Source organism: Rhinopithecus roxellana, chromosome 21 (assembly GCF_007565055.1).
Source record: "Rhinopithecus roxellana isolate Shanxi Qingling chromosome 21, ASM756505v1, whole genome shotgun sequence".
Classification (NCBI taxonomy): domain Eukaryota; kingdom Metazoa; phylum Chordata; class Mammalia; order Primates; family Cercopithecidae; genus Rhinopithecus; species Rhinopithecus roxellana.
The window spans coordinates 33,821,147-33,965,325 of NC_044569.1; the positions used below are offsets into that span (position 1 = coordinate 33,821,147).

The 144,179-nt window shown below is 42.1% G+C and overlaps 2 protein-coding genes across 2 annotated transcripts; one reads left to right on the top strand and one right to left on the bottom strand.

Moving 5' to 3' along the window:
• Window positions 1-35,511: 35,511 nt before the first annotated feature.
• FBXO15 (F-box protein 15) lies at window positions 35,512-109,363 on the bottom strand. The gene is made up of 10 exons (XM_010356699.2): window positions 109,206-109,363; window positions 101,742-101,852; window positions 97,017-97,121; window positions 91,681-91,923; window positions 90,663-90,872; window positions 87,220-87,346; window positions 85,730-85,812; window positions 84,604-84,746; window positions 42,832-42,956; window positions 35,512-35,886 (listed from the first exon to the last, which is right to left on the bottom strand). Exons 1-10 carry the CDS (start codon window positions 109,319-109,321, stop codon window positions 35,617-35,619), a joined length of 1,533 nt encoding a protein of 510 aa, XP_010355001.2. The 5' UTR covers window positions 109,322-109,363; the 3' UTR covers window positions 35,512-35,616.
• Window positions 109,364-110,043: 680 nt separating this feature from the next.
• Window positions 110,044-119,736, top strand: TIMM21 (translocase of inner mitochondrial membrane 21). Its single transcript, XM_030926095.1, has 6 exons — window positions 110,044-110,644; window positions 116,413-116,475; window positions 116,574-116,671; window positions 118,887-118,960; window positions 119,044-119,149; window positions 119,249-119,736. Exons 1-6 carry the CDS (start codon window positions 110,344-110,346, stop codon window positions 119,351-119,353), a joined length of 747 nt encoding a protein of 248 aa, XP_030781955.1. The 5' UTR covers window positions 110,044-110,343; the 3' UTR covers window positions 119,354-119,736.
• Window positions 119,737-144,179: the final 24,443 nt, after the last annotated feature.

A 144,179-nucleotide genomic window follows, 5' to 3' on the forward strand; every position in this document is an offset into this window, starting at 1 on the left:
AACACATGGAGACCACTGGCCCTCAGGACCATTTGCCCCATGGGTCTGCAAGCTCTTCCCAGATCAAAGCTTCCTCCTACTCTTCCTCTTTGAATTTTTCTTCCTCTTTTCTCAGCTTTCTGGCTCATATTCAGCAGAATGTATACCACACTGTGAAAGCTAGTAAAAGTACATTGAAATGATCACACAAATGAACTGGAAAAAGAAAACAAATATTTCAATAATAACTTATTTTAAATCAGAAGGAATGCAAACTATGAGAAGAGTATGTATTTTGTATGTATTATACTAGCAGTTTCAGATTTTAGGAAGAGGTTAATTTCGGCTTTCCAAGGACATGATTCAACAGGATAGGAAGAGAAACAAAGCAAAAAGAAATAATGCCAACTCTTGCAGTGGATAAATTCCAAGTCTCTGTACCCGATTCCCAGTTCTACTCCACTTTTTCCTTTTCAGCCATGCTGCTAAATAATACGCACAGACATAATTCTCTGTAATACACTGGCTCAGTATAAACACAGAGAAATGATAACTGTATTAGCTGGACATTTATTATGGGCCAGGTGCTACCCATGTTATTTAACACAGCAATCTTATGAGACATGTTCTGTCATTACACAGATGACATTTCACAAATGACAAAAGTGAGACCCAGAGAACCAAATCACACATACAAGGTGACTCAATTAATGGGCAGCAAAGCGCAGAACAGAAACAAAGCTGCTCCAGTGGATAAAACAATGCTCTAGCCATTGTCCTCGTGGCTCCACCCTGAAGGCCAACTACAAACAAATGCAAACTGAATTTGAAAGACTAGTAGTGATTTATCTCAAAAGAGACTAACAGACTAACACTCCTCAACTTTTTAAATTATCTGGTCTCTATCACATTTTTTTCTTTATTCTCTGCTATTAAATCACCACACCAAAATCTCAAAATAAAGTTATCTTAATAATAATAATAATAAAACTTTTCTAAAAACTTGGGGGGGATGTTTATATGGAGGCTAGACAACCTTTTCAACTTAATTATGCCTTTTCTCTCAAAACATTTAAATATTTCCTTCTCTTCTCTGAAGGCGTCAATATGTTTCCTATTAAACTCTCTCTCCCTAAACGTTTTCCAATCTATCCATCTGACAAAGAATCTACAAGGAACTTAAACAAATTTACAGGAAAAAAACAACCCCACTAAAAAGTGGGCAAAGGACATAAACAGACAGACACTTCTCAAAAGAAGGCATATATGCAGCCAACAAACATATGAAAAAAAGCTCAACATCACTGATTTAGAGAAATGCAAATCAAAACCACAATGAGATAGCATCTAATTGTTTTGTTTTTCTAAGACCACCAGAGCGGGTACAAAAGAACCAGCGACTAGGCAAGGGTAGGAGCAAAACTGCAAGTTTATTTTGGTCACCTAGCTTCAAGGGAAGAAGGTGGGTAGGGAGAGGTCTGTTGGCCCCCGACAAAAGGGGCCCCCAGAGTCACCCGTACAGCTCTCGGACGGAGTTCCCACAGTCCTGACATCCCGACAGGAGTGGAGGACTGAGGAAGGCCGCGCGTGGCGTGCCTCCGGAGCGGCTTTTCTAGGAGTGGGAGGGCAATAGGCGGGGCACGGGCATGTCCGGGGCGTTCCACAGGTGCGACCAGGTAAATCTTGGTCTCTTCAGATTGACATCACCTGGCGTATGCCTAGTTGGTCTGCACCTTCCCGGGTCGCCGGCTGGATTTTCGCGCGCGCGGGAAAAGTTGGGGGATGAAGAACCCGGAAGTGCGCCATCTTGCCTCCGTTCATCCAAACACTAATGCCAGTCAGAATGGTGATTATTAAAAAGTCAAGAAACAACAGATGCTGGAGAGGCTACAGAGAAATAGGAACACTTTTCTGTTGTTGATGGGAATGTAAATTAGTTCAACCATTGTGGACACCAGTGTGGCGATTCCTCAAAGACCTAGAACCAGAAAAACCATTTGACCCAGCAATCCCATTACTGGGTATATATTCAAAGGAATATAAATCATTCTGTTATAAAGATAGATGCACACGTATATTCATTGCAGCACCATCCACAATAGCAAAGACATAGAATCAACCCAAATGCCCATCAATCATAGACTAGATCAAGAAAATGTGGCACATGTACACCATGGAATATTACGCAGTCATAAAAAGGAACAAGATCATGTCCTCTGCAGGAAAATGAATGGAGCTGGAAGCCATTATCCTCTGCAAACTATCATAGAAACAGAAAATTAAACACCAAATGTTCTCACTTATAAGTGGGAGCTGAACAATGAGAACACCTGGACAGAGGGAGTGGAACAACATACACTGGGGCCTGTGGTGGTGGGGAGAGGGAGAGCATCAGGATAAATAGCTAATGCTTGCAGGGATTAATGCCTAGGTGATCGGCTGATAGGTGCAACAAATCATGGCACAAGTTTACCTGTGTAACAAACCTGTACGTCATGCACGTGTATCCAGGAACTTAAAATCACATTAAACTAAATTTAAAAAACTCTCTCTCCCTCGTCCTCTCTTGCTTACACACACAGACACACACACAAAGAGCTATCCTTATGACTTCTCCCTATTTTCATTTTCTTGTCTCCTAAAAAGAAACAAGAAGCAGTTTAGCAAATTAAGACAGGCAAGCCACACTAAATGCCACAGTATAAATAGCCGTCATAAAATATATTTTAAGAAATGTGCTAATTACAGTGTCCATCCAACCGAGGCTGTTGTATGACTCCGTGCATAAATCCCGTATCCACCTCTACATCCCTCAAGCCTGGGGGGCAGCACAGGAGTCTCCCTTTCCTCCTGCACCCTTAAGGCACAAGCTTGTCACTTCCACATCACACAATAGAAAACATATGTGGAAGTCCAGAGGATATGATAAAAACACAGTACCACCAAGTGTCATTCTAATATAACTGAAAAAAGCAAAGTCAAAGTTTTAAAGTGTGCTCGTCCAATATTCTATCACAGAAACATGCCCACGACTCCTCTGGGTGTGACGCTCTTGGTCCAACCCTGGGCCACCGGCAGCTCCCAAGAAGTCTTAGTTCTCCACTTTACATTGCTTGTCTGGCTTCACGTCCATTCAGATTTCCAAAATTCCACCTGGAATGGGAAAGGAATGAAAGGAGCACCAGTGCCTCCCACATGCAGATGCACGGGCAGCTGCCTTCCTCCCATTCGCTCTGCAATAATCCACCACCACGGGCAGGTATTGCTTCCTGTCGATGGATGGAGAACTCAGGATCTGAACTTAAAAATGTTACCCAGATCACATTCTAGTCATTGACACAGCCACGACTGGGATCTGGATTGTTCCAACTTCCAAGTGCTCATGCTTTCCACATCATCTCCTATTTCGACAAGTTTATCAAGCAGTTTCTCTAAGTAACTCAGATTTTTAAAGTGACTTTATTTCAATATAGCCAACAAAAGTAGCCAAAGTGCAAAGGTGGGGGTGAAGACAATTTCTTGTGGGGCCGAAAGCTCCTAAATTAGTGCCTTTTAATCAGAGCGTTATCCGGCCAGAGCCTCCTCAGACCCAGCTGCCCGTTGGCCTTTCTGTGCTCTCTCCGGCCCCAGCAGAACTCCTGCCCTCTTCCTGATGCCTGCCACCTTGTAGGTCCTGGCAACCAAAACTAAAGGATGGTGGCCCTTCCCCTATTTTCTATCACTGCAAAAAAAAGTCATCAAAATTATAAGGCCAAACATTTTATTTAGTGTTTTATTGTATCATCTCCAAAGCACTTGCCCATTGGAGACATCATTTCATTTATTCTTTCCAGCTTCTTTAGGGCTTTCTGATTCACACCAAGCAAATAATGGTTAGAACCAAAAGGACAAGTCAGAGAATGAAATGGGGACATGGGAGATAAAGCTATAAATAAAAAGCCTCAGAACTGTCCTTCACTATCCAAGACATCAATTTGCTTTTAAATATTAAGTAGCAATTATCTCCTTGACCTACAAAAAGTAGAAGGTGTTAAGGCACTTGCCAAGCAGAGCAAAGAAGACAGTGTGGTATGTTCAGAAATATAAGCCATTAACAAGTCACTCACTAAGCCAAGTTGGGCTATGGTGGCAAAACATTAATGAATTTTCATTCATTTGTTCATTATGTAAATTACATTTTCATTGGGTATTTGACGTGTGCCAGGCACTGTGCTTTATCAGTGCTCTAGGGAGGAATAAGAAGCCCAAATATTTTGTCTGTCTCCACGATTCAGAACAATCTTTCATCCAGCAGTTGAATAAGAGCTATTAGGTTAGAGCTATTAGGTTAGATCTTTTTGAAAATTTTCATCTAAATTTCCATCTTTTTTCTGAAAGGTAACATAGTCCTGTTTTCAAACCCCTTTATGAGAGCCCAAAGCTGGTGCCAATGTCCTTGATATTCATCCCTAACAAGACAGCAGCAGGAAGCGCACGGAGTAGCCCTCAAAACCAAGCCCAGTTGATGTATCCATCCCTAACTGGTTGTGCAAATGATACAAAATAACAAATGGCCCCAGGTGGCTTGAGGATAATTGCCTTAGTTGGTAATATGGGACAGACGGACGTATGTGTCCTTCCAAAATTCGTATGTTAAAGTCTTCACCACCACTGTGGCTGTATTTGGAGTAAGGAAGAAACTAAAGTTAAATGAGGCCATGAGGATGGAGCCCTGATCTGATGGGATTAGTGTCCCTATAGAAAGAGACTCCAGAGTTCTCTCCTTCCCCTGCCATGTGGGGACACAGCAAGAAGGCAGGTGCCCAAATCAGCTGGAACCTGATCTTGGACCTCCAGCTTCCAGAACTGTGAGAAATAAATATCTGCTGTCGAAGCCACCTGATATATGGTATTTTGGTGTCGTTGCCTGAGAAATTAAGACAGTAGTATTTTGTCATTCTTCCCATTTAAATCTGTAAGTTACCGCAGAGTTTAGATTACACAGTCGCACATTACTGGTTCCTTTCTCACAGCAGAAATTACCCATTGTTTTGCATCAGTTCTAGTGTTACATAGAGTTAATTCTCTTCCAATCAAAGACTGGGTCACTCCTAGTGCAGTCTAATGGCTGTCAATCTAGCGTATAAAGAAAACAACATCAAGGAAAGTGATGGAAATGTTTGTAATCACATCACTGTCTTGTTGGCCTGATACATTAATATTTTAAAACTCTGCAGATGCTTCCTAGATCCCACTTTTATATCTCAGGTTTAACTTGCATTGACAGTATCTTTTCCTCAGGCTTCAAGTGTAGGGGATTGGCATGGAAGGGCTGAGTTAGAAAAGAGTTGGAAGGAGGTCAGAGGTTAACAACATCTATCCACTTTTTTTTTAATATGATGTTCTTGAGAATTGCTGATTAATTGCAGTAAATGAGTTTGTAGGTGTATATAATTTATATATTGCATATTTGGGCTTATTTAACTATATCGGTTTCTAAAAATTTAAATAAATCTAATCTTTATATGCATATATAAGTATGATCATGAAATTACTATTCAATATGTCTATGATATGACCTTACTAAGGAACACTGTTTAGATATCAAAATTGAGCACAGTGAGATGATGGTACATACTAATGATGGTTTTCCTTTCTATGTGAAATATTTCAAGCATCCCATCGTTCTTCATTGCTTTTTCGTATTTGCCATATTGGTTTTATATCACTTTTTAAAGTATTCTCAGTCCCACTAACCCTCTTTCCCTCCCTTCCCAAACATAATCTCTCACTTGAATTGATGTTTATCATCTCCATTCGTATTTTTAATGATTTTACTATAAATGCATGTTTTCATTAAACATATTGTGTTGGTTTTGACGGTCTTAGAGTCTTACAGAAATGATATCATACTGCAATGCTCTGTTTTTTTATATTTATCCATATTCATGAATGTGGCTCTGGCACATTCACTTTGCTGTATAATATTCATTTTATGAATATAGCACAATTTATTTATTCTTTTTCCTGTTGAGAAATATACAGGATGTTTCCCATTTCTTGCTATCACAAACAATATTTTTATAAACATTTTTCATCTCTCCTTGTGTACATGTGCACAAGTTTCCATTGGCATGTACTTGGAAATGGAATTAGTAGATTGTAGATTATGCACATTTTGAACTTTATTAGAGAATGCAAAATTATTTTACAAAATGGTTATACCAGTTTGTACTCCCATCACAGGGCATGTGAGTTTTTATGCTCCACATCCTGACTAACCCTTGGAATTGTCAGATTTTCAATTTTTGCCAGTTGAAGAATGTGAAATGGTATCTCACTTGGGTTTTAATGTGAACTTCTCTGAGGACTAGTGATGTTGACTATTTTCATGTTGGTTCATCTCCCACGACTTGTTTGTTCATATTCTTTACTATCTTCCTAGTGAGTTTCTGGTCTGCAGCTTACTGCTTTGAAGGAGTTTGGGGTTTTTTAAGTTATTCTCAACACCAATCATTTATCAGTTATATGTTTTACAAATATCTCTCATTCTGTAGTTTGTTTATGTATGGAAATTTTTGTTTTAAATATAGACAATTTGATCTGTATTCTTCCCAGGGCTTGTGTTTTTTGTGTCTTTATTTAAATCCCTCCCTACACTGTGATTAGATATTCTCCAGTATTTTCATCTCAAATTTGAAATTTTGCTTATATCTTTACCTGGAATGTATCTCGGCATATGGTGTAAAGTAAAAGTCTAATTTTAATATTTTTCATATGGATATCCAATTTATTAAATGGTCTATCATTTCCATCTCATTGATAATGCTATTTTGCTGTAAATTGTTATTTACAGCATTATGCATGACTTTGTTTATAAAGCAACGTTTACCCTCAAGCTACGTCCTGAAAGCATGCCCCTCCACACTGTTCTTCAGAATCGTCTTCTCCATTCTTAGTCCTGTAGTTTTCCATGTTTATTAATTCACTTATTAAAAAAATTATTTAGCAGTTAGATTGCAGTGATATTGTATTTGTAGATTTAGTGGGAACAGACATTGCTAGAGCCTTTCCATCTATGAAAATGGTAACTCTCCATTTATTTACATTTTTGTTTGTGGTTTTTGAGAAAGTTGTAAATTTTTTCCATATAGGTTTTTATACGTCCTTTGTTGAACTTGTTCCCAAGTATCATGGAGTTTCAGTTAGGCTTTTTGGCAATTATAAATAACATATCATTTCATTTAACTTTCTGATTGGTGAGTTTTTAACAGAATTAAATTGATTTTCATACATAGATATTTTATCCAGAGGTTCTACCGAACTTTCTTATTTTAAAATTTGTCAATAGGTTAGTTTGGGGTGTCGATGTAGAAAATCACATCATTTGCAAGTAACAGCTTAGTTACCGCTTTCTAATTCTTATTCATTTTTTCTCTTTCCAAACTTCCTGCACTGTCCACGACCTCCATCCAAGCCATTTATATAAAGTTCACAAACAGAGGAAACTGAAACACTTAGGAATGCATACTAAGATTATGAAAGCATGAAGAGGCTGGGTGCGGTGGCTCACGCCTGTAATCCCAGCACTTTGGTAGGCCAAGGCAGGCGGATCATGAGGTCAGGAGTTTGAGACCAGCCTGACCAACATGGTGAAACCCCATCTCTACTAAAAATACAAAAATTAGCTGGGCGTGGTGGCGTGCACCTGTAATCCCAGCTACTCAGGAGGCTGAGGCAGGAGAATCGCTTGAACCAAGGAGGCAGAGGTTGCAGTGAGCCGAGACCGCACCACTGCATTCCAGCCTGGGCAACAGAGTAAGACGCCATCTCAAAAAAAAAAAAAGGAAAAAAGAGAAGAAAAAGAAAAGAAAGTATGAAGAAAAGTAAGCATGTAATATCCTGAAAGTCAGGATAATGTTTATCTTTAGGGAAATAATTCATCTCGGTATCGGAATAAAATGTTTGGCAACATATTTAGAAAGGTAATTTCCCCAATGGAAAGAAAGTGGATTTAACTATTTTCACCAAATTCTAATATTCTGTGAGAGAGTATAGGAATGCAATGTATTAGGAAAATTATTTGCTTTTTTAGCCAGGAGTCATCTATCAATACCTTACTTGCCGGGTGCGGTGGCTCAAGCCTGTAATCCCAGCACTTTGGGAGGCCAAGACGGGCGGATCACAAGGTCAGGAGATCGAGACCATCCTGGCTAACACGGTGAAACCCCGTCTCTACTAAAAATACAAAAAACTAGCCGGGCGAGGTGGCAGGCGCCTGTAGTCACAGCTACTCGGGAGGCTGAGGCGGGAGAATGGCGTGAACCCGGGAGGCGGAGCTTGCAGTGAGCTGAGATCCGGCCACTGCACTCCAGCCTGGGCGGCAAAGCGAGACTCTGCCTCAAAAAAAAAAAAAAAAAAAAAAAAAACCTTACTTTATATTTTCCATGCTGTTTAGCTGCATCTCAGTTTTTATTTTAAATAGTACTACCACATGGTCTCAATTGGCCTTTATCTTGTATTTTAAATTGTACAGCAAACAAGTGAAAACTGTCATCCCCATAGGTCAGATTTAACTATCAATTTCTATTTTTACTTCTCATAAGACAGATGAGCTCTCTAACGAATCATCCCTTCTTCCCTGCTCCACATTGTCTGCCAAGTTGGTGGATTGGAAGGTAAATCTACGAATGACAAAAGATGGAACATCATATCTAAGATTCATAGATTAATAAAAGGAGGCTTATCCCACTGTTTCTTAGGTGAATTCCATCCCAATTATACAGGTCTTTCAGAGATCTCAGCCCTGGCTGAGGAATTACACTAAAGCTACATCCCCAAAACTAAGCTATTAACTACTTCTCTGGACATAGGCAGCTATAAAATGTCCCACGGGCAAAGATGTGGGCACAATTTCTAGTATTCATTTGTCTCTAAAAATAACTTGCCTAATTACATAAACAAACTACTGCTCTTCTAATGGAGATTAGCAGTTTAATTATTTGAGTCAAGTCAGGAGAAGATGTGTAACTGCATTCACTGCCACAAACTTGCTTGGATTCCACATTTGTTGACTGTCTACTCTGTGAAGGATGACATCAGTTCATTACTGCAATTTCTCTCCCTTGGCAAACTTTAATGAAGTATGAAGCTTCATCAATTCAACGTGTTCTCTTTGTGGGCTTTATTTAGCATGCCAACTTGGTCAGCAAGATTCTCTTCTAAATGACATCCTAAAGGCCTTTCTGAAAGTGAACCTCAAAGTTAGAAGCAGGACAGATAACATCGTCAAGTCCCTCTCCAGTGTCCAGATGGTTACAATAAACACTCTAACCTCCATGCAGTCACAATGCTTGTAACTTTCTAAAATTGAACGTTTTCAGCTGCATCCCGCCTTGCTCATCCACACATCCACCGTCTTCCTTTAGACACATGCCAGGGGAGTTGCTGAGGAGGAGGGAAAGAACTACAGTGCGGCATCCAGCACCATCTGCAGCTGCTCGTTATATATACGCTGGATTTCTGATCCCAGGATAGGCATAGCTGACTTCCTCTCATGTGGAGCCATTTCTCTAAGACTCCAACATGGCAAGTGAAGAAAAAAACAGAGTCATGAACCCATTTTTAATTCATAGAAAGTGTCTATATCCTCGCCACAAGTTGCCCGGGAACTTTAATTTGGGCTCTGAAAATTTAGGCGTTATCTTCAAGTTAAATAGACACTGATGGTTGAAAACATGGAAATTACTATTGAATCACAGACAGATCTTACTATGGATCATAATAAATATTGTAGAGAGACAGGTAATAATTTACACCTGTTACGTACTCAATAAATATTTGTTGAATTGAATGTAATAACTTGGGAAGGGGTGTGAATAAAAGCAGTTCTTTTTACTCACTCCTAGCTGTAGTTTCTCCTGTGTTTTTCAGTATGGAACCCTGTGTTCCACCAGACTTTCTAAGGACATGCATTAGCCCCACAAGGGATTCTCCTCTCATTACGATGTGATTTGTCATTCTGTACACTGCACCAATGGGAGAGTGAGCACACAATTATCTACCTCAGGGCGAAGTCCTGATGGCCTTGATTTAAGATTCAGAACGCTTATGGAATATTTTCCCAGAAAATTAGCCGTGTTAATGTTTCTGGAGGAAAGAGAGGAGAGAGGGAGTGTGCAGACACAATATATCTTTGTGCATTAACAGTGTTACTGTGTGTTTGTCATTGCAAGCTACTAAATCCACAGTCTATCACCAGGCAAGTTTTTATACAGGGACGAGTACTGCTGAGTTGCATTCTACTTGTACCACATCAGAAACTATTACTTTCATCCCTCATTGATTTCTTTGGAGAATTCCGTTTTGGGTTGTGGGACATGAAGATTGTCATCGTATTAAGAAGTGTAGAGTTGCTTGCTCAGAGAGTAATGTCGTTGTTCAGCATGGAATGCCAGGATAAACAACAGTAACCTTTTGGTATTGAGCACCTGGAATGTCCCCCAGGAGGCAGCATATTCCCAAGTCCAAGGCAGGATGGTTCCTGTCCTGCAGTCAGTGCTGCTCCGTCTGACCCGCTAAGAGATCAACAGACTCCTTAGCTCGGTCAGAGTGCTGCCTCTGCCCACACTGAGATCACAGTTTCAACAGTCCCTGGGTTAGGTTGTGTGAGTCTTGAAGGCAGTGAGGATTTGGGCTGTCCCCCGTGTATACAGAACAATGCCTTTTATACCCTAGGAACTTAATGAGAGTTTTGTACACGGATGAATGAACACATGAATGTAGACCTCTCAGACACATTTTCTGCTGTGTAGCTCCTTCTGCTGGCTGCAGTTTCTCAGGGAGACGGACAAACATCGCCTGCTTGATTCAGGGCAGATACAAACAGGGAAAGTCTTCCCACCCTGACCAAATATCTGTCATTACCCTGGAGTCGGTCATCTAGTCATGACTTTCAAAGGGGGATATTAATCTATTTCAATGAGCACTTTCTGAGTAAGTCTTTTTTATGAGCAAAGGAACCTGTTTTGGGGTTCCTGTTTGGGGACACAATGGTGAATACAAACCCCACCATCCTGCACCAGGGTATAAACCCTCTTCCCCAAGCCTCTGCCCCTCCTGGTTTAGACTCTCTCAGGGCCATTTCTCACTGGACTCCCCACCATCCCCCGACCCCCATCTCCTGACTATGCCCCACCCCACTCCTCTCACCCTATATGTGGATGAAGAGTTATTTCCTAAAGTGAGGACATCCTCTTGACCTTTCCTCTGCTATGGTTCCAGATTCTCTGGTGACTCCTAAGCTGTGAGACGCTGATGGGAAACTCCAGGGTTCTCAGCACTGGGCCTGACGGCCAGCGGCACCATCCAGGGACATGCTAAAAATTCAGATTCTGATTGCCAGGCAAGATGGCCAAATAGGAACAGCTTGGGTCTGCAGCTCCCAGTGAGACTAATGCAGAAGGTGGGTGATTTCTGCATTTCCAGCTGAGGTACCCGGTTCATCTCACTGGGACTGGTAAGACAGTGGATGCAGCCCACAGAGGGTGAGCAAAAGCAGGGTGGGACGTCGCCTCACTTTGGAAGTGCAAGGGGTCAGGGAACTCCCTCCCCTAGCCAAGGGAAGCCATGAGGGACTGTGCCATGAAGGACAGTGCTATTTAGCCCAGATATTATGCTTTTCTCACAGTCCTCGCAACCCACAAACCAGGAGATTCCATCCAATGCCTACACCACCAGGGCCTTAGCTTTCAAGCACAAAACTAGGCGGCCACTTGGGCAGACACTGACCTAGCTGCAGGAGTTTTTTTTTCGTACCCCAGTGGCACCTGGAACACCAGCAAGACAGAACCATTCACTCCCCTGAAAAGGGGCCTGAAGCCAGGGAGCCAAGTGGACTTGCTCAGCAGATCCCACCCCCATGGAGCCCAGCAAGCTAAGATCCACTGGCTTGAAATTCTCGTTGCCAGCACAGCAGTCTGAAGTCGACCTGGGACACTCTAGCTTGGTGGGGAAAGGGGGATCTGCCATTACTGAGGACTGTGTAGGTGGTTTTCCCCTCGTAGTGCAAACAAAGTCACCTGGAAGTTCAGACTGGGTGGAGCCCACCGCAGGGGCACAAAGTCACTGTAGCCAGACTGCCTCTCTAGCTTCCTCCTCTCTGGGCAGATCATCTCTGAAAGAAAGGCAGCAGCCCCAGTCAGGGGCTTATAGATAAAACTCCCATCTCCCTGGGACAGAGCACCTGGGGGAAGGGGTGGCTGTGGGCACTGCTTCAGCAGACTTAAACGTTCCTGCCTGCCAGCTCTGGAGAGAGCAGCGGATCTCCCAGCACAGCGATCGAGCTCTGCTAAAGGACAGACTGCCTCCTCAAGTGTGTCCCTGACCCTCATGCCTCCTGACAGAGAGACACCTCCCAGCAGGGGTCGGCAGACACCTTATACAGGAGAGCTCCGGGTGGCATCTGGCGGGTACCCCCCTGGGACTAAGTTTCCAGAGGAAGGAGCAGGCAGCAATCTTTCCTGTCTGTTCTGCAGCCTCTGCTGGTAATATCCAGGCAAACAGGGTCTGGAGTGGACCTCCAGCAAACTCCAGCAGACGCAGAAGAGGGGACTAACTGTTAGAAGGAAAACTAACAAATAGAACGAAATAGCATCAACATCAACAAAAAGACCAAGCAAAAACCCCTTCCAAAGGTCACCACATCAAAAACCGAAGGGAGAGAAATCCACGAAGATGAGGGAAAAACAGTGCAAAAAAGGCTGAAAATTCCAAAAATCAGAATGTCTCTTCTCCTCCGAAGGATAACTCTTCACCCGCAAGGGAACAAAATTGGACAGAGAATGAGTCTGATGAATTGACAGAAGTAGGTTTCAGAAGGTGGGTAATAACAGACTTCTCCGAGCTAAAGGAGCATGTTCTAATCCAATGTAAGGAAGCTAAGAACCTTGATATAGGGTTACAGGAACAGCTAACTAGAATAAGCAGTTTAGAGAAGAACATAAATGACCTGATGGAGCTGAAAAACACATCACGAGAATTTCGTGAAGCATACACAAGTATCAACAGCTGAATCGATCAAGCAGAAGAAAGTATATCAGAGATCGAAGATCAACTTAATGAAATAAAGCATGAAGACAAGATGAGAGAAAAGGAATGAAAAGGAATAAACAAAGCCTCAAAAAACTATGGGACGATGTAAAAAGACCCAACCTATGCTTGATTGATGTACCTGAAAGTGACAGGGAGAATGGAACGAAGTTGGAAAACACACTTCAGGATATTATCCAGGAGAACTTCCCCAACCTAGCAAGACAGGCCAGCATTCAAAATTCAGAAAATACACCACAAAGATACTCCTCAAGAAGAGCAACCCAAGGCACATAATCATGGGATTCATCAAAGTGGACATGAAGGAAAAAAATGTTAAGAGCAGCCAGAGAGAAAGGTTGGGTTACCCACAAAGGGAAGCCCATCAGACTATAAGCCAGAAGAGAGTGGAGGCCAATATTCAACATTCTTAAAGAAAATAATTTTCAACCCAGACTTTTATATCCAGCCAAACTAAGCTTCATAAGTGAAGGAATAATAAAATCCTTTACAGACAAGCAAATGCTAAGGGATTTTGTCACTACCAGGCCTGCCTTTCAAGAGCTCCTGAAGGAAGCACTAAATATGGAAAGGAAAAAACGGTACCAGCCGTTGCAAAAACATACCAAAATGTAAAGACTCATCGACACTATGAAGAAACTGCATCAATTAATGGGCAAAATAACCAGCTAGCATCATAATGACAGGATCAAATTCACACATAACAATATTAGCCTTAAATGTATACAGGCTAAATGCCCCAATTAAAAGACACAGACTGGCAAATTGTATAAAGAGTCAATATCCATCGGTGTGCTGTATTCAGGAGACCCATCTCATGTGGAAAGACACACATAGGCTCAAAATAAAGGGATGGAGGAAGATTAATCAAGTGAATGGAAAGCAAACAAAGCAGGGATTGCAATCCTGTCTCTGATAAACCAGAGTTTCAACCAACAAAGATTTAAAAAAAAAAAAAAAAAAAAAAAAGGCATTACATAATGGTAAAGGGATCAATGCAACAAGAAGAGCTAACTATCCTAAATACATATGCACCCAATACAGGGGCACCCAGATTCATAAAGCAAGTTCTTAGAGACCTAAAAAGAGATTTAGACTCCCACACAATAATAGTGGGAGACTTTAACACCCGAATCTCAATATTAGACAGAATGACAAGACAGAAAATTAACAAGGATTTTCAGGACTTGAACTCAGCTCTGGATAGAGCAGACCATCTACAGAACTCTCCACCACAAAACAACAGAATATACATTCTTCTCAGCACCACATCACACTGATTCTAAATTAGACCATATAATTGGAAGTAAAACACTCCTCAGCAAGTGCAAAAGAATGGAAATCATAACAAACAGTCTCTCAGACCACAGTGCAATCAAATTAGAACTCAGGATTAAGAAACTCACTCAAAACCATACAACTACATGCAAAATGAACAACTTGCTCCCGAATGACTACTGGGTAAATAACAAAATTAAGGCAGAAATAAGTAAGTTCTTTGAAGCCAATGAAAACAAAGACACAATGTGCCAGAATCTCTGGGACACGGCTGAAGCAGTGTTTAGAGGGAAATGTATAGCACCAAATGCCCACAGGAGAAAGCAGAAAACATCGAAAATCGACACCCTAACATCACAATTAAAAGAACTAGAGAGGCAAGAGCAAACACATTCAAAAGCTAGCAGAAGGCAAGAAATAACTAAGATCAGAGCAGAACTGAAGGAGACAGAGACTTGAAAAACCTCTCAAAAACATCAATGAATCCAGGAGCTGGTTTTTTGAAAAGATTAACAAAATAGATAGACTGCTAGCCAGATTAATAAAGAAGAAAAGAGAGAAGAATAAAATAGACACAGTAAAAAATGATAAAGGGGATATCACCCCTGATCCCACAGAAATACAAACTACCATCGGAGAATACTATAAACACGTCTGCACAAATAAACTAGAAAATCTAGAAGAAACTGATAAATTCCTGGACACATACACCCTCCCAAGACTAAACCAAGAAGAAGTAGAATCCCCAAATAGACCAATAACAAGTTCTGAAATGGAGGCAGTAATTAATAGCCTACCAACCAAAAAAGCCCAGGACCAGACGGATTCACAGTGGAATTCTACCAAAGGTACAAAGAGGAGCTGGTACCATTCCTTCTGAAACTATTCCATACAACAGAAAAAGAGGGACTCCTCACTAACTCATTTTATGAAGCCAGCATCATCCTGATACCAAAACCTGGTAGAGACACAACAAGGCTGGTTCAACATATGCAAATCAATAAACGTAATCCATCACATAAACAGAACCAATGACAAAAACTACATGATGATCTCGATAGACGCAGAAAAGGCCTTCAATAAAATTCAACACCCCTTCATGCTAAAATCACTCAATAAACTAGGTATTGATGGAATGTATCTCAAAATAATAAAAGCTATTTATGACAAACCCACAGCCAATATCATACTGAATAGTCAAAAGCTGGAAACATTCCCTTCAAAAACCAGCACAAGAAAAGGATGCCCTCTCTCACCACTCCTACTCAACATAGTATTGGAAGTTCTGGCCAGGGCAATCAGTCAAAAGAAAGAAATACCCAAAAGAAAGAAAGAGTATTCAAGTGGGAAGAGGGGAAGTAAAATTATCTCTGTTTGCAGGTGACATGACTGTGTATTTAGAAAACCTCATCGTCTCAGCCCCGAAACTCCTTAAGCTGATAAGCAACTTCAGCAAAGTCTCAGGATACAAAATCAGTGTGCAAAAGACACAAACATTCCTATACACCAATAATAGAAAGCCAAATCATGAGTAAACTCCCATTCACAATTGCTACAAAGAGAATAAAATACCTAGGAATGCAACTTATGAGGGATGTGAAGGACTCTTCAAGGAGACCTACAAACCACTGCTCAAGGAAATAAGAGAGGACACAAACAAATGGAAAAACATTTCATGCTCATAGATAGGAAGAATCAATATTGTGAAAATGGCCATACTACCCAAAGTAATTTATAGATTCCATGCTATTCCCATCAAGCTACCATTGACTTTCTTCACAGAATTGGAAAAAACTACTTTAAAGTTCATGTGGAACCAAAAAAGAGCCCGCACTGCCAAGACAATCCTAAGCAAAAAGAACAAAGCTGGAGGCATCACACTACCCAACTTCAAACTGTACTACAAGGCTACAGTAACCAAAACAGCATGGTACTGGTACCAAAACAGATATATAGACCAATGAACAGAATAGAGGCCTTAGAAATAACACCACACATCTACAGCCATCTGATCTTTGAGAAATCTGACAAAAACAAGCAATGGGGAAAGGATTCCCTATTTAATAAATGATGTTGGGAAAACTGGCTAGCCATATGCAGAAAACTGAAACTGGGCCCCTTCCTTACACATTATACAAAAATTAACTCAAGATGGATTAAAGATTTAAACCTAAGACCTAAAACCATAAAAACCCTAGAAGAAAACCTAGGCAGTACCATTCACGAGATAGGCATGGGCAAAGACTTCATAAAACACCAAAAGCAATGGCAACAAAAACCAAAATTGACAAATGGGATGTAATTAAACTAAAGAGCTTCTGCATAGCAAAAGAAACTATCATTAGAGTGAATAGGCAACCCACAGAATGGGAGAAAATGTTTGCAATCTATCACTCTGACAAAGGGCTAGTATCTAGAATCTACAAAGAACTTAAACAAATTTACAAGAAACAAACAACCCCATCAAAAAATGGGTGAAGAATATGAAGAGACACTTTTCAAAAGAAGACATTTATGTGGCCAACAAACAAATGAAAAAAAAAGCTCATCATCACTGCTCATTAGAGAAATGCAAATCAAAACCACAATCAGATACCATTTCACACCAGTTAGAATGGCAATCATTAAACAGTCAGGATACAACAGATGGTGGAGAGGATGCGGGGAAACAGGAATGCTTTTACACTGTTTGTGGGAGTGTAAATTAGTTCAACCATTGTGGAAGACAATGTGATGCTTCCTCAAGGATCTAGAACTAGAAATATCATTTGACCTAGCAATCCCATTACTGGGTATATACCCAAAGGTTTATAAATCATTCCACTATAAAGACACATGCACACGTATGTTTATTGAAGCACTACTCACAATAGCAAAGACTTGGAACCAACTCAAATGCCCATCAGTGATAGATTGGTTAAAGAAAATGTGGCACATATACACCATGGAATACTACGCAGCCACAAAAAAGGATGAATTCATGTCCTTTGCAGGGACATGGATTAAACTGGAAATCATCATTCTCAGCAAACACAGGAACAGCAAACCAAACACTGCATGTTCTCACTCGTAAGTGGGAGTTGAACAATGAGAATATATGGGCACAGGGAGGTGAACATCACACACCGCAGGGCCCCAGTGTGTGTGATGCTGGGGGTGGGGAGCTAGGGGAGGGATGGCATTAGGAGAAACACCTAATGTAGATGATGGATTGATAGGTGCAGCAAACTATCATTGCACATGTATACCTATGCAACAAACCTGTATGTTCGGCATATGTATCCCAGAACTTAAACTATAATTTAAAAAATTTTTTTAAAAAGAAATTCGGATTCCATGGCCCCAACCCAGATGCTCTGAACCAGAAACTCTGGGGGTTGGGCCCAGCGAGTTGCATGTTAACTGACTCCAGTGACTTGCAGGGAGCTGGACGTGGGGGACCACTGCCCTAATCCACTGTCTCTCTCCTGACAACCTCCCAAGAGCTCCCTGGGTCGAGACACATGGTCCTGAGCAACAAGGTCAGTTCTGGAGTATGGAACAGGCCTACTGGAGGAGTGCATCTGAGTGGGGGTGACCCACAGCAGGTGACAGCGAGAGGCCACTGGGCATAGAGAGGAAGGAAGGACACCAGAGGTGGGGGCTCAGCAAGCAATGTAGAGCGCATGGTGTCAATCGGCCTTCTCCAGAGAAACAGATCCAACAGGAAAGGGACCTGAAGGAGTTGGCTCACATGTTTGTGGGGGTAGGAAGGCCGCAATCCATAGGGCAGGCTGCCAAATGGAAACTCGGGCAGGAAAGGATGCTGCAGTTTTGAGGGAGAATTCCTTCTCCTCCCGGAAACCTCCATCTGTGCCCTTGAGGCCCTCAAGTGACTGGATGCAGCCCAGATTACAGAGGGGCATCTCCTTTGCTGAGTCAGCTGACTGTGAATGTGACCACATCCACACAACACCTTCGCAGCAGCAGCACCTACATTCATGCTTGATAACTTCACTGAGAACGATGGCTTGGCTAAGTGGACACATAAAGCTACCCATCGCACACAACAAAGACAGATTTCCCTTACGCAAACGTTCTCTGGGGACCAGCATTAGATAAAACAGTTCAATCTAAGATTGCAATTTCCAGGACACCCAAGTCCTTGGATACTGACTGTCAAAACCTCCACAAAGGCAGAACTATGATGCTTCTTCATAATGTCTCACCCCAGGAACACCTGGCTAGAAGCTCACATGAAATCAATCCATTTTGCTACCTGCCTTAGCTCCGGCTGCAGTAGAAAAAATCCAGGGGCTGGGTGGCTTAAACATTTATTTCTCACACTTCTGAAAGCTTGCCATACCTGACCAAGGTGCCCACTGACTGTTTCTGATGAGAACTCTCTCCCTGGCTTGCATACAGCCACCTTTTCTCTGTGTCTTCACATGGCAGAGAGAGAGAGAGAGTGAGAATCTCTCTGGTGTCTCTTCTTACAAGGGCACTAATCCCATCAGGGGGCTCCAGTCCCACAACCTATTCACCTCCTAAAGGCCCCATCTCCAAATCACATCATGCTGTGGATTTGAGCTCCTACGTATGAACCTGGGTTGGGGAAACACAGACATTCAGTCCACAGCAACACCTGCACTAGGAATTGAAGTCAGTATTTCTTGAGCAGCTACTAGACACTAAATTAGGCACTGGGGATATTCAGTGAATAAGGTAGAATCTCTGACTTGAAGGTCATTCATCTAATTATTAGCTAAATCTAAGTTTGATATTAATATATTTTATTTTTGATTAATATGCCTAATAGTTTAATTAATTACATGAATCTCTCCCACCCCAAAAATAGTTGAAGAATTACATTGGGGGAAATTCCCTTTCCTGAAATTTCTGGAAAAATCTGAAAAATAAAACAAGTGCTCCTGCTACAAAGTTCAATTAGAAAGCGAAACTGTCTGAAGATACAACGCGACCATGTGGCAGTTGAGAGGTGTGTGTGCTCAGCTGCAGGATGTGGCTTGGGCATGGGATCTGCTGCCTCCCTCCCCAGGCTTGAGATCAAGTTCAGGGATACAAAACACCAGCTCTGAAATATCTCCTGTCCTACTTACCGGCTCAACTGTCTGTGCAGAGTCCCCTAAAAAAAGGAGAGGATGCAGGGTCAGACTTTTCCCAAAAGCCACATCCTGTCTGTTTCTGAGGCAGGCAGCACAAAAGAAAAGAGGTGCCAACCCCAGGCTCTGAATTTTAAGGCACCGTCATCTTGACTTTGAGTGAAATGAGTGTCAGCCAATGTCCTTCACTCTGGGTAACAGGAATAGCCTCTTCTCTACTTCCTGGCCTTGCTGCTGGAAGCACAGTCCCTGGACAGACCCACAGTCAGCATCTCCTGGGAGCTCCTTGGAACTGCAGAAGCTCAGCCCCAGCCCAGTCCAGCCCTGCTGAATCCACAGCTGTGCTGTAACAAGCTCAGCAGGTGACTGACTCCCACACTCACCAAAGGTAAACACTAGCAGGTGGCTAAGACAAGGCTGGGATGGGAGAGGAGCAGGATCAGGTCCTTCTCAACACCCCCTTTCTTTTTTAATCTCTTAAACCATCAAGCCTAAAACAATCAGCCTAGAAGTGGTGGCTGGGCTGACAGAGGAGCCTCAGCAGATCTGGGCATCCTGATGCTCTCACAAGGTCCTCCACTAATATTTGCCATCACCCTGTATCTTCTTCCTGGGATCAGTTGAGCTGTTGCCTTCAAACATCTCTGATGTCTATCAAAACACAGGCATTATTAAGTTAATCTAAGGTCTTGGTGTTTAATTGGCTAACAATACTCTAACAGCCACTTCCACAGAGTTGTGCTGGTTTGGTTTCACTGCACATTCTACACTTAGCCTCCCAGACCCAGACAGGGGTAAGAAATGAGCCTCTCCACTCATCCTGGTGTTTGCACTGCACAGAAGAGGCCTCTCTTCATACAGTAGATTCCACCTAAAACCCACCCCTAAAATCAGTATGGTCAGCCAGAATTCTGTGTCCCCGATGAGGATGGGGGAAGAGACAGAGAAAACAAGAGAGAAAAACAGAAACAGAGAGAGACAGGGACTAAAACAAAGACAGAGGCAAAAAGTGGGGGGCAGAGAGACAGAGACAGAATCAGAGAGACAGGGACAGAACAAGAGAGAAATAGAATATAGAGACAAACACAAAGACAGAGGTACCAGGTAGGAAATATGACAGGCACAGATGAGGTGAAATCTCATCTGAGCAATGAAAGCAAAGCCTCAGCCCCACCAGCCACACACCCTGCTGGCCCTTGTGTCCCAGCAGACAAGGATGCACTGCTAGGATGACGGCCAGCAGCCTCGTGACCTGCAGTGACTGCCCATTACTGTGTCTGGTGTGAGTCAGTGGCACGGCCACCTCCCCACTGGCTGCATCCACAATCTATCTGCAGAGTCAGTGCCTTGGTTTCTCCATCACACCAGAGCAGAAGAGACTGCTGACACTCTGGCCAATGGATGGTTTATGGCTATGATAGACAGCGCCGACCACAGTGCAGTGGCTCTGGGTGGGAGAGGAGGAGGGCCTTCCTGAGGACGTGGCTCCTCCTTGGATCTTGATCATTCATCGCTTAGCTGTTAAACACTTAAATGTCTCTCCCTCGCTGTTTTATCCTAGGCTTCCCTTTGGCTCTAAGCTTTGGGGTTGAACCAAATGACAAGGGATCATCTGGGGACCCACTTAGTCACTCTGACCAGCCCCAGGATCCTTCGCTAAGCTGCGTTCGGGAGGCTGGGGAACAGGCTGGGACCGCCGGTGCCCACAGTATGCCATGCAGCAACCGAGGGTTTGCAGATCAGAGTGGGTGACGAGCGCAGGCCGCGGCCCAGGTGAGGGTTTCTGCCACTGACCTGTGGGCAAGGCGCAATGCTCTCTTGCTCCGGAGCCCAGGAAATATTCTCCCTCTGCTTCTCCCACCACAGCTCTCCCAAGGGGCCCTTTCACAGACATCCTCCAAGGTACAGGGAACAACGCTTCGCACTCTGAGACCAACAGCCTCAGCTGACCGGTTCTCAGTACTGCAAAGGCAGTGATTTCCTTCCCTCACCTCAACATCTGGTCAGCTGGCCTCCCAGATGGACATGGGAGTCAGTTACTGGTGTAGGTGCTTGGCCCCATTATTCCTCTCACACCCCAGGAGGTTCTTCTGCCACGCCAACTTCATTTACAAGCAAACTGGGACACAGAAAATTGAAGGAACCCACCTGACGTCACAGGGCCAAAGAAAGGCAGAGCCTGGCTTGGCCCAGAGAGTCAGCGGCAGCCTTGACCTCCAAGCTAGAGTTTGAGACAGGAAGCCTCCCAGACCATGAATATCTCCTGGACCAGGAACGTCCCTTGCAGCACTAACAGAGAAGACGGAGCATTTGAATTTTGCACAAAAACATGTTTCCACTCTATTTTTACAGAGGCTGCTGTGTGGCCTATATAGCATGAAGGGTACATATTTGAGGTCATCTAAAAAGGGAAAACCTGAAGGTTTGAGGTGATTCATGTGTGAAATCAGTTAAGCTGGATGTGGTCATGTATTTATTTAGAAAAAGAAATTATAGCAAACTATATAAAATATAAAGTATTTTAATATTTTTTTCCCAAAATTGTGCTCCTGAAATGGTGGACATGAACCTTTCTGCCTGTTATATAGAACTCAGAAATGCGTCATCGCCTCTGGCAACACACACCAAGTATTTATGGCATCTATGAAAATGTCTAACTAAAGAGTGCCAGTAGCCAGGTGTGGAGGCACATGCGTATAATCCCAACACTATGGAAGACCGAGGCAAGAGCACTGCTTGAGCTCAGGAGTTCAAAACTATCCTGGGCAGCATAGGGAGACTCCCATCTCTACAAAAAATAGAAAAATTTGCTGCATGTGGTGACATCCACCTGTAGTCTCAGCGACTCAGGAAGCTGAGGTGGGAAGATCACTTGAGCTGAGGAGGTTGAGGCTGCAGTGAGCCGTGATTGAACCACTGCACGGCAACAGAGCAAGACTGTCTCAAAAAAAAAAAGTGCCAGTAGATAATGTATAGACTATGTAAGCAGCATGCATGGACTGAAAAAATAAAGAATAATTCTGGGATTACTGACAAACACTGACAAACAATAAAGTTAAAATGTTATACCCATATCAAAAATATCTATGAGTAAAAGACTTTATAACAAGAATATTAAAATATTTGGATTATGTAGGCAAAGAAGAGGAAAACACTGGGCCTTGGGAGAAAGCAGCCTGCCCATTCCACTTTCCCCTGGGCCCTCCTCAGCTCCAGGCTACCTTGCCTGGTGTCTTTTTGGCCTCTACCCAAAGCCCAACCCCAGCTCTTTCTTTTTCTCTAGTTCTCCTCCTCCTCTGTCTACCTCTTTCCTGGCCCTGTGATTTATCCCCTACCTTCTCCTTTCCACACACTTGTTGAGCACTTGCTGTACTTTGAGATCAACTGTTATGCTCAATACTTAGTTAAAAAATTGGGTCTATTGAATACTGAAAAGGAAGCTGCATTTTCCCCACATGTTCTTCCCTTTTCTTTTTTCTTACGCTTGTCTCCCTACCTAGATAACCTCAGTTTTACAAAACAAAAATCAACCCGTATTTCAAGGTGAAGTAGGAAGCACAATTTGACTCCAGAGGTGGAGTTTGGACACCAGACCAAATTGAGGACTAGCTAAAACAAGGAAGAGGCAGATACACCTCTCCTAAGACACACCCACCAGTGTGGATGTCAGTTTACCATTGCCATAGTAACGTGCAGAAGCCACTGCCCCTTTCCATGGCGACATCCTGGTGACCCAAATGTTACCACCCTTTTTCTAGAAATGTCTGCACAATCTGCCCCTTAGTTTGCATGTAATTTCACGTGGGTATAAATACGGCTGCAGAAGGACCTTTGGGCAGCTACTCTCAGCGCACCACCTGTGGGTAGCCCTGCTCTGCAGGTGCAGTCACGGAGCTGTAACTGCCACCTTAATAAAGCTGTTTTCTTCTACCACCAGCTTACCCTTAAATTCTTTCCTAGCTGAAGCCAGGAACCCTCCTGGGTTAAGCCCCAAGTTGGGGCTCACCTGCCCTGCATAAAAGGTCCATGGTGACTTTTTCATTCCCTCCTCAGACCTCATCTCCCCTTCTTCCCTGCACAGAGCACAGAACTGGGACATGGCACTCATCATGGTCTGCTTCTCTAGTTGTCCAGGTCCTTTCCTCCTGGAATCCAAAGTAGCCAGGGTGTTGCCTTGTGCTAAAGCAGCACAATGTAAATGCCTGCTGGCTTTCCTTCTGAGGGTCCCTTGTTATTGTTAGGGGAAGAACAGTTTTCTTGCCTGCGTTTTAGAATGAGTGGCATGAAGTGTGAGCAAGAGCCTGCTACTTAAGTGTAAAGTATCAGCTGTGGCTCACAGAGAATGCGTACATTTAAAACCCGGAGCTCATGCTGAAATCTGGAACAAAGGGCTCACATTCATGTGCTACACAATCCTCCTCATGTGCTACCATTTTCATGGGGAGACTAGAGTATTTAAAATAATTGAAGGCAATCCTAAGTATTCTGTCCGAGAAGCCATATTTAACTCCTGAGACAGGAACAAGTTTCAAACCCATATTCACAACTAAGGGAACGATTTTCTCACATCCACAGATGGGGACAGGGGAGATTCTGCACACAGAAGTAATATTCTCTGTTGCTATTAGGGTTTTCTTAAATCATAGTGATTAAAATGCATGGTTATACTTCCTAATTTAATAACACCCTTGAGGAATAAAAGTGATGGGAATATAAACCGTGAGACTATAATGCATTGTCTGCCTCCAGGATAAAACTTTCAACACTTTCCTAATGCCAGTGTGGCAGGTTTTCCGTTTTTGCCCCTCCGTGAAACAAAGTTTTACCATCTGGGGACTGGGGATTTTTTTATACAATATAGTTTTGAGAATCTCTTTTTACAACAGTTTTAGATGTACCATAATTATCTCCTTGTGAAAGAGAAGAGCAAACGCCTACAATTTCAGGTCAGGCATCGCACAGGTCTATTTCAGCTGTCCATGGAGCCCTTACTAAACAGATACATCAGCATAGTCATTTTACAGGGCTGCCACAGAAGCGCATTTCTTGGGCATGGCCATTCATTCCACTTAAGCAAAACCAATAAGAGGACAAATTCGCAATTTAGCTGCAAAACAGTGGCCAATGGAATCTTATTATGGAAAGAAAGTATCTTGTTCTGGGGAAATGGGTAGATGGGGTCTATAAATCTGTAAGCAAGCAGACAGTCACTTGGTACCTTATTCCAAGACAACAGCAATTCTTGCCCTAATAGTGCAAAGATCAGCGTGCATTGCACAAACACAAGAATTGGGGCCAATATAAGACTGCTGGGATGTAGGTTATATGTAAATAAAAGATTGAATCATTTTTATTGCTGGCTCCAGAGTCTAGTTACATCAGAGTTTAATAGTAGAATTAATGTAACCATGAACTAAATTTCTCACTTTAAAATATTTTATTATAGCAACATTAATAAAATTACAAATAAAATATACTTAGAATCTCATGACTTCGACAAATCAAATTGCATTTATTTGTCCGTTATTACTTCTAGTCTGTTATTAAAATATCTAACTTTTGCTTAGCTTAAAGAACGGTGCAGTTAAGAAGTACTTGATATTTTAAATCAATACAGAATGTTCAGAATGTTTTAACCTTGCTATCTTACCCTGAGGATGTTTAGGCTCTATTTATCAGTAAAATATTTTTCTCAGAATTATAGCAAGATTAAATGCCATTAAAGCAACTTGATCGTTTGATTAATTACCAAGTCTGCATAAGTGAACTGTTTTCAATTTTTCCTTCTCATTGGGACCAATTCTCGTCCATGTAAATTTCACAATATAAATTTGATTCATTGATTTTTTTGATCCCTATCAAATTTTACCAATCACCATGTCTGTCCCTGAGCATTTTCTGAAATGACCATTATTTCTTCCCAGGCTAATGTTCTTCTGTGAAGTTTTAACTACTCTCAGTTTTATTTTAGATTTGTTATTTCCACCAAGTCTAGTTTTTTAAAATAATGCACCCAACAAACATCATTGTGGCTAAAATGGCAGAGTCAAATACCCTGCTCTCTTTATATATACATTATATAATAAAACTTTCATTTTGTTTTTCAGAGTTGATTGTAGATGACTAAGATGCCCCTTACAGCCCTGAGAAGATAGAGCACTGTCTGCTTAGATGCAACATAGATTGTTCCTCCAGCTTTTTTAGTTGATGCTTTGAGGCCCATCTCCCCTTCCCCTTTAAAAACAACTGAGGCGAGGCCAGTAAGGGTTAGACTTCTACGAACCCCCAGTGGGGGGAAATAAGACCAATCAGTCATAGTTTTCTGAAAGTTACTTATGGGCAGGTGTCGCCTCTGGGCTGATTCAACTTGGAGAGGAATATTCCAGCACGAGTTATCAAAAGAGAGAGTATGTTTCCTAAGAAAAGTGAGAGTCCTATTTCTTAAAAAGTAAAAGAATGGTTCCCCACTTGAGTGCCCGTCAGAGATGACAGACCGTGGAAATACTGCCCATATTGTCTTCCTGAAACTTCCTTACTTTGCTTTCCACATTTAGGGCTTGGTATAAATAGGTCCACTTTTCTTTCTTCCAGATGGCTATATAATTGTCCCAGCATCATTATGAAAATGTCCATTCTTCCCCCACTGCTCTGAGATGCCACCTTTGCCATAAAACAGCTGTCCTTCAGTGTGCGTCTGTTTCTGAGCTCTGTGTTCTGCCCCATTTGTCTATTTACTCTTCTCTTGCACCAAAGGGCACTCGAATTTCCTGTGGCGTTACAGAAAGCCTTCCCATGTGGTAGAGCAAGCCCTGCCACCTTCCACGTCTTCAAAGTGACTTGGTTATTCTCAGTTCTTTGTGTTAGTATATACCAGTTCCACGGAGTTAAGACCTAGTTCTTTCAAACAGCCTTATCCCTGTTAGACAGAATGAGCTTCACTGCATGTGTTTATGCTCTGATAAATACCTACATGACGACCTTGTGTGTCAAATGTTCATAATCCATCATCCACCGCCCAGCACTATGGGTGCACAGGTGGAGATATGGGACAACAGGCCGGGGGCTTTAGAATCAGGCCAATCCTAGCTTTGTCCAGGCCAATCCTAGCTTTGCCCAGTACCAGATATGTACCTCTGGGCATTTAACCTCTCTGCTCAGTTCCTCATTGTAAATGCCGTTTTTCATACCAACTACCCAGAGTGCTTTGGGAGGATTTTTAAAAATATAGGTGAAGCTTGTTGCATAATGCCTGGCACACAATAAGATACCAACTTTTAAAAAGTGAATTTTTCACTTTCTCCTTTACCAAGATTAAGTCAGTGAGAAATCACAGGTGTTTCATCTTGCATCTCTGGGCACTTTTCTGAACCAAACACCTGAAGATTCATGTATTTCTTACAGCCGTTTCACTAACTCCATCATGTGACTGTATGTCAAGCGGTAAACACACATTTTCCTGAGGAGCACCTCTCGGAGTTCATTTTTATCATCACCAGGAGGCCAGAAGGTAAAGTGAGGGGATTGGCACAGACCAGCTGTCCAGGCTGAGGCAGGAGAAAGAGGCTGATGACCTGTGTGCCCCACCCCACGTGACTCTAAAACCTGACAAATCCCCAGTGTTCACACATTTCTCAGGGCATGCGCTCATCTCTGCACGTCATTTTCAGGAACAAACTGACACCCACAACGTCCTGCGCAGCTGCAGGGACGGGTGTGTGAGCAAGCATCCTGCATCCCTGCCGGGGCTTGCATGTTGTGCTGGTGGCAGGGGGCCTGACATGGTCTGTGGCTGCACCTTTAACCCGCTTTGCCGGCAGCCCAGCCTTTTCCTCTAAGCTCTTCCCTGGGAGCCTGGTGGACCTCCATGGCTGCAGTGGGCAAAGGAGAGCTGCCATCCAGCTGCTCTCGAACATGCATTTCATTTCCCCACAGCAGCCCTCATTTCTTTGGGTGTCCTACGCACCCGCCTCCTTTCTTGCCTTGTTTAATTCCCAGAGCGGTGATTAGTGAGCCTGCCTCGCAGCCCCATGGGTTTCTGCAGCTCGAGAGGTACCCGGCAGTGACCTGGTTCATATTCCCCACAGCTCACAGGACCCTGGGGTTATTCCACAGAAGGCCACAGTACTCCCTAGCCTGCAGGTAAATGCCATGATATTCCACGCACCAAAGGTTCACAGGTGCCTGAAACCATCCAATGTGTTAAAGGCACAACCTCTTTCCATTACAAGCATTGGGAAAGTAGTTTCCATAGATTTTCCCATGAGAACATTTTGTTTCTGAAGAAGTTATGATCATTAGACTTAGGTGGATGTTAATGAAAATAAGAGACAACTATGAAGTTACTTATAAAAGTCAAGTTTCCAAAGGATGGTCAGATCTCTGATCTAATTTTGAATCAGACAAGATTTTGCATCTGGAGTTTACCTGAAATAAAAAACATGCCCTTTTTTTCTACACTAGTGGTAGGTATGCTTTCTTGTAACTCAAACCTATTTTCTTTGCCAACTGCATGATTAAGAGTTTGCACCTGTTACTTTTCTTGAATTGATTCAGCTCAACGAGCCCTGCCTCGTGATTTTTTCTTTGTAGTCAAGATACCCCAGCACAATAATTCCTCTTGTTTTGCAAACAAAAAGCTTTCTCTCTGACAAAGGAGTATGATTAGTAAATGCTTTCTTTTCATGTGTCTGACAACTGCATTTCAACACACACAGTATTAAGATGGTCAGTCCCCACAAAAAGCTAGTATTTCTACTGGGTATAATCTGTGAACATTTATGACACACAGAACTTACATGATGTTAGCATATTTAATCCTTGAGAAATATCTCCCCTTCGCCCACTGTTGATTCCTAAAGACATTAAGTGGAGCAGAGCAAGGCAGCACCTGCAGCTGGTGGAATAAGCGATCCTTAAGGCCCAGGTGGAGTGATTGGGGTGTCTGGCAGAGGAGGCAGGGCTTAGAAGGAGTGGCTGGAAACTGGTTTGTTATTGTATTAGTTCATTTTCACATTGCTATAAAGAATTACGTGAGACTGGCTGGGTAATTTATGAAGAAAAGAAGTGTAATTAACTCACAGTTCTGCAGGTTTAACAGGAAGCATGACTGGGAGGCCTCCCAGAATATGAAGGGGAGGCAAGGAACTTCTTCACATGGTGGTCAGAGAGAGAAAGCGAGGGGGTTAAGTGCCACACGCTTTTAAACCATCCGATCTCGTGAGAACTCGCTCACTATCACGAGAACAGCATGGGGGAAACTGGCCCCATGATCCAATCACCTTCCATCAGAACCTTCCCCAGACATACGGGGATTACAATTTGAAATGAGATTTGTGTGGGGACACAAATCCAAACCATATCAGGTTTTTTTTAACGCTGTATCGATTTAATGCTTGACCTGATTTTGAGGATAGAGGCCGGTCAGTTCCCTTCCTGAGCAGTTAATTAAGTCCACACCCCAACCAATTCCCGTATCAGGCTCTCATCATCAATGTCCACTATGTGCCAGCCTTAATGGCTCTGGGGCCAGGTACCAGACAACTAGGATATGACCACAGAATTATTCAAATTAGCCAATCCATAGGGAGGCTGTGAGACCTAACTAGCCTCCCTCCACACCCAGCTCACCATTAATAGGCTGCCCCTGTAATGCCAGCTTGCTGTTACCCTGTCCCCAGGGGTAACCCCCAAGTGGCCCTATCTGGCAGCCTTCTCTTATTTAGAGCTATAAGTAACCAAGAGTTCTGCCCATCATCCATCCGAATGCCAGGATGTTATGGGCATGAAAAAGAATCTTTAATCCTATAGGTCAGTGGTTGAGTGTGACATTTCTGAGCCTGAGTGGGTGCCCTCAGGCATGAGGGGTGGGGGCTCTGGCGTAGTGCGGAGGGTCTCCTTGTGCCTGAGCCTCTCATCACAATCTGTCAGAGCCCAGGAGAGGAAGTGAGGCATCTGCAGGAGAGGGGTGATGGGAGATGGGATGGGATGCCCCGAGGAGGAAAGAGATTCAGGATGATGGGAGTCAGGTGGGCATGGGAGCTCCAAGCATCCAAAGGAGAAAACAAGAATGAACTTGTGGTGCTGTGTGGAAACTGAAGATATAGGGGTGAATTCATGCTTTTCAATATCTGCGGCTATATTAAGTTGGTGCAAAAGTCTTTGTTTCCAAATACTCTCCACCAGAAGGAAGGCACGCTCTTTGAAGAAAGGCTGATTCCAGGGCTGTGGCAGGGAAAGTACAGGATGAGTCTGAACCACCTTATTCCAGAAAGGAAGTGTCCGGAGAGTGACGGGGGACATATCAGAGAACACAGAAGCCAGCTCACCAGGGCTTCTGCCAGCCAGACCTGAGAAAATTTGAGCACAGAAATAAATAATAATGGTAACTGATTACAACCCAATGAGAAAAAAAGAAAACCATGATTCTACACTGAGAGAAACAAATAAATATGTTAAAAGTTTGCTGGTGAACAGGGGAGTTACCTAGTTTCAAAGTACCTCCCACAAAATAATTATCACAAAGGTGGGAAAAGTAACTTCAGAGAAGCTGCCAGACACCATTGTCATCCAGCGGCTGCAGGGAACAATTTGGTAAGGGGACAAATTGAAATCCTATGACCCTGATAGGACACAGTGAGAATACGGCACCACTTCTGCAATATTTCTGACAAAGATGCTGTATTAGTCTGTTCTCATGCTGCTCTGAAGAAATACCTGAGACTGGGTAACTTATAAAGAAAAGAGGTTTAATTGACTCACAGTTCTGCATGGCTGAGGAGGTCTCCAGAAACTTACATTCCTGGTGGAAGGGGAAGCAAATATGTCCTTCTTTACATGGCAGCAGCAAGGTGAATGCAGAATGAAGTTGGGGAGAAGCCCCTTATAAAACCATCAGATCTCATGAGAACTCACTATCATGAGAACAGCATGGAGGTAACTGCCCCTATCGTTCAATTACCTCCCTCCAGGTCCCTCCCACGACACGTGGGGATTATGGAAACTACAATTCAATATGAGATTTGGGTGAAGACACAGCCAAACAATATCAAATACGTAACATCAGACAAGCTCATATTGAGGGACATTCTGTTAAATACCTGACCTGTGACATTCAAAAGTGTCAAGGTCGTAATAGTCAGGAAGCCTGGTGAGCCACTCCAGAGTGAAGGGAGGAGAGCCACGGGCTAACCAAACACAGCACCTGATCCTGAACTGGACCTTCTGCTATGAGGTCATTATTGGGACAACTGGGAAAACGTGAATGGGGGCGTCTAAGTATGAGATCATCAGAGTCAGTTGTGTTGATTTCCTGATTGTAGTGGCTGTGATTATGTTATTAAGAGACTATCCTTGTTTGTAGGAAATATACATTAAAGTATTGGGAGGTGATGGGGCAACCTGTTAGCAATTTACTCTCAAATGATTCAGTCATTTAAAAAAGAAAAAGAGTTATTTGAACTGCACTTGTAACAATTCTGTAAGTTTGAGAGTGCTTCAAAAGAACAAAACTAAAAATAAATATCAAACTGAACCCCTTGATTAAAAAAAAAATATATTGTCTTGTCATTTAGGAACCTGGAGAAAGACATTTTTAAGTGTATCCCAAAGTAGATTTACCTGTTGTTTTCAAATTGCTAACGTTTGGAAAGCTCTGACCACCTAAATACTACTGGGGTAAACTATTTTCCCCTACGATCCTTTGCTCCATGTCCTGGTCCACTTCCCTTTCTCACACCCTTAATCACAGGAGGCCAAGAGCACACAAATGTTACTTCTGCTCAGATTCCCACCATGACCTCCCACCTGTTATCCCTGCCTTCACGTCCTCCTGCTCCAGTCCATCCTTTCCCATCTGTGTGCAAACCCCATGTCCAACCAATGACAATTCACTTTGGCCAGATGGAGGTGGAGTAGTTTAGAAACAAAATTTTTGTTTATATTCTGATTTATATCTTCCTATTATTTGAATGTATCACCTCTGTATATGAAAACAAAGCAAAACATTTAAAAACTTCCTATCATGTAAAGAATCAAGTCCAACTCTATCTGGACATGCTGTTCCCTTCTCAGCACGGCCCAAGCTGTGTCAGGTTTACCTTCCCCGGGCTGTGACCACAGCAAGCCCCTCTCCATGTCCTTTACACGGGGGACACTTGCGCAACCCTGGGCTCTTGTGAAATGGGAGAACTCTGTGAAGAAACTGGCAGCCCTAAAGAACAGGCTTCCTAATACTCGTATTTGGAGATCCCAGTACCAAATGCAGTGCAGGGCCCAATTACTCCAGTGTAGCCATCAACTGACAAGTGGGTCCCCTCGGCAGACCTCCTGCTGCGTTTCTGAGGGCTTCAGTCTTAAATAAGAGCAGACAGCAGAGGCTCCAACAGGCAAGCCTGAGAGCAAGGCAAATAGACTGACAAAGACAGCCTGAATTCCACAAAACAGGGCATGGGAAGATGTGAAAACCTTTGTTTTTTTTTTTATGTTAACTTTTTACTTTGAAACAATTTCAGGTTTATTTAACAGTTGCAAAAATATAAGAAAGCTTTCCCATATGCCCTTCATTCAGACTCACCAAATGTTGATGTCACATTTTGATATTAAAGTCAGGAAATGAACACTGACATGCTGTAATCTACAGGCCCTCTTCACATTTCACCTGTGGTTCCATTAGTGCCATCTTCTGATCCGGGGTCCCATCTGAGATCACGTGTTGCTTTCATCTGCCCCCTCCAGTCGAGGAGACATTGCCTTTTACGACACCGATACTTTTAAAGGGGAATGTAGACTACAAGTACAAATGTAAGTGCAGAGTTTCCTTCAACCTGTATTTGTCTGACGTTTCCCCATGTATCATCCTTGTTATACATTTTTGATAAAATGCCACAAAATGATAAGGTGTCTTTCTCATGGCATGATCAGGAGGCAATGTCTGCCCACTGCTGACGCCGCTAAGCACTGGTTAAGGTGCTGTCCTAGGCTCCTTCGCTGTGAACTTTCAATTTTTTCCTTTGTAACTAATTTTATTTTGTGGCAAAATCTTTGAGACTATGTCAATATCTCCTTTCTCATCATACTTTTACCCACATATTGTAGTATCTACTGAAGATTCTTGCCTAAGACTATTATTACTACTATGGTTTTGCCAAATGGTTAAGATAAAAACTTTATTGAAAACTGAAATCAATAACCTAGAGATGTGTGCAGAACTTGGCAAACTACAGCCTGAAGGCCAAATTCAGCTGCTGTTTTTATAAATAAAGTCTTTTTGGAACACAACCATGCCCATTTGTGTCCCATCTATAGCTGACTTCACACTACAATGGCACAGTTGAGGAGGTGCAGCAGACACCATATGGCCCACAAAGCCTCAATTATTATCTGGTCCTGTGCAGAAAAAGTTTGCCAACACCTGCTTTAGAGAAAATATCACATTTATAAAACAGACACAAATGCTTTAGAAGGAATTAGAAAACCTTGATCATCAAAATAAAAAATAAAATACAAAAATGATGCAATATTCCATAAAGCAGAACAAAAGACTAAAAGACAGAAGATCAGATGGAAAAGATAAGGCATTTGAGAGAATCAATCCAGAAAGAATCACAGTTCATTAACAAAACTGAAAGAAGCAAAGAAAAGTACTGTCAGATTTTTTAAAAATCCAAGACTTAAGTACACAAGTTTACAGATTAAAATGACCCATAATGAACGCAAAAACCTATTCCAAGGCACATCATCTTGAGATTTTAAGATACCAGGAGAGAAGAGTAAATCCTAGAAGCTTCCAGCGACCAGAGAAAGAGAGAAGACCACAGAGAGGAAGAAAAGGCAAAGTGGCATGAGATACAGCAACAATGATAACACCTGTCTTCAAAGTTCCCAGTGGAAACATTTTTCTTCCTACAGTTTGGTACCCAATTAAACTATCCATCAGACATTTTTCAGAAATTCATAGATTCAAAATGTATCTTCCGGTCATCTTTCTTAGAAAGCCACAGGAGAATGTGTACCTCTGAAAAAAAAGGATATGAACCAGGAAAGAGGAAGACAGGATTCCATAAAATGGAGGATGCATGCAGGGAACCCCAGAATGACAGCTGCCCAGCAAGGCTGGAGAACAGGCAGTTCACAGCAAAGAGATGGAACTCCAGGGCTGAAGTATCCTGGGAGAAAAAAAAGTGGAATTCATAATCTGGTATGTTTAAATATATGTAGAAATATGGAGGCAAATATGAGACAGATTTAAAAGCTGAACATTAATATCTCAGACACGTGTAAGTTATGTTGGGACGGGGTATCTGCTGGCATCTTTCGGTTGTGTGTGGCATGCACACCTGTTTTGATGAGACTCTTAAAAGCACCAAGGCTTTATGAGCACTGCCTCCTCTGCCTCACCCTTCCCCATTGCTGCCCAGTAAACCTCCCTTCCAGGGTGAACTCAGATGTCACCTAAGATGTAAGGGACTCCCAGAATCATCAGAGTCCGACTTGCTCCCTGCTTCCTTTGTGCTCCCATAGCTGCTGGTATATCCCTATAACAGTTTCCATTGATTCGACAAATCATTATTGAGTATCGATTATGGAGCACCTGGCATGCTCCTAGGTGCTGGGGATGAAGCAGTGAACCAGAGTCATCATTATCCCTTCTCACAGGACTAGCAGTCTGGCGGGGAAGGCGGCGCTCGTGTCCACAGAGCTCCACTCTGCCATCCCTGGAGGTCCTTGCTTTCCCCCTCCATCCAAACATCATTAAACAGGAGGTCGAGGACAGGGCTCCTTCCCTGGCTCTACTGTGTTTCCAGTATTGTCAGGACACCTAGTCCCTCACAACTTAACCCAGGGGGCTCAGGGGGCCTCCACGCATTTTCTCGTGGTTGTATTCCAAAGCAGTTCTGTAAGCAGCACTCGGCATCCGGGCCTCTCCTGACTCCTGGTTCTCATCTGGGCTCAGTGCTCAGGCCAGTGCCTCCTCCCTCCCCTGACGCTCACTTAGCTGGGGCAGACACTCCACATTCCCTCATTGGTGACACCATGAAATAACACAGCCCAGTGCTCACAACATCTGACCGCATTTTGGACTCCTCTCTTTCCCAAGGACGTTGGCCCAAGGTGGTGGAGAACAGGAGTGCAGAGGACGGTGTCAGCAGCAGAAATCCTTTTTACTCTCACGTTTTTTGGGGCAAGAACATAATATCTGTTCCCCATCTTCACTTGATTGCTGTCTTCAGGCTCTTTATTCTACACTCTCACACGCTCACCATCATACACACACCTCCAAAGAGAAAGTGGCCGGGTCACTAAACAGGAGAAGAATGGAACACAGAGAGGGGGCATGTGCTCATTCACGCCTGAGGAGAAGGAACATGGCAGGATGTCGAAAACCACCTCGGAGGGGAACGTTCAAGTGGGGGATAAAAATATAATCAAAGCAACCAACGCAATCTAAAACACACGTAGAACCAAATGCCCTAAAATAACATAGGCTTAGATACTTATTACCCCTATTTGAATCGTGATCATCTGTCAATTTTCTTAAAATATTTCTGCAGAGGAAGTTTCGGTAACTCATCCATCTCCATCCCCACTCACACAGAGCTGGTGTCCCCACTGGACTTGTACCGTGCCTTGCTCTTTTAAGTTATAACTTCCTTATGATCTGAGATACATCTTTCCTTGTGAATGAGGCCACTGGTCTATTTCACTTTATTAAATACCAATATGGCTGCTGACTGTCATGAACGTAGCACTTTCTAATTCTAGTGAATACAACGAAGTTTATATTAATATTTAAGTACATTTTCTCACTTGAGTTTCTTACCAATAAAGAAAAAGAAAAACCGTTATAAGAACACACCCTTACACACATACACACACACACAGAGTGATCACATGATCATTTGCTTAAGTAGAAGTTCTTAGATTTTAACGCAGGGCGGAAGAGAAGTAAATACCTTTTTTCTTTTTATATGAAGTTTCACTGTTTTTATTTTTAAAATTTAACTGAATCCTTAAAACATTAACTTAAAAATGACCCATAAGTCGTAATTTCTAATGTGAGATGAAAGGCATCACACAGCACTCTGCAGATTTGCTTTATTTTAACTTTCAACACAAAGAACAAAGCCAGTCAAAAATAAACAACTAGATAACAATAATTTGCCACCTACTGCTAATATTCAGTCCCAAACCAACGGTTGATTTTTGCGATACTAAGGTAAAGGACCAGGTTGACAATAAGGTATTCTTCGGTCTCTCTGATCCACACCAGCTCCACGTGCACTCTTCCTTCCGCATCGACGTAGTCCACGCTGTACGTCTGTCCCAAGAAGCTGGGGCCGTCAGAGGGTGTGGCAGGCGATCTCATGCACACCGGGGAACTGAAACACCAGAAGGGTTTCCCATGTTCATCCAAAAGAGTTACATCCATCATGGAACAACTCTGCAAAATAAACACAGATTGACAAGGACAAAAAGGTCAATCAGACCTGATTTTCACAGAAAATCGTGACTCTGTAAAACTGACTAGAAATGCTGCGTGTGGCATCAAAATCCAGAATACTATCATTGGTTTTCCATGGCCTACTTCATAACCTAGACTATACTTGGGCTTGTGTCTCATCACTTAATATTCATTCTCAAATACACACAGGAGCACTCACAGGGCTCAGTTTAGGACTTACTTAGCACTGGGAGCTCAGAGAAATGTGTCACAAATATTGTCCCTGTCCTCATGGAACTTAAAGTACAGAGGCTACAGATGTGACACAAATCACACCAACAACCAGTCAGTGCTTCCGAGCGTGAGGCGGCATCACCCTGAAGAGCAGTGTGGCCGTGTTCCTGGGTCTTCACTGCCACCATTAGGCCGTCCCCTCCCCTCTTCTGAGAAACCTCCTGCTTCTCCGAGGCTCTGAACTTCAGCTCTGCACCCCTGCTCCATGCGCGTCTCCGACATGTGCCAGCCTCCTGTCTGCGCACTCTCATTTCCAGGACTCTGGCGCCAGTCCTGCTGCCTGCCTCTCCCTCTCACTCTCTCCCAAGTCTTCCAAGTCTCACTGTCATCCCAAGTGATCCCAACATCCGTGGGGACCCTGGTGGAGCCTCCAGTATCCTGGACTCTCAACTCCTGAGCTGTTCAACTCCATGACCTCCTCCTCGACTTGACCTCAGTTACTCACTCCCACAGTCACACCACCGACACATCACTTCCCAGAAGTGGTCCACTTCCACTATCAACGCCTCAGGTACCCTGTCTTCTAACTGCCACCTTCGTCTTCCAGCTGATTCACTGGATGATTTCCACTACAACTGTACTTCAGATTCACCCAGTGTTTTCACCCTGCAAGCCATGACCTATTAATGCATCCTGAATTACACTTAGCAGGACACAACTGTTTGTCAAAATAAAATGAAACAAAATGAAAGAGAACAGAGTCAGCATGCATTGCACAGAGTAAGCATAAACGTCATTTCATCAACGCTGTTTTCACTGCACATGAATGTGTGGTTTGTATATGCCCATAACGCAGTGGATATGTAAAAAGGCCTGAAGAGCACTGCCCATGGACCTAGCCCAGCCGCCGGCCAGCCCTTCCTTCTCCTGCCTCTTCCTTTCCACTTTAGATTTCACTGGCCTTCGCTGGAATAACACTCTTGCCAATGCACATACCTCCCTCGTTCCCTTTGCATCACAACTTAGGTCCAGGTCCAGCAAAACCCCAGCCCTGGAGGAGCCCAGTTGTTTTCTACCTGTCTGGACCTGAGCACCAAGCCCAGTAGGAGGGCTGCATACAGAGCTGCTGGGTGCCCATGCAGCCGCACCACCCTCAGCATGGCCTGAGGGTCCCACCCTGGCTCTCTGGGTGGCTCCCTCTCCGCCTCATGGAACAATGCCTCATCCCCTTCCTCAGCCCTCCACATCCTGCTAGGAGGGTGCTCTCTTGCAGAGGACCTTGGCCTTCACAGAGAGGGGAGAAGGATGTTTTCCTCAACTTCCCACTGCAGATCCACAGCCCAGCTCCTCTGTACCCACCTCTCCTCACATGTGTTTCTCATCTGCTTCTCCCGGGTGTGGCCCAGTAATCTCCTGCTGCAGCATAGCCCATCTCGCAAAGGCACGACGTCCCTCTCTCCAGTGACTACTTCTGTCCTCCCATCAGCTTTTAGCCTTCAAAACATTCAAGTAACTCCCATCTTAGAGAGACAGAGAGAGAGAGAAACAGCCTCCCTGGGCCCCACAGACCCCTGTTCTTTGCTCACTTCCCAGACAGCCCTCTCCAAAGAGCTGTCTCCGCTGGATTTGTCCATTAATACCCATTCACTCCTCAAACCACTCTGGCCTGGTATCCTTTCTCCATCATTTGACCAAACATCTCTTGATAAGGCCACTAAATCTAGTGACCATCTGTCAGTCTGCCTCTCAGCAGTATTTAGTTTTTCAAGAAAACATGAAGAGTAATTCCACCTCCCCAAATGCATCCAGAACCCACAAGCCCTGTAGCTCTCTACCCACTCCCATTGCTGAGGTTTCTACAGCTTGGTCCTAGGCCCTATTTTCACCCTATGTAATCTCTCCCCATAAGTGGAACTCATCTACATCCATATCCTAAGCTATCACCAACGTGCCTGTGATTCCCAAAAATTTATCTCCAGCCGAACTTCTTTTCCAAGTTCAAGACCTAAATATTCAAGTGCATACTCAACTTCTGGGATCTTTCAAGGGTCCCTCAAGTCCAGCAGGACTACATCCAAACTCAGGACCCTCCCAGCAAAGCTCTTCTGGTGCTCCTCATCCCAGGGATTGGTGAAACCATCATCAGTCATCTGGCTGTGCATGCCTGAAATGTGGGCGTCACTCTAGGGGCCTCCCTCCTAGCCCTGACGCGCCAACCATCACCCAGTCCTGTTAGTTCTTACCTCTCTCTCCAACAGCTTTACTTCTGTCCGTCTCCATTGCCACTGCCCTAATCCAAGTGCTATGGTCTGAACGTTTGTGCCCCTCAAACCCCGTGTCTTAAAAATCTGATCACCAATGTGACTGTTTTTAGGAGGTGGGGCCTCTAGGAGGTGATTAGGTCATGGGAGCAGAGCTCTCATGAATAAGACTGAAGTCCTTATACAAGAGGCCCACAGAGCTGTCTCGCTCCTTCCACCAGGTGGGGACACTGCTAGAAGGTGCCTCCAGGAACTAGGAAGAGGGCCCTCACCAGACATCCATCTGCTGATGCTTTGACCTTGGGGCTTTCAGCCTCCACAATGGTAAGAAATAAGTTTCTAGTGCTAAAAGCCACCCAGCTGACGGTGGTTTGTGACCGCAGGCCAGGCCGACTAAGACACCAAGTGACTGCTCTTCCTTTAAGGAGTCAGCCATCCAGCTCATCCCCCACTCATTCTCCTCATTCAGAAGACACACCATCACAAAACATGGGTCTGAGCATGCCACCCACAGCTTAAAACCCTGAGACAACTTTCCATGGCTAGAAAGTTGCCTTGAGACAACTTTCCTTAGCCACGGGGCTAGCAGTCACTTGACTGTGTTACTTACAACCTCACCAAACCCACCAGCATAGAGATGGTGGTTAGATCCCATGGGAGGAAGGAGGTGGAGCCCTGGGTCCCATCACCTGCAAGAAGGTTGAGGAGGAGAAACCCTGGCAGAAGTCAGGAAGGAGCAGCCGGTGGGGCACAAGGGCTCCTTGGTGAGGACGCAGCTCACAGCCCTAAGCCGTCAGTGGGTGTCTCAGTCTTTCTGCTCTCCCAATCCCTCTACTGCCAGATCAAGAGCTGGGAGCTGATTCTCTTCTGAAGCCCTCCTAGTTCTCAAAGTCCAGCATTCTCCAATTCCCTCCTAACCTAAAACATGGCCTAGCACACGATAGGCACATCAAACTCTTTAACAACATCCATAGATACACCAAAATCCAAATTCTTTCCTGAGGGTTTCAAGGCCCCTCCTGACATGCCCCAGCAGCCTTTCCAATGCCCCCCAATCACTCTCACTCCTGTCCCTGGGCGCTAGCCCATCCCAGGCAGGACAGCCAGCTAGGAAGAGGCCTGCCTCAGCACCAGCTGCAGCGGCACAATGGGTCTCGCACCCCTCCTCGGGTCAGCTGCCCCTCACCTCTAGAACCTCGCTCCTTATTTCCCATCCTGTCCGAAGCATCTCTTTCTCCAATGGGTTACTTCTCTAGAATAAATCTCTCCCAATCTTCTGGAGGGGGATGCATGTCAGAACCTCCCACGAGCCTTCCTCCCACTGGCCCTTTCCTCTTTCTCCTCACAGAGTTTGTTTTCAATCTTCTCCTAAATCAGTCCCTCGCACCCTGTAAGTCCAGGAGGGACACATCTGAGCAGTTGGCAGACCTCACCCTCCTTGCAGGAGGAAGTCTCTCCTCACCTGCGCCCCCATGGACCAGTGAACTATGCCAGGCTCAAAACTCAGCGTCTGGGGACAGTGCAGCACTTGCACATGTGGGACTGTCCTGTTCTTCCTGAGCTGTTCAGTTGTATCAGCACCAGCAGCCCTAATCACCCATGCAGCTGCAGTGCTTGTCAAGCAAAGTGGCCAGGGTGCCTTTCTCATGGGTCACGGCCACCCGCAACATGCTGAGCCACGATGTGCCCATAGCAGGCTCTACTGAACTCAACTGTTCTTACACAAAGCAGAACCACAGAACTCCACTGAAATATCTAGTCTAAATAAAAATTGATGCCAATCTCCATACGGATTTAGAAGTAACATTAAAATAACATCAAAGATGCCAACGAGTGAAAGAAAAACATAAAAGAAACATACGGGAAAAGCCTCACCAAAAGAAAATCCATCCGTCTGAAATTCTGATAGGCACTGGGAGGAGACAGAGCAGGAGAGTATTTCACTTTGATTACCTGACTTACACTGAAGACTGCAGCAAGGTTACCTAGAGAGGATAGCCTAGCTGTTCAACATGACTTCGTAAAACAGCATGGTAACCACTTATAGAGCAAATGTCCTGCATGGATTCAGTACTAACGCATGGCCACTGAAAGCATCTTTAAAGTATATTTGATACCATAGCTTGACTTTTTAAAAAAAGGAATATAAAACTGACCTACTTATAATATGATTTTTAAAAAATTTTAAAGTTTAATAATTTACCACATAAACGTATGATCTGTTGAGTTTTTGCTCCAGAAACTCAACCTAAAGATACTTTCCACCTGAATTACCTCCACAGCACTAAGTGTTGGAGGTGACTCAACTCTGAGGTTGCAGGAAGGTGAAGATTCTCATGGGAACAGTAGGTCCCAAGGACATCAGATGTCCTTTCATGACCGCACATCACTTCAAACAACACGACCCAACCAGGCAGCATCCTCCGTCATTATCGTTAATACGTTCTCACTTCTCTGTCCTTCCACCAGCATCATATTTGGGTGATGCACTTTCTCAGTAGCCTATGCTCTGACAGCCATCGTAAACTATGTAGTAGAAGCTCCTCACCAGAGGTTGTGTCTACAATTTCCAGAAGGAGCAGGGTTTTTATTTTACATTTTTTTAAAAGTCATATGTACCTAAGAAACTTTCTAAGCTTATGTCCATGCTTTAAAAAAAGTTTTTAACTCCTTCCAAGCAATTTCTTAAAATATATGTTATTTCACTATTCTTAGGGTGATCAGATTCCTGGAGAGAAATATCTGAGCTGCACAGCAAATACAAGGAATATGACATCACTGATCTGACTTTTTATTCTTTTGGGAATTCTGAGGACAGCTTAGTCTTAATATTGAACCCAAGAACATAAAAGGCAAACAGAAAATAAACCACATCTTCCCTCCAGGCCCAAGGGAGAAGGTACAAGCTTTTGAGCTATTCGCTATCTTTTCCCAAAGCCCATCTGAGAGGAGGAATTATGGGGAAAACTGTCCAGGGACATGCAATCCATTCCCTACTTTAAAAACTCAAAATCCTGCTTTCAGATCAAGCTGTTTTTCTAAAAACCTGTGCACCTGAGTCACATTGGCTTAGCAACCTACAGAATCACTGCTTGGAGCTCGTGTAAAAGTCCAATTTTGAAGCTGTATCTTCAGCTTCTCTGAGAACTTCTATGAGAAATCTGTGAGTGCATCTGCTGCTAAGATGCTATTTAGGGTTGGTCCATTATGTAGCTTAGTCTGCCCTACATAAAGTCCCATTGGAGATTTTGTTTTTAATGATCAGAAGTGGGATAAGGCTTTCTTTGTATAATTACTACACTTCCCTTTTTTCTCCCAATGAGAACAAAATGACTGCTCTCATCTTGCTCTGGACTACCAGAAAACACAGAACAAATTTATTTTTAAAAATTATGCTGACCCTTTCAAAGACTATCACATTCATATTCTGCCTTTCTTGATCCTCAAGGTCTATTTGATGTGAATATTTTATCTTAGTACCTATTTTTATTATAAGCTTTATCAAAATCTGAAGAAAAAGAAAGAAGGTAGGTCTGTTCTCTTAAAGGCATGAGACAATATGGTGTGTGATAAACATAATTTTTACCAAAATTTAAACATTTGCTATGAATGAATAGGATTTGTAAAATATCTCATTGTATCAAATATCAAGTGGCTCAAGGGACAGTGCTTCAGGATAACACCACTCTTGGTCCCGGTCGTCATCACTAACAGTCCTAACAAGGTGCCCATGCACAGCGCAGAATAAAGCTATGTTACAGGAAGTCCCCGCAGTCACAGGAGATTGATCCCACTGGTCCCTGGGACCATGAAAATCTTGTTCATCCCACAAAATAAAGATGGAGAGTGACAAGAACCAGGAGCAGCCATGGGCACAAAGACAGAAGAGAGCAAAACTGTGAGAACATCTTTCTCCTGTTCCTCCTCCTCCCTCCTTCCCTGCCACTTCCCCAACCACTAAATCAACTCTCCCACCCATGTGGCTAATCTTTTATATAACAGTTCAAGGAAATCCCTGTATCCTGGACTATGAATTTATAACTGCAAAAAGTTTTAAATTGGTACATGGATGATCAAGATGTTTTGAGTAGATGCTGCCTGCCTGGTCCAACCTTCAGTTCCACTCTCTTTCCACAAAACAGAGATGCTTTGAGGGAGTAGGGGGCTGTAATCAACAGTGTTCTGAAACGCTGCTGCAGACTACCTGCCCCTCCAACTCCACCACACTCAGTGACACATGAAAGGTCCTCAATAAGCATCTCATGAGTGAATCCACTGGTTGTCAATGGCTAACAGAATATGCACCAACCTTCAGAAACTAGAACAATAAATCCAGGACTAGAAAAGAAACATCATATGTATATGATTATATAATCTACACATATAAACTGACCTTTTATTATATAGAAATCAAGTTACTTGAAGAAAAGAAAACGGTTCTGTTTTTTACCTTTATACAGCCATCAAAAATACCAGTTTTCCATGAGAGGCCAACTTTTCCAATAAGAGGTAGGTGTTCTCTGTTATTTTTTAAATGTATAACAATGAGCTTCACATGTCCATTTTCAATATTTCCTGAAAAGATATAAGATTGTTTCAATCACTGTCTTCCAATGTAGGACAAGCCAAGCACGTTCAGTCAGTGACTTCATGAGGACACCTCACCCTGGTAAGCCCTGGCCTCACCGACTGGGACAACATGGGCACAGCAATCCCAGCCTCCGGCTTGAGGCCAGAGCAATGCATCTGTGTCCCAGAGACAGCAACATTCACAAGTACCCAGAAAGATGATGTCAAAGGTGAGTCAGGGGAAGCCAGCTGAGGTGAGCCTGGATAGCCACCTGTCGCTGATGGAAAGGTGGCTGCTGAAGGAAGAAAGGGTTCTTCTGATGTGGGTAAGCCAACAGTGCTGGAAACCGGTATCTATAATTACTGAGCTCAAGAAAGCAGGTGGAGAAATGGCAAAGAAACAAGGGGGCTGGAGAGCAGCCGAACCTGAAGAGGAGAGGAAGAAACTCACAGGAAATAAACAACTCATATGAACACACCTCTGCACATGCCTGTAACTGAGTGAGAGTCCGTGCACATGCCCACCTAGTTGGAGGCCAAACCCTGTGGCCCTCTGCTGCCAGCTCCAAGCCAGCTACAGCAGCCTGGCCACATGGAGGAGCCCTCGCACCCACGCAGCACACTAGCCCCGCTGCCCTAGGCCTCCTGTGGCAGGGAGAGCCGCGGCACCACTCGGCTTCACAGACACAAGCTTCCTGGTTCTGTCTGAACACACCCTGAGAAGCGACCATCAGGCACAGCAACACAACTCATACCGGAGAGTTCTCCAGAGACGGAAGTCTGAACAAAGGGAAGGTGCAAGTCACTGGGCAAAGCAGACGGAAAAATCATGGAAAAGAGCAAGTGTTCTCCAGCCCTGGCCTGGTTATTTCACGAGACAAAATAAAACCAAAGTCAAGCTGTCTTGGGAGCCACAGCTCTGTTCTAGAAATGTTATACAGTGTTCTCCAACTTCAGGGTCACCAGAAGGTTATAGCCCACGCTTTGCCAGGGGCCTCTAAATGAGAGACGACACAGAGGCAGGGTTTCCAGCCCCGCAAAGGGGAGCTCCTCACCCAGATGCCACGCTGCTGGTTTCTCCTCGTCTTATTTCTGTTCCAAGGACAGAGGCAGCCCACATTATCCTCTCTACCGCTGAGTAATTAGCAAGAACTGTGTAGCTTCCCTTCCACTCTCCCCAGGTGTAGGAAGAAATGCCAAATGACACGGACCATTCCCAGGTAACAGCTCTGCCGTCACCTCATCACCTCGTCACCTCAGCAGGGCTTGACGGAAGCAGGGAAGAAGTGTATGAAAAGTGAGGCCTCAGTGGAGGCACAGTAACCACATTCTAAATGAACCAGATGTGACTCTGCTCTGTCCTGCACTACTGCAGCCATGTGCAAAATCAAGGGAGGCCTCTGACTGGTGCAGCAAAGGCAGGCAGCCAACGGTGCCTACAGAAAACCAGGAGCTCATCTTCCACACAGCTTGTCCCCAGGACATGGCAGAAAATGCATTCCAAAGTATAGCAGCCAATAACGTCTCAATGGCAACTGTCTGAGCTAATAAACATCAAATCTCTGTAGGAAGCAGAGATTGTTATTTTGTTATTACCAGGTATTCTCCCACTTCAGAACAATTATAACACTGTGGTGTCTCCAAAGGTCAGAGCTCTTTCCGCCAACCCTCTGTAACCACTTACAAGACAGAGAAAGGTTAAGCTCTTCCTACATTTAAACAATCTGCACATGGAACAGATGTGTGAAAGTATGTGTATATATAATGGGTGTGTTTTTGAGTACTTATTGTACACCAACCACAGAGTTAGACACTTAATAGTTTAGAAGAATACGTAACACCTCAAATAATAATATTAATTGGGCATTATAATTTTCTGAATTCACAGGTGATAAAACTGATGCAGGCAGATTAACAGTAACTTGCCCAAGGTCAATGGCAGAAACACAATCCAAACCCTGTTCTGTGTCCAGAGTCTATGTTACAATAGAGTAAGAAATATGTGAAACATATCACTAAGTAATTATCTACTAGCCAAGAATTTATAATGCAGATTCAAATTCTCATGTTTGTTTTCATATTACTCCCAAGAGAAATGCCTATTTAGAAATTAGCAAGCAGAATACACTGGGGAATCACTATGGCTTCCCAATACTTGAGGTAATGGCTCAGCCTGTAAGTACCACGCTGAGCCTCCACTCCCAGCCCTTCTTATAATCAGGTCACTGGTGATGCAGGCTCCTTCCATGAGACACATGTGTTCCTACAAACCTGGGGTCGGAAATGAGTATTGAGAGGAGGGACAGAATGGGAAGAGCCACCTGCTGGCAGAGGCAGTGGCAGTGGCCTGCTCCTCATGCTGGCAGGGGCAGAGGTCCAGAGGCTGCTAGTGGTTACTATACTGGTGACAGTTTCACAAGACAAACCACAGAGCATGGCTTTGCATCTATAAACAGAGCGTGGCTCTCCTAGACCGACTATAAGCAAGTATATCCTTTATTAAATTCCCATGCTCCTTAAGTCATTCAGAATAAATTCTGTTCTTGGAGACTCTAACCTTAACTTACCAATACACAAGACCATCTGCAAAATTCAGCAAAATACAATTTGAGGCTCACCATCCTTGGTTTCCAGTGACACTGTACCTGTAAGCATGGCCTTTAGACTCATAAAGGCCCATTCCAAACCCTGCTCAGCCATTTACTAATGTATAACCATGGTCAAGTTCCAAACTCAGTAAAATATGGATACAAATAGCACTTGATAAGGCTTTGTGAGGATGAATGGAACTGGTAATAAATATTAACATTATACAGTAGTTGATTATGTATGCCAAGCTAAGTGTGTTAAGTACCCTCCATGCTTTATCTCAATAATAATATTCTATCTAAAGACTGCCAAGTGCATTGTCCAGAAGAATGTGGAGATGTGCCACGTTTGTAGACCGGAAGACCCAATATAGTGAAGATGTCCAATTACCCAAACTTATCTATTATAGTTTCACACAATCACAAGCATAATCCCAACAGGTACTTGAGAAAATTGTTTACAAATAATTAAAACTTACATAAATAATGATACTGGCAAGATGATTCTAAACTCCATATGAAAATGCTACGGACCTAAAATAGCCAAAACAATCTAGGAAAGGAAAAAAAGTTGACTTCAAGACTTACTATAGAGCTACAGAAATCAAGACAGTGTGGGATTGTGTTTATAAAGACACACAGATTGGCTGGGCGTGGTGGCTCACACTTGTAATCCCAGCACTTTGGGAGGCCGAGGTAGGCGTATCACCTGAGGGCAGGAGTCTGAGACCTGCCTGGCCAACATGGTGAAACACCATCCTACTAAAAATACAAAAATTAGCCAGGTGTGTGGCAGGCATCTGTAATCCCAGCTACTCAGGAGGCTGAGGTGGGAGAATTGCTTGAACCCAGCAGGCAGAAGTTGCAGTGAGCCAAGATCGTACCACTGCACTCCAGCCTGAGTGACAGAGCAAGTCTCAAAACAACAACAGAAAAGGACACAGAGATCAATACAATGGAATAGATGGGTTCAGAAATAGACCCACACTTTTACAAGCAATTGATTTTTGACGAAGTCATCAAAATGATTCGATGAGCAAAGAAAGTCTTTTCACAAATGGTACAAAAACAACTGGACATCCACACTGGGAAAGAACATCAACTTATCTTCTAATTTACACAAAACCAGTTAAGGACAGATAACAAACCGAAATGCAAAAGCTGAAACCATAACAATGGTAGGAAAAACAAAGAAGAATATCTTTATAACCTGGGATAGAAAAAGTTTTAAAACAGGAAAAAACAACCAGGAAATTTAAAATTGATTAGATTTCATCAAATGAGAAACACTAATTTGTAACACTTACTTTCATAATAAGTCATCAGATGTACAAACCAAGAAAACCCGTACTAACAAGTACTAATAAATATGCTATAATGAATTATCTCCTCTGAGTTTTCTAGGTAATTACCACTCAGAAAGGAGTATACTGTTTCTAATGCTTTACCTATTAGAAATTATTGGGGAGTATAACCTGAACTAGACACAGAAAAAAAATTAATGTCAAGAAACTTGTTAATATCAAGAAGGAACAAAAAGTCACCTATTTTTGGAATTACAACAATAAAAAGATAACATGATATATACAAAAATAACTGAAGAAAAACCCAAAAACAGTAAAGAAGAATTTCATAATGAGATCACCTGCACATATCAGGTTCCGCTGCTAAAGAGCTGAACAATTGCATACCTCTAAGGCCCATAACCTTATTTTCATACCCTTGACATTTTCTATTGTGTCTTACAGAGTAAGCACTGAACAGCTTTTTGTTTTTGTTTTTGTTTTTGTTTTTTGAGACAGATTCTCGCTCCGTTGTTCAGGCTGGAGTGCAGTGGCACGATCTTGGCTCACTGCAAGCTCTGCCTCATGGGTTCATGCCATTCTCCTGCCTCAGCCTCCCAAGTAGCTGGGACTACAAGCGCCTGCCACCATGCCCCGCTAATTTTTTGTATTTTTAGTAGAGATGGGGTTTCACCATGTCAGCCAGAATGGTCTCCATCTCCTGACCTCGTGATCCGCCCGCTTCAGCCTCCCAAAGTGCTGGGATTACAGGCATGAGCCACCACGCCCGGCCAGCACTGAATAGTTTTTAATTGGTATTTTAATAGAAAGTATATTACAGAAAGTCTATAGGATATAGAGCAAATCTAACAAAATATAGAAACATAATAAATGAGAATTTGTTCACAAAGGCAACACAAAAATAAGTATTAATAAATGGAGAAAGATGCAGGATCTACATAAAAGCATTTCTCCAGGGTACTAGAGGGAAACTTAAAAACAAGCCTATCTCAGATGTACTGCAGATTTGGTTCTTGACCACAGGAATAAAGCAAATATCACAAAAAAAGCAAGTCACATAAATTTTCTGGTTCCCCAGCACATATAAAAGTTATGTTTATACTATACTCTTTTAACTGTGCAATAACATTATGTCTAAAAAATAATGTACATATTTTAATTCAAAAATACTTTATTGCTAAAAAATGCTAATGACCATCTGAGCCTCCAGCAAAGCATTATCTTTTTGCTGGTGGAAGGTCTTGCCTCAATGTTGATGACCAATGACTGATCAGGATGGTGGTTGCTGAATGCGGCTGTGGCATTTTTTTAAACTTTTATTTTGGTTCAGGAGTACATGTGGAGGTTTGTTATATAGGTAAACTGCATGTTGCAGGGGTTTGTACAGATTATTTCATCACCCAGCTAATAAACATAGTACCCGATAGGTAGTTTTTGGATCCTCACCTTCCTCCAACCCTCCACCCTCAAAGAGGACCTGGTGGTATCCGTTGTTCCCTTCTTTGTGTTCATATGTACTCCATGTTTAGCTTTCCCTTAGAAGTGAGAACATACCGTATTTTGTTTTCTGTTCATTAGTTCACTTAAGATAATGGTCTCTAGCTCCATCTATGTTGGTGTAAAGGACATGGCTGCATAATATTCCATGGTGTACATGTACCACATTTTCTCCAGTTTACTACTGATGGGCATTTAAGTTGATTCTATGTCTTTGCTATTGTGAATACTGCTGTAGTGAACACATACCTGCATGTGTCTTTATGGTAGAATAACTTATATTCCTTTGGGAACATACCCAATAATGGGATTGCTGGGTCAAATGGTAATTCTCTTTGCAATTCTCTGAGAAATTGCCAAACTGCTTTCCACAATGGCTGAACTAATTTACATTCACACCAGCAGTGTATAAGTGTTCCCTTTTCTCCACAACCTTGTGAGCCTGTGTCACTTTTTTGAATTTTTAATAATAGCCATTCTGACTGGTGTAAGGTGGTATCTCACTGTGGCTTTGATTTGCACTTCTCTAATGATTAGTGATGTTGAGCATTTTATCATATGCTTGTTGGCAGCACGTATGTCTTCTTTTGAAAACTGTCTGTTCATGTCCTTTGCCCACTTTTTAATGGTGTTTTTTTTTTTTTTTTTTTTTTTTTTTTTTTGCTTGTAAGTTCCTTACAGATGCTGGATATTAGATCTTTGTCAAATGCAGAGTTTGCAAATGTTTTATCCCATTGAATAGGCTGTCTGTTTACTTGGCTGATAGTTTCTTTTGCTGTACAGAAGTTCTTTAATTTAAGTCCCATTTGTCAATTTTTGTTTTTGTTGCAATTATTTTTGGTGTCTTCATCATGAAATCTTTGCCAGTCCCATATCCAGAATGGTATTTATTTGGTTATCTTCCGGGTTTTTATAGTTTTAGGTTTTACATTTAAGTCTTTAATACATCTTGAGTTGATTTTTATATGTGGTGTAAGGAATTGGTCCAGCTTCAATCATCTGCATAGGCTAGCCAGTTATCCCTCCATCATTTATTGAATAGGAAGTCCTTACCCCATTGCTTTTGTCTCTTTGTTGAAGATCAGATGGTTGTAGGTGTGTGGCATTATTTCTGGGCTCTCTATTCTGTTCCATTGATCTGTGTGTCTGTTTTTATGCAAGCACCATGCTGTTTTGGCTACTGTAACCTTGTAATATGGTTTGAAGTCAGGAAATGTGATGCCTCCAGCTTTGTTCTTTTTGCTTAGGATTGCCTTGAACTATTTGGGCTCTTTTATTGTTCCATATGAATTTTTAAATAGTTTTTTCTAATTCTGTGGAGAATTTCACTGGTAGTTTGATAGGAATAACATTGAATCTATAAATTATTTTGGGCAGTCTGGCTATTTTAACAATATTGATTCTTCCTATACATCAGCATGGAATGTTTTTCCATTTGTGTCATCTTTAATTTCACTGAGGAGTGTTTTGTAATTCTCACAGAATGACAAAATAAATCTCACAGAGGTCTTTCACCTCCCTGGTTAGCTGTATTCCTATTCATAGGTATTTTATTCTTTTTATCTTAAGTTCTGGGATACTTGTGCAGGGCGTACGGGTTTGTTACATAGGTAAACATGTGTCATGGTGGTTTGCTGCACCTAAACCTATCACTTAGGTATTAAGCCCCACATGCCTTAGCTATTTATCTTGATGCTCTCTCTTTCCACACACACACCCCTCGACAGGCCCCAGTGTGTTTTGTTCCCCTAGGTATTTTATTCTTTTTGTGGCATTTGTGGATGGGAATGTGTTCTTGATTTGGCTGTCAGCATGGATGTTATTGGTGTACAGAAATGCTACTGATTTTTGTACATTAATTTTGTATCCTGAAACTTTGGTGAAGTTGTTTATCAGATCAAGTTTTTGAGCAGAGACTATGGGGGTTTTTAGTCATATAATCATTTCACCTGTAAACAGGGATAGTTTGACTTCCTATTTGGATGCCTTTATGTCTTTGTCTTGTCTGATTGCTCTAGGCAGGACTTCCAGTACTATGTTGGAGTGGTGAGAGAGGGCATCCTTGTCTTGTTCCAGTTTTTAAGGGGAATGCTTCCAGTTTTTGCCCATTCAGTATAATGTTGGATTTGAAATAGATGGCTCTTATTATTTTGAAGTACGTTCCTTCAATGCCTAGTTTGTTGAAGGTTTTTATCATGAAGTGATGTTGAATTTTATCAAAAGCTTTTCCTGCATCTATTGAGATAATCATGTGGTTTTTGTTTTAGGTTTTATTTGTTATGAGTCACATTTATCGATTTGCATATGTTGAACCAACCTTGCATCCTGGGGATAAAACCTACTTGATCATGGTGGATTAGCTTTTTGATGTGCTGCTGTATTCAGTTTGCTAGTATTTTGTTGAGGATTTTGGCATCTATGTTCATCAAGGATATTGGCCTGAAGTTTTCTTTTTAATGGTGTCTCTGCCGGGTTTTGGTATCAGGATGATGCTGGCCTCACAGAATGACTTAGGGAGGAGTCCCTCCACCTCAATTTTTTTGGAATAGTTTCCCTAGGAATAGTACCAGCTCTTCTTTATACAGCTGGTAGAATTTGGCTGTGAGTCCTTATGGTCTGGGGCTTTCTTTTGGTTGGCAGGCTTTTTATTATTGATTCAATTTTTGAACTCATTACTGATCTGTTCAGGGAGTCGATTTCTTCCTGGTTCAGTCTTGGGAGGGTGTATGTGTCCAATAATTTATCCATTTCTTCTATATTTTCTAGCTTTATGTGCATAGAGTTGTTCATAATAGTCTCAGGGTTTTTGTATTCCTCTAGGGTCAGTGGTAATGTCCCCTTTGTCATTTCTGATTGTATTTATTTGTATCTTCTCTATTTTTTATAACTCTAGCTAGCAGTCTATCTTAATTTTTTCAAAAAAACAACTCCTGAATTCATTAATATTTAGTACAATTTTTCACATCTCAATTTCCTGTAGTTCAGCTCTGATTTTGGTTATTTCTTGTCTTCTGCTAACTTTAGGGTTGATTTGCTCTTGGTTTTCTAGTTCCTCTAGTTGTGGTGTTGTATTGTTAATCTGAGATCTAACTTTTTGATGTGTGTGTTTAGTGCTATAAACTTCCTTCATAACTGCCTTAGCTTTGTCACAGAGATTTTGATATATTGTATCTTTGTTCTCATTAGTTTCAAATAATTTCTTTATTTCTGCCTCAATCATTTCCCAAAAAGTCACTCAGGAACAAGTTGTTTAATTTCCATGTAATTGTATGGTTTTGAGTTACAGTTTCTTAATATTGATTTCTATTTTTATTGTGCTGTGGTCCAAAAGCGTGGTTGGTATGATTTTGGTTTCCTTTATTTTCATTTGCTGAGGATTGTTTTATGTCTGGTTGTGTGGTTGATTTTGGAGTATGTGCCATGCACAGATGAGAAGAACATATATTCTGCTGTTTGGGGGTGAAGTGTTCTGTACATGGCTATTAGGTCCATTTGGTCAAGTGTCAAGTTCAGGTCCTGAATATCTTTGTTAGTTTTCTGCCTTGATGATCTAATACTGTTAGTGGGGTACTGAAGTCTCCCACTATTATTGTTTGGTTATCTAAGTCTCTTCATAGGTCTCTAAGAACTTGCGGTATGAATCTGGGTGCTCCTGTGTTGGGTGCGTCCATATTTAGGACAGTTAGGCCTTCTTGTTGAATTGAGCCCTTTATCACTATATAATGTCCTTCTTTCTCTATTTTGATTTTTGTTGGTTTAAAGTCTGTTTTGTCTGAAATTGGAATAGTAACCCCTGCTTTTTTCTCTTTTCTGTTTGCTTGGTAGATTTTTGTCATTCTACATCCCTTGAATCTATGGGTGTCACTGCATGTGAGATGGGTGTTCCGAAGACAGCAAGCCATTGGGTCTTGCTTCTCTAAATCCACTTGCCACTCTGTGCCTTTTAATTGTGCCATTTAGCCTGATTATATTCAAGATTTGTGTTGACGTGTCTAGATTTGTTGCTGTCATATTGTTAGCAGTTACTATGTAGATTTGTTTGTGTGGTTGCTTTATGGTGTCACTGGTCTATGCACTTAGTGTGTTTTTGTAGTGGACAGCAATAGTCTTTCATGTTTACAACTACCTTGAGGACCTCTTGTAAGGCAGGTCTGGTGGCATCAAAATTTCTTAGTATTTGCTTGTCTGAAAAGGATCTTTCTCTTTCAGTTATGAAGCTTCCTTTGACTGGATATCAAATTCTTTGTTGAAAATTATTTCCTTTAAGAATGCTGACTAAAGACCCCCATTCTTTTCTGGCTTGTAGGGTTTCTGCTGAAAGGTCCACTGTTAGTTTGATGAAGTTCCCTTTGTAGGTAACATGCCCCTTCCCCCTAGCTGCCTTTAATGTCTTTTCTTTCATTTTGACCTTGGAGAATCTGACGACTATGTGTCTTGGGGATGGTCTTCTTGTGTAGTGTTTCACAAGGGTTTTCTGCACTTCCTGAATTTGAATGTTGGCCTCCTAGAGAGGCTGAGGGAATTTTCACAGACCTTATCATAAAATATGTTTTTCAAGTTGTTTGCTTTCTCTTCATGTCTTTCAGGGACGCTGATGCATCATAGATTTGGTCTCTTTGATTCCATACTTCTTGGAGTTTTTTTCATTCTTCTTCATTTTTTTTTTTATTTTTTGTCTGACTGAGTTCTTCTGTAGAGCTGGTCTTTAAGCTCAGATTCCTTCCTCAAGCTTGATTGATTCTGTTATTACTTGTGATTGTATTCTGAAATTCTTGAAGTGAGTTTTTCAGCTACACCAGCTCAGTTTAGTTCTTTCTTAAATGACAATTTCATTTTCCATCTTCTGTATCATTTTATTGTAGTTCTTAGATTTCTTGGATTGGGTTTTGACATTCTTCTGAATGTTGATGATTTTTGTTCTTATCTATATTCTGAATAATATTTCTGTCATTTTAGTCATTTCATCCTGGTTAAGAACCATTGTGGGGGAACTAGTGTGGTCGTTTGGAGGTAAGAAGACACTCTGGCTTCCTCAGTTGCCAGAGTTCTTGCACGGGTTCCTTCTCATCTGTGTGGGCTGATACTTCTTCAATCTTTGAAGTTGCTGTCCTTTGGATAAGTGTATGTTTTTGCTTTTATCTTTGATGTCGCTGGGGGTTTGATTGTGACATAAGGTAGATTGAGTTGACTGGTTTCATTTCTGGTAGATTTTGTGGGGGCCAACGCTCAGCTCAGCACCCCTAGGCTGCATGTTTTAACTCTGGAAGACTGATATCAGGACCCCAGCTTTGTTTTTTGACCGCCCCTGAGGATGGAAACCTGCTATGCGAGAGGAGCCAGTGTTCTCAGAATGCTGGTCACAACACTCTAATGGGTGGTGCCAGATAAAGCATCATGTGGAGGCAGCAGGATCCATGCTTGTTTGCATGGGCGAGCAGCAGCAGCACAGCAGGGTGCATGCTTGTCACCTGAGACACAGGGCTGGTGGGCCCAGAGAAGCGGGTGGTGGGGCAGAGAAGGGGCCAGGCTGCTGGGGTCCATACACACATTCACACCCACAGCTGTGTTGGCACAGGGGCAGGGTGCTGGCAGGCACAGAGCTGGCGACCTCCATGCATGTGTTCATACCAGCAGAAGTGGCAACACAGGGTGGGGGAAGGCCTGCTGTTGTCCATGCACATGTTTGTGCCAGCAATGCACATGGACAACAGGTGGGGGGTGTGCTCACGCCAGCAGCAATAGCATGGTGGAGTGCACATATACCTACATGCTGGAAAGAAAGGTAAGGCAAGGTTCACTCACACATGTGTGCCGGCAAAGCAATGAGAGGGTGGCCGCAGACAAGTGCATGCTAGCAAAGTGGCATAGGGTAGTCTGCAATGAGGAATGAATGCATGTGGGCTGGTGCGTGTCAGCGACGGCCACTCTGCTGGAGCTCTCTGATGGTCAGGTGTGGTCTGCCAGTGCAGGAGCTATGATGTGGGTCCAAGCCATGGTTGCGTTTCCAAGGCAGCACTGTAAGCAGGCACAGCCAAGCTGGTGCCCTGGGAGAGGCCAGCAGACAGAAGGGTGCTCAGGTGAGACTGGCCTCAATTCATGGGCAAGATCACCCTGCTCCATTCAGGTCCAGCAGTTCTCCTAAGGCTACAGTCTCCTAGAGAAGCTTGGCAAGCCTTGGGGAGTAGGTGTCCTTGGCCATACTCCCCTGCAGATGTTCTCACACCAAACCTTCTCAGCTCCACACAGGCTAGTGTCCTGCCCCTATCATCCCTCTAAGCAGCTCTCCCTGCCAGATCAAGTGTCTGTGGGAGTCATGAGGTCTCCTGCTGCCAGGATTCCAGAGGCCCATGGAAAGAGTAGGTCACTCCTCATCTGCTCAACTCACCCCTTCCCCAGGAGTTGTTGGGGGCCAGGAACAACATGTCATGGTGTACAGTAGCCACATGCAGGGTCCCCAGCTCCCTTCCCCTGCAGCCCAGCATGTGTATCCTCCCTCCATCCACTCTCAATGCCTTCCTTCCAAAGATCTGCTCAGAGGGTACCAGTCTTCCCTGTCTTCCCCACGTCCGAGTCCCTCGGTGGCAGATGTTCCTCCTGGCTGCATCTAGTCAGCCTAGCTGCAGCAATTTCTTAAGAGAACAATAAGGTTTGCAGTATCAATTGACTCTTCCTTTCATGAAACATTTATCTGTAGTATGTGAAGCTGTTTTATAGCATTTTACCCATAGTAGAACTTCTTTCAAAATTAGAATCAAGCCTCTGAAACCTTGACATTGCTTTATCAACTAAGTTTATGGAATATTCTAAATCTTTTGTTGTCATTTCAACAATGTTCACAGCATCTTCACCTAGAATAGATTCCATCTCAAGAAAACACTTTCCCTGCTCATCTATAAGAAGCAACTCCTCATCCACTCAAGTTTTATCATAAGATTAAGCAATTTAGTCACAGCAGGCCCCACTTCTAACGGTAGTTCTCTTGCTATTTCCACCACATCTGCAGTTTCTTCTTCAGGTGAAGTATTAAACCTCTCAAAGTCATCCATGAAGGTTAGAATCAACTTCTTCCAAACTCCTGTTAATGTTGATATTTTGACCTCCTCCCTTGAATCATGTGTGTTCTTAATGGCATCTAGAATAGTGAATCCTTTCTGAAAGGTTTTCAATTGACTTTGCCCAGGTCCATCAAATGAATCACCATCTATGGAAACTATAGACTTACAAAACTATAGACTTGTAAAAAGACTTATAAGACAATAGACTTATAAAATGTATTGCTTAAATAAGACTTAATGGATGAAATTACCCTTTATCTATGGATTACAGAATGGATGTTGCATTAGCAGGCATGAAAACAACATTAATCTTTTTGTACATCCCCATCAGAGCTCTTGCATGACTAGATGTATTCTCAATGAGCAGTAATACCTTGAAAGAAATTGATATAGTCTAGATATGTACCTCTGCCAAAATCTTATGATGAAATGTAATCTCCAATGTTGGAGGTAGGGCCTGGTGGGAGCTGATTGTATCGGGGGCAGATTTCTCATGAATGCTTTAGTGCTACCCTCTTGGTACTATTCTCATGATAGTGAGTAAATTCTTGCAAAATCTGGTTTTGTTTAAAAGTATGTGGCCTCTCCCCTCCTTTCTCTTGCTCCAGCTTTTGTCATGTGATGTGCCTACTCCCCACTTCACCTTCCACCATGACTATAAGCTTCCTGAGGCCTCCTTAAAAGCTGATGCCACTCTATATCCTCTACAGCCTACAGAACCTCAAGCCAATAAAATCTCTTTTCTTTATAAATTACCTAATCCTGAGTATTTCTTTATAGCAATGTGAGAACAGACTAATACAGGAATCTTGCTTTCTGAGAAGTGGGTCTCAATAGTGGACTTATTCAGTAAACCATGCTATAAACAGATATGCTATCATCTAGGCTGTGTTGTCCCATTTATACAGCAGAGACAAAGTAGATTTAGCAGCCTTCTTAAGATCCCTAGGATTTCAGAATGGTAAAAGAGGACTGGCTTGCACTTAAAGTAAACAGCTGCATTAGCCACGAACAAGAAAGTCGACCTGTCCTTTGAGCCAGGCAGTGACTTCTCTTCTCCAGCTATGAAAGTCCTCGATAGCAGCTCCTTCCCATAGAAGACTGTCTCATCTAAATTGAGAATCCGTTGTTTAGTGGAGCCACCTTCATCAATGTTCTTAACTCGATCTTGCAGAGAACCTGCTGCAACTTCCCCTCAGCACTTGCTGCCGTACCTGGCACTTTTATGCCATGGATATCTCTTGTTTTCTTAAACCTCATAATCCAACCTCTGCTAGCTTCAAACTTTTCTTCTGCAGCTTCCTACCTTTTATCAGCATTCACAGAATAAAAGGGAGTTAGGTCCTTGCTCTGGATTAGGTGTTGGCTTAAGGGAATACTGTGGCCAGCTGGATCTTCCACCCAGATAACAGAAACTTTCTTCATATCAGCCATAAGGCTGTTTTGATTTATCATTTGTATGTTCACTGGAGTGGCACTTTAATTTCCTTCAAAACTTTTCCTTTGTATTAATGACTTGGTTGTTTGGTGCAAGAGGCCTAACTTTCAACCTCTCTTGGCTTTTAACATGCCTTCCTCACTAAACTTAATCATGTCTAGCTTTTGATGTAAAGTGAGAGACATGCAACTCTTCCTTTCACTTGAATGATTAGAGGCCACTGTAGGATTATTAACTGGCCGAATTTCAACATTCTTGTTTCTCAGGGAATAGAAGGGCCTGAGGAGAGGGAGAAGGATGGGTGAACAGCTGGCCAGTGGAGCAGTCAGAACACATAAAACAGTTATCTATCAGGTTTGCCATCTTACATGGGCACTGTCTGAGGTGCCCCAAAACAGTTGCAATAGTAACATCAAAGATCTCTGATCACAAATCGCCAGAACAAATATAATAATAATAATGAAAAAGTTTAAAATACTGGGAATTACCAAGATGTGACACAGAAATTCAAAGTGAATACATGCTATCGGAAAACCGGCACCAATAGACATGCTCCATGCAGAGGTGCCACAAACTTTCAAGTTGTAAAAACTACAATATCTTAGACTTCCAGATCCAACATGGTAGCATACAAGCAAGCTGGATTCACTTCCCTCAACAGAAAACCAAAACAAATGCACAATGCTAAGATTATCACCAGAAATATTCCAGAACTCAAATACGAGAATGAGACAGTTCCTGAGGCCACAGAGAAGTGAAAGACCCTGAGCAGATGGTAATAGAATTGGATTTCACATCTGTGACACCCCTCCCCCATTCTACCCATAACCAAGGGCATAGAAAATTTCCCTGCAACTCATGGTCTCCACAATGGAAATATGAGATTAAGGTGGACAACCAGCTTCCCCATGATCTTTGGTACCCTGGCAGGAGACCTGTCCCTGCTTTAACCCATGGGAAGTATTGCGAGTGCCTGAAGAGAGAAATACCCTTGAGGACAGGCAAAGTCAAAGTGGGGAGGTGAGACTATCATCCCCAGCCCTGGAAATGCAGCTCAGTAACTCAGCCAAAGGAGATGCCAAATCGTTGTGGCTGTTCAGTAGCACCACACCACAGGATGGATGTTCCACTGACTCCTGGGCACAAACCTCCAGCCAGTCTTCTCATACTGCCAGGATATACTCTTTGGGGCCTCCTGCATCTGAGACAAGCAGTACACCAATTAGTTACTACAGCCAAGGTGAAAATGGGCTTAAGGCACCACTTAGAGCCAAAAAGGAGCCAGCAACTTGGTAGTAAAGAATCACTAAGTAAATATATCCCATAAAAAAAAAAAAAAGAAACCAGTCAGAGAAGACTGGAATAAATAACTAATCATTCAATGGAAAGATATAGCCATACATCCACAAGAAAGAAAAGCAAACAGGGAACCATAATGTCCCAAAGTTAAAAAAAAAAAACCAGTAACTGACCCTAACAAGATGGCGATATGTGAGCTTTCTGACCAAGAATTCAAAATAGCAGTTTTAAGGAAACCTGGTGATCTCCAAGATAACACAGAAAAGCAATTCAGGAAAATAAACATGTCGATAAACTGAGAAAAGCCACAGACCCTCTGAAGGAAGCAGATTACTCCCGCAGGACACAGGACACACTCCAAATACTGTGAGTGCCCAAGCTATGGAAGTAGGAAAGGGGAATCACCCACCCCGAAAACACACCCTCATTGGAGAACCTGAAGGTCTAGATCATGGGAGAAGATTCATGGGTCCTTACCTGGAGCTGAGTCAATTTAGAGAGCCAAGTGAAATACAGGGGCAGAGGAGGCAGCGGGAAAAGCCCTGCGGGCTCTCTGGGTCCACAAGGAAGTCATTTCTGTCTTGCCTAGGAAGGATCCTTGGGGAGGGCTGCCAGAGGAACTGGGAAAAGACCAAAAGGAAAAGGAAACCTCCAGCTAAACTTCGTAACAACTCCAACTGAACGCAATGTCTCCTGGCCAGAACTTGGGGGAGGGTGTGAATCCAGGGTGCAGACTCCACAGGTGGGGAGGCACGAAAGCCCTCCTTGCTTTCACAGTTGAGAGGCAGGTAGACTGGGGCAAGTTCTCAGCGCTGCACAGCCATTGCCTGGAAACAGACTTGGTGCTATTGGAGGGGTGGGGGGGGGCGTGGTGTAAGTGAGACCAGCCTTTTAGGTTGCACGGGAGCTGGGTGCAGGTGCAACCTGTGACTGTTGGCTTTGCCCCACTTCTCTGACAACCTGCATGACACAGCAGAGGCAGCCATAATCTTCCTGGGAACATAGCTCCATTGATGTGGGAACCACATCTCCATCCCCCACAGCAGCCACAGCAAGACCCACCCAAGGAGAGTCTGAGCTCAGACATGCCTAGCCCTGTCTCCACCTGATGGTCCTTCCCTACCCACCCTGGCAGGTGAAGACAAAGGGCATATACTCTTGGGAGTTCTAGGGCCCCACCTACCACCTGATCCTCCCTATACTACCACAGCTGATGCTCTCTTAAAAACACAACCTCCTGGCAAGAGGCCAACCAGCACAAAAATAGTGCAATAAACAAAATTACAACTAAGAACCCTTACAGAGTCTACTTCACTCCCTTGCCACCTCCACTGGAACAGGAGCTGGTATCCACAGCTGAGAGACCTGCAGACAGTTCACATCACAGGACTCTGTGCAGACAGCCCCCCTGTCCCGTGAGTAGCAGCCCAGAGCAGGTAGGCCTGCTGGGTGGCTAGATCCAGAAGAGAGATAACAATCACTACAGCTTGGCCCTCAGGAAGCCACATCCCTAGGAAAATTGGGAGACTACTACAAACACCTCATGGGACAAAAGACCTGAAGAGCAGCCTTGAACCCTAGACCTTCCTTCCAACATAGCCTACCCAAATGAGAAAGAACCAGAAAAACAATCCTGGAAATATGACAAAACAAGGCTAATATCCCCCAAAAAATCACACTAGCTCACCAGCAATAAATCCAAACCAAGATGAAATCCTTGATTTGCCTGAAAAAGAATCCAAAAGATCAGTTATTAAGCTAACCAAGGAGGCACTAGAGAAAGGTAAAGCCCAATTCAAGGAAACCAAAAAAAGATACAAGAAATGAGGAGAGAAATCTTCAGTGAAATTGAGAGCATAAATAAAAAACAATCAAAACTTCAGGAAGTAATGAGTGCACTTAGAGAAATGCAAAATGCTCATGAAAGTCTCAGCAATAGAATTGAACATGGCAGAAGAAAGACCTTCAGAGCTCGAAGACAAGGTTTTTGAATTAACCCAATCTAACAAAGTCACAGAAAAAAGAATAAGAAAAAATGAACAAAGCCTCCAAGAAGTTTGAAGTTATATTAAATGACCAAACCTAAGAAATAATTGGCATTCTGGGGAAGAAGAGAAATCTAAAAGTTTGGAAAACATATTTGGGGGAATAATCGGGAAACTTCACGGACCTTGCTAGAGACCTAGACATCCAAATATAAGAAGCTCAAAGAACACCTGGGAAATTCATCACAAAAAGATCATCATCTAGGCACATTGTCATCAGGTTATCTAAAGTTAAGGAAAAGTAGGCCAGGCATGGTGGCTCACACTTGTAATCCCAGCACTTTGGGAGGCTGAGGCAGGCAGATCAATTGAGGCCAGGAGTTCAAGACTAGCTTGGCCAACATAGCAGAACCCCATCTATACTAAAAATACAAAAATTAGCTGGGTATGGTGGCACATGCCTTTAGTCCCAGCTATTCAGGACACTGAGACAGGAGAATCACTTGAACCCAGGAGGTGAAGGTTGCACAAGATTACGCCACTGCACTCCAGTATGGGCAAAGAGCAAGACTCCATCTCAAAGAAAAAAAAAAAGTTAAGACAAAGGAAAGAATCTTAAGAGCTGTGAGGCAAAAGCACCAGGAAACCTATAAAAACCTATCAGATTAACAGCAGATTTCTCAGCAGAAACCCTACAAGCTAGAAGGGATTGGGGCCCTATGTTAAGCCTCCTTAAACAAAACAACTATCAGCCAAAAATTTTGTATCCAGCGAAACTAAGCTTCATAAATGAAAGAAAGATACAGTCTTCTTCAGATAAACAAACGCTGAGAGAGTTTGCTACTATCAAGCCAGCACTACAAGAACTTCCAAAAGGAGTGCTAAATCTTGAAGCAAATCCTGGAAACACGCCAAAACAAAACCTCTAAAAGCATAAATCTCACAGGACCTATAAAACAAAAATACAATTTTTAAAAAAGGTATACAAGCAACAAATAACACAATGAATGGAATAGTACCTTAAGTCCCAATACTAACATTGAATGTGGCCTAAATGCTCCATTTAAAAGATACAGAATGGCAGAATGGGTAATTCACCAACCAACTATTTGCTGCTTTCAAGAAACTCACCTAACACATAAGGACTCACATAAACTTAAGGTAAAGGGGTGGGAAAATATATTCCAAGCAAATGGACACCAACAGCGAGCAAGAGTAGCTATTCTTATATCATACAAAACAAGCTTTACAGCAACAGCAGTTTAAAAAGACAAAGGTGGACATTATGTAATGACAAAAGGCTTTGTCCAACAGGAAAATATCACAGCCCTAAATATGTATGCACCTAACACTGGAGCTCCCAAATTTATAAAACAATTACTACTAGATGTAAGAAATGAGATACACAGCAACACAATAACAGTGGGAAACTTCAATACTCCACTGACAGCTCTAGACAGGTCATCAAGACAGAAAGTCAACAAAGAAACAATGGATTTAAACTATACCGTGGAACAAATGGACATAACAGATATTTACAGAACATTCTACCCAACAACCACAGAATATACATTCTATTCATCAGTGCATGGAACTTTCTCCAAGATAGGCCATATGATAGGCCACAAAACAAGTCTCAATGAATTTAAGAAAACTGTAATTATATGAAGTACTCTCTCAGACTACAGTAGGAATAAAACTGGAAATCAACTCCAAAAGGAACCTTCAAAACCACACAAATACATGGAAATTAAATAACCTGCTCCTGAGTGAGCACTGGGTCAATAATAAAATCAAGATGGAAAAATAAAAATTATTTGAGCTGAATGACAAAATGAGACAACCTATCAAACCTCTAGGACACAGCAAAAGCGGTGGTAAGAAGAAAGTTCATAGCCCTAAATCCCTACATCAAAAAGTCTAAAAAAGCAAATAGACAATCTAAGGTCATACCTCAAGGAACTAGAGAAACAAGAACAAACCAAACCCAAACCCAGCAGAATAAAGGAAATAACCAAGATCAGAACAGAACTAAATGAAATTGAACAACAACAACAAAAAAATACAAAAGATAAATGAAACAAAATGGTGGTTCTTTGAAAAAATAAATAAAATTGATAGACCATTAGCAAGATTAATTAAGAAAAGAAGAGAGAAAATCCAAATAAGCACAATTAGAAATGAAATTGGAGATATTACAACTGACACCACAGAAATAGAAAAGATCATTCAAGGCTACTATGAACACCTTTATGCACACAAACTAGAAAACCTAGGGGAGATGGATAAATTCCTGGAATGATACAACCCTGCTAGCTTAAATAGGGAAGAATTAGAGACGCTGAACAGACCAATAACAAGCAGTGAGATGGAAATGGTAACATAAAAATTACCACCAACAAAAAAGTCCAGGGCCAGATGGATTCACAGCTGAATTCTACCAGATATTCAAAGAATTGGTACCAATCCTATTGACACTATTCCACAAGATAGAGAAAGAAAGAATCCTCCCCACACCAGTCTATGAAGCCAGTATCACCCTCATACTAAAACCAGCATAGAACATAACCAAAAAAGAAAACTAAAGACCAATATCCCTGATGAACACAAATGCAAAAATCCTTAACAAAATACTAACTGAATCCAACAACATATCAAAAAGATAATCCACCACGATCAAGTGGGTTTCATATCAGGGATGCAAGGATGGTTTTACATAATGCAAGTCAATAAATGTGATACACCACATAAACAGAATTACAAACAAAAATCACCTGATCATCTCAATAGATGCTGTAAAAGCATTTGACAAGATGTAGCATTGCTTTATGATTAGAGCTCTCAGCAAAATCAGCCTATAAGGGACATATCTCAATGCAATAAAAGTCTACAAGGAAAACTACAAAACACTGCTGAAAGAAATCATATATGACACAAACAAGTGAAAACACATCCCATGCTCATGCATGGGTAGAATCAATATTGTGAAAATGACCATATTGCCAAAAGCAATCTACATATTCAATACAATTCCCATCAAAATACCACCGTAATTCTTCACATAACTAGAAAAAACAATCCTAAAATTCATATGGAAACAAAAAAGAGCCCACATAGCCAAAGCAAGACTAAGTAAAAAGAACAAATCTGGTGACAACACATTAACCTGATTTCAAACTATACTATAAGGCCATAGTCACCAAAACAGCATGGTACTGGTATAAAAATAGGCACATAGACCAATGGAACAGAATAGAGAATCCAGAAACAAACCCAAATACTTACAGCCAATCGATCTTGAACAAAGCAAACAAAAACATATAGCAGGGAAAGGACTCCCTATTCAACAAATATGCTGGGATAATTGGCAAGTCATATAGGAGAATGAAACTGGATCCACATCTCCTGCCTTATACAAAAATCAACTCAAGATGAATCAAAGACTTAAACCTAAGGCCTGAAACTATAAAAATTCTAGAAGATAACATTGGAAAAACCCTTCTAGATACTGGTTTAGGCAAGGATTTCATGACCAAGAACCCAAAAGGAAATGCAAACACAAAGATAAATAGCTGGGACTTAATTAAACTAAAGAGCTTTTTTGTGGCAAAAGAACAGTTAGTAAACTGACAACCTACAGAGTGGGAGGAAATCTTCACCATCTATACATCTGACAAAGGACTAACATCCAGAATCTACAAAAATTCAAACAAATTAGCAAGAAAAAAAATCCCATCAAAAAGTTGGCTAAGAATATGAATAGACAATTCTCAAAAGAAGATATACAAATGGCCAACACAAAAAAATGCTCAGCATCACTAATGATCAGGGTAGTGCAAATCAAAACCACAATGTGATACACCTTACTCCTGCAAGAATGGCCATAACCAAAAAATCAAAACATAACAGATGTTGGCATGGATGTGGCACAAAGGAAACAATTCTATACTGCTGAAGGGAATGTAAACTAGTACAACTACTATGGAAAGTAGTGTGGAGATTCCTTAAAGAACTGAAAGTAGAACTACCATTTGATTCAGCAATTCCACTACTGGGTATCTACCCAGAGGAAAATAAGTCATTATACAAAAAAGATACTTGCTCATGCATTTTTATAGCAGCACAGTTCACAACTGCAAAAATGTGGAACTCGCCCAAATGCCCATCAATCAACAAATGGATAAAGAAACTGTGGTGTATATGTAAACAATGGAATACTACTCAGCATAAAAAGGGATGAATTAATGGCATGTGCAGCAACCTGGATGGGATTGGAGACTATTATTCTAAGTGAAGTAACTCACGAATGGAAAATCAAACATCGTATTTTTCACTCATAAGTGGGAACTAAGTTATGAGGATGCAAAGGTGTAATGACACAATGGACTTTGGGGACTCAAGGGGAAAGGGTAGGAAGGGGATGAGGGATAAAAGACTACAAACTGGGTTCATTGTATACTGCTCAGGAGATGGGTGCACCAAAATTTCACAAATCACCACTAAATAACTTACTCATGTAACCAGATACCACCTGTTCCCCCAAATAACCTATGGAAATACAAAAAAATTTAAAGAAAAGCAATTCAGAAATTTATCAGAGAAATTTAGCAAACAGATTGAAATAACTGTAAAAAGTCAAACAGAAATCTTGGAACTAATGAATACATTTGCTGAACTGAAAAATTCATAGGAGGCTCTCAAAAACAGAATGGATCAAGCAAAGGAAAGCATCAGTGAGGCAGAAGGCAGGCTATTTGAAAATACCTATTCAGAGGAAAAAAGAAAAAGAATGAAAAAGGAATGAAGACTGCCTATAAGATACAGAAAATTACCTCAAAAGGCCAAATCTAATAATTATTAGTGTTCGATTCAAAGTTGAGCAAGAACAAGTAGTAGAAAACTTACTCAAATAAAAACAGAAAACTTTCCAAAACTTGAGAAAGATATATCCAGGTACAAGAATACTAGACAACACCAAACAGATTTGATTCAAATAAGACTACTCCAGGACATATAATAATCAAATACTCAAAGGCCAAGCACAAAGAGAGGATCCTAAAAGCAGCAAGAGAAAAGAAGCAAATAACATAAAAGAGCACAAATTCATCTGGCAATAGATTTCTCAATAGAAACCACATGGGCCAGGAGGGAGTGAAATGACATTTTCAAAGTGCTGGAAGAAAAGGAAAAGAAAACGGCCATCCAAGAATACTGTATCTGGAAAATCTGTCTTTCAAATATGAAGGAGAGATAAAGTATCTCCCAGACAAACAAAAGCTGAAAGAATTCACCAACACCAGGCCTATCTTACAAGAAATGCTAAAAGAAGTTATTCAGTCTGGAAGAAATAAATACTAATACGTGGAAAAAAAAATTGGGAGATAGAAAACCTACCGGTAAAATTAAGTACACAAACTCAGAATATTCTAACACTGTAACTGTGGTATGCAATCCATTCATAACTCTACTATGAAGCCCAAAAGACAAATCTATCAGCAATAATAGCTACAGCAACGTGTTAGGAGATAGGTAACATAAAAACATGTAAATTGAGACAAGTAAAGGTAAAAACATAAGGTGGGGAGTGGTAATTAAAGGATGTAATTTTTTTCTCATTTCTTTATTTGTGTCTGTTCCTTAGTTTGTGTTCTAGGTTTTCATCTCTTTAAAATAACTCTTTATATCTGTAAGATGTTTTTATAAGCCTCATGGTACAAGAATGAAAAAAACCTATTAATAGATTAAAAATAAAAAGCAACAAATTAAAATATTCTACCAGATAATATAACAATAAAAAAAGGTTAGAAGGGTTACAAAACAACTAGAAAACAAGCAAGAAAGTGGCAGTAGTAAGTGTTTCCTTATCAGTAACAACACTGAATGTAAATTGACTCAACTCTCCAATTAAAAGGCAGAGTGGCTGAATGGATAAAGAAACAGAACCTAACTATATGCTGCCTACAAGAGACCCACTTCACCTGTGAAGACACACATCCACTGAAATAAAAGGGTTAAAAAAAGATATTCCATACAATTGCAAACCAAAAAAGAAAAAGTGTAGCTGTACTTCTACCAGGTAAAATAAACTACAAATCAAGATAAAATAGACTGTAATAATGGAGAAAGAAGGTCACTAAATAATGATAAAGGGGTCAATCTGGCAAAAGGATATAACAATTATAAATAACTGTGCAACCAACAGCAGAGCTTCCAATTATATAAATCAAATATTAATAGATCTAATGGAAGGGATAGGATATAATACAATAATAGTAGGGTGCTTTAACATGTCTGCACCAACCCATGTCTACTGCAGCACTATTCACAATAACCAAAATATGGAATTAATCTATGTGTAAATCAATGGCTGAATGAATAAAGAAAATGTGAAATATATACAAAATGAAATATTATTCAGCCACTAATAAGAATGAAATCCTGCCATCTGCAGCAACACAGATGAAACTGGAGATAATTATATTAAGTAAAATAATCTAAGAACAGGAAAACAAATATTGTATGTTCTCACTTTTATGTGGGAGCCTAAAATGTGTATCTCATGAAGACAGAGAGTAGATTAGTCACTAGTGGAGGTGAGGAAGGACAGAGATAAGGAGAAGTTAATGAGTACAAATACACAGTTTGACAGAAAAGATAAAACCTAGTGTTAGATAGGCCAGTAGAGTGACTACAGTTTATGATTTTCTATTATATATTTCAAAATAGTTAGAATTAAATAATTCAAATGTTTCTAACATAAAAACCCTTAAAATGGTGAACATCACAAGTATATTATTTGATCTGCAAAGTTATATAAATGTATTATCACATGTATCCTGAAAATATGTACATGTATTAGGCATCAATTTTTAAAAATTATTTCCCAAAAGACTTTTTTTTTTTTGAGATGGAGTCTCACCCTGTCACCCAGGTTGGAGTGCAGTGGTGTGATCGTGGCTCGCTGCAACCTCTGCCTCCTGGGTTCAAGTGATTCTCCTGCCTCAGCAGTAGCTGGGATTACAGGCACATGCCACCATACCCAGTTCATTTTTTTTTTTTTTTTTTTTTTTGTATTTTTAGGAGAGGTGGGGTTTCACCATGTTGGTCAGTCTCAAACTCCTGACCTCATGATCTGCCCACCTCAGCCTCCCAAAGTGCTGGGATTACAGGCATGAGCCACTGTGCCTGGCCCTCAAAAGATTTTTTTAAGTGCAGTATATATGAGCATAATAAAACAAAACACAAAAAAGCAAGGTATGTCTGTAGTCGGAGGGATAGATGAAAATTCCAAATAAAAATATATCAATCCATTCCAAATTAATATACAGATTTAATATGAATCTGTTCAAAATACAAAGAAGATATTTTAAAATCTGGCCAGGTGAATATTAAAAACATCTAAAAGCATAAATGGATAAAAATAATCAAGAAATCTTTGACAAAGTTCATTAGTAAAAAATTTTATAATGGGGTAGGGAACATATTTTCACAACAAAATGAACAAGGAAAGCTTGAAGTATCTTCTTGCCCGGTAGAGATAAAAGAAGGTGTATTTACCCTTAACAGACAAGAATAATCCTAACAGGTAAGGGTACAGGAATCTGTAGGCTATGTGTAATTTTTATGTTAATCAAAAGGAAGCATAGGTTGAAAAAGGAGAAATACTCAATCTAAAGAAAATATAGTTGAGTATTTGCCTTTTATTCAAGAGCAGAACTTACCATATCTACAAAAATTTGAAAGATGCAACATTAATTATTGACATGCAATTAAAAACCTCTGAGATTCAAAACAATATGTACAAAATTAGAAAGCAAAAGACAAAATGGGAAAAGATTTTCAACAAATGTAATGCATATAAATCTTATAAATATTTAAAACAATGGAACCAATTGAACATGAATAATGAATATTCAATTAGAAAAGAAATATGATAATGAACAACAATAACAGCACCAAGCACATTTGAAGTATTCTTTAGTACCTCATAAGGGAGATACTAATGTTTTCCTTATTTTGTGAGCAAGGACACTGTGGTAATTGATTAAGGTTACACACATAGTAAGAGGTAGTACTAAAGTCAGATCCTAGGAAGACGCCCCTTAAACAGCCTGCAATATGGTTGCTATAAAAACCATAAACCTCTGTGATAGTCAATTTTTAAAACAGTCAACCTAACATTCAGGCAATGCAAATTTAAAACAATCAGATGTCCTTTCCACCTCTCAAATCAATAAATATTTTTCAAAATAATGGTCATGATAACAGTGCTATAATCATGAAAAGTGGATACTAAATGTACAGCATTAGGAGAATGGATCAAGAAATCATAAAAAAGCCAAACAATGGAATATTACACAATTTTTCAAAATCAAGTTTTCAAGAACTATTTAGTGGCATTTGAAAAACACTCACAATGTAATTTAAAAGGAAAAAGAATGTAATATTGTTCACATAATGTTCTCTAAGGATATAAAGAGAGCTATATATTTGAAAATGAACCAAAACATAAACAATAGTTGTCCCTGAATGATTTTTATTTGCTTCTTTATAAATTCTATATATTCTGAATTTTCAAATCTCATAATCAAAAAGATAATTGTTTTTTGTTTTATTTTACTTTTAATTGACAATAATTAAATATATTTATGGGGTACACAGTGATATTCTGTAAAAAAAAAAACAAAAAAAAACAAAAAAAAAAAACAGGAAATTCTGTCATTTATAATAATATGGATGAATCCAGAAGACATTATGTTCAGTGAAATAACCAAAGAACAGAGAAACAAATACTGCATGATCCCACTTATATGTGGAATTTCAAAAGCTGAAGTCAAAGAAGACATTAGCTTTTTTTTTATTATTATACTTTAAGTTCTAGGGTACATGTGCACAATGTGCAGGTTTGTTACATATGTATACATGTGCCATGTTGGTCTGCTGTACCCATTAACTCGTCATTTACATTAGGTATATCTCCTAATGCTACCCCACCCCCTCCCCCTCCCCCATGACAGGCCCCAGTGTGTGATGCTCCCCTTCCTGTGTCCAAGTGTTCTCATTGTTCAGTTCCCACCTATGAGTGAGAACATGCTGTATTTGGTTTTTTTGTCCTTGCAATAGTTTGCTGAGAATGATGTTTTCCAGCTTCATCCATGTCCCTACAAAGGACATGAACTCATCCTTTTTTATGGCTGCATAGTATTTCATGGTGTATATGTGCCACATTTTCTTAGTATTTTAATAGCAACTCAGATAAAAAGTAAAATGTGACTGGTTTCCAGTTCATTTTTTAAAATGTTGGAAGTCACCACTCCATCCTAACAAGAAGTAAAAATCAAGTCTTGTTAGATCTGTAAGAAAAGTAGAGTCATAGGGCAGTATTAAGTGTTGAGAGAAAAAATCCACCAACATAGAATTCTCTACCCTGCAAAATTATCTATCAAAAGTGCAAAGGAAATAAAGACTTTCTTAGAAAACCAAATATTGGCCAGGCGTGGTGGCTCACGCCTGTAATCCCAGCACTTTGGGAGGCTGAGGTGGGCAGATCATGAGGTCAGGAGATCAAGACCATCCTGGTGAACACGGTGAAACCCTGTCTCTACTAAAAATACAAAAAATTAGCTGGGTGTGGTGGCGGGCGCCTGTAGTCCCAGCTACTCAGGAGGCTGAGGCAGGAGAATGGCAGGAACCCAGGAGGCGGAGCTTACAGTGAGCCAAGATTGCACCATTGCACTCCAGCCTGGGCGAGAGAACGAGACTCCGCCTCAAAAAAAAAGAAAAGAAAAACAAATATTGAAGGAATTTGTTGCCTCTAGACCTGCCTTGTAAAAGAAAAGGAAAATGATCATCTGACAAAGGGCCAATATCCAGAATCTACAAAGGACTTAAACAAATTTACAAGAAAAAAACAACCCCATCAAAAAGTGGGTGAAGGATATGAACAGACACTTCTCAAAAGAAGACATTTATGCAGCCAACAGACACATGAAAAAATGCTCATCATCAGTGGTCATCAGAGAAATGCAAATCAAAACCACAATGAGATACCATCTCATGCCAGTTAGAATGGGTGATCATTAAAAAGGCAGGAAACAACAAATGCTTGAGAAGATATGGAGAAATAGAAATGCTTTTACACTGTTGGTGGGAGTGTAAATTAGTGCAATCATTGTGGAAGACAATGTGGTGATTCCTCAAGGATCTAGAACAAGAAATACCACTTGACCCAGTGATCCCATTACTGGGTATATACCCCAAGGATTATAAATCATGCTGCTATAAAGACACATGCACACATGTTTATTGTGGCACTATTCACAATAGCGAAGACTTGGAACCAACCCAAATGTCCAGTGATAGACTGGATTAAGAAAATGTGGCACATATATACCATGGAATACTATGCAGCCATAAAAAAGGATGAGTTCATGTCCTTTGCAGGGACACAGATGAAGCTGGAAACCATCATTCTAAGCAAACTATCACAAGGACAGAAAACCAAACACCACATGTTCTCACTCATAGGTGGGAGGTGAACAAAGAGAACACACGGACACTGGGCGGGGAACATCACACACCGGGGTCTGTTTGGGGCTGGGGGGCTGGGGGAGGGATAGCATTAGGAGAAATACCAAATGTAGATGACAAGTTGATGGGTGCAGCAAACCAACATGGCACATGTATACTTATGTAACAAACCTGCATGTTGTGCACATGTACCCTAGAACTTGAAGTATAATAATTTAAAAAAAAAAAAAAGGAAAACGATAAAAGGTCAGAAACTTGGATCTACATAAAGAAATAAAGAGCACTGAAGGAATAAGTGAAAAAAAAAAAAGCTTTCACTTCCTTATTCATAATTGACCTGACAAATAACAGTTTGCCCAAAATAATAATAGTAATAATATATTCAAATACATATACATATGTGTGCATATATATATATATATATATATATATATATATATGCTTATGTATAAGCAAAACGAGAAACAGCAATGATACAAAGATTGGGAGGGAGGAATTTGGATTATTTTGTTATTGTAAGGTATTTGCAATACCTGTGAAGCGGCAGAGTGTTATGTGAAAGTGAAACTGGATTTGTGGTCAATGTGGTAAATTGTAGAGCAACCACTATAAAAGTTTAAAAACAAGTATAAGTGACATGCTAAAAAGAAGACAAAATGGAATCATATAAAATGCTCAATTAAAACTACAAAATGCAGAAAAAGCATAGAATACATAAATAGGAATAATGAACAAAAGTAACAAATAGAAAACAATAACAAATACAGTATATACCTCTCCAACTGTATTGATAATAACTTTAAACACCAGTGGTCTAAATATACCAATTAAGAGACAAAGATTCTCAGAGTTGGTAGAAAAAAACAAAACCTAACTATATATGGCCAATAAGAAACTCACTTTAAATGTAAAGATACATACAAATTAAGTGGAAAGAAAAAAATAAACCATGCTAACACCAATCAAAAGAAAACGTAAGTAGCTATATGTCAGACAGAGCATACTTCAGAGCAAGGAAACTTACCAGGGATAAAGAGGGGCCATCAGATACTGATAAAGAGATCAATTTTCCAAAATGCTATAACAATTCTTAATGTGTATGTGATTAACAACAGAACATCAAAATATCTGCGGCAAAAACTAATAGAACAGCAAAGAGAAATAAACTAACCCACTATTATAGTTGGAGACATCAACACCTATCAGAAATTGACAGATCCAGCAGACAGAAAATCAGTAAGGAGGTAAGTGAATCAACAATGTCATAAATTAACTGGGTATAATGGATATTTATAGACTACATCATACAATAAGAGCAGAATGCACATTCTTCTCAAGCTCACGTGGAACATTTACAAAGATAGACCACATTATGGGCCATAAAACCATAAAACACACCTTGGCCAGGCGCAGTGGCTCACACCTGTAATCCCAGCACTTGGGAGGCTGAGGCAGGTGGATCACCTGAGGCTCTGTCTCAGAAAAACAAAAAAACAAAACATAAAACTTACCTTAACAAATTTACAAGACTGGAAATCATACAATGTCTGCAAACTGATACAATTAAACTAGGTATCAATAACAGAAAGTTAGATGGAAAATTCCAAAGTACTTGGAGACTGAATAACAGATTTCTAAATAACACATGAGTCAAAAAAGAAATTCCAAGAAAAAGTTAAAAATGTTCTGAAGTAAATGAGAATGAAAACACAACTTAACAAATTTTGTGGGAGGCAGTAAAGGTGGTGCTTAAATGGAAATTTACGGCATTAAATTCATATATTAGAAAAGAAGAAAGATCTGAAATCAACAATCTAAGCTTTCACACCTTAAGAAACTAGAAAAATATGAGCAAATTAAATCCAGACTAATAAGAAAAAAAAGAATAAAAATTAAAGGAAGAATCAGTAAAATTAAAAACAGAAGATCAATGCAGAAAAATCTATGAAACCGAAAGCTGGTTTTTTGGAAATAAGAATAAAAGTAATAAGCACCTAGCAACGTAAACTAAGAAAAAAAGAGAGAATATGAATTGGTAATATCAGAAATGAAAAACGGGAACATCAGTGTAGCTCCCATGGATATTAAAAAGATAATAGGAGAATACTATGAACAAAGCAATGCCCATACATTTGATAATCTAGATGAAATGGACCAATTCCTTGAAAGACACCATCTGTCAAAATTCACACAAGAAGAAATAGATAATCTAAACAGGTCTGTAGCTATTAAAGAAATTGAATCAATAATCAATAACCTTGTAAAACAGAAAGCACCAGGCCCCAATGAGTTCACTGGTAAATTCTACCAAATATTTAAGGAAAAAATTATATCAATTCTCTAAAATCTCTTTCAAAAGATAGAAGCAAAGGGAATACTCGCTAACTCATTCTATAAGGCCAGTTTTGCTCTAATTTCAAAACCAAAAACATTGCAAGAGAAGAAAACTACAGACAAGTAACTCTCATGAATAAAGATGCAACAATCCTCAACAAAATACCAGCAAGTCAAATTCAACAATGTAGAAAAATAATTATATATTATGATCAAGTAGAATTTCTCCAAGGTCAACATAGCTGGTTTAACATTGAAAATCAATTAATGTAATCCATCACACAACAGGCTTAAGAAGAAAAATCACATGATCATAATACATACAGAAACAGCATTCAACAAAATCCAGGAAAAAACAGGAATACAGGGGAACTTTCTCAACTTAATAAAGAATAGCTACATAAACCCTGTAGTTAACATTGTGCTTTATGGTGAGAAACTCGAAACTTTCTCATTAAGATCAGGAACACAGCAAAGATGACTCCTCTCATCAGTGCTTTTCCATATCATACTGGAAGTCCTAGCTAATGCAATAAGACAAGAAAAGGAAATAGAAGGTATTGTGATTAGGAAGGAAGAAATAAAACTCTTTGTTCAGAGATGACATGACCATCTCGGTAGAAAATCCAAAAGACTCTAAAAGAATGGCCAAAATCCAGGCCAAATGCTGGTAAGAATGTGAAGCAACAGTAACTTTCATTTATGGCTGATAGCAATGCAAAATACTACAGTCACTCTGGAAGACAGTTTGGCCATTTCTTACAAAATTAAACACACTCATACCACATGATCCAGCAATCACGCTCCTTGGTATTTACTGAAAGGAGTTAAAAACTTGTGTCCATAAAAACCTGCACATGGGCCGGGCGCGGTGGCTCAAGCCTGTAATCCCAGCACTTTGGGAGGCCGAGACGGGCGGATCACGAGGTCAGGAGATCGAGACCATCCTGGCTAACACGGTGAAACCCCGTCTCTACTAAAAAGACAAAAAACTAGCCGGGCGAGGTGGCGGCGCCTGTAGTCCCAGCTACTCGGGAGGCTGAGGCAGGAGAATGGCGTGAACCCGGGAGGCGGAGCTTGCAGTGAGCTGAGATCTGGCCACTGCACTCCAGTCTGGGTGACAGAGCAAGACTCCGTCTCAAAAAAAAAAAAAAAAAAAAAAAAAACCTGCACATGGATGCTTATACCAGCTTTATGCATAATTGCTAAAACTTGGAAGCAACCAAGATGTCTTTCAGTAGATGAATAAACTGTGGTACATCCAGACAATGTGATATTATCTGGCACTAAAAAGAAATGAACTATCAAACCATGAAAAGACATGGAGAAAACTTAAATGCATATTACTAACTGAAAGAAGCTGGTCTAAAAAGGTTAATACTGTAAGATTCCAATCATATGATATTCTAAAAAAGGAAAAAGGATGGAGACAGCAAAAAGGCTGGTGGTTGCTAGGAATTAGGGAGGAGGGAAGGATGAATAGGTGAAGCTCAGAGGATTTTTAGGGTAGTGAAACTGCTCTGTATACTACCATAATAGTGAAAACGGACCATTAACATTTGTCCAAACTCATTAAATGTACAATACCAAGAGTAAACCCTGCCATAAACTATGGTAGGACCTTGGGTGATTATGATATGTCAACATTGTCCACTCTAGTGTGGGATTTTAATCATGAGAGAGGTTATGGTTTTGTGGGGGCAGAAGCTATATGGGAAATCTCTGTACCTTCCTTCCAGTTTTGCTGTGAACCTAAAACTGCTCTAAAAAGTACCATCTATTTTTAGAAAAACTCAAATGACAGAAGCAGCATACTTTGTTATTTAAGATTTACCTCCCTTAGATTCTTTAGTATTCCTCTTCCTCTCAATACTGATAAAAATACTACAATATACTGCACCATGCAAAACCTTTTTCCTTCAGTTTGTGAAAATTGGTAATAATTAGCCTGATACAAAAATCAAATATATATACATTTCTTCATACTTTGCATTGCTGATGAGGCCCCTCTGGCAAGCTCTATTTACACTTCAAAGACACAACTGGACTATTTCCTGTCTTCTCTTTCACGGGGTGGCACCATCACCTCATCAAAGTGCTCATGGACAGCTATGCTGAAAAGAGTTCACACAGCAGGCCTCACACTGTCAATTCTTAGGAAGACCTGCTTGCAAGTCTGGCCCTTGGATGTGGTCTAAGCATTTGGATTTCAGAAGTGTTCTCACCCACCATTCCCTAACCAGTAAGGGTGGTTCCCGTACCTAAACAATTTGTACAATGTGGTTAATGCTGAACATCCTCTTTGCTTCTGACAGTCTGGAATTCTGCCAGTGCCAGGCAGAGACTGCCAATGTGACAAGCCCCCAGTAAAAACCCTGGGTGCTGAGTCTCTAATGAGCGCTCATTAGAGCTGTCTAATGATAGACAACATTTCACACGTCTGGTCACAACTCATTCTTGGAGGAATTCAGAGCACTTTGTGTCGACCCCATGGGGAAGGATTCTGAGCTTGCACTGGTTTCCTGCAGACTTCACCCCATGCCCTTTCTATCTTTGCTGACTTTGTTCTGTATCCTTTCACTGTCATAAATCTCAGCCGATAATGCGACTATATCCTGAGTCCTGGTAGTCTTCCTAGTGAAGCACTGAAATTAGGGAGTCAATGTCACCTATTTACATTTCCAAAAGAACAGAAAACAAAAGTTATACAGAAAAACCCACAGGCACTGTTAAAAGCTCACCTTAACTTTTCATTTACAAATTACTCTTTCAGTATTTCCGTCACTTTTCACATACATTCCTTCTTTCCCCTCATAAATCCAATTCAGAGAGCAAAATATTTCTTCATCTAAACTTCCTTTTAGCTTAATTTTAGTGGCAATACACAAAGAAGCAGGTAACAATATGTGCAAGTCCGGGGATCATACATTTTTCTGTGAAAATAAATTAGATGGATCCTTTTTAAAATTTTCAGTATAGCCATGACTTGACAAAGTGGCAGAACACATAAAAATGCAAAGAAAGGACACTTTCCAGCTCCTTGGGGGAGGAGTATGACAAAGTTCCAAGGAGAAGCAGTCACATAAACCTATAAGGAAAAAAGGACACAAATCCGTTTTATTCACTATCGGGTAGTACAGACAGGTCAAAAAGCCTTTCCCTAGACACAGCTTCTTACTGAGGGAAAATAATGCCTAGAAGCATGAGCAATATTTTACGGAATTAGAGGACCTAGGGTCCTCCTAACGACGCCAAAATAGAACATCCTCAGATCTGAAAGGACAACAGAGGAAGAAAAGTAGAGCAAGACTTAGTGTCCACTGGCCTGGGAGCTGAGCCCGCTGGAGACACGTCAGAACTCAAAGCTAAGAGATACAAGCTGTTGCCTCAAAATGGATGACTGCAGCACTGGCTGAGCTGGGAGATGTTGCTGGTCAGCCAATGAGGTGACGCTTATTTCTGAGCATTTACCACTGAGTCAGTTTGGAAATACTCTTCCCACTCTGTGACTTGAGAACCTAATCCCAGGCACCAAGAGTTAACGGGCTTCTTCTGGTTTGTTTTTAGTAACAGACATTGAAAAAAACTCAAAGGACTTTGTACCAAAGTTCATGGGACAGAGTTAAGAAAATAAAACAAAGGGATATTTTGTTCAGAGAAAATATCGTGACCAAGAGGTAGACGACATTAAATTGCCAGAACTCACTCTGAATTCTTCATTGGGATTGTTGTGTCTGAAAACAAACACAAATCCTTTGATTATTTGCATTCCCTACATGTACAATTTTAGAGATCCTTTTAGCCAGTATAAGGCAAATTATTCTACACAATGCATTCTATACTTTCTAAAGAAATACATATGTATCTTTTAAAGGATGAAGATATACACTGATATGTAGATATATCATAATGCATAATGTATAATCAAAATAGATACTCATTGCTTTTTCTATGAATCTAATATTTATTAAAATATGAATAAAGGATTTGTGTATACAAAAATAATCTGACAGAAAAATCCAGAACTGCAAAAGATGTGAAAGACGTTTTGCTCCACTCCCCCGGGTATCTATTTCTTTAGTGATACTGCACTTTCTTGGTTCCTGTAGTTTCAGAGTGGTTAACATCTGCTAAGCCAGCCCCCTCTCAATTCATTTTCAAAACTTAAGACCTGGATGGTGATCACACAGGTGTTTTCTTTACAATAATGTCTTATGCATCTCTCTGTGTGTCTTTTCACAATACAAAGATGTTTAATTACCAAAAAAAAAAAAAAAAGGAAAAGCAAGGGAACAATTAACAGTCAGAATGGTGGTTCCCTCTGGCAGGAAAAGAAGCAGATGAGAGCAGGTTGGAGACATGCAGATGGCTTCAAAGTTTGTGGTACTGGCCTATTTCTAAACTGTGGTGGCTACATGGTTTTTTATTGCATTGTTTTTCTGTAGCCTGTATACATAGAAAAGATTATACTTTGTCATAATTAAAAATTTAAAACAAACTTTCTCAGCCATTTAATATGCATATGTGCATTTCCAAAGTGATTTTAGACTCTACTTTGCAAGTTTGATAATAAATTTCCATTGGGGTTTTTAATAGGATTGCAATGACTTGGTGGACTAAATTGGAGCATCCATAAAATCCCTTATTCAAAAACAGAATCCTGGAAATGTCCATAGAGAATGACCAAATTCTGGCTCTATTAATAAATTACGTCATAGTTGAAGTTTTATGCTTTCCACTACCACACGACCCTACTATCCGGGCCTGGACCCCTCCCCAGTAACCTGTCTGGACACTGCAACTGGTCACTTCATCCCCACCCCACCTCCTCCTGGTGTGCCCTTCCTCAGAACCTTCCAGGAATCCCTCATGCCACCCCTCTCTGCTCATGTCTGTGCCTGGATTCCCAAGCCTCTCTCTGTCCCTAAGCCTATCAGGCAGGGATCACATGGAGGCGGAGCTTCCCTCTGTGTGTCCCATCTCCTGCATTAAGTAACTGTTTGTTAACGGATGAACCCCAAACGACCCAGCCTCATCCCTTTACTTCCCGCAGCTCCCTACAGCCTTCCTGGTTAGTGTCAAGCCAGCCTTCTCAGGTCTCACGGAGGATGAACAGAGCAGAGAGCCACCCACATTCCAGAGACGTGATGATAGAACATTTTATCCTTGATAGTGAGAAAGTTTTTTTTTTTTTTTAATGGGGGCAAAGTGCTCTATCCCCAAATGCAATGACAGAGCTGAAATTTACTAAATATACCACATGGTACCACAAGAGAGTTTCTCAAAAACTACAGAGGACATTCTATTTGTATAATACTTTTTAAAATGTTACAGACACTCTGATGACAACAGCGCCCTCTGCTGACTTCTAGTAGTGCAACCATGGGAAGTGGAAATATATTTGAGCCCACCTTGGAAATTCTACTTTGTCATCTTTTTATTGGGGGGAAATCATACAAGGCTAATTATTCCTATCTCAGTTTCCCATTCTCCTTCATTTAACTTAACCTCTTATGTGTTATAACAATCATATAACCATCAAGGGGTTTATTAACGTTAACACAAAATTGGCTTAAATATTACTCCAGCAAGTCAGCAGCCTACCCTGACCACACTTACAATGCCAAAACTTTGGAAATACACTGACAGTCACACACACACAAGAAGATATACTCTAAAAGTACATCATTTAAAAGGCAAAAATATACAGGAAGTATATTACAGGAAGCAGGACGTACCCAGCTCTGGAGTCACACAGACTTGAGTGCAGACTGTGCCACCTGCTAGCTTTACAGAACAGAGACCTGACTCACTACCAGCTTCTGACTCCTCATCAATAACACGGGAGGTAAGAGTACCCACGGCTCAGGCTTGCTATGAAGAGGAAGTGAAATACTTTACACGAAACATGTAGCAGAAACCTATAATGAGTGCTCATAAATGTTCCCTATTACTATCATATTCATCATTATTACAGGCATATTTTAGGTATGAAGAATGCAATATAAAAATTAATCAATGTTATGCTGTATTTGTTTGCAATAATGAATGGCGGGTCCTCTTCTCTGCAGTTCTAGGTAAGACAGACCTAGCACCTAACAAGCGTAACTCCTCAATAATAGAGTGATGGGATAATTCTACATGTATATGGATTCTAACACACATAATTCTACATATATATTTCTTTTTTTTGAGACAGGGTCTTGCTCTGTTGCCCAGGCTGGAGTGTAGGGGCACAATCACGTCTCACTGCACCCTGGAACTCTTGATCCTCCCACCCTCAACCTCTCAAGTAGCTGAGACTACAGGTGCATGTAATCACGCCCAGCTAATTTTTGTATTTTTTTGTAGAGACAGGGTTTCACCATGATGCCCAGGCTGGTCTGGAACTCCTGGGCTCAAGTGATCTGCCTGCCTCAGCCTCTCAAATTGCTAGGATTACAAACATGAGCCACCACACCACACCACATAAAGGCAGGCCAGGGTGTGGTGGCTCATGCTTGTAATCCCAGCACTTTGAGATTCATAATGTTAATAATGTTAATATTCCCCTTGATGATTTTATGACCTGTGTGCGTGTATGTACGTGTATGTGTATATATGTGTGTGTATATATATACATACATATGTATGTGTATATATGTGTACATATGTGTGTATGTGTATATATATGTATACACACACACAAGTCATATAAACATCAAGGGGTCTATTAACATTATACACACACACATAGAGAAGGGGAAAGAGAGAGAGAAAGAGAAAGAAAAAATGATTTTTAATGGCAAATAATGTTGTAATTTGGTAAATTCTGTATAAAGACTGTACAGGAGTTCTCTGTATTTGTACAATGTAAAATTATTTCAAAATAAACATTTTAAAAATTGAAAGTAATATAACTAGTATCTTGGAAGCAATTTTTACAGAATAGTTGGTATACTGCAAAAGCTATGTCTTATAAACCATCTCAGACGAGAAACAGCACAAGTTCCTGATGTTTGCCTTGTAATGAGAGGATGATATAGACACTAAGTACCTAAACACAAATTTCATTTTTATTTGTCTAGCCAAGTAACCTACCATAGGTACAAAGGTAGAAAGTACTCTGCCAGACCTTGAATTTGTGAGGCTTTTTCTTTCCAGAGAGAAGTACACAGTCACGTACTTTAGAAGGGGAATTCTGATGCCCTTCCTCTGGGTTGTAAAAGAAAAGGAATTAAGGCAGTGGAGGAAGACCAGCAGCGGCAGCTCTGGAACCACACAGCAGCCTAGGAACTAGGCCCCACCAGCCTCCTGGGGCCTCCCCAGACCCTGAGAGGCAGGATGAGGCAGGGCTTCTCTCTCCTGGTGGAGAGGCTCAGGCCCTCGCTGTCACCTTGCTTTAGTCCTACAAGGAGGGCCAGTTTGCTGCTCTGCTCTGCAGCATCCTGAAGCTGCATCTTATCCTCTAGAGGCAACAGAGAACTGCAAGAGCTTTGACCAAAAAGATCCTGGCCAATGCAGCTGAGAATCCTTTAGCTAAAGAAACAGAAAGAGCTTTAAGGTAATAGGCCCAGAATAGACTATCTAAGAGCCCTTCAACTGCGTGGCCTTTGGGAGCCACCCATTCTCTTTGTGATATTTATGTGCATGCCTACTATGTGCCATGACAGTCCTGAACAAAATAAACCCAAATACTGCCTTGTTCAAGTTACTTCTCTTAAACATACAAAATACCTAAATAAGTAAACTCTGTGTGTTAGATAGTGCTATGGAGAAAAATTGAGCTGGGCAGGTGAGAAATGGGGAGAGTGAGGGCTTCTAGGTGTAGCAAAGTGGGTAAAGCCTCACTGAGAAGCAGTCAGTGAATCAGGCTCAGAGAAACACAACCCCGGGGACCCATGCTGAGATCCAGGGCAGTAACACTGCAGGCGAGAGGGGCACACCAAGAATCTGAGGCCACAGCAGGCCTGACACAGTCAAGGAACAGAGAGGAACTCACTAAAGCTGCAGCAGAGCTAGAGTGGTGAGGACAGAAAGGGATAAGGCCAGAGAGGGAACAGCAGCAGTGTGGGCTGAGGCGGGGGAGGCAAAGTGGGGACACACAGGGTCTCCGTAATGGTTCACAAGGTTTAAAGGGGAAGGAGAGCTCTGAGGAGCAGCTGTAGCTGGGACCAGCCAGCCATCTCACCTCATAGCTGTGGAAATTGCATCTTGTTCCCCCATTTCCCAGGACAGCTGCTCACACTGGTGGCACCAGGTCAGGCTAGATGCCCAATTCAATACTCTATGAGGGTTGCAGCCATGGAGAGCAGAGACTCAGTTCTCAGCTAATACTGGCATATAAGGCACAGCGTTTGCACCCTTGGCATGCATTGGGGCACACTGGCGGCACCCTCAACAGTGTACACAGTGGGTACTTAGTCAAAGGGATATCATAGTCTCCAATGTTCATGAATGTAACAGAGCTTCAAAATACACATGGCAAAAACTGATAAAACAGCAAACAATTCACATCAGAGTTGGAGAGTTCAACAGCCCTCTCTTAATAATTGATAGGCAAAATAAAAATGAACTCTCTCAAGCAATCTGACCTGATTAACATGGTAGAACACGTTACTCGACAATAGCAGAACACATTCTTCTCAAGTACACACGAAACATAGACCAAAAGAGATCATATTCTGGAACATACAACAAATTTCAGTCACTTTTTAAAAATTCAAGCAATACAAAGCATATTTCCTGACCACGATCGAATTAAATTAGAACTCAGTACCAGAAAGATCTCCAGAAAATCCCCAAATATTTGGAAACTCGATTGCACACTTCTGTCTATCCCACAGATCAAAGAAGAAATAAAAGGGAAATGAGAAAGTATTTTAAAGTGAATAAAAATGAAATAAAACATATCAGAATTTGTGGGATGCCACTAAAGCAGTACTTAGGTGGAAGTTCATAGCGTCAAACATCTTAATATAATATGAAAGTTCCCAAATCAATAATTTCCACTTCTCCCTTAAGAAACGAAAAACAGAGCAAGTTACAACATAAGCAGAAAAAAAGTAGAAAGAATAAAAATCAACATGCAATTCAATGAAATACAAAACAGATACAGGAAAAAAGTCAATAAAACCAAAAGTTGGGTCTCTGAGAAGATCAATAAAATTGATAAACTTCCAATCACACTGATCAGGAAAAAAAAGAAAGAATACATGAATTACCAATATTAGGAATCACATCATGTCACTACAGATTCTATAGACATGAAAAAGATTATAAGGGACTATTATGAAGACCTTTATGCCAATAAATTCAGCAACTTAGATAAAATGGACAAATTCCTTAAAAGACAAAAAAATACCAAAGCTCACTCAAGAAGAAATGAATAACCTAAATAGCTCTATCTCTTTGAAAGAAAAAGAAACTGTAGTTAAACATCTTTTCATAAAGAAAGGTCCAGGCTTTGATGACTTCATAGATGAATTCTACCAAACAAGGAAGAAATACTACCAATTCTATGCAAAATCCTCCAAAAAATCCAAGAGGAAAGAATACTTCCTAACTCATTCTATGAGACCAAAACCTCACAAAGAAATTACGAAACAACTGGAAGATAAAACAAAAGAGAAGTAACAAGAATTAAATACTTCATAAATATCTTAACAAGAAATGTATAAAACTAGTATGAAGAAAATTCTGAAACACTCCTAAAAGACATAAAAGTATTTTTAAACAAACTGAAAGATGTTCCACATTCTTGGATGGAACAATTCAACAACAAAGATGTTAATACACCTCAGGTTAATATATGGAATTGAACAATTCTGATAAAAATGCCAACAAACACAAGAAAACTGAGAAATCTTCCTGAGCCAAAAAGCAAGGAAGACTCAAAGGCAAACGGGTTATCTATAGGACACAGAAGCAGCCTGAAGCAGACCCCACCCAAAAAGCTGGGGACAATTTTAACTTCAAAAAGAAATGTCTATAACTGACTGTAAATTATTGAATAAGGAAATATCCCAGAGTCCAAAGTGACACTAAACAAGGGTGGGGCCGAGGAGGAAAGAAGAAAAGCTCAAATTTTTTCCACCACAGGAGATGACTACTGCATCAATGAAACCATGTTCCACAGAGTTAAAGAAACTAATGACTAACAGAAATGCCTGAGTTTGCAAGATGGCAGATAAAAAAAAAAAGCGACTTACTGAAATACTAAAACTCCCTCCACTTATAAGACAAAACTAGCTGAAATCCGTTGGAACCAACATGGCCAACTGGAGTTTTCACAGATGGAGCTTTTTGACATCACAGCCTGAATTCCCACCACGTTTCATATTAACTCCTCCTGAATTTGCAAGTGACCCATGAGGGCATGAAGAGATAACTGCACCATGCCTGAGGACCTTCCGGACCTCCCCTTTCCTTCCACCAATCACGTACTAATCCCAGAATCCACTCCCTAAACCTTTCCTTAAAAAATTCCTGCGTTAAAGCCAGCATGAGGAGATAGATTTCAGCTGGACTCCTGTCTCCTTGTTAGTGGACTAGCCATAAAAAGCTTTTCTTTTCTCAAAAACCTGGTGTCACAGCATTGGGTTCTAGCACATCGGGCAGCAAGCCCCTTTTGCTCTGTAACATCAATTTCTTAATCTGAAAATTAGCAGTTAAAAGGAAAGAATTAAGCATTTGCTCTGCCTTTTTAGAAGTTCACCCAGGTGATAAGAGAAAGTTCTTTACAAAAGCTCAGTTGACAAATATAGAAATAGTGACATAATTAGAAAATCAACATTTTTAAACAAAGTATTTGATTTAGGCAAAGATCATTAATGGGTGTCAAGTCCACTAGATGAAAGACTTCGGAGCAGGGTATTTGGAAAGAATACTTTTAATAATGAAGATATCTAGCAGGTCACCATCTTAACCAGATGATCAAACCTGGCATTACTAATAATGGGACAACCTGACATTACATACCTCTCAATATAATGCAAAATGAAGTACATAACTTCCCTTTTAAAATGTTTTTACCAGAAATGTTAAACTTGAATCTAACCAAGTCCTTACATGAAACTCCAAGTTTACAGGCTACACATGAATGAAACCAAAAGGAAATAATCAGACAAGTCAGAATGGGGCATTCTGACTTTTTTCCTGCTTGGCCTAAGCCCCCTCCTTTTCTCTCTCTGCCCCAGCCTCTGTCCTGGCTTTGGTAGGCTTGGCAAACACTGATGCAGTATGTAGAGGAGAAAGGCTGGTTTCTCTTTACTCTCATCCTGGAGTGGCACGGGCCCTGCTGGCAAATTTACCACATTCCTTTGAGAAAGAAGGGAGGAAGTCTGGGGAAAGCAGACTGCATGGAAAAATAATAAGGATGCATCGGTAGAGAAGATGAGTAGGGGCTACCCCCAGGAGGTGGCATTGAGAGTGATGGTGGTGAAGGAGACAGAGCCAGCACTGAAGAGACTTGGTCCGGTGAGGACTTTCACAAGCCCTGGGACGACACACGGGTCTAGGAGGATACTGGTGCCAAAAAATTATAAAGTGACCAGTGAGGGCAATTCTTAACTCAGACATAAAAATTGGTTCCCTCATCTCAACCTTTAATTTCATAATGAAATAAAAACTCAATTAATGTCACCTTTCTTGGTGAAGAGATTACGAAAGGTACCACATAGGTAGAAAACCCCACCGCTGTGCAGATCAACATGGAGCTGGTAGCCATGCAGTCCATACTCGGGGCTATCATCCAAAAACGGGCTATGTGGAGGCAGTTCATAGGGACTGAAAAGCAAAACAAAAGAAACATGCAAATTTGTCAGTGCCAGGGATAAAATTCTTGGTTTGAAAACACTTTTTAAAAAATTACCACCCATATCAAAGCACTACCTCCTACAAATGAAACACCATAGGATTCCCTATAATCTTCAATATCAGGAACTTAAAAGACTGTTCAATGTTCATTTTACCAACTTCTGTAAAAACAGGCAATGATGTGAGTTCTGTAGGCAGCCACAGCCCAGCACGGGTGCACGTGTTTCTGCAGCTGATCCCAGGATGGCCACTCTACAAAGGCCACTCTGACCCCATGTTGTTCTCAGTGTCCAGTGGACAGAAGCGCTCAGCAGGAAAAGGCACTGAACACCGATCTGCAGGACAGACAGACATCCAGGCAGACCCAAAGCCAACACAAAGTTTTATTCAACAAGAAAAACATGACTACATAAGGTGACAAATTCAAAAATATTCAGGAGCTTCTCAGGTAATAAAAAAAACCACAGTGAGTAAGGAAGAGTCTAAGTCCACAGGAAAAGGGTGAGAGCTGTAGTGAAATGGGAAGCCTATGCCCCACCTAAAGACGCAGTTCACTGAAAGACACACACTGTCCACACCAGACAGGATCATCCGCAGGCCAGGTTCAGCCCCAGGGCCAGGAGTCTACATGCCTCACAAGATGCGAAAATTCACATAAGAGCAAGAACTTGAAGGAGAGTAGTGGCATCTGAAAGTAATGAAGCTGTCCTACCCATATAAATAACATCCTACTCGGTATAAATTCCGTAACCCAGAATAAATACAGCAAATGTGTACTTGTGAATAATCCAATTATTTTAGCAACAGCCAAATAATTATGCCTGTTGGTTTGTGTTTACTGATTAAAAACAGAACATCTGTGCAGCTATTCTCAGAATATTAAGATGGCATCAACTTCTAATACTTTATATTTACTGTACAAAAATTCAACACACCCACATATAAATACATACACAGTGGCCGAGCCTAATGTGCTTCTCTCCACAAGGTGATGAAAATGAAGATTTGCCATAACAAAAGCCAGTTCTTCCTTCTTCTGAAAAGTTAATTAAGAAGAATACATATTTCAACCAAAATGTTTAAATTTTTCACAAGGTCATTGTGAAGATCACAGCACATTCATCTTGCAGATAGATGCAGTTTCTTACAACCATAAGATCACCACAGTGCTAATGCATTGTTACTGCTAATATGTTATTACTATCTAATAAGACTTACATTTCATATTGACAGCAGGACCATAATTCACCCAAATATGCAGAGCACAGAGGACCAAAAGAACTCACAGCCTAGGGCTTGCGAAATATCAAAAGATATATATGACAGTTGTGAAACTATGCAGTTAGTTCCAGGCTGTTTCAAACTCTTTTCAAAGACCTTCACAGATACTACATTAACTTCACAAATACTGAACTTCACTGATACAATGTTCCTCTTGCAAGTAACTGCCTGATTTGGCCAACGTGGTGGGAATGATTAGATTCAACTTCTTCACTTGTCCATCTGGTTGAATAGCAGAAAATGTGACTGTCTGGGGGCTGACCTCCATTTCTCCCCAGATTCACAGCTGACACTGATGGGCGTAGGTGACCCCAAATGGTAAATCTGAAGGTGCCACTCTCCAGTAGCCAGGCAGAGGACAATCGAAGCCACCAGAGTGCTCACAACTCTGCACCCGACACAGCTGAATGCATGCGAGTCACAGAATGCAGAGCAGGCAAGCTGCAGTCTCACCCACAAGCCACCTTCACATAGAAAGGGGAGAAGGGAAAGAAAAACTGACGGCCACAGTCGGCTGAGGAAAGGAAAAGGGACTAGAGGATGGTGTTGTCTGAAGCTGGGGTCTTAATTCCATCTAGTCATTGTAAACTAATGCATAATGCCAACACAGAATCAGATTTGTGAACTACTATCTTAAAATATCAGGCAGACCTGGGGAAACAAGAAATCTTATGCAGAGGGAAAGGGTAACATCTTAGACACCCGACCCTGAAGAGCAGATTTCACTCAATGCCGCACCTACAGGATCAGAAACGTGCTTGGGAGACGAGTGTGCTGAACACATAGTAAGGGGAGATGTTGTCAAAGAAAGAGCATGAAAGGAAGAGAAGGAACATGGACTGATTGGAAGTGGGAAAGCCACATGACATTAAAGGCATAACACGAAGGAAAACATGAAGGCAGGAAGAGGTTGTTGTCTATGATAGCTGAACAGCAGAACAACAGATGGCATAGATGTCTATGATAGCAGAATAGCAGAGCAGCCTCAGTGGAGCAGACAGGGCCAGGTTAGTCTGAAAAAATGAGGTTGGTGAGATGTAAAACGGACTGCAGTTAGTGGAAAGACTTAAAGGATGTTACATCTGATGTCACACACAATGGTAAGTCAACGTGGTATTGTGACGGGGAAATGACACAGTACATACAGGGACTCAAGTCTTACCTTCCACACTCCCACCAGGAGGCCAGGGTGCAGGCAGAAGATCCGAATGAGTCTGTCACAGCCAATCATGGTAGATACGGTCAAATGACTCAGATTGTACTTTGCAATTAAAGAATGCCATCGGAGTCTTTGAACATTATGCCAAGGAAAGGAGAGAGAGAAGTGAGCTTTCCTGTCTCTAGTGTTGTCAGTTCTCTTTAGCGTATCACAAATGTGTTTGAAGAGCATGTTAATGATGTGCTCAAACTAAGTGGCACATTGGCAGGGTGGGGACACAAATGAATAAAAGGCAAAATGGATACATCCAGATTTCCAACCCAAATAGGTTTTTCTTCCCCTCCGTCTTGCTCTTACTGTCAACTCAATGACCCAGCCAGGAGAAAGCTGAAGTATCAGGAAAGTGATGAAGTGGTAAAACTGTCTCCTGTTCTATTCCCTCAAAACCCAGCACAATACAGTCTAAAGTAGACTCTCACTGTGTATTCCTAGTCAAGTGAGTGAAACGACACAGAAGCAAAGATACACTATTTCAAGTGACATAAGCATGGGTGGTCTCAGGAGGTGGTGGGAAAGCAGATGGGCCTTTTACAGTTATTATCAAGGATAACTCAGAGATGGTGAAAGTTGACACATCAGAAATAAACTTAAACTAAATCACCAGTGTTTTCATAAAGGAGACACTAACACAGCATTAAACTGAAATCCCTAAGGAGCTGGGGGTCACATCTCATTCAACAAGTGGTGCCCAGCACCTCAGGCACAGTCAGCAGGCAATAGGTATTCAAAGGTACATTAAATAAGCAAGTTAAAAAGGACACCAGCTGCAGTCCTGTTTCAAAGCGGAAGAGACTGTGAGGCATCAAAACCAGATCTGCAGCTACCACATGACCCTAGTCCCATGTTCAACTTTTCAAAACAACTTCTTGTGCAGAGAACCACAACTGGGTAAGGAGAGACGGTCGGTGAGCGTGTGTGATGTAGAAATTAGAAATAAACCCAGCATATGCAGAATACACTTGGAGGAGGATAAATGCAGGGTCAGGAACCTCACCATGGAGTCAGGGAAACCTGAGGTAAAACCTTAGCTTCAACCCACAGTGACTTTGTGACTATCACAGGCTGGTTCTTCGTGTATGAAATCACCATCCTGCTCAGTGGGGACGAGAGCACAGGGCATGGGGCAGGTGCTCAATAAACAGCAGTCCCTGCTAGTATCATTAATGTGAATAGAGGCAGCTGGGTGGGGATGTGAGAAACCTTCTTCTCTGAAAATCTGGCTGTAGAGGTACTTATTAAATAGACTCTGAGAATGTGCTGAGTCCTCATGTGCTTGGCCTTACAGCCACAGACACAGAAACTAAGGCTGACGTCTCCCCAACAGTTCTCACAAACTTAGGGTGGAAGAGCACAAGCTGCAGAGCAGAAAATGCTGGCAAGGAAGAAAATTGAGAGTCTGACTAGAAAGGTATAAACTACCGGGGAATCCAAATTACATCAATAAGGCTTTCACTGTTGTTGAAAAACTTCTCATAGAGGAAACAAGAAAGACCCAAATAAAATCACAAAGTCTCTTCTTGGCTGTCACATAGATGCATACAAGGATTTATATTCCTGCATGATGAAAGCATTCATTTACAAACTTGCAATAAAAGTGCCGATCAAAACAAATTCCTAAAAAACACTTTTAGTTTTGTTTATCACAGCTTATCAAAGGCTGGCTGAAGTCCATTGAAGTCCCATGGAAATAAATTACATCAAATGAATTTTCCCAATGAACTCTAGCACTTGGCAGTATGTAGTATCTATTACTTCTGACCTTGATGACCAATTCAGGGAAATACTGTCTTTAACTGAGCTTTATAACTCAACATTATCCATTTAACTTAATTCTTCAGGATCATTTGAATTCGTGTTAGCCATTTTGTCCTAATATCTGTAAACAACATTTCATGATATGCCAAGTAACATACTGTTTAGCAAAACTAGTACAGTTTGTGGACTTATTCTCCAAACGCAATTTTGAAATGCATAAAGTCTAATTACCACATTAGAAAAAGCTGACTTCCTTCATGACACCACAAGAAATTTCAAAGATTTATCCAAATAAAAGTACAATTTTTAAAAAAGGTAACTGTTTCCAAAGTATCCTCTGTAATATATTCAGGAAAAATAATTCATTTTTTGTCATAACATCAAGAATATTTTTAGAGTACAATAAAACCTGGATTTGCCAGCACCAACAGGTCTGAATAGTCTTACATCCAGAGCATGGAAAGAGAGCTCAGTAATCACTAAAACAATGCTCAAAGAGCAGGTGCCATGGAGAGGAGCCAAAAACAGGGTCCCCAGTTACAGAGCTGCAAAAAAAAAAAAGAAAAAGAAAAAAAAAAGTGTCTGTATCCAGGGAAACCATGAAAGAACCCTGTCCCTCCATGGAGACGGCAGGCACTAATGTCAGATATCACAGCATCCTCCATAGCAAGGACAGACAGGAGAGAAACCAATGGGTGCAACTGCAGCATGCAAGGACGGTAAGAAAACGACATGGTAAATACTCCTGAAAAGTCAAAGAATACTGAGACAGTGAAGGAACTGGGAGGGCAGGAAACCAATGTGGAAGAAGGCAGGTATTACCTTTATATTTGCAATATATCTTATATAAAGCTATGCTAGCTTGCTCCAGAGATGAGGATGCTATGCATGCCATAATCCAGCTTTCAGGAGGAAGCAATCAATGATGAAAAAGAGAGCCTGAGAGAGCTGCTCAGAAAGGCAGATGACAGCCTCATAGTGAATATGGACTCAGTGCAAAGCCACCTGACAACAGAATAGTAAAGGGCTCACTAAGCATTACCCATGTGCTGCACACTTAGCTGATCTACACATTCTACAGTGATATATTTTGATCAGTCTTATTCACTGCAGTCATATATGCTAAATACTATGCCAGTATAACGATCATGTCATTTCAGAGAGGAGAGAATGGAGACACAGAAAGAGTAAGTTACTTGCACAAGATCACATATCTAGTAAGTTCAACAGAAGGCAGACAAAATAACTGATCATTATGACTTGGTTTCCTCATATTTAGACTCTGATTAGTATTCCATTTACTAAAGAAGGAAGATACCACATATCTTTCTGTTAAGATGGTTAAAATGAAAAACCTCAAAGGTTAGCCATCAATCATTCAGGAAATGTTGTTAACTAGAATATCATTCCCTACCATTAAAGACAACCAAGATATGAGGAACTTAAATTTAGACCTAATCAGAAATGTGATAAAATGCATTATTTTCCTCTTCTACAGTAATGCAGAATGTACATTTAATATGTGATAAAATTTAAAAACACTGCTCTTATTTTTTAATTACAAAAGTAATGCCAAGTAGTATTTACACATAAGATGCTCTCACTCAACAGTTCTGCTGATTGGTACTTACCTATGTTTGGTGGGAGTTTTATACCAGTCCATAAAAACTGGTGTCACACCACATAAATCTAAGGTTGACAATGATGCTAGGCACGGCCAGTTTTTGCCATACCATATAACAGTAACTGATGTATCATTTACGGAAAGATCAACATGCTCCATGATATATTCTCTTCCACTTTTTTCTTTCAGTATAATTGCCCAACCTAAACCAAACATTCTGGAGAAAGAAAAAAAACTAACAATGTTTGCCTCATTGGAAAAAAAAAATGCTACAGGCAATTTCACATATCTTCTCTAAAGGATCTAGTTCCTCAAAATCCAAAGTCAAAATTCTCAGAACATGCCCAGTTCAATTTTCATTTCAACAATAGTACTCTCTCCAGACTTTTTCTCCTCACCTAACACCCACTGAACATCCATGATCTTCCAGATACTGGCAATATATAAATAAGACAAAGATTCTGCCCAGAAAAGAGACCTTGAACATTCTCACTGTACTACAGCAGAGATAAGTCAGTTACTTGTGCTTTTCATTAAAACTTTAGGCTATTTGCTAGTTATCCCTCTGTCTCCACAGGAAATTGGTTCTAGGACCCCCGTGATACCAAAATCTGTGGAGGTTCAAATCCCTTATATAAATGGTATAGTATCTGCATATAACCTAAGCACCTCCTCCCGTATTCTTTAAATCATCTTGAGATTACTCATAATACCTAATACAATGTAAATGCTGTGCAAACTGTTGTTACTATGTATAATGTACTGGCTTTATTTGTATTTTATACTGGTATTATTGTTTCAGGTTCCCCCCGCCCCCCGTCCCCACCAATACTTATGATCTGCAATTGGTTGAACTGGCAGATGCAGAAGGCTATGTGGAATAGGAAAATGTGACATATTTTATAGATGCACAAAACACACAAAAATACTAGAGATGGTCCCACACAATCTAAATTGCACATATGTCCTATGTACACGATACTTTGAGCTGATGCCATCATTCTCTTTTGGAACACACTGCATACCTGAGGGCCTCTTTGGTCTTAACTGGAAGGCCTGTGTAAGGGTTGACAGGTTTGAGAATGTCAGCTAGCGCGGCTTTTACAGATGCTATTTGTTTTCTGATATATTCTTTCTTCCAATAACCAGCTTCTTTATCCTGAACTGACAGAGAGCTCACAGACACAGCTATCTTCTCTACTGAATTAACTTTCCAATTTGATCTTGTAGGTGAAAAAGCAGTTGAGTAGATTCTGATCCAAATAAAACTGGAGGGAAAAGAGGAAATATGTTAACTAAGAGACACTGTCACCTACCTTAGTCATAATATATCAAATTAGAGATGCATAATATTCTCAAATAATCCAATTCCATGAATAAGTCAAGCTGAATATTTACAGTTGAACGTTCATCTGTTAAAGTGAGTTGCAGTTTCAGATTTAGTGTTTTAAACTCAACACCACCAAAAACACCACCAAAAACCACTGCCCCCTTAGATCAGTAGTGGAATAGGAAATCTATTATTTTAAAAGTAACAGAAAGTATATGTAATATGATTCTTGTTTTTAAATATATACATGCTTTTTAAAAGATCAGAAAGGATGTATGTACACACACCAAGAAATTTCAATAGGGAACAATGGAATTGTACATTCTTTTTGCTATTTTTTAACTTTCAACAAGGAATAGGCTTTCACAAGGAGGAAAAAAAAGTGAAGAGTTTTAATGGTAACAACTAAACAATAGTTAAGTTTTTTCAAAACTTACTACATGTCAAGCATTGTTTAACCACTTTATGTATTATACATTACTCATTTATTCCTCACAAAGAAACCAGGAGGTGCTGGTATTCCTGTTCCCACTGCATAGATGCTGTAACTGAGGCTCAGATGCAAGGTGAGTTGGCCCAGGTATGTGTACTCAAGTGTATAGTGAAGCTGGGATCTGAACCATAGCTCACACTGTTATCACCTAGGTTTCACTACCTCTTCAATCACAAAGAAATGGGTCAAAGAAACTGAATAAGCTCACCAAATTCAGAGAGTCAATAAGCCTCAATGTGGGAATTCAAACTCAGCTCTGACTCAAAGTCTGTTCCTTTCACTCATCTCTACTAAGAGGCCGGGAGAAGCCCCATGAGTGGTGGCAGTGAGCTGGCCTGAGGGCTCCTCCCTCTCAGCCAGTACTCTCCACCACCACCAGGAAAGAGAAGAAAGACACGGGGAAAACTGAGTCAGGGATTAAAATCAATTCCTTACCTGAAAGGCAAACTTTGCATTTTAAATATTAATGATTTGCTCATTTATGTCTCCACATTACTACTCAGAGCAGCATAGGATGAAGCAGTCAATGGCCTGGAGGCTGCAGGGAGAAAGTGATTCTCCCACAGAGCGGTGGTCCTGAATTGCAGCAGGACCCCTGGGGATAAGCCTGGGTGCACTGGGGAGGCAAAACTATTTCCTTAACTGCAGCAGAAAAGGACCATTTCTTAAACACATGACTTCAGAACGCCACCTCCTTGACTCAGACATTACATGGACTTCCCAACAAATGCAAGCTCACACATAGTCAGACCCTGGTTGAATTCTCTTCCTAGTGTGGGTTTCTCAAGTCATTTCTCACTCTGAAAAATCCGAAAAATCACTTCATGCCCAGCTTTTATATTAAAGTGTCAGTGTTTTCAATTCAGAAATTTCTAGACTTTCCTATGTAAGCGGATAGATGCAATGTGATGATGAGTTGAGTATATTTAAGTAAAGCTGAAAATGTTTCACCAAAATCCTTTGAATAGACACTTTTAAAACTTCCTTTGCATAAAAGCTTGCTTGTGTTTTCTTCACATTTATTTTACTCAGCATTTCACTCTATGTAAGTATTCCTTTAGCAGGACCTTTATGGAGCCTTGAATTCCTCACATCAGCACTATCTAAACAACCTCTGATACTATTTTTACATGTGTTAGCACTTACCAACTGCAAAAACAAACACTGTTGCAGAGATGGGAATCACAGCATAAACTCCACATGCAGTTCGTAACAATAACCACACCTAACATTCCTATGATGAACTATGTTCACACACATGATCATATATTACTTACTGTAAATGAACCTAAGTAAAAACATTTTATATTGCAGATGGTTCCCCTTGATTTTTTATAATACACAAATGTTAAGGTTCAGATGCCTTTCACAGTCTCAAAAACCCAAACATATTTACTTCTTGATCCCCAAATGCTCTATCCTGTTAGAAGGCCTAGTCAGATTCGAGGACAAGAGCATATTTATCCAATATAACTACCAACAGGGTCAGGGAAACTCAACCAAATTGTTTAGAAAATGGGGCCAATTTAATGTTCAGATAAATAGTGTTTGCCAGAGTACATGGCAAATAAATCCCCCTTGTGATAAACCAGATGCCACCTCATCCACACATCCTTGTTATTCCCATGTAGAGACCAGGGCTCATGCAGAAGAGAGTAGCCCCCCCTGGGATGGGACACCGGGGAGCCCCCTGCCCTTCAAGCGTGCCTGCCCACAAGTCATCAGAGTGTAACTCGCTACACTATGTGTGCTTGCCCTCTCTTCAGAAGCAATGCTTAGAATACACTATAAACTTTTCAAAAACACATATTGATTACTCATTCAATTATCACACATCCTTTTCTGTAGTCTGACTTCATGATCAGAAGTTGACTTTAAGAGTCAGACTATGCCTCTTTAGGTCCTTTAACAGGACCTAAAAAGTGCAATTCAACTTAGCACAATTAAATATATCCTTTGAAAAAGAAAAGAAATGTGAGTGCAATTTCATCAGAAGCTCATACTTCCAAATGGCAACTTTCAAGAAAGTGAGGAGGGCACATGAGTAATACTAAAAGTATGCAAAAAACATCACTACAGCTGTGCTCCAAATCTGATTCCAGGCCTGGTTTCTTCACCATGCAGGTGAAGTTAAGAGCGGAGACAGTAAAGAAACTAAGAAATATACAATTTATCAGCTTATCTGAAGAGTCTGAATTCTACCCTTAAATAAAGTGGGAACCCCCCAGAATGCTACAGTTTCAGACATTTGGTTGACTCCTTCCTTGAAAAATGCCTTGCTGTGCTTTCTTTTAGTGAGCACCTTCATCTCTTATTAGATCATTGTCTTAGTCTCTTTGTATTGCTACAAAGGAATACTTGAGGCTGGGTAATCTGTAAAGCAAAGAGGTTTATTTGGCTCATAGTTCTGCAAGCTGTACAAGGAGCACAACACCAGCATCTGTCTCTGGTGAAGCCTCAGGAAGCTTCTACACATGGCAGAAAACCAAGGCAAGCCAACTGTGCAGAGATCACATGGCAGAGAGAGAGAGAAATGGAGTGAGTGAGCAAGAGAGAAGGAAGGGAGGTCTGCCAGGCTCTTTTAAACAACCAGCTCTAGAGCAAGAACTACAAGGAAGGCACCAAGCCATTCAGGAGGGATCTGCTCCCATGACCCAAACGGCTCCCATTAGGCCCCAGTTCCCACACTGGGGATCAAATTTCAACATGAGGCTTGGTGAAACAAATAAATCTCAACTACGTAAACTACAACAATCATTAAGAAAAGGAAATGTAGAAAATGCTCTAATTCATTGTGTAACTACTGTGAAGAACATTATTAGTTCATTCATTGATTGTGTGTGTGTGTGTGTGTGTGTGTGTGTGTGTGTGTGTGTGTGTGCATGTACTGACATAGACAGACAGACATTCTTCCATACAGGAAACACCTCTTTAAATTAAAAGAAAAATCACCTTTCCAACTAGGGAACAGTGTATGTCCTCTTCAGAGTACGACAGTGGTTGAGGACAGCTTTAATGAGATCTGAGGGCTTATTCTGAGTTCCTCGCTTAAGTGGCATATACCTAACATCAAAGATGGACTAGATTAGTCATTTCAGAACTTGACTATTCATTAGTATGACCTGGAGAATTTTTTATTTATTTATTTATTTATTTTGAGACGGAGTCTCGCTCTGTCACCCAGGCTGGAATGCAGCGGCGTGATCTCGGCTCACTGCAAGCTCCGCCTCCCGGGTTCACGTCATTCTCCTGCCTCAGCCTCCCAAGTCCCAAGTAGCTGGGACTACCGGCGCCCGCCACCATGCCCGGCTAATTTTTTGTATTTTTAGTAGAGACAGGGTTTCACCATGTTAGCCAGGATGGTCTCTATCTCCTGACCTCGTGATCCACTTGCCTCGGCCTCCCAAAGTGCTGGGATTATAGGTGTGAGTCACCGCGCCCAGCCAGAGAATTTTTCAATACAGATTTCAAAGCACTAAATTATAATCTCTAGAAATGCAGACTAGGGATGGAAATTTTTTAAACTTTCCCAGGTGGTTCACACGTAGTCTTCTCTGGATGGCATTTGAGAACCACTGCACCAAATGACATTCTTGTCCACCATGTTCCAGGGTTAACTAATATGACAGCCCTCCTTCTGCCATTCTCCATCTCCTTACCTAGTAAACAAAACCACCAGTTAAAACCTGCAGTCCCTCTCATCCTGCTGATTTCCCCAGCTGACATGTAGGTTCTACGTAGGAACAATATTTGTCTGGTCTTTTGATGCTGAATGAGAGAGCGGCCTAAAAAGCCAAGACATTCTGTTGTAGGCCACGAAACCCTCACTGAAAGGAAGATTTCACCACCTCTCCCTCCAAGATATAATTCTGAGATACAGGCTAAGATTACAGTGACAGACAGAAGCAGAGGCTTCTCCCCTTCCTTCCTAGATCTGTCCCCTGCAAGCCCAGATGACCACAGGCGAACCCCTCTCTTTTGGCTCCCTGCTTCCAAGGGTACAGCCTCCAGGAGAGGACAGTCTTGACCACTCTCTGTCCATTTTGCTCTCCCCACAGAGTAAGTTAACTTGATTGGCATGTGTGGGAGGAGAAGCTAAGTACACCTAACTTAGCCTCTTCTTTCTCCTTCTTTAGGATCTGCTTGGCCATCAGCAGAGAGCACTCATTCTGCTCTGTGAACGAAGCGCCAGGATCAAAGCCAGCAGGTCCCTGCAGTGCTGCCTGAGACTCTGTGATTAGGTCTGATTCTGTGGGGAACACAGCCAAGACCTCCTGACAACAGACCTGAAGCTGCATTCTCTAACAGCTACAGCAATAACAAGTTTTGATTTTTTTTGTTCCATGCAAAGTATATTCATTTAAGCATATAAATGCAAATATTTGAAAATTTCATAGTTAAAGCATTCGACATTTCCACTGGTGTGCAAAAATACTCCTGAATTCCCTTAAATTCTTAAAAATGGTTAAAAAGTTACTAATCTTCCTGACTTCCATCAAACTGTCATCAAAACATAACAGACGTGGATTTCTTCTTACTTGTCATTGGCTAGATGATAAAAGCGCCTGCTCACACATCCAGCACACAGCAGGCTCACAGCATCCAAGTAGGAAAATATCTTCAGCAAGATTTCTGAAGGCATTCTGCAAAAACAGAAACAGGAAAAAAATCACCAGAGTGGACCAGGGCTTAATCTACAGATTGCCTAGAAAACAACTAGCTGCTCATCTCTAAATAGAAAGCCATAGACAGACTCCTGTACAAAAGGCAAACTGTACCCTCATCTTCAATTATTTATTGAAATTTTCTGGGCTGGGTGCGGTGGCTCAAGCCTGTAATCCCAGCACTTTGGGAGGCCGAGACGGGCGGATCACGAGGTCAGGAGATCGAGACCATCCTGGCTAACACGGTGAAACCCCGTCTCTACTAAAAAATACAAAAAACTAGCTGGGCAAGGTGGTGGCGCCTGCAGTCCCAGCTTCTCGGGAGGCTGAGGCAGGAGAATGGCAGGAACCCGGGAGGTGGAGCTTGCAGTGAGCCGAGATCCGGCCACTGCACTCCAGCCTGGGCGACAGAGCAAGACTCCGTCTCAAAAAAAAAAGAAAAAAAAAAGAAAAAGAAATTTTCTGGTTATTCTAATTCTCATGACATAAACCATAAATAGAGTGAAGGGTTGGAAGAGCTAACTTCCTCAGCATTTTAATCATGTTCACACACCGTGAATCAACAGGCAGAATTTCAGTGTCCCCCATGAAACTATGTATTTTTTTATTATTATTTTTGTAGAGACAGGGTCTTGCTCTGTTACTCAGGCTAGAATGCAGTGGCATGATCAGGGCTCACTGCAGTCCTGAACTCCTGGGCTCCAGCCATTCTCCCACCTCAGCCTCCCTAGCAGCTGGAACTACAGGCACAAGCTGCCACACCTGGCTAATTTTTTTATTTTTTGTGCAGTTCACCGTGTTGACCACCAAACCTGGACTAAACGACGTATGTCTCTTTAGTGAGATAAAGAGAATCAGAGAACATATTCGTAGGTATTAATAAGAAAACACAGAATCCCTTTCCCCAGAAAAGTATAACGGGAAATACCAGCTTCTTCCGGCCTCGCCCACACCGATCCCAGGCGCCGCCTTCTGAGCACCCTTGGGCTTTTGACTGCTTCCTCTGGGGCTTCAAGGAGACACCAAGGGTCATACATTTTTTCTGAAGTGTCTGTTTTATTTGTATGCCTGAATATGATATTGAGATGCAGTCTCAATATTCCACCTATTTCTATGACTTCAAAATTCTACAAAACACAGTAATAATCTGAAAGTGACTAGAAAGTATCACTAGTGCCAAGAAGTCAGGAGTGTGCCTCTATGAATCTTCAGCAAAAGGGCAGGTGACAAGGGCAAGAGAGCTACCACAGATTGTATCAAGGGTTGGTGGCGGGCAGTTCTAGGGATAAAGGAGTAAGGGGAGAAATCTTTTGTCCAATTTAAAAGGGCTTGCCCATACTGTCTACTTGTGATTGTTATGATTTTAAATTTGTTTCTTTTTCAAGAAAATCAGGTTACAGGTTATCAGTCCCATAATCCCGATAATACTGAGAAGGAATAAAGCAGATTCTCAGAAAAAAGACAGTTAACGCCATGCCTGTTGGATATGTATCACCATGTAAATGTCCCCACTGCTCAGAGCCCCAGCTACAGTTAACCAGAGACGTTCTGAGAGTTTAAACAAAAAGCTTTGCTTAAGCATTAATTAAATCAGTCCCCCAAATAAAACCCCTCCCATTCAGAGTCAATAAATTAGATACTTTCATTGAGAAAAAGTCTCGAATGCTAGAGACAGCAAAGTTGCAAGAAAACATTTTTGTGACCATTTGGATTATTCATTGCATATAATTTTCATATTTTGATTTAACTACTTCACAAAACTTCCTATTATTTTTTAAATCAGTACAATAAAAACACACACACACACAGAGCTGGGCTTAACGACATTTCAGAAAAGTATCCAGCAACTACCAGAATTATTTAACTGGAATAAAATCCCACTCAAGACAGGCATTCAGCAGGTTTTCACCTTCCTCCCCACTGAAATAACCTAATGAAAAGGGGGTTTCCCTGTGTCCCAGCAAAAGGAGAAAATCTCTACTTTATAGTTAAGACAGTGGAGATAGAATACCTTCTTAACCATTTTTCAAACAATTTCTTCTAACCTGGTACAATCAATGTTTATATCCATATTGGATTACTTTCTGTTGGATTCTAGTTATTTCACTTTGTATGGGGTAAGGAGAGAGGATGATAGGGAGATAAGGGAAAGGGCAGGTGAGAGGCAGGACCGTTAAATAAGTTCAAAATGTAGAACAAAGAAACTGCTTTGAACCAACGAGATTCCCTGAGAATGTTAATTTGTGCGTGTTCATTTTCAGTACTGTGGGAATTCAAATGTGAACACGTCCTTGTCCCTGCTTCATATTGTGGATCTATCCCAATATTCCTGTTTTCCTCACTGTCTTCCCCATTCCAATGGAGAACGCTCACTTCCCTGCATCCAAGCACCTGTGCTCTAAGTCCTCACGGGTTCTGCACAAGGACCTCAGTCTCCGGTTCCTGCCGCCCTCTTCCACACTGTTGATATGAGCCTCTGAACCGCCCTGAATCTCTCATCCTGAAACCACACTCTTCCTTTGCTTCTCCCCACCCCGATCTCTCTGGAGCCACCACCTAATTTCTAGGCTCCCTCGCACTGCCAAGCTCTAGGAAAGAACAAAAGAAAACAAAACAGTTGTCTACACCTGTTGCCTCCACCTCCATGCCCCCTACTTTTTTGCTTTTTACATTTCAGTGTGGAATAGAACACACACAAATATGAAAATGAGTGGCCAGCCCCTTCCCTTGCATTCACCTGCAACAGCTCTGAGAGGCCACCATGCCCTGCTGCCTCCTCCCCCTGCCTCCCCAGGCCGCAGGTCACTGACTGCTCTTGTGTTTCAGGCTGTCTCCTCCTCTGCTTCACACACAGCCTCTCCTCAATTTCTTGGACCTCAGGGCTCTTCTCTGGCCTGCTTGGTTGGTTCTCACTGCCCTGGGTCTTCCAAGCTTGCTCCTGAGTCACCTTTGCCTTCCCATCCCCACTCTTTCCCTAAGCACCTCATCCAGCTCCGTGACTGCTGACCCCACCCGGCCTCATGCTGAGCCAGACTGACACATCCATAATCCATCTGGCATCCTCCTTTGAACACATCCCAGACACCTCAGCTGTAACCAGTCCAAAGTCACCATCACGGCCCTCTCTTCTGCCTCGACCCCACCTCTCTTCCATCTCAGCTAACAGCACCTCAATCTGTGCTACTGCTTCAGCCAACAGCTTCGGATTCCTACTTGTCTGTTTCCCCCTCACATCTACATCTAATTCATAAACGAACCATGTCAGCTATGCCTCCAAATATATCTGCCACTTGCCTGTGTCTCTGCATCTTCCCTACTTCTAGAGAAGAGAGGTAAGTAAGTAAACAAGATAATCTGGGAAATTACATGACATCCACCCACTTCCCCAGAGCCTGGTAGCCAAGCCTGATAGGCTACCCCACTCCCACACTGCTCCTGTAGCATCTGGAGCCCCCACCACACCTCTGGTCTCCCCTCACTGGCAAGCTCCTCTCACAGCTCTCGAATCTCAGTGTTCAGTTCTCATCTTAAATGCACCTCCTCAAATAAGTCTTTCTTTATCACGCCACCCCATTATTCTGGATTTGGGGATCCATTTGTTTTCTTGATAACAGGTATCCCAACTCACTGTATTTTAAATCTGCCTCCCCGACTAACCACCAGCTTCGTGAGAACACGTGAGCGGCTCCCCATTTGTGTCCCAGTACCAAGAATGGTATCTGCTACAGAGCAGGTCCTCAAATATTTAATAGATGGACTAACCAAATGAATATTTGCTCCGTTTCTCATATCAGATGACTGTAAAACAGCCTATTCCCAGAGCATAGGGTTTTAAGCTGAAATTAATGACCTGAATTAAAAATCCATTTTGCTTTTTCTTTTTTAAAACACACTGAAATTTGTATACAAATACATACATTGTTAGCTGAGCTAGCTATGATACAGTGTTAAAAGCCCAGAACTTGAAATCAGGCAACTTATGTCTGAATCACACAGTTCTGCAATATGCAGACTACGTGGGCCTAGCTTCCTGCAGTGTAAAATGTCTCTGCGATCATCTCAAGCTTTCGGGCTCCCCACAATGCTTAGCATATAATTGGTGTTCCATAAATGTTACTACAGTACAAATCTATGGACTTCTGAGCATCAATTACACATAATAATTTTTTAAAGCTTCTGTGGATCTTGGTGCTGAAGGTCACAGTACAGAATCTTGCCGTGGCAAATGGGCTCCCAGATGTTGAAAGCTGAGAAATGAACAGAGTTCTTGAGCTTTCAGGAAAACACACTTTAATCTTCTTTCTCCTTTTTCAAGGGTCTTTATCAACTCAAAAGTGAATATTTTTGAAGAACATTTTAATAAAAGGAAAATTCAATTTACTTGTCACTTCTTGAAGTTTCGTTTCATAAAGTTCATCTCATAAGGATAGTGGTGACAGGCCCATGACTCATGAAACGCTCCATGCTGTACTGTCTTCCCACACAATCCTATTCTTAGCAAGCTCAAAATAGCAACTTGGTATATACAGCATCATAACTTTCTCTAATAACCCCATGCCTAGAGGCCCCCAAAAGTGACAGTCTACTTCTGCTACTTACCCATCCAGGAACCCAGAACAGCAGGAGAAAGAGCTCTCCCATTGCCGTCCACCTCTGGCATGGCACCTCAGGGCAGCAGAGCCTGCAGAAAACTTGACCCCTGGCCCCTTTCTGAAAGTAAATGTGGGAAATTCAAATTATGTAATCATCAAAGGAGGTGAATTATCTATTCCCTTCTACAGAATTCCAAAGGATTCATAAACTCCAAAGATTACTCATTGAAAAACTCCATTTCTGCAAAGAAAAAAAGGAATGGAGGAAGGAAAGATGGTAAGTAAGGAAGAAAGGGAGGGAGAAGGAAAGAAGAGACAGTGAAACCTTTAGTGTCCTGGTAAGGAAACCTGAAGACCGTACTTACTCTGATGTGCTTTCACCCTAAGGTTTAGAAATATATGCTCTCATTATAGGCTTTCAGCATGTCAAAGAGGTGCTATCAGATAATTTAATGGAAACAAAAAGGATAAAGTTAGTGTACTGATTGGCCAATTTGGATATAAGAGAAACCACTAAAGGTTTTTTTTTTTTTTTTTAAAAAAAACTTGAAATTAGTGATCTAGAACTGTCAACATAATCTACAACTTTTCTGATCTTTAAGGGTTCCAACTCCAGTTTTTGCAGTCATAGACGAACTACCAAATACTCTTCCACAAACTTTTACATTTTAACCTCACTGGCCATCTTTTTATTTTGGTGGTACAGAAAACAGTAGTACATCTTAGATTCAATGGTTTTATAGATTCAATGAAATAGTGTATAATATTTTTATGCAGTGAGTCTTTTTCAGAGGTTCCTGAAATAAATTTTATTAAGATCAGTCCTCAAAACCAGCAGTACTCAACAGCACCTTGAGGGAATCCGAAACACCAGAAAATCATACCGCTCACAGCCTCCATGTCTAGGCAACAGCACACCCGGAGAGTCACGAGTGGTTACACTATTTCTCTAGGAAAGGTTTGGAAGCTTCTGCTTTAAGCAAAGTACAACACACAGGTATTGGTTATTGACGCACCTCCTTCTAGGTGTGCTATTTGAGAAGTGGCTAAATCCTAGAAGGTACATTACGTATACGCTCAGTTCACCAACACCATTGCTTCAAATATGTATTTTGTGCAGTGACAGTTTAACCACCCTCAGTTTTTCATACCAGGTTAATTCCCCAGATATATTTGAAAGAACATTCATAGAGGAGGGCAACAATTGGGAGCAAAACAGAGGTGTCCTAAGAACTTGGAAGAAAGCTGAAGTATGAAACCCACACACAACTGGTCTTAACAGAGGATGACCCTCAACTCTAAGCACAACCTATTAGATGACACAAGTGGTGAAAAAGGAGCCCCTGCCCTAGGCCTCAGCTGGCCACGTGATAGTGCAGCCTGGAGCCTACTGCAAGACAGCATCATGATATGCATATGTCAGTTGGCACTCAAAGCACCCACTGGCACCTGCCTGCCCTGCTCAACAGGCACAATTCCCCACATGCTTCCAAGCAGCCACAGAGTAAATTCCTCTTCCCTTTGCAGATCTTTCTCTCTAGAAAAAAGCACAGTAGCTGGTACAGGGTAGGCCCTCCACGAATATTAGTGATCAGCTGCCCCACTGGCATCTCAACAAAGAAGAAGTTGCATAAGATAAACTCTTCCAGATCCTGGAAGAGTAAAAATGCACCAAGGAAAAAAAATGCTGCCTCCACATGCCTTTCCATTCCAGCTTCAGTAAAAGGTGCTTAATGTACTTTTGGTCTTATATGACTTTCTAGCCAATTGTTTTCAATCTGTGCTCTGCAGGGCAGGAGGACAGGGAGAAATGACAGGAAGAAATGCTAATTTGGAAATTTTTGCAATACCCTCTCTTCCTTTAATCAGATCATTCTGCCTGTGTTATGTATTTTTGTACTTCTGTTGGAAATTTTGTTTAAACACAGATTTCCACAGGAGAAAAGCTTGGGCTCCATTGATGTAGTCCTAAAATAGTAATCAGAAGTAAAATATCGTGTTCTAATTGCATTCGTTTCCTAAGACTGCCTGCACTAACTGGGTGACTCAGAACAACAGAAATGTATTGTTTCACGTCTTAGTAGCCAGATGTCCAAAACTCATGTTGTCAACAGGGCCGCACTCCCTCTGAAGGCTCTAGGGAGGATCATTCCTTTTTCTGGTGGTTGCCAGAAATCCTTGGTATCCCTTAGTTTGTGTCAGCATAACTCCAATCTCTGCCTCCATCTTTACAGAGCAACCTTCCCTCTGGGCATATCTGTCTCTGTGCCTCTTCTTATAAGGATATCATTCATATTGCACTTAGGACTCTCCCTCATCCAGTATAACCTCATCTTAACTAATTACACCTGCAGAGACCCTATATCCAAATAAAGTCACATCCTGGGGTTCCAGGTGGACACAGATAACTTTTAGAAGGTATAATACACTTGGTTTACTGTCACTAGTCAACACAGTAAACAAAATTTGTAATACATTCTAAAATTATTTAAAAGCATGACTTATTTTTAAATGGTTATTATTCTTATAAAGTCTATATTGACTTATGCTACATATTCAAAGATAAAATACCTACAATTGACAGAGGATTCTAACACTTAAGCTTTGAATAAAGGGAATTTCTATCATTCCTCCATCAAATAATAACAATTCCTATCAGGCGCTCCAAACCTGTAACTCTTAACCCCATGCGAGTGTGGGGCTTGGCTGTACTAGAGTCTGAGTCCACACATACCCTAAGCATCATATGAATAATTATATGTATATACTTCAAACATAAATATTCTTGTAGTTCATCAAATATAAATTTATTTAAGATAGTAAATAAATATCTTACTTACTGAATCAGTAACAGCTTTTTGTCATTATGCATTTTCTCAAGAAGATGCCAGAAAAATAAAAACTGTTACCCTAGGCCTTTCCAAGAGAACCAAAGAAAAGTAAATCCATCTGATGGATCAATTTTAATTTAGCAATTGGCAAAAACCAAATAAATGACGATGATTCATGCTGGCTATGTTACGAAGAAACAGGCATCCTCATTTACTACCAGTAAGACAAGACACAGTGGTACAAACGTTATGGAAAGCCAAATCTGATATTGGAAACCGGGATCCTTAAAAAACACATACGCTCTTTTAAGCCAGGAATTCCACTTTTAGAAATGTGCACAGATAGTTCACTCAAGAATGTCCATCTCAGAGTTGTCTGCACTGGGGGAAAAAAAAAATACTCAGAACCGTATAGGGATTGGTTAAATTGCATGGCCTCCACAGAGTTAACAATCTTTAGTCAATTAAAATACAGATTTTCAACCCAGGTTAAGTGTTGAATTAGAAATAGGTCCCTGATGTCCTCCAGGTGTCTATATGGCTTGCTCTCTCACTTTCTCCAGCCATTGACGACAATGTCACCATCTCATTGAGACCTTCCTTGGCTATTCTATTTAAACTGCAATCCAGTCCCCACCCCACCCTCTGTCACACACACATGCATTTTGTGCCCTTCCTCTGTTTTTCTCCTTAGCACACATCACCATCCATCACTATACATTTTACCCGTCTGTCTTGCTTACTATCGCTGGAATGACATGGGCAGGTATACTGCACGGGTTTGGTCACTGCTGATTGTGCAGCACCCACAATATGCCTGGCATGCAAGCAGCATTCAATAAATATCTGCTGAATCACTAACAGTATAACTAACTGAGAAAGCAGGTTATATCAGTAGATACTATTATGTTGGTGCAAAAGTAATTGCGGCTTTTGCCATTACTTTCAGTAGCAAAAACCACAATTGCTTTTGCACCAACCTAATACATAAACTTATTTTTGTATTTCTCTAAGAGGAAATGAAAATATATGTATACAAAGAGACCAAGGTTTAACATTTAATAGATCTGATTCATAGGATTACAAATTTTATTGGTGAAGGTCTTTTTAAATGGGGAGGATTTAGGGGGCATAACTCCGTGTATTTTCTAATTTTTCTTAGCATATTGAATCCGTAATAAGTTGGGGGATGGGGGTGTTGTTTTAATTTCAAACCGAAGAGACACATGCACAAGAAGGCCAGGGAATCACAGTTGGACAGCACAATCCTTGAGACTGGAGCAGTGGTTCTCAAAGGCATTCCTAGCAACAGTACCCCTGCAAAGAAATTGAACCCAGGTCCCCTGAAATCTGGGGGTACAGTCTGCAGCAACCTCAAAACTTCTTAGAAGTCTCCCAATTGATCTTAAAAATTAAAGCAAATATTGCATTCTACCAAATAATTTATCTTTGTCCTATCATAAAAATATATTATATTATTTACCAGCTAAATTATTTAACATTTTCCCAAAGCCTTTGTGTTGATTTCACAGACAAAGAAGATGCTCTACGTATCCCCTACCCATTACAACTACTCATTTGAAAAGCACAGTGCCAGGGTGCTTAGATGTTTCAAGAATACATACTGGCTTAATCCACCACCAAGTTCTTACTGAAAATCTTAACTTTTCAGTAAAGTGTGTCCCGAATTTATGAAAGATTACTGTGAAAACGTCAATGAAATAAAGTCACCTGTTTTGTAAATATATATGCATATAAAATATATGTAAATAAAATTATCTTAGTAACTTCCTCAAAATCATGCTGTAACTCTCCCCATTCAAAGATAGTTTAAAATAATGATTAAGCAAATAAATCCTGTTTGGTACCAGTTATTTTTCTTAAGTACCAAATCCTTTTCCCTAATCTGAAACCCTAACTCAGTAACGAATGGATATGCCTCTATCTTTGACTAAAACATTGAACAGGGCTTAGTTAGGTCAATTCTACAAATACTTCTTAGTCATACACACTGCACAAGGTAATATATAAGTGCTTTAAGACACTTCATCCTTTATTGAATTGGAAGATGAACGCTATTTTATTACAAACACGTTTTCACACTTAAAACGTCAAAGCTTATTTCTTGCTGTTTTGTGTTTTCACAATTAAAATGGATCTCACTGAGTCCCTCATTTCAGTTTAGAAGACTAAGGCTCTAACAAGGCAACTAAAGGGACTTAAGGTCACCAGCTAGAAGCAAAGACAGTCTCTGAGATCCCCCATCTCCTTAAAGTCCTGTCAGAGCTCTCTTTACCATGTCTTATATAAGATCATACATCTCATCAATGTACCTTTTAACACTATTGAAAACACATTTCTATCTCTCCATAAAATAAACCAACTGCACTTCTTTTTTTTTTTTTTTTTTTTAGACGGAGTCTCACTCTGTCGCCCAGGCTGGAGTGCAGTGGCGCGATCTCTGCTCACTGCAAGCTCCTCCTCCCGGGTTCATGCCATTCTCCTGCCTCAGCCTCCCGAGTAGCTGGGACTACAGGTGCCCGCCACCGCGCCCATGCTAATTTTTTTTTTTGTATTTTTAGTAGAGACAGGGATTTCACCGTGTTAGCCAGGATGGTCTCGATCTCCTGACCTCGTGATCCGCCCGCTTTGGCCTCCCAAAGTGCTGGGATTACAGGCGTGAGCCACCGCGCCCAGCCCCAATTGCACATTTTTAAGGGCCACAGAATTAACAAATCAGCAAGTTCCATTTATGTTTCTATACAGATCTGTATGTCTACAAGGTTAAGTGCAGATATACACTGATACATTTAGCAAGATAAATTTAGTTTGAAAACACTTTTTTTCAAGTGATAGGTTTTATCTGATAGTTTTGAATAAGTCCAATATTTTAAAAACCTAAAGACTGTGCTTCATTTTAAATATCTGGCAAATCAAATAAATTACACCAGGTACAAATTAAGCCAACTTAATATGCTTTCTGCTACACTTCTTACAGTCTGTGATAGTTATTCACATTTTGTGTTAAAAAGGGAACACTGATTCCTTAACAACATCTAATTTTCCACAGCGAGACATTAAAATAACCACCCGCTTTGACCATAGTCAATCGTTCTATTTTTGGCAGTGGACTTTTCTTTACCAAAAATAATGCATACATTTCCAAATCAGCTTGAAATGCAGGTTCCCATTCCAGGCATAATGACAGGCCCTCTAATTATATCAATCCAGGAAGTTCACTCAACTTACAAAGGATAAGATTCATCATATAAAAATCATTGTGCTTCCTCCAGTAGAGCACTATGTGAAGACTAATTTTAGTAACAGCAGCAAATTTATTAAAAGTTCAAATTTCCTATTTAAATTCCTGCTTTTTCTCCTACATAAAATAATTTTTGTAGGCACCGTCACCATTCTATTTGTGACAAGGCTTGTGGTATGTCTAGCATTATAGGTATTCAATTAAGAACTATTATCATAGCACTAAGCAACAGGGCTGGGCTTCTGAAAACAGTTAAGTGGAAGTAATGGAGACCTAGTGAGGACATAGTTCTGGAGATTCGGGGGGGAAAAACAAGTAGTTCAACTAGTATGTAACAGACTCCCTTTGTATGCTTAAAACATACACCATTGATTTATTAGAAGGCAAAATATGTATGACTTTCCATATTTATAAATCAAGGAGTCTTACAAGCAGAAAGATAATCCTCAAGAATGTAAACCATTCTTAGCATTATTCCTCCATCTGTAAACTAACTGCAGAGATGGGTACACAGCTAGGGAACAGCTCACGATATAATGAGAGGGATTTCATAAGGTACCATTATGCATGCTGACACTTCTGATGCACTGGATCATTTTACTTCTTCACGCTGAAGATGCTTCTGGAAAGCAGATGCAGCCTCCTGCTCCTTTCCTAAGTCTTCAAAATTGCCTTCTATCTCACTGTAGGAGAGGACCATGCTTCCGTTCCAGGAAACCCCAAGAGAAATGGAGAGACGAGCCTCTAGGGAGCAGAATAAGAATACCACAGGGTCCTGCATTTAGACAGGAAGACAGGCAGAATGGGACTAGGAGCTGAGCAAGATCTGGTGATGTAGATGGCAACTTGGCCTTGATGTTGGAGGTGCAGAAAGTGCTGACCCCCCACCTGCCAGACCAACCTGCCTGCCAGAGGTATCTGCTTGGGGGATGAGGGTGTAAATTTGTAAGGTTTTGATGAGCAGACTCTACTTCCCTAAGTTGTAAGGTAATGAAAAAGACGAAGTGAGATTCTTGGTTACAGAAGAGCGAAAATACGAAGGCAGGGGCGGAGCACACGTGAAGCTATGGCACGCATCCCGGAGAAGCGACCTCTTGGACCTGCACCTGTCCTGGCAAGTGAGCCTATCCCCGGCCACAGGCGCCGCGAGAAAGAATATTTCCCCGAGAGGCTACTCTACTTGTGTCACAACTTAGGGAACCCCACATTGCAGGGTAGAAAGGATTTCCTCTGGTCGTTCTTTCCAGACCCTTCTCACGTTGAAGAGGGCCGTGGGCCTTGTGCCAAGCTGGACGAATAAAATACACGGTGAAGAGAGTGGGGCCGCGCAGTGAGGGGCTTCCCGCCAGCGGACCCCACCCGCAGGCCCTACAGTCACCTGAACCCAAAGGCCTTGGCGCGACCCCGGGCCGCGCCACCGCCCCTGCCGGGCCCGCGCAGCGTCTGGAGGCCGAGCCAGTGCTGCTGCAAGATCCGACCGCGTCCAGTCGCCATGGAGACGAGGAGTTCACCACAGGACCGCTCAAGGACTGAAACGAGGAGGGCACGCACCGCCCCCACGCCCGCGCGTCGCCACACCCCCTTACGCCCATGCGCAAGTTCACAAAAGTACCGCTGGCTGGCGCGTGCGCAGACGGCACCGCGCCAGACACCCGCTCACAAACCGGGATTCTAGAAACTTCCAGCCCTGGCTTCCTTCCCCACCTCTACATTCTGCCACCAAGGGCGCTAAGCAAGTCCTCGGCTTAACCGTTATAGGAAACCGGTGCCTGCTTTGCAGCGGCCTCGTTCATCTCCACTTGCTGGCTCTTTATTGTCCGGCTTTTCTGAAAACAGTGAAATGCAAAAACGAAATCATTTGCCCACGCGGAATGTAAAAGACCACTGTCAGAGGGAGTATTTCCAACTGTGCACAGCCTTCTCTAGAATGATCAGGAAAACACTGTAATGTGTAACTGCCAATTTGGCTTTTGCAAGTCCCGCTTGAATTACGTAGGCTCTGTGGTACCAATTCCCCCACCAACGCCCCGCTTTCCCGCCTCTCCAAGGACGCGCAGCGTGTGCGCAGGCGCTGGGCGCGGAAGCACCTGGGTGCGCGGGAACGGCCTGTGCCGTGCTCTGGCCGCCTTGAATTGTGGGAGATGTAGTCTCTTTTGCGCGCCCCATTGCCGCATCCCAGTTAAAAGCGAGGTCTTCAAACTACTATTCCCAGGAAGACGGGGGGTTTCCCAGGTGACTTTGCGAAGACATGGCGGGGACGCTGTGAATGTCAGCCCAGAAGGTAATCAGAGCGTGTTGATTCAAAGAGAAAGAAGACAGAAGGGAAGGTAGACATCAGGTTCTCCCTGGAGATTTTTCGTTTTCATTTATGCTGCTGAAGGCAACGTTTTTGCCTAACACGCCATGTAATGTAAACGTATAGGTTTGAGTACGTGTCCAACCAGATGTGTAGTGAACCCAAAAACTTTCCTAATTGTAGTTAGCATCGTCCCTAAGCGGAACGATTTTCTGTGAACATGATTTGTACTTTTCTACGAGCCATACAGTATACGGAGAAGCTGCACAGGTCCTCGGCAAAGCGATTGCTTTTGCCCCACATTGTGCTTAACAAAGCGTGCTTGAAGACTGAGCCCAGTTTGAGATGGGGGCTTCAATATCAAAAGAAAACAGTGCGACCTAGATGTATTCTTGGAGTCACCCAGAAAACCATCTGGACGCAGGGACCGAGCCCCCGGAAAGCAAAGGAGGATAGCAGCAAACAAGTGTCTGTGCACAGGAGTCAAAGAGGGGGAACCGCCGTCCCAACATCACAAAAAGGTAAAAAGGAGTACTTTAATGATTGGTCTTTCAACAGATGTGACAAGAGCTGCCAATGCTCTTTTACACCAAGTTCACTACTAAAGGTGAAAAAACAATTCACGTGAATTTTTAAAAGCCGTTTAAACTTAATTTAGAACTAGAACATATAGACCTACAGTTTTCTTCACAGATTGGAACTCAGATTTGAAAGTTGATCTTGAATTTGATATAACTTTTTTTCGTTGTGTTTGGAGAATTTTTCTCAAGTTGTATTGGCTCTGTTACATATAATAAAGAGTAATTGGATAGGATAAAGAGAGAGAGAGAGATTATTGACTTATAATCAATAGGGAAAACTTTCGTATGTTACCTGCGATAATAGAAAAACATATAAACTAGGGAGGATGGAATGTAATTTGTCAGGGAAAGTCAGAGATGTGTTCACAGATATTTTAAGATTTTTTAAAAATTTCTTCATTTCGCATGTGATTTGTAGGAAAAAAAGGACAAAGCAATTTAGACCCCATGATTATACCACACAAAGATGACTATTTTTAACATTTTGGACTTTCATACACATACCTTTTAATAATTTTTAACCCAAAAAATTGAATCATATTCTACCAATTGTTTTGTAATCTGCTGAATATGCTAAAAACCTAGTTTTTCATTCGTAATAGTTCAGCACGAAGGAACAATCCGTATGCAGAGGTGAAAGGCATAGAAGTGGCAAACAGCATGTGTGTCAGGTAATCTGGCTCAGGCAACAGTGCTGCTGCTTGCACTGCATGCCAGGCCTGCTTAAGCACCCCTTCCCTGATCTGCACCCCATTCAGAGGTGACAGTCCTTGTTGCTGAATGAATGGATGGGAGCAACATTCCCAAATACGGAATATGCTGTGTCCAGAATTCAAAGAAACATTGTGGTAGGAGGTGTAGGGTACAATTGTCTTTTACTTGGGAGGGCATGTCCTGGCACGCCCCAGTGTAGCCCCACGAGGTCGGCTCATGTGTTGGTGAGCCTCTGCATCTTTGTTGGACCCACCTCTCACACTTGCAGCTTGTCCGACCAAGCCTTCTAACACACTTGCCACTTGTTACTTCTGGGCTCTAACATGATGGCGTAAACATAGTAGACAAATGTGATATTCTGCTGAATGTCCAGAACAGCATTATTCAAATAAAACTTTCTGCAGTCATAGAAATGTCCTATATCTGTGCTGTCCATTTGGGTAGTTCCTGGCCACTTGTAGCTATTTTGAGCACTTGAAATGTTGCTAAATTATGTTACTGAAGAACTGAATTGATTTAATTTTAATTAATTTAAAATTGAACTGAAATACCCATGAGTGGCGAGTGGCTACTGCATTAGACAGCCCAGGTCCAGAAAGTTTCACTCCCTTAAGACTGTAACGACAGAGGGTGAGAGAATTAGCAAATCCTGGTCAGGATCATAAACATACACTGTTATTATCTGTTTCGTGTTACTACAGACTACTCCTGCTGCTGCTTCTGAATAGAAGGCATTCTTCAAATCAATGGCCAATACCATGAGATTGTGTTAATGCACTCCCCTGTAAAGTTACCATGTGTGGTATTGCATGTGTACCCTGGCTGCCACTTGGTTGAGTTTGCAGGTAACCACTGTCATTCTCCAGCACCTATTTGTGTTTTGTAAAGGAAGACTGGTAAATTACAAGGGACTGTGATAGCGACCACCATGCCTGTATCTAAGGTCTCTAAGAATAGCACTCTTTCTGCCATTCCCCATAGATGTGATATCGTTTTTAGTTTATTATCTTGGTCACTGGGGCAGTTTCAGAGGCTTCCATTTGACTTTTCCCACTATGATAGAGCTCTTAACCCACTTCCAAAGGAACTAAAGTGGGAGTTATTGTTGCCAATTACTCAGTACATCCCCTTGATTTATACATTTGGAAATCAAGGAAATTATTACCAGATAAGTCCCTGGACCCAGGCTGTGAGCTTCTTACATGCTGTCAGAGGGGTGGGGGGTGGTCGGGGGGTCATTGTGACTCTTTGGGTCCTTGGATATCACTGTCAGCACAGACTATGTCCAAGTTGATAACTATAGGTCCTTTTGGTGAAGGACAGGGGTAGTCAGTCACATACACTTTCCTTCAGTAAATGGGTTCCAGGTCTGAAAACTGGTTCAGGTCCAGAAACCGGGGCAATGTTCAGAGCTTTGCATTAGAGCAACTGCCTTCAGCCTCAGGAATCATCTGAGGTTAATTTCTCATGACTGTGTAATTCAGAAGCAGCCTTGTCCACTGCCCTTGAGTCTTCCCCTTGAGAACACTGTTCTAGTCATCAGCTCTGTTGCCCTCTGTAAGTCAGACACTCCCGACTGCCACTCCAGCCATGCCGTTAGTTATGATGGTGGCACCCACCTTGACTTCTGTTTAACACCCCAACCTGGTCTCTGCTTCAGAATTCTTTCATCTCCATTTCTGTCAGGGCATCCTGCTCTATAAAGATGTAACTGTGGCTTCCTTGTGGCTTTGGTATACAGGTCCTCCTGTCCCTCCTAAGAACATAGTCAGCTGGTGGGTTTTCGGGCTTTATATCTTATATCTGTGGTAGCATCCCCATTCTTGGAGGCTGTTGAGCCTTTCCTCCAGTTTGCCATGGCTGTTCTGTCACTTTTACTTAATGTGGACCATCGCTGTCTCGAAGTTTCCAGGAGCAAACCTAGCCAGCTGCATATCAGTTCCCAGGGTGCTTGCCTGTTTGCTAAATTCATCACAGGAGTGTGCCCCATGCTGATCAACTCTCAGCCGCTTTTGTGTTCTGTGCCTTGACACACCACCCTTAAGAAGCAGTGGGGTCTGTGTTCCCCTGGCTGCTGCTGGGGTGGCCTCCAGCTCCTTCCAAGTATTGTTCCTTCTCATCCTTCTCATGCCCGGTTGTGTTGTAACTTGGCCAGGAGGGGAGGTGGAGAGACCTCCTGAGAGCAGCACATATCTTGCTAGGCAGAAGTGCCCACCCACCCCTCGCCCAGTTTCCGAGATGGAGGAAGTGTCAACCAGACAATGAACGGCTTCTTCAGGGCTAGAGGGGTCAGGAGAATCTGGGGATTCAAGATTTTTTTGCCACATTGACCTCAAGGGCCCCCTACTGCAGCTTTAGATTCCCTTTCCTCCCAAATCAGGATCCTTGCCTTGGTGTGGGAGGTCTCATGTGCTTGAAATGCCAAACGCCCTGAAGCGCTTACGCCCCAGACCTGACCCCCACATTTTCTGCCCTCTGGGTGTAATTTGAGTCTTGTTCTGCCAGGAGGAGGCTCTTGCCCTTGGCACTCACCTTCACTGATGATTAGTTACACACATCATCTCACCATCCCTCTCCCAAATTATCCATGGCCCCAGCCACAGCCATCTGATATAAGTCCTTAAAATTGCTGATTCCCCCTAAACTCCCAGAATAACACACCAGCCAGTACATTCCCTTCCACCAGTGTTCCATCCCAGGTCCCCATTGGTGAGAGCTGCATCAGCTGCCCTACAGCTGTATTACAGGTGCTGTCAGTAGCCCCCTACCACCAGGGACAGGGTCCTCATTGCCAGCCAGTGGCCAGCGAGCCAGCTCCAAAATCCAAATCGAGAGCTGCTTACCACTCCCGGTAGCACCCGTTGTAGGTTGGCTTCCCAGGGAAGTGGGATTTACGTAAGGAGGTTTATCAGGGAGTGCTCTCAGAATACATCTTGGGGGTAAGGGAAGCAGGACTGGGGAGAGGAAGAAGCTGAAGTGCATTTGCAGTTGGGGCCTCAGCTGCTGCTCTGGGGACCTCTGGAGCTGAGCTGGCCAGTCACTGTCCTTCTCCCTAATGTGGGGGCTGAGTCTTACGCTTCTGCATCAACCAGGCATTGAGTATGGGCTGGTCCAGGGATGTGCCGTGACCTAAGTGAGGAAGCTGTCTTATGGAATGCCCAGAGAGGAGCTCAGCTGACAACTGTCAGCTTCCAGTGCTCCCTGCAGCTGGGAGCACCCATACCACAGCACCCACTACAGGAGGGGTAGAGAATTGCAGAAGCAAGTAAATGGCAGGAGGGTTTTTTGCATGAAACTACTAGGTCTGATAGGGTTGAGAAAGTTAGACAGTGAGCAGTTTCCGTTAGAGACAGCTATAAAGTAACAAACAGATATTTTTTTAATGTGTAGAATATGGAGAATATTTAGCACAGGGCTTTATATATAACAGATATACAGGAGCTGTTGTTTATCAAAATAAGTGGAAAAGACCTGTCAGATACCCTAAGCAAGGCAGGAGTGAATTTTTGGAACGGACAGTCAAAAATCCAAGGTGTTAGGGCCAGTGACCTGGTTTGGGTAACAAGGACAAATAAGGATACTTACTAGAACTAATTAGTTGTTATTGTGTTCTCAACCTGGGACTTGGCACGTAACTGGCAGGTAATATTTATTGAAATTCCACACTGAGAGTGGAATGAGTTGTGAGCCCCAACTCCTGAACCTTGGAAGGGAAATTGGATTTGTGACAGCTGTTTGAGTCAGTCCCATGAATTACACAGACTTTGGTAGATGAGGTCTTTTTATTATTTGAATAATGTCTTCTAAGTTGGGAACCTTGCTGAAAACTTGAAGGATCGTGATACGCTAAAGACTACTTTTAAACAAGCGTTGTATTAGCTAAAGACTTATTTTAAACAATTTTGTTTTATAAATGTAATAGAAGCTTTTTATACAGAATAGAAAATAACAGAAACCTCTGTTAAAATTTTCTTCTAAAAGTTTTTTTCTTAAAAATGTTTTGAAGATTTATATTTCTGAAGTCTGAATTGCTAATGTGGTGAATAAATTAGTCTATAAACATAATGCCAGGAGGTGACTCACTTTCTCAGCATCGGTGAAAAGCATAGTCATAATTGTAATGTTAAGGTAGTGTAAGTGTAATGTTATAGTTCTTTGCATATATATGAAGATACACATAGTAGATATACAGTAGCTGTTGGTAAGTGAAAAAATAGACTCATCTGATATGCTAAGCAAGGCAGGAATGAAGTGTTGGGAGGGACAATCGAGAATCTCGGGTGTTGGGACCAATGACCTGATTTGGGTAATAGGGACAAATAAGGGTATTTGTATATGTATTTCTGTATAATACAAATACATTTATTTATAGCTATACATACGTATATATGCTGTCCCCTGACACTGTCTTGAGTTTCTCTAGCTCTCAGAGTGTCTGTTTAACCCATATGCACATATTTTATTAGTGTGGGAAAACAAACGTCTGGTCTGTGCATATTCTTCATTTTCTAAGTTTAATTCATAAATCTTTCTGGCCAACCAAATTCCTGCTCCAAACACAATTCTGTTTTCATACACCAGTCAGTGTGCGATGGGACTGGCATTCGAGCTAGTTACTGACTGTTAAGAGTTGACACCCATTTTGGTCCATTCAGTCCCTTACCCATTCGGTTGACAAAAGCCAACACTCTTCCTGATCTGGGAGTGGCAGACCTTGGTTCGGTGTTGCTTAACCTATGGCAGTTGTGAACTGGATCACTTGTTAAAAGGATTTCTTCATCCTGAATTAAAACATAGATTCCCAAGCCCCGCTCTGAGAATTCTGCTGAGGCGCTGACACACAGGGAGTTTCCAAAACAGCTGCCCCTGAACACACACAGACCCCTTGCTTTGATCTGGAGGCTGCCTTTCTCTCACAAGAAGCGCAAAAGCAGCATACAAGCATGCTTGCCCCCAGCCGGCACACATAACCCGTTGGTGTTTTCTCTTTACAGTGAAAGAAGCCGGAAGAGATTTTACCTATTTAATAGTGGTGCTTTTTGGAATCGGCATTACAGGTTGCAAAAAACAGCAAGTATAAGCCCTTGAATGTCTTTTCAGCTGGGCTTTTTATGGTGTCCTTGCTTTGCGTCATCTTTGTTTTCTGTGATTTCAGGTGGCTTATTTTACACGATTTTCAAAGAACTTTTTTCTTCATCCAGTCCTAGCAAGATATATGGGAGAGCCTTAGAAAAATGCAGATCACATCCCGAGGTTAGTTCTCAAGATTGAGTTACATGAACTCTGATGAGTTGGTAGGAGGCAGTGGGCAGAATTCAAGAACCAGTTCTCACGCTAGTGAAATTCACATAATAATACATAATGGTTGACTTATCATTACATTATTAGGTCTTTGTTCTTTAAGATAACCCAAAACTCACTATACAGATGTTTTCATGCTAATTGTACAAGAGAGTCATTTTGCTGGTTGTTCATAGATATTAAATTCTTAGAATACACCAAAATACCAAACTCATAGTAAGTTTCTAGTCTTTTTAAAGCCTGATGCGTGACCTCATGGTCATGTGGCCTGGGAAGTGCCAGATTTCTTACTCCCTGATGGAAAGCTTCAGCACTGAAAATATTACTCATTGAAATCCAACTTCATTCACATTGAAAGATAACAGCCGGTAACTGTCTGCCATTATCATCATAAATATTAGGGGTGTTCTTCACACAGACCAAGGAGTAACGTCCTAGCTCGCATTTGCAGCCCCTGAAGAGGAGAAAGATTTGAATCCACAGTGTGCTCAGTATAGAGCCCAGTGCTGATCTGCCCTGGGGCCCCGGCTCTGAGTGTTCCACCAGGTTTTCTAATCGTGTCAGGGTGGAAACCTCAGAAGCTAATCATCTCTGGCATCTTTCCTTTTAAATCCACTGATTTCTCTTCATTGAACTCTGGACAGTCAGTGGTAACCATGGAAAAAGAGGCAGGGAGGGTAAAGTATCTCAGAGGTGAAAACCAGGAAATTAGGAAGTTTCCCGTAATAGTTATTGGGAATCCAAATTGTATCTGACAAGAAACATTCTTTACAGACTCTGGAAGTACCTATGGGTGTAACATTAAATGTTAGGACGCGTCTCTGGAAAGAGATGAAGAGTTACTGTTTTATTCACAAACTCAGCCTTTCATAGATTTTTCAGCATTTTGAACAAAAAACTCCACAGAATATACAATAGTGAGATACTATTAAAGTCATAACTTAATTTGCTGCCTGAAAAAGCTCTACAAATAATAATTAAACTTTAACAATTTTGTCACCAGTGTTTAAGGGGTACCCTTCTCTTTGCTGAGTACCGTGTTTGCTTGAAAAACAAAATCTTGATGGGTGTTGATATTTATATGTTTAATAGATTAAAGTAAATTGTTCTATCTGTTTGTGCTATACAATTCTGAAATATCATCTTACATATTACTTCTTTTTGTCCTGGAAAATGTGATACTGAAGATACTCCACAAACAGACAAAATAAGATAAATTTCATAGAGTTAAGGGTCAAATTTTTTTAGTTTAATATCAAATTTATATTTTGGGGGGGTTCCACAGTATTTGCATTTTGAATTCAATAGAAACTACATTTCTACTTCATGTGGATTTTCTTGTTAGAAATAATGGATTCACACCTGTAGCTCTGGTTTATTTTAGATGTCATTATTATCTGTTTTCTTTTTCCTCACTGTGTTTAGCGACTTTAAAATTTTTTTATCTCATAGTTTCAGTATTAGATGCTATTAATTAATTAAATTTCATTAAAAATGTTCATACATTTTATCTTCAAACCATAAGGGTTAGTAGAGACACATCTGAACTCTGTGTCGTTATGTTTGTTTTCTATAAGGGGAGCAGGAACTGCGTCATTTCAGCCTACATTGTTCTGAAACTACAAGTCACACCATAAAGCTACCTATTTTAATCTGTGTGCATGAAATATTTGTTTAAATCATTTATGGGATGATTTTTATATAATAACCCTTTTTTCAGTTTTCTTATTGGAGTGGTCATTTTTTGTTTGTTTGTTTGTTTTGTTTTTTGAGATGGAGTCTCACTGTCACCCAGGCTGGAGTGCAGTGGCACGATCTTGGCTCACTGCAGCCTCTGCCCACTGGATTTGAGCGATTCTCCTGCCTCAGCCACCTGAGTAGCTGGGACTATAGATGCGCACCACCACGCCTGGCTGATTTTTGTATTTTTTAGTAGAGTCGGGGTTTCATCTAGTTGGCCATGGTAGTCTTGAACTCCTGACCTCGTGATCCACCTGCCTCAGCTTCCCAAAGTGCTGGGATTACAGGCGTGAGCCAGGAATGGTCATTTTTTAAAAGGTCCTATGCTTACTGATTTTTTTTCCTAAAATAATTTGGATTGTTAGAAATTATTTCTTTAGTAAGCTTAAAAAATAACACAAAATAAAGCACTGTCCTTGTTCTGCAGGTAATTGCTGTCTTTGGTGAGCCTGTTAAAGGCTATGGGGAGGTGACAAGGCGGGGTCGCCGGCAGCACGTCAGGTACTGTGGCTTGAATTCAGAGGAAGCGCTGGGGAAATTTTTTAATGAAAGGAACTTAGACTGATCTTTCGTTTTCTCGACAGTTTCACTGAGTATGTAAAAGATGAGCTGAAACACACGCGTGTGAAATTCTACATTGAGGGCTCTGAGCCGGGGAAGCGAGGAACGGTGTATGCGGAAGTAAAAGAGGTGTGGGAATTGTGGGTCATGGGGTCAGAGGTTCTGAGCGCGGTGTTATTTAAGTTCTGAAAAGGAAAATAATACCTGGAAACACTACATTTTTTTCAGAACCGAGCAAGTGGTGAATATGATTTTCGATATATATTTGTAGAAATTGAATCTTATCCTAGAAGAACTATTATCATTGAAGATAATCGATCCCAAGATGATTAAAATAAGCAAGCAAGCAGGTTTCTGATGGATGTTGAATGGCATGGACTCACTACTCTGTTCTTCACAGCTGTCTTCCAGAATGTGTTCAAAAGACAGGAAGGAGTGTATGGTTTATAAAGTGAATCTAATACAGTATTTGTTGCGTTTAAACAAACTAGACATTTTCTTATGGAAAAATTATGAAATACAGCATATTTTATGTTCTCCTATTGACTCAATCATGACAGTATTTCTGCTTTAACACCATCTTTCATGATTAGATGTTTGTTATTAAAAATTTTACGCCATGTAAATAAAGGAAATAGATTTTAGCGTTGTATTCATTTTATATTATAGAACTGTATAATGTCTGCAGAATAAACTTAACAAATATGTCATTAGCAGCTGCCCTCCACATACTTTGGAATCTGACTTGAGATAAACGTGAAAATGGTTGAGGACCATAGGGAACCAGATGGTGAATGCATTCTTCAAAATTGTGTGAGTTTTAGGAATCTGTCTCATATTTCCCCCTTTGTGAATTAAGGGCCTTGTACATAGCGGGAAAAGTACACACTCCCAAGTCGGGTAGACCTGGGCACCCATCCCACCTTTTCTAGCAGGGTGTGGGCCTGTGCAAGTGCCTTAGCCTCATCAGGCGTCCCCATTGTATGGGTTGTTAGGGTGGCACTGTGATGAGAGGTACAAGCCTGGACCGTAGAAGGCAGCCATGAAGTGCTCTCATCCCATTTAGAACTTACTTGCACTGATACTTCTGACTGCCAAAAGAGCATGGGAGTGAATGACAGACATACTCAAATATGTGTGTGAGGCCCCTTTTAAAAAAAAAAGGCGGGGGGGGATTCTATTTTATTTGAAGTATTTGCTGGAGATCTGGCAAAAAGTGACCTTCATTTACAAGATCCCAATTCCATATCCGTATAAGTGCTATGTGCATTGGGAGGGGTCTAGAACCATGTTTATCTGCGGTGGCTTCAGTGTGAGGTATCCCCTCTGATGTGTTTGTTCCTTCTCACTTAGAACTGTCTGTAGAGGAATTTCTGATGTGTTCTTGAAATTTGGGGATATTCAGGATAGAGAGACCTCCAGGCAATCTATCTTGCCTGTTTACTTTATCTCCCTGCTTAATTTAGTTAGTTTCTTGGTTTGACTGCTTGTTTTAGATGTTTTTAATTATAAAAATTTCCAACATTTGAGGAGTATGGAAAATATCATAGCAGACCCTCTTGTCTCCCTGATGTAACACACTTTGACTAGAGGAGTCCTTAACTTAGACTTTCTCTCCTAATGGTTTTTCCTTTGCTATAGAATGTTCAGTTTCAGTATTCACTGAAATGTCAACGTTTAACAGGCTGAGAAGTCCCAGTTGCTATCCTAAACTCAAAAATGCAGCCCCGCTCTTCAAAGGACCTGCTCAAACTGTAGCTTGCTGAAGCAGCCCAGCATCTGAGCTCAGGTGGGGATTTAGCCACCCTCCATGGCCCTGTCATTTGGCTTAAGACCGTTTGCTTTTTCTATATTCATTTTTATGCACCTCCCATTTTACGATATGCTCATGCCCCTTTAAGATCTGAGCTTTTGGCCAGGCGCAGTGGCTCACGCCTGTAATCCCAGCACTTTGGGAGGCCAAGGCAGTGGATCACTGGAGGTCAGGAGTTCAAGACCAGCCTGGCCAACATGGTGAAACCCTGTCTACTAAAAATACAAAAGAAAAATTAGCCGGGCATGTTGACACACTCCTGTAATCTCATCTACTTGGGAGACTGAGACAGGAGAATCGCTTGAACCCAGGAAGCAGAGGTGCAATGAGCTGAGATCATGCCACTGCACTCCAGCCTGAGTGACAGAGCGAGACTTCATCTCAAAAAAAAAAGAAAAAATTCAGCTTTTATAATTAGAAATAAAACTAAATTACTTTTTCAAAAGGAAAAACTTCTATATCTGTAAGAGATTCTTCCATGTAGCCACAGGAAAATGTGATGCGTAACTCTCTAGATCTCTGTTTTCATTACCTCTGATGTACCTCTGATGTACCCTACTAAATGTTAAAATTTCCCTTTTTTGAAGACCCTCTTTAATCCACTTTGATTGTGGTGTCTATGTCCATGGGCTTACTCCCACTTTTGCTCTGAATTCTAGGGCATATATCTGACTCTGCCTGGTATCCCCCTTCTGTCATATTTGTGAATTTGCAAATGCTCTGGTCATTTTCCTCCAAGGCCTCTGTCACTCCTCCACACCTGATCAGTGAACTCTTTTCACAACTAACTCTAGAGCAGACTCTCCGGTCACTATTTGCTCTTCCTCCTTAATGAAGAAGTTATTTGCAAGGCAAGAGTTTATCAGAAGTTCTGCTTTTAGCCCAGTGAGATTTCCAGCCTGACTGCCTTGCAAGCTGCCTTCATAACTGTTGCTGATCGATGCTAGTAATACTTTATCCATTTCCATTTGGTAAGCCACTACAATATTACTTCTGTTTCTCTTATTCTCATCCAGAGACAGTTCCCCAATTCCTAATTCATAGATTTCCACTCAGGGTTACACTTACTATTGATTTTATATAGTACCACTCATGTGTTCCATCTGTTAGATTTCATGCAACATATTGATTGAGGGTATGCTATATGTCAGACTAGAGTCGTCCAGTGCTACCGAAATGCTTGGGGGCGGGGTGTAGAATGCAGGGGCCAGGTGTATCATGTGACAGGGTTAAGGTTTTGATCCTGTAGGCCTGAAGAGCATCATAGGAATCTGAGTGGGAATTAAGCTGTTGTGTCTGTATTTAGAAGTGGTAGTTGTGTGCAGGATGGCTTGCATTTGGCAGAGGCCAGGTAAAGGTTACCATAATAGTTGAGATGAGAGAGGATAAAGCTAGAGAGGAGTTGGTACATTTGAGAAATGTGTGGGGCTGGGTGAAGGACAGGATTTTGTGACCAAGTGCATGTGGGAAGTCACACAGGGGAGGAGTCAACAATAACTCAGGCCTCTGACTGTTAAAATCCAGTCACACGGGGCGGAATTGAGAATAACTCAGGCCTCTGACTGTGTTAAAATCCAGAGTCACATGGGGAGGAGTCGAGAATAACTCAGGCCTCTGATCGACTCTTAAAATCCAGGACAGGAATGGGTCATGAGCAGAAAACAGTCAGTTCGACATTGAGCTCAAGGTGCATCAGTCAGCCAGGTGAAGGCCTAGAAGCGACAGGCTTCTCAAGTCTGGGGCTCAGGATGCTGTCTGAACTGGAGGAGACTAGGAGTGGCCTGCAGAGAGGAAGTAGCGGGAGCCGAGGGGGCAATGGCATTGCGCGGGTAGAGCACGCTGGCCAGTTGAGGCGGGCTTGCCGTGTGTTGAGGCGGGCTTGCTGTGTGTTGGGGTCATCTGGCCAGCACCATCTTGCAATCCCCTCTTACCCTGTAATGGTTAGCAGATTCTGAGGAAAGGATTTTATTTTTCTGTTTTGAGTTGTAAATTGGTTTGATTTATATTTTTGTTAAAGATGAAAGAAATGGGGAATGTGCTAAAGGAAGGGAGGCCATGGAGGAGAGGTTGGAAACCCATGGAAGATCAAAGAGAATACTGGAGTAAGGTCTTGGCAGGTTCGACTCAGAGCAGAACTGACCGGAGGCAGGAGAGCAGCTCAGGCAGAGGAGGCTGTGGAAAGATGACGCATTGGCAGCCGAGCCCAGCTGGTCAGCCTCTGTGTGTCGTCAGCTGAGTGGCAAGGCAGGGTGGCGTTGGGACTTAAAGAGAAAGATGAAAGCTTGGAAGAAGCCCTGAAGGAGAAGGGAGGAAACTGACTAGGGAACAGTGGCCAGTGTGAGATACCACAGAAAGTGGGTGATGATGCTGGTCTGCATAGCTGTGCCGTCCAGCTGACGCAGGGCTCGCAGGTGTAGGAATGGGTGAGGCAGGTCACTGGACTGATCTGTGGTGAGCCTGCTGGGCTACTCTGAGCTGACCTGTTTCTTTGAAGAATGCACACCTTATGGAAGCTTGAGGTAGAGATACTTCCCCAACCAGGTATCTGCACTTCCTAGAAAGCTCCAGTAATCAGTGCAGCAAGGCATTCATGCATCGATAGACAGTTAAGGCGGTGGAACAAACGGAACAAAATAGAGACCCCAGAACAGGCTTACACACTTGTGGAAACTAGTTATGTGTCAGAGGTTACATTACAGTGCAATGGAAAGGGTTCAGTATTCAACACATAGTGCTGAGACAATCATGTATCCATGTGGGAGAGAATGAAAGTCAGTCTCTACCCCATACCACACAAGAGTCCATTCCAGGAAAACTAAAACCTTTACGTTTGCAAAACTAGACAGGAGAATATCCTTATGACATTTTGGAAAGGATTTCTTAAATAAGACACAAAATTAGAAACCATAAAGAAAAAGTTTGATTTTTAAAATCAAGAACTTTATCAGAAAAAAAAAAAAAAAATAAGCCACGAAAGAGAAACTTTGAAGAACACAAAGCCAAGAAAACATCACTTTCAGACACACAAAGGAGCCCCCGAAAAAGGAGGAAAAAGCTGCCCTAACAGGCAAAAGACGATTTCAGTAAAGAGGAAAGCATGACGCTAATACACGTCCAAAAATGCTTTCAATCTCACTAAAATCAAGAAAATGCAGAATGGGTTACTAGTTTTCATCTGCCAGAATGGTAAGAAACTTTTAATCAATAAAACAGTGGATGGAGCAGAGGGAACTCTCATCCCCTGCTGGTGGGTTGTATATTCGTGGAACCACCTGTCTTGCCAACTTGGCATTATTCAGAAAAGTTGAAGCTGCAGATTCTCCATGACGCAGAATTTCCTCCCCTGGGTGTTCACTGTAGAAGAACTCTTGCCCGTGGCCCTGGAGCCAAGTATAACATATATAAGAACAAAAACTGGCAAGTTTTGACAAAAGATTGGTGGAAAAAAATTGTGATACCCAATTTCGGTTGCCATGGGACCATGCAAGTTGAAGCGAGAGTTCTGACTTAATGTGAGTTTTTCACAGGTGTGGAAAGCAGGAACTGCCTTTGTTTCGACAAGCAAGGGAAAAGGAGCTAATAGCTTCATTTGCCAGCACCAATGAATCTAACCAACACTTCGAGCAAAAAAGGCAGATTGCAAAATTAAATAGGTATTCTGACATAATTTATATAGAGTTCAGAAATATGGAGCTAAATAAATACTCTTTGGAGATACATACGTATGTGTCAAAACCCTGTAAAGAAATGCAAGGGAAAGGTAAGCCGAGCCTTCGGGAGAATGTTTGTTTCTGGTGAGGAGGTAGGAGGATGACAGTGAGTTTCCCAGCGGTTCATCTTGGACAAATTGTTACACGGTATGGTGGGTTGCTGGATGTTCATTCTGTTACTATATACCTTTCACTACAGGGGGGTGAGTTACCCAAAAGGTCAAAAAACTTAAGTTTTGGGGCCCCTCATTTTCACAGACTCCCAAGCCCAGTACTTAATTTCAGGTTTATAATTATTTCCTTTCTTATGGAAGACTCCAAAACCTGTCTAACCCTTGGACCCTGAAAACTTGGATCTACACCTGCATACAAGTTATACCTTATACACACCAAGTATTTCATAAATTTTAGCATGGATACATTACACTGCTTGCCATCCCAGGCTTGTGTTCCAAACCTGAGAGTATCCTTCAGCCTGCTCGCAGCCTTAGGTTTTATTAACCTCATTACATGAAATTCTTAAGTCTTCCCGAACTCCATGCATTAATATACAGATCTGTGAAAATCCTGCTTTCTGTTCTTTTTCCCCACTATAGTATCGTTACGTTTGTTTCTTTCACTCGTGTTTTTCTTTCTATGTCCTAAATTGTTTCTAACCTCACAATTTTGGCAACACACTTTTTCCTCCCTTCTCCTTAAATTGGTTTTTAGTCCACTCCCATTCCTCCGCCCTGTCTTTGTCTGCTGCTCACAGCTGCTGTCAGCTAGGAAATTGGAGTCATCTCTGAAATCACCATCTGACCCAAATCGCTCCCGCGTGTCTGTCCTCGCTGCCCAGGAGCTGATTGTGCCCTGATGCTCCCCACGTCCTTCAGTGATCGCCAGTGGTCCTGAGAAAGCTGAATCCGGTTCACAAAGGCCTGATTGGGAAGTCAGGCTCCACCATTCTACCGGTCCTCCCACCACGGTCCAGCTTCTGGACAGGCGCCTGTCCCTGGGTTCCCTCCTCTATACCCTTACTTTCAGAGGTTCTAGTGATGGGTTGTTTGAAGACTGTTGTGTCTGTTTTGGTAGTAGACATTCCCAGCTACTTGGAATTTTCTTAAATGTTTAACTTTGGGCCACCTGAATATTCCTTTCTTACCAGAGCAGTGATGGAAGTGGTGTTTTGATGGGTGTGGTTTCTGCTTCCCTCAGTTGCATTTTCAAAAGTCTTCTACAGGATTCCATAAACTTCCACATAAAAATTAGGTCCTTGAGGCATGTTTTGGTAGCCCATAACTACTGACAGTACTTTTACGGAGCACAAAAGATAGCCAGCCCCGTCGCCCACAGTCCGCGGCCATCCGTGCGGGAAAGCCCTGCTCACCAGACCTTACCTCCTGTCATCACAGCCCTGGGGGGCTGACCAGGCAGCCCACTTTTACTGATGGGGAGCCTGGGACTCCAGGGGTTCTTGAAAACATCCCAAGCACTAACCGGAAACGAGTTCTCACGCTTGCATTCAGCCGGCTGCTTTCAGTGCCACCTGACCTGGAACAAGAGCGAGGGCTTCCTGCTTGCTAGGCGCTTCATTCCAGGGGACTGGAACCGACCTCTCCTGATACCATTTCAGTTCAGCCCCCACAGCATCTCGCATCCTCTGGTATCATAGATAGAACATACAATTTGCTAATGAAATGGAGTGGTTACAGACTGTAGGAGAACCGCAAGGAAATGGACACTTGCTGTCCTTCCTGCCCGGATGTGCAGTGCCCATCATGGAGGTGGGGAACACTTGGCCTGTCACATAAGAGAAGCTGATGACAAGCCCTCCGCAGCATATTCACAAAGCCCCGGGCTGAACTGTGCTCCCTCCCACTGAAGCCAGCATGGCTGAGGCCTTGGCTCAGCTATTTCAAGGTTGAAAAGCACAGGCCAAGTCAACACCAGGGGCTGAATCCACAGACTGCCTTTACTGTGATGATTCCAAGGCAGAACTACCCTGTTTAGAAACATAAAATGGCAAGTCGTGACCATAATCATTGCCGTCTCAGCTTTACTTTGATGAAGACTCTCCTTCAACCAAAACTTTAGTTGAATTCCTCTGAGTCCTGCGATTGACTAGCCTCAAGCCTAGGCTTCCCTCTGTCCTTGTAGAATCTGCTGTGAGCAGGAATCCTGCCAAGTCAGCTTAGCAAAAATCCCCCACCCTTGGTAACTGACCACCCTGGCCTGCCTTCCCAAATAGTCATAATTTCAGCCAGAACCCCCTTATCCATGCTGTCTCCTCGTAGTAATTTTCTATCCACTGACCCCCATCCTGTCCTTGGCCATGAATCCCTGCTTCTTGTTGGAGCTGAGTCCAGTCTCTCCCCAACTACAAGACCCCATTGAAGGGGTCCCTGTACCTATCATCACGGCCCCCTTTGAATAATGTCTTCCTTAAAGTCATGAATAGTTTTTTCTTTAACAACCTGTATTGAAATCCTTTGCAAACGTCTTCTAAGAACATATGCGCAGTTTCCAAGATGGTTCTTACATACAACAATGGTGGGAGGAGAGGCCATACCTTATTTCTGGGAGAGTCCCAACATGGTTTTAATCCTGAAAAAAGACAAAAATCAAAAGATTCTTTCTGTCGATGATGGTTATGTTTATACGTTAACCTGACTGAGCTAAGGCGTGCTCAGATAGCTGGTAAAGCAATATTTCTGGTTGTGTGTGTGTGAGGGCGTTTCCAGAAGAGGTTGGCATTTGAATCAATGGACTGTAAAGAAGACCCACCCTCACCATTGTGCAGTCCTTTGACTGGCTGGAATAGAGCACAAAGGCCGGGGGAGAAGTTGCGCTCTGCTGGAGCTGGGACGTTCAGTCTCCTCCTGCTCCCAGACATGAGTGCTCCCAGTTCCTGGGACATCAGACTCAGACTGGGCTCCTCTGCTTCTCAGGGCTTCGAAGTGGAAGTGAAACCAACACCACCGGCTTTCCTGCTTGCAGGTGGCTGAGCCTGGGATGCACAGCCTCCATAACTGTGTGAGCCGACTCTCATGCTGAGCCTCTTTCTTTACAGCTCTATATATCCTATTAGTTCTGTTTCTCTGGAGAACCCTAAGGACACCATATAATAAATAAATATATAAATAAATAAATGAATTCCAAATTCTCAGAAAACTAAAGCTTGGTAATCATAAATTTAGCCCTTGGAATACTTAGTTCTATTTGTTTCTGTGCTGTTTCTTGGAAAGGTACTGGCTGCAGATATGACACGTGTGGGGCCGTATCCATAACTGACCATCATCCAGGTGAACTCTGCCTCATGTGACTGACTCTTGGTTGTCGCAGTTTCTGTTGCCATGTTTTTGGGGTAACACCCAAATCTGAGGTAACATCATCAGCCTCGAGCTTTCTGAGCATTGCCTGCTGCAGCTGGGCAGGTTCAGTCTCCATGTGACAAGTCCTGCCGTCACCTCAGCTTCCACACACCCAGCCCTGCACTCACCATCCCCCTACAACCAGCTCCAGCTCCCCCAGGTTCTTACTGATTCCCATAGCCTGCAGTCACCATTGCCGTCCACTCCTTCCCTCCCCAGACTTAAGATCCTCGATTGTTCTTTAAACCCTCTGTATTTTTAAACATATATTGCCAATTAATCTTTGACTCCTATGATTCTTTCAAAATTTCTGTAATTTCCAGTCCCTTCCTCTGCCATAATGCTAGTCTAAGTACACTAAATATGCCTCCATTTATGAGACAAAACAGAAAGTGTCCTTTCATCCTCCTGCCCCCTCTACAGAAAGTGGCCTTCTCTTCCTAGGAATCAGATATCAGATCAGGCACAAAGATTTCTGTGACCTGGTTCGAGAACGTAGTGCCTCCCACTGATTGGATGGGAGTCCTTGTCTTCAGAGATCCAGCATGCAGGGATCCTCCATGTTCAGTGTTAGCATCCTCAATCTTGTCCCTTCCAGACCTCAGAAAAATTCAGGCCCTTTTCTGCCCTTGAAAGTGAGGGGTGGAGCCGCAGGCCTGACAGATCTGGAGGAGCCGAGGGGGGCAGCCAGCCTCTGCCTGCTGGAGGCGAGTACGGGCCCAAAGCCAGACAGAGGTCGCTGGCCCTGAAAGAGCAGAGCAGAGGCCCGAAGGGGTGGCTGCTACCATTGCCCTCGCCCTGGCTGTGGTTAGGAGGGGTGAGCAGCTGCTGAGACGCAGGGGATTGCTGACAGAGAGACGGACAGAAAGGAACTGACGAGGTGAGCCTGCGGCATGAGGAGCAGCTCCTCTCTTTCTGCCACTGCCTAGAGAGGTGTGAGTGTTGCCATGAGATCAGGGTGCCAAGCTAGACCCAAAGCAGAAACAGGCAGTGCTCACCTCGGCTCAAGCTATGAGATCAATGAGCTTAAGGATAAACTCACAGGCAGCGGGGCTGGAGGCCGCCCGAGCCCCTGCAATTCATCCCTGTTGCAGCAAGGTTGCCTTTCTACACTCCCCACCCAGGCTCTTTTGAAAGATTGTTTTCTTTTTCAGTCTTATTAGAAACTGCGCAAAAGAACCATGAGCCAAGTGGAATAGTTGTCTTCGCACTTACAACTTACTTCTCTATCAGTAATAATAATAGAGTATAAGCGCATTTTAAACAAATCTCGTAATTTGTTATCAAATTCACAAGTACTGATTGAGCATGTACCTGGAGAACCACAGCACTCAGGGCTGCACAAGGAAGCAGCTGGCACTCTTCCATTGAAGCCCTACGGTTGAAACGAACTTGCTAGTTAAACATGAGGTAAGGAGTTTCTCGTGGTTTTATGTATTTATTTAACAAACTCCCATGTAACCCTCACAACATGTCCAGTCATTGTTCTAAGTACCACACAAATATCAGCTGGTTTCACATTCCTGACAACTCCTAGCTACTGCCAGCAGTCCAGCTTTACCTATGAAGTAACTGATGCACAGGCTGGTCACAGAGCCAGGAAGCGGGGAAGCTGGATTGCACCTAAGCAGAATGTCACTGTCGCTGTGCAGTGGCACCCAGGATGCTATGTTTCCTGGAATGCCTTTTGTTCAGAATGTGACTAGGGAGAGTGAATGGTAATGACTCTCCCTAATGTGAGATGAGGAAGGAGAGCAAAGCAGGCTGAAAGCTGAGGGACAGTGACGCCGAGGGCCAAGGAGAAGAAGAGGAGCCTGCACAGGAAAGGAGGGACAGGTGGATGACAGGGATGGACAGGCGAGATACACAGATCAGTAGACGGGCTGGACGGATGGACAGGCCAGAAAGGAAGTAAGGACAGAACCATGGAAAGAAGAGATGGGAAAGCTAAGGGTAGCAGAGGCTGACGCCCCCTGTTACAGACTGAACTATAGTCTCCCTCTGGCCTCCAAAACCCCTGTGAGGAAGCCTCCCAACCCCAGCAACTCTGAATGTAGCCGAATTTGAGGATAGGGCTTTTAAAGGAGTGGTTAAGTTAAAATGAGGCCTTTCGGGGGTGGAGGGCCCCCATCCAATCTGATTTGTTCTTCTAATGAGAGGAAATCTGGGTACACAGAGACACCAGGGAGGCGTTCACAGAGGAAAGAGCATGTGAGGACACTGCAAGAAGGTGGACGTCTGCAAGCCGAGGAGAGATCTCAGGAGAAACCCACTGTACAGACACCTTGATCTTGGACTTTCAGCCTCCAGGACTGTGGGAAAATAAACATCTGTTGTTTAAGCCCCCGAGCCTGTGGTATTCTGTTACGGCAGCCAGCTTTAAGAAGTTGTAAGTGATTACACGACTTCCAGCCGTGCATTGTAAGAAACCCTGTGGCGTCGCATCCTGCCTTGCCCTGTGACTGTCAGTCTTGTTCATATTTGCCAGCCACTTGGTGTAAAAGGTGTCTCTTTGTGGTCTTGACTGCCATTTGTTAATCACTAATGAACATTTTTATATGGTTTATGTGTTCCTTCTTCTGGACAAATACCTGTTCATGTCTTTTGCATGTGCTTTTATTGGTATTTTTCTATTTTATTTTTTGTTTGTGTGTTTTTTTGTTTTTTTGAGACCAAGTCTCACTCTGTTGCCCAGGCTGGAGTGCAGTGGCATGATCTGGGCTCACTGCAACTTCCTCCTCCCAGGCTCAAGCGATTCTCCTGCCTCTGCCTCCTGAGTAGCTGGGATTACAGGCGCCCACTACCACTCCCTGATAATTTTTGTACTTTTAGTAGAGACGGGTTTCACTATGTTAGCCAGGCTGGTCTCAAACTCCTGACTTCAAGTGATCCACCCACCTCAGCCTCCCAAAGTGTTGGAATTACAGGTATAAGCCACCGTGCCTGGCCTCTATTTTCTTATTAATTTGTAAGAGGGTTTTTATGTATTTGATAGTAATATTCCATTGGTTGTGTGCGTAAAAGACTATCTCCAAGTTTTAAACTTGCTATTTTGCTTTATATAGTGGTATCTTTGGATGATCAGATGTTTTTAACAATAATAAAGTCAAGATCAAGAGTATCTTTTCTTTTAAAGTAAAAAGTAATGTGTCTTATGTAGGTACTCTTTCTCCAGTTTTTGTGTAAGGAATCTAAACCAAGATTGAAAGGATATTCATCTCCCTTATCTATTAACCATTTTAAGTTTTATTTTTGATATTAAGTCCTTAATTCATCTGGAGCTGATTATTTTTCGTTTAAGAGTATGAAGTAGTGATCCAACTTTATGTTTTCCGTATGGATGACCATGCATTCCACCTGCATTTACTGAACTGACATCTATGTCTGTCATACACTGAAATCCTGTATGTGTATAGGTCTGTTGTGGGCTCTCTTTCATTCTATTGGTTAATTTTTGCTAATACCAGTGCTGCGCTAATCTATTTACTACATAGCTTCATAGTAGACACTGATACCTAGTGTAAGAAATCTACTCTCCCTGCTCTTCTTGTTCAGAAATACTCTAGCTAATGTTAGCTCCTTACTTTAACATCAGTAGTTAGCGTTATTTTCATCAACATCCATGGAAAGCCCTTTTGGGATTTTCTATGGTCTCTCCGTTTAATTTATTTAAAAATTTGGGAAGTAATATGTCTATAGGAATGATAGGCGAATTTTCTAAAAAATATCTATCATATAACAAATGGGAGGACAAGTGAAACTTCACCCTCACCCTCCATGCTGGAATCTATTTAAAAGGCTCACAATAGTGCCACCGTGCAGGACTGTGAGGGCTGAGAGTCCCATATTTGTGTCCACTTTGAATGAATGTTCTGGTTCAAATCCTTGGTTGCTCCTTCCATTTGGAGCTCATCAGATCAACCCTGCTTAGACACCCACCCTCGGCCCCCGACCCTCAGATGAGACATTGTCCTAGGTCAGCCCCTGTTTTAGGCCCTTCTTGTGTTGCTATAAACAACACATACTGGGGCCTATCACAGAGAGTGGGAGGATGGAGAGGATCAGGAAAAATAACTAATGGGTACTAGCATAATGCCTGGGTGATGAAATAATCTGTAAAACAAACCCCCATGACACAAGTTTACCTGTGTAGCAAACCCTCACGTGTACCCCTGAACTGAAAATAAAAATCGAAAAAAAGAAGAGAAATACCTAAGACTGGGTAATTTATAAAGAAAAGGAGTTTAATTGGCTCGTGGTTCTGCAGGCTTTATAGGAAGCACGGTGCCAGCATCTGCTCAGCTTCTGGGAAGGCCTCAGGGAGCTTTCACTCATGGTGGAAGGTGTGGGGGGAGCCATCGTATCACATGACGGGAGCAGGAACAAGAGGAGGATGGGAGGTGCCACACACTTAAACAACCAAACTCACTATCACAAGGACAGCACCAAGCCATGCGGTATCCACCCCCATGACCCAAACACCTCCCACCAGACCCCACTTCCAACTCTGGGGATTATATTTCAGCATGAGATTTGGGGGACAAATACCCAAACCATATTAGTCTTCCACCTCTCCCACTGCCACCGGCTTCCCCAGACCAACCCTGCTCCAATTCTTCCCAGCATCCCCTTTGTCTTGCTCCATGTTGCTCTGGGGACCCCACTTTGCAGACCTGCCTGACTTTGACCTGGCACCTTCTTAGATTGCCCTTAGGTTGACTGATAAAACCTTTTCCAGAAGCCAGCCCTGTCATCTGGCCTCTCCCCAAGGGTCAGGAGCAAGAACACTGCCAAGTGTCTCTGCCCTCAGTCCTCATGGGTGATGAAAATAAGGCGTCCACAGTTGTCTTAGACTAGTCAGACACTACGTCTGGGCTGGAGAGGACAGCGGCTTCCCTGAGGAGGGATGCATGAAGAGCACTGAGGACCTAGTGACCAGGAAGAAGCTGGGAACGGGTGGGAAATAGGGCGTGTCCGTTCTCTGCAGCTACCGTAACACATTTCTACAAACTGGGTGGCTTAAGACAACAGAAATGTGTTATCTCACAGCTCTGGAAGTTACAAGTCCAAAAACCAAAGTGTCAGCCGGACCCTGCTCCCGAGGGAGGCTCCAGGGGAGGGTCCTTTCTTGCCTCTTGGAGCATGTGGTGGCTCCAGACATTCCCAGGCTTGCGGCCGCATCACCCCCGTCTCTGCCTGCATCTTCACATCATAATCTCCTCCGTACTTGTCATCTCTTCTGTGCATCTCTCTTACAAAAATACATGCCCTTGAATTTAGGGCCCACACACATAACCCAGGAAGAATGTATCCTCTCAAGATGCTTAACTTAAGCACATGTTGTACCATGGAAGATAATATCCACGGGTTCCAGGATTGAAATGTGGACCCACCTTGTGGGAGATCACCCCTTGGGAGGCAACCAAAAGCATCTGCTACAGCAGTGTGTGGCCCGAGGTCATCTTACCATACATGGCCTGGAACGGGGATCTAAACCCAGGCCTGTCTGATTTTCAAATCCTGAGTGTTTACACATCACCTAATGTTGCCTTTCATGTTTTTTGTTGTTGTTGTTGTTTTTTACCTCCCTACATTTCAGTTTCCCCATCTCTTAAATGAGGTCAGTAATACTTACTTCTTAGGGATTTTGTAAGGACCATATGAGGCCGTAGGGAAGGAGCTTCAGCAGTAGCTGGCATCTGGTTACCCCGCAACTGTCTGTGTGTTTCTTGCCTTCGTTTTACATTGTACATAGAGAAGGTATCATTTTAACTCCTGTACCTCCAGTTGCTACAGTATTTGAATGTTAATAGGTTCTCAGGAAAAAAAAAATATATTAAATCTAAACTTTATAAGTACCTATAGTTCTAATACCCAAGCAATGCATTATTCAAAAAGTGACTGAGAGAGCTACCAAATTCCTGGAGTGCCAGCCATGAGAGAGAGAAGGCAGCAAAAATGGCAGATGTGTCCCGTTGCACACAAAAGTGGTCTTGCATTAGCAACATAAATCTAATGCCTCTAGAAGGCTGAATCACCATGAGGAGCAGGGTTGGCAGGAGAAACACATATGCTGCTGTTCAGGGTGTGGAATAAGGCAGCAAAAAAAAAAGAAAAAAAAAGGTTATGGAACAATCACCTTCTAAGACCACTCACTTTATAATACGACAAAACAAAAATGCCAAAAAAGACGGATATTCTGATCAAATAGTTACTAGAACCACAGTAAATGCTTTAATTGGAATCTATTGATTTGACCCTACAGATTTGTTCATGTTTAGAAGAGAATGTTTTCATGATAACACATTTATTCTGCAGTGAAGGTGGTGCAGCCATTTACACGAGAAGCTCCTACATAGCTCAGAGTCACTATTTGCTTTCAATCGTTCGCATGAGATATTCTGCACTTATCTGTTGACCTTCCAGAGTGACATCTTGGCCCCACCATGCTTCTCGCTGTGTGGAATACGGTGCTACCAACAGTTGGCTGTGTGTAGCTTGGAAGAAAGGTACTCCCCAAATTTCCCCAAGACCCTTCCTAAGGCACTCTTCCCCTTTTACCACCAATATCCTATTTCCGGATTTCTCATCCAGCCTAGGAAAAGATTAGTCTCTGCTTTTCTGGTTTATAATCATAATACCGACATCTCCTAAAAATTATAAAATGTCCCTCTCTCTCCTCTTTTTCTACACTCTCTGCTTTTTCCGGAATTTGTGATGAACATGGAATTTGTTTAAAAACAGTTAAAGGAATGGTTAATACAGCATAAGATGTTTAACAGGTTTTACTTTACATGCTTATTACCTTGAGATCTGAGTAATTTATAAAAACGGGGGAAAAACATACCAAAATTCAAGCCTAGTTGAAAAGGTCAAATTCATCACGTGGACAATCCTGACTTCATTCCTTGCAGCTGCTGTCAGTTGCTGCATTTATTGCTGACAGTCACGATTATTTGATGGGTATTATAACATCATGGGAGGGTGGCACAACAAATGGGGAGAAGGACAAAATGATCTGGTCAATGATGATACTTAGTCCAAACACGAGTCACATTTATGAGAACGTATTGCTCACATCCACTGACTGTTCTGGCCACCTGAGAATGGACATGGGAATGTTCATTTATTTAGGCAAAGTTGTCAGCATTGTTTCAAAGACACGTAAATGCTATCAACAAATAAATGACAAGTGAGGCAAATAGCTTACTGCCCATGGGGAAGCCTCTGAAGGACTAAGTTTGGATTTCTAGATGAACCCCACAGACCCCTTGTCTCTGGCAAGATGATGAAAATGACCTATACTTTTCCTGGAAGCCACTGGCTGCTCTGTGTTATAAGCTGTGAATACTGCTATCAATTTTATTTAGGAATAATTCAGATAAAAGACATAAACTTATTCAGCTAAATATCATCAGCATTGATATTAATTTGTATTTAGCCTATAGATACAAGAAATGAGATAAAAAGAATATGCTTCAAGTAGCTGCAAATAATGTACTTGAATCTTCATAGGCTCATTCTTTTTCATATCAAAGGATTACAAAAGTGTTCATTTTTACCCTATCAAAGATGACTGCATCATTATTTGTTATGAATATGGATTTATTTCATTTTTAACGTCTTTCATCCAGGAATGCCAATGCATTCACCAAGACCCATGCAGAAATTTCTCATCCATGCCAACGCCGCCTGCCGCAGCTCTGCGAGGCTCTCCTTATGTAGCACAGGGGAGAGCTGGCTGAGCGAACGAGCTCTTGGCTGGATTGCATCCAGTCTTTGAAGTGCTCTTGACTTGGCCCCTGTGGTTGCAACTCTGAGGACGTTTTTCAAGGGGGCAGCTTGCATTTCTCCTGTGCGAAGGGCACCCGCAGACTTCTAGAGTCTCAACAAGAGAACTGGTGTTTCAGTGTGTGGAGAGTTCTGATCAGCAGTTAAACGACATGAAACGCTTCAAAATCCAGGTGACACAGAAGCTCATGTCCCAAGGAGACAGCAGGACTCAGCTTCCGGCTCACTCTCATTGGAAGCCCATCAAGCCTCAGTGTCCCCAGGTTACAGCCCTTGTTTGTGCCCTTTCTCTTTTTTTATTTTTTGAAACAGAGTCTCACTCCTACTGCTCAGGCTGAAAATCCAATGATGCGATCTCGGCTCACTGCAACCTCTGCCTCTCGAGTTCAAGCAATTCTCCTGCCTCAGCCTCCCGAGTAACTGGGATTACAAGCACCCACCACCATGCCCAGCAAATTTTTTATATTTTTAGTAAAGACGGGATTTCACCATGTTGGCCAGGCTGGTCTTGAACTCCTGACCTGAGGTGATCCATCTGCCTTGGCCTCCCAAGGTGCTGGGATTACAGGCATGAGCCACCATGCCTGGCCATTTGTGCCCTTTCTTTCGTGCTTCTGTCTCTCTGATGTCCCTCCCTCCTCTCTCTGCTGTCCCCACTCCTCTGTTTCCTCATTTCCATACTCTCTCAGACTGTAATAAAAACTGTAATAAAGACTAGTGCCTTAAACAGGCCCTAAACACAACCATGTCGACAGGTGTTGATATTCTTTCTTGGTTTAAAATCAGGCAAAGTAAACCTTTTAGGCGCCACGGGATCAGTAGAGGTGAGGAGGAGTCTCATGGATTGGGAGAAGCATCAAGTGAGAAAGGTGCCCTTTCCTTAGGTCAGCTCAGGCCCCAGAGAGCTCCCCACACCTTCCCCGATCTTTCTAATGTTAATACCAGGACCCCATCTCATTCTCAGACGAACTCCTCATATTTTAACTTTTTTGTTTGCAGTGAACAGGTCCAGAGACTCAATCAACTTTTCTTCCCTTGAGCAATACAGCTTCGCAATTGAACATGTGGGCTCAGAATTCAGACTGCTTTAGCTGCATCAAGTCTGAATTCTACCACTGTGACAGGTCATTTACTTTACTTCTCCGTAAATTGCCTAGTGCCTTATCTATAAATGGGATAATGATAGTGCTGATCTTGTAATTCTTTCTCAGAATTAATTGCATGTAAAGTTCTAAGAAAGACTGGAGTGAAGGAAAGGGTGCAATCTATTCCTCAGGAAAAGTACTAACTCCGCAGTGTGGATCTTCCCATCGCACCTGCACACGCTGTACACTCAGGAAGATGCTGCGAGCGAGAGGAGGATCTCACCGGGCAAATCCCAATGGTCTCACCTGGCCCTGTGGCGAGCTCCCACGGGGGAAACAAAAATATCAACAAAACAGGACAACATGCCAAAACTAAGGCGAGTGCTGAGATCAGAGAAGAGGGAGCTGATTCATTCTAAGGGCAGGACTGGGGAAGGCTTCAGGTGTTTCTGGGCACAGGGGCCCAGAAAGGGGCTCTAAGCCATCACTGCACCTTGTAGGGAAGCAGTGAGGATGGGGCGAGGAGGGTCCTGCCTGGCCACCACCTCCTGCATCCTGAGGAGAGGGTCAGAACCTGCTCAAGGGAAAGCCTGGCAATGCCAGCCCTCCTTTCCTCATGGCCAAGTCCACTTCCCACTCAGCACTCTCAGCTCTGTCCTCCTCCCTGGTTCCTCCTGCCTTCCTCACCCAGTCCTCCCAGTCCTCCCAGCTGCACTCACTATGCTGTTTCTCTCAGTAACTGGCTTGGGCTCCAGTCTACGGAGGGTGCTTTCATCTCTCTTCTCCGCCCAGCTCTGTGGTCCCAAGGATGCTCCTCTAGGTAACACTGCCAGCCTCGCCTCCCTGCCTGTAACTCCCCCCTGCCTGAAACCGGCTTCCTGCTTCCTCTTCCTCATGGAGGGCTCCCACTGGGGTGCCACAGCCTTGGGTGAGGGGCGGGGGTGGTGAGGAAACGCTGAGCGTGACAAATACTTGATCCTTTGCTGAGGAGACTGGGTTTCCTTCCTTGTGTGATGGGTAGCCATTGAAAGTTTTTAAGAAACTGACTTGTGTTCAAGATCACTCTGCCAGCCAAGTAAAAACTGGATTTATTTTTTTTAATTTTATTTTTTTTTTTTGAGACCGAGTCTCACTCTGCCGCCCAGGCTAGAGCACAGTGGCGTGATCTCAGCTCACTACAACCTCCACCTCCTGGGTTCAAGCGATTCTCCTGCCTCAGTCTCCTGAGTAGCTGGGATTAGAGGCGCCCACCACCATGTCTGGCTAATTTTTGTATTTTTAGTAGAGACGGGGTTTCACCATGTTGGTCAGGCTGGTCTTGAACTCCTGACCTCGTGATCCACCTGCCTCGGTCTCCCAAAGTGCTGGGGTTATAGACGTGAGCCACTGCACCTGGTGAAAACTGGATTTAAAAGGTGAGAAGTTAAAAAGAGAGGAGCTAGCTCAGAGAGGATGCCCTCAGCCTGAGAGGTGACGGAAGCTTAACAGCCAGGCTGTGGAAGTGAATGGGGACGTGAGGCAGAAGCAGGATTGGGAGATATTAGTAAGTAGGATGCGGAGGATTGGAAACCAACCAGGTACATGGAGAAGAAAAATTAGCCAAAGATGGCCCTGTGGTAATATTTTCCAAAGTTTGCTCCATGGATTTTATCAGACTTTCTATGTTTAAGAAACAATTTTATGGTAAAATGATTTTTTTAAATATGAAATGACACTTTAACTTTTAAGATAAAAACACTTCTCAACTGCAGGATGTCTAAGTTCACTGAAAAAACTTATAACAGTCAATATCTAAGTGGGGAGTTAGGACGAAGGTGGTCTCAAAGTTATTTGAAGAGAGAACTTCCTCCCACAGAAACACAGATACACACACAGAGAATATTTATTCACACCTCAAGAAGCAATTCCACAAGGAACAGCATTTGGAAGGTGCTGCCTTAATGCGTACAACTTTATATGTGAGGAGAATAATGGCCTCAAAGTGGTAATAGAAGCTGGTAACACAGAAAGGGGGGTGGGCGTGGGGAGTAAAATTACAAGTTCAGTTTTGGAATTTGAAACACTTCTCACACACAGACCACTGGCATTCAGCAGCAAGCTTAGAACTCAGGAGAAAGAACAGGAATGGAGACATCCGATTCGGGGCTTTTTAGCATAGAATTAACACTTTCGATACTTTATTTATATATTGTCTTTTTTTTTTTTTTTTTTTTTTTTTTTTTTTTTTTGAGATAAAGTCTCACTGTATTGCCCAGGCTGGAGTGCAGAAGTGCAATCTTGGCTCACTGCAACCTCTGCCTCCCAGGTTCAAGCAATTCTCCTGCCTCAGCCTCCTAAATAGCTGGGATTACAGGCGTGCACCACCATGCCCAGCTAATTTCTGTATTATTAATACAGATGGAGTTTCACTATGTTGACCAGGCTGATCTTGAACTCCTGGCCTCAAGTGATCCATCCGCCTTGGCCTCCCAAAGTGCTGGGATTACAAGGGTAATCCACCGTGCCAGGCCAGAATTGATACTTTAAAGACAAAAAAAGTAGAGACCCAGAAGGAGAGCAGCAATCGAAAATGGGGAAACAAAAACTTTTTGAAGGAGTCGCTCGACCCAAACAGACGATGTCCCCCTCCGCCCCCAGACCATTGTGGCCAAAGATTCATCCCACTTGTATTTTTTGAAAACAACAACCCACAAATTCCAGGAGCTTTGCCCCCCCCCCCCAGTGACCCCCGATACACAAAACATTCCCAAGAAAAACACCAAAACCCACCTAGGCACGTCAGGGGCCCATGGATGAAAGCCAAAATAAAGAAGTGGTAAAACAGTCAGAAACAACCGTCACGTTAAGGGAACAAACGGAAGTCATGTGCAGTGATAGAAGTCGTAACGTTGTTTGCTTTGTGGGCTGGGAGAACTAAATGGAGGAGAGATCTTTCAGGGTGGAGATCCTTCCACCGCGTGGGGGTGTACAAACACACACAACTGCCACAACTCAAGGCCGTATATGTAAGATCGGGTGTTCCGTAATAATGCCTCCGTTTAAAAGAAAAGGTGGAAGCCCATGGAGAAAGGGCAGGAAAATGGGAGTGTGCAATGTGGGCGGTGCCCTGGAGGCAAAGGACAGTGGCCGCCTCCAGCATCAGCAGCTGTGGAGTCAGCAGGAACCAACCCCTCCACTCGAGGGACAAGAGGATCCACATCTTAGCTTGTTAACATCTTAGGTGGGTCTCAAACGTCCTGTGATTAGAAACATCCGCCCCAGGTCGCCTGAGTCAGGACTTCTGCAGGTACAGCCTGAACATCCCAGGTAATTTCAAAGCTTCCCAGGTAATTTGATGTGCAGTAGGCGTCAAAAACCTCTAATCCTGATCAGTGACACAGAGGGTATATCTTGGTCTATCTGATCCTCAGAAGGACTTTAGAGCTTCCTAAAACTGCATTTCAGGAGGCCCAGGCCAGGATCTGTGTTTGTCTCCTGCAGCTGCTGAAACAACCAACCACAGCCTGGCTTTACAACAAGAGGTTTATCGTTAGCCGATCCAGAGCACAGAAGTCTGACTGCAAGGTGTCCTCAGGGCGGCGCTCGCTCTGCAGGTTCCAGGGAAGAGTCCCTCCTGCCTCTCCCAGCTTCTGGTGCCTCCCTGCAATCTCTGCCTCCCTCCCTCCCTCGTTGCAGAGCCTTCTCTCTGGGTGTCTCGTCATCGCCTCTCTTCCAAGGACAACTGTCATTGGATTTACGGGCCCACCCACATAGTCCAGGATGACCCATTTCAAGATCGTCTGTTTAATTACATCTCAAAGGGCCCTTTCCAAATAAGGTCATGTTCACAGGGTCTGGATATTAGGACATAGACATATGGGGAGGGAGCATCCCTTTACTCCATGACAGGGCCCAAGAGTTTATTATTTTTAGTGAATTCCTCAAGTCACACGGTGATTGGGAACAGCTGGCTAGGAGGACACCTCCACGCGCGGATCTTATGACTTCAGCCACCACTTTGTTCTCTGAGGGTTTCCTGCTGCTGGTCCTGGTTCTCTAATTCTGCTGACCTTTTTCTGGGGACAAGGGCCTTTGCAAGGATTCAGTAAACGTACAGCGGTGAGAATAGGAAAGATGTCGCGTGCCGGCGAGCAGCTCCTTCTCCAGAGCCCCGGCTGCACGGCCCTCTCCCTCGCAGCCTCGCCTCTCAGGGGCACGCCCATCTGTTCACACGACATCTGCGGTAATTTAATTAACGTGGGCACACAGAAGGCGGCTCCGATTTGGGAAGACATTTAACCTGCTGCAGAGGTAAATGATTTGACTCTACCCGGTGAGAGTCCTTAATGCAGCTTCTGCTGGGCTTCGTGTGTGCCAGAGGACAGTGGCCAGCGAAGGTGACTAGCAAGGTTTCCAGGCTGCCTCCCTCCAGCTTAGCCTCTGCTGTGCTCTGAGTGTGGAAAAGCCATTGCGAGCTAAGTGCTGAGAGTAGAGTGGGCTGTAACTAACAAAGTGCTACAAACAACCTTGCCATTCGCAGAGCCATTTCTTTTTTTCCTCCTGAAAACTGTGAAGGCAGAGATGATGATATTCATGAGTATGGAGCTCTGTGATAGCTGAGGAGACATCAGGAGCCTTGGTTAGGAGGAACCGAAGGGGTTCAGTCTATTATAGCTACAGTCACCGTCCGCTCAAGGTTGAAAGTACAGATAATTTCCTATTCAAAATATAATTCGGGTCTCTGTTCACCTTAATGCCCCTTACAGAGGCTGCTGTGAACTCCTTTTGACATCACTGCCCTAGAGAAGTCCCAGATGTGATTGTTCCGCTTACCTGAAATGGACTTTGGAACAGTCTATGGTTCTTTACAGAAATTATGACATGAAGAAGTATTCCTAGGAAGTCAGAGTTCACTACAATTTATAGGAGACCAGTCTTCAAATTTGAACATATTTTCAGAACGGAAAGGAAGACTCAATTGTTTAGTGTACTTAAATGGCTTAGCTTAATTAGATTCTGTCTTTGGGTCAAAATAATTTCCATGGCAAAAAGGAAATAAATCCCTAGCTCTGAAGCATTTTGAAAACATCTAATTCGAATACCTTGTTTGAAATTATACTGAGCAGAACTATTTGGGGAAGTGGTAAAGCTACTCTGTATGTCTGTTTTAAAACCTTGTCATAGAGTTTCACTACGTTTTAAAAGTTATGATCTGGATTTATCACCGAAAGGAGAAATCATTTCTTTATGCCTGGAAATCTTTTCTCATACAGTGTACTCTGAATATAACTTTTACTATCATTATCTGCCGCCCCACCTTTATTCATTATTATGGTTTTCCTCGTCAGAGTCCTTTCTCGCCTTTCCCTCTGGCTGCTTCCCATGTGAGAGAACATCAGCTCCCCAGTCTCTGAAGCACAGCGGAGCCAGAGGTCAGACGGCTCCGACCTCACCTCATTGCCCAGGGTGCTGGACGTGAGACCATGAGGGCTGAGCTAACCAGGAGGCAGAGGGAGAAAGGTGTCACCTTCCGTGTGGCTTTTCTTCTAGCCATGGTTGCAGGAACGTTGTAGAAATTATTAGGTAACCTACATTTCCATTCTTTAAGGAAAGAAGTCTTCTGAGAAATCTTTTTTTTTTTTTTTTTTTTTTTTTTTGAGACAGAGTCTCGCCCTGTCACCCAGGCTGGAGTGCAGTGGCACTTTCTTGGCTGACTGCAAACTCCACCTCCCGGGTTCATGCCATTCTCCTGCCTTAGCCTTCCGAGTAGCTGGGACTACAGGTGCCCGTCACCATGCCCAGCTAATTTTTTTTGTATTTCTTTTTTTAGTAGAGATGGGGCTTCATCGTGTTAGCCAGGATGGTCTCAATCTCCTGATCTCATGATCTGCCCGCCTCGGCCTACCAAAGTGCTGGGATTACAGGCGTGAGCCACCGCACCCAGCCTGAGAAATCTTAATAGTACTTTGAAAGTCACAACAGTATTCCACTATGATTTGAAAGCATTTTCTATCATTATAGTTAAGTAGTTAGGGGCGTAGCTATAGAGCTAGATGGACCCAGGAATGAAATCCTCGTTCTGCCACTGACTTTGTTGAGGGACGTGGATAATTTTGCTCGGCCTCTGAGTATCAGTTTACCCCTCAGTGATATAGAGACAGAGTCAGAGGCAAACACTCATCGCCAGCCCAGCATGATCTCTGGAATATTCAAGGCTCAATAAACATGAGCTGTGGCGCTGTCACCCAGCCCTTGCTCTAAAGTAACCATTCACATTCACTAAGAATGCACTTTGAGAATTAAATGCCACATTTTTCTACACAGTGGAAATGTGTGACAACAAGAATTCAATGTTATTTTTCAGGGAGAGCCTAACACATGTGACCCATACCACGTCAAAATGCAAAAGAGTAATGTAAAAATGAGAAATTGGGGAGAATCTCAGCACCACCAAAGCAGCATTTAACTGCTTTTAAAGAAAAAGCAGGACCCTTTGCTTCCCTTCTATTTTATTAAATACCACTAAAAACGTCTATCTTTCTTTTTTATTATTTACCCTCTATAATTGACCTACCTACAAGTTGGTGATAGCCATTTGTCTTCGTTTTTAAATACTTGAAGAGTAGCAAAAATTAAAATTATTTTTAACTGAAGCTATGAACAATATAATCATTTATAAGTGCACATTCTTTAGTAACTCTGAGCTACCTTCATAACTTACCCAAAAGGAATCCTACCTTAAGAAGGAAGTCTCCTCATGATTTCCTTTCTCAATCAGCCCATTATAGGGCCCTGCTGCTTCTTTCACTGCCAGTAAATTCTCAAGTGGCCACATCATAAATGACACTAAGAAGCTTAGCCTGGACAGTTGCAAGAGTGAAAGGTGCCTCTGACACAGTGGAGAAGCTGGGACATGGGCTTGGCTGGTGAGGCCGGAGGGACAGAGTGAACACACATTTGCATTAGACGTGCCTGATTCCACGGGTCAGGTGTGCTGGCATGTGGGACCGGCGGCCGACAGTACTGGGTTCTGCACTGGTTCAGAACTGGAGACTGAGAACTGTGTGTCATTCAGACACGTACTTGGAGTATCCAGTGCTGGAAGCCATGAAGAAGGGCATGACTCAGGGTGTGACACTGGGTCGAGAGCAACAGTCTGACAGACACCCTAATCCAGCACTGGCCACATACATCGAGCATCAGAGACAAGCCTCCACATAGATGCTTCCGTGAGTCAAGTCTTGTCCCCACCAAATTCAAGTTCTCCTGAAACTTCAGAATGTGACCTTAATTGAAAATAGGGTCTTTGCAGATGTAACCAAAGTAAGGCTGGATAGGAGATCATACTGCATTGGAGGGGCCCAAAATCTAAGAGGAGCATCCTTAGAAGAGACAGAAAAGGACACATGGATGAAAGACAACCACATG

Coding starts and splice junctions, on each gene's coding strand:
- FBXO15 (XM_010356699.2), bottom strand. CDS start 109,321: ATGGCGACTGGACGCGGTCGGATCTTGCAGCAGCACTGGCTCGGCCTC. Junction 87,347..90,662: donor AAAACTCCCACCAAACATAG/GTAAGTACCAAT, acceptor TAATGTTCAAAG/ACTCCGATGGCATTCTTTAA. Junction 42,957..84,603: donor TAATCTCTTCACCAAGAAAG/GTGACATTAATT, acceptor ATATCTTTTCAG/GAAATATTGAAAATGGACAT.
- TIMM21 (XM_030926095.1), top strand. CDS start 110,344: ATGATTTGTACTTTTCTACGAGCCATACAGTATACGGAGAAGCTGCAC. Junction 110,645..116,412: donor CGTCCCAACATCACAAAAAG/GTAAAAAGGAGT, acceptor TTCTCTTTACAG/TGAAAGAAGCCGGAAGAGAT. Junction 118,961..119,043: donor GGTCGCCGGCAGCACGTCAG/GTACTGTGGCTT, acceptor TTTTCTCGACAG/TTTCACTGAGTATGTAAAAG.